We start from the raw sequence: 144179 nt of genomic DNA on the forward strand, positions 1-144179 counted from the left end.
GTGGAAGCGTATTCGAGAGTGCGACAACTGTTTGTTCGAAGACGTTCACTACCAGACCCATTTGCTTCGCTTCTTTAATCATTCTGGAGAAAGCAGAACTAACAGCGCGGTTTCTGAGGCCAATGATATCAATACCATCGGCGTACGCCAGCAGCTACACACTCTTATAGAAGAGTGTACCTTCTCTATTTAGTTCTGCAGCTCGAATTATTGTCTCCAAGAGTAGATTGAAGAAGGCAATCCATCAGCACTCGCGCAAACTTCTTCATGGTCAGGCAATGGTGAATCGGATTCGCCTTCTCCTGCCTTTATGCTTTCACTGCCATTCAGCAGCCTGGAGAAGTGTTCCCTTCGCAATTTCAGAATGATATGGGCATCAGTCACTAGATCACCTCTGGGGGTTCTACAAAAGTATGCTCCGGTCTTGAGAATTTGTGATAGTCGCCGCATATTTTCGTAGAATTTTCGAGCATTAGCCCTATCGCCCTGCATGTCAAGCTCTTCATACTCATGCATTTTGGCCTCTCTCTTTTTGTGTCTGTAACTGCGTCTCGCTATCCTCTTCAGCTTTCATTATCTTTCCCATTCCCCACCGGTTGCGAGGTGTTCTTTCCGCTGCTACACGGCGTTTCTCACCGCATCAGTTGTTCCTTTGTCTTTTCCGACCAATGGTTTCGTTTGCACCTGTACGTAAGGAGCTTGAAATTGTTCCCTTGTACCGAGTTGCTGACAATTGCTCTTAGAGAGCAGGAGTGTAAATCGAGTTGAAAATCGTTCGGCTCTGCTTGCAGCTTCTCGACTTCGAACCTTCCTTGTGTTTGTTGACGAGTGTTTCTTGCTGCACAGAGACGGGTGCATATCTTGACTGCAACAAGATAGTGGTCCGAATCGATGTTAAGGACCTCGGAGCGTACGCACGTCTAAAACACTGGAGACGTGTCTTCCATCTCTCACAACATGATCGATCTGGTTTGCGGCTTTTCGATCCGAAGACAGCATGGTAGCTTGATGAATTTTCTTATGCTGGAATCTAGTACAACAGATAACAATATTTCGGACGCCGACGAAGTCGGTCAGTCACAACTCATTTGGGGATGTTTCCTTATGGCAACTTTTTTCTTTATTTCTTCCACCAATTTGTCCCCTTACAATTAGTAAGCATTTATTATTGATTAATTATATTTATTTCTATTGGTCTAAATGTTAAAGAAAACATAGAAATGTATTAATTTTCAATATTTTATCAATTCCATTTAAATAATTAAATCAATCATTATTTTTATCACAATTGCATTTATTTTTTTTTTAATTATTAAATTATTTTTTTATTTTTGAGATATCAATTTTAAATTTCACACTCATAATTTTATTTCCACTACAGATATCGGATCACTATAGCATCTAGCTGCCATACAAACTCCACAAATAAACTAAAGTCCTTGTCTAGAGAACTTTTTTATTTGATAATATATCTTCTCGAAATTTCTTATGTATTATTGTCTATAGTACCCAATATTTAATAATTTATTTATAATTTTGTATAATTGTGTGTGATATGATCGCGAAAACGTGTAACCGATCGCTTTCGTTATCAAATCTGTTAGGGATGCCCTCGTCGGTCTTTTGTTGTTGATTGTAAGTGGAGATATGATGAGTATGGTGAAGGTTGCGTATCAGTGTTGTGAGTCTGACTCGATGTTGTGTGCCTAGTGTGGTGTGTATGTTAAAGTCTGGGAATGATTATATGAATAAATATATAGTTTTCATAAAATGGACCGATCAAGCTCTTGTATGGAATTTTTTGTTTTTATGCTGTGTATTATAGTTTCGGTGCTATCGAATTTAACGTTTTCCCTGTTTCTACTTATATTAATGAATATCATATCAGCGTACAATAATAATCATGATAATTGTAATTAAAATAATAAATCAAATAATTACAGATACTAATATATGTGGGAAGCGATGACAGTACTACACTTAGTGAACACACTTACTAATGCAACACTGACCTAAGACAACATGCAACACTGATAATAGAGACGACCAACCTGACAAAAGGGACATAAGCACAGCCATCAAACCAGGAATAAAGGGATGTCCAACTTATTCCAGTGTGAGAGCGCTTCAAAATTCGCGTTTTTTATAACATTTTAAATTATGGCCAGATTGAACAAAATAATAATTTGTGGGCATTTAAATTGAAACACCCAACATTTAGTTAAAAAGGAGAAGACGTGCAGAAGTGCAAATTTTTAACACACATAAAAACCATATTTACGTTGAAATAGTCTTTGGTATCATTCATTTTATTTTGGTGAGTTAGGAATTTTTAGGTAAATTTCAAGTCCATTGTTTGATAAATAAATTTTCTTACCATTTTTTCCGAGGTTTATTAGTTGGTGGAATCGACATCAATAGCACATCAATTAGAGAAACAATTTCTTGGTGAATTTTGACGATATCCCATTACTTCCTTTATATTGGCGAGTTTACTTTTACACTCTTGCAACATGTTGCTACAGAGTATAATAGTTTTATTTATCCAAAGGATGTATGTGTAACCTAAACGCAATCGAGTTAGATATGGGGTTATGTACACATACATTATATATAAATGATCAGAATAACGAGACGATGTCCGTCAAGCTGTAGCTTGAGCAAAAATTAAAATGTCTTGATGAAACTTGTTACACAACTTCCTTCGTAAGGCGGGTTTGTATATGCCACGCCTAAAACGCTACTAATGAAACACATATAAAGTGTCATAACTAAGGACAATTTTTATAAAACCTATTACCAGTATGAAAATGGATGAAATAGGATAATAACCCCGCCCACTCCCCATATAACGGTGGGTAGCTAGGTAGGAGTGCCGCCACCAGGGGCTCAATAAGCGCTAGTCCTACGTATTTTGATGCACTGACGTAGGATAGCCTTGCTATTCCGTTTCATTGTTGCACTCAATCCATTTGGTGATCTCAATGAAACTTGCTTTTTGTGGACAACTATTCAAGGTTTGGTGTCTAATGGGTTCCAAGTATTTTGTCACGGATTTGATATAAAGGTGAAAACATTTTCCGTATCCCCTTCTTGCTTGCAACTGCGGCAACTTCTTTTATATGGTATACACATTTTTAGCACATGTTATCCAAAAAAAACCAATGAGCTAGCTTTAGGCTATACCTATGTACGTTCATAGTTTACACACTCGTCTCCAATTGTGTGCAAACAGTGATGTGGAAATGCGGAGATATTCGCATTCGAGACATTCCATCGAATGTTTTCCATATGACCGAGTTGTTAAGATGTGGATTATAAATGCTTAAATCTGTGTATGTTTGTATGGAACGAGTTAAAAAATGTGTTGGGGATTTATCATTAAGTAAGTCAGAACAATGGGTGTCACTTCTTACTTGATCTTGATGTCAAGCTCCTGTCAGAGTCATTATATTGCAAGCAGGCGGCTTCCAGCGAAGACTGACAAATTTTTCCAACCATCCACTTATGTTGGACTGCTTTATATGCATCCTTAGAAGTAGGTGAATGGGTAATACAACGGCTATTGATAATGAGGTATTTGGCGGTAGGTACAAAACCCAATCACTCCCGTATCAAAAACTTAAAATGAAGGAAAACAAATAAACGAAGTGGACTGGGAGATCGGTTGTTCTGCCGAACCAGCGTTACGGCGCACGGGAGCCACAGTCCATGAAGGCTTAAACCAGGAAATTGTTGTAAGCAGAAACGCGGAAAGGGAAGAAGAACTTCTTCGCTCTCCTGTGCAGGCGACCGAGGGTTCCAACTCTGGCAACAAGAGAGGGTCCGGAAGAAGCTAAGCAAGGAGGGGTTGAAGGTAAAAGGGGCGGACGGAATACCAACCTAAGTCAAGTCCAGCCTGAAGGAGGAAAAGGTGAAACGGTTGGCATGGACTAGAGAGGAAATAAAGAAGGCCGGGCACACTTCGCCACTCAAAATTGGTGAAAGGCGTACTCTAATCGCATTTAGGAGCATATCGATGGAAAGTGGCAGCGTTCGACGGAGAGCGCACCAAATGCGTCCTCGTGGAAGCTAACCTGAAACATGTTCTGCGGCTGCCTCAAAGACAAAATCTTAGCGTGTGAAGTAGGGACTGGAGGGTGCTAATCTCTGATGGAACCTGGCCCATATTTCTCTTTGATTTTTCATTCGATTGGTCAACTATGATTTTATTGCTGGACGGCGACATTTTAGGTTTTTTTCTGAAATTATGACTTCAACTATTTTTTGCGATATATTTGCATGTTCTTCATTTATTTCCTTTGTAAATTCTCTTCCCGAGACAGACATCTAGTAACAATACCATAGTAAAGGTATCATGGTATTCTGTTTACTACGTTGGTGACACACATGGCAATGTAGTAAACTGAAATACTACCTTTGTTTCGTAGGCATTAAATATTTCAAAAAAAATGTAAACAATAAATTTATAGTTGTGTGTTATTGGAAAAAAAGTGCAATTATTTAAAATACTCTAAAGTAATATATTTTCATTGCAAAAAAGCGATATGGTTAAAGTCTCTCTAAAATCCCCACATGAAATGAGGCATTTCCTGCTTTTTCGGGAAAAAAAAATTGTGAAAAATTTTTTGTTTTCCATTTCATTAATTAATTTTTTAAGTCATTTTGACAGAATATTTCGAAGAGCTTTTGTGTAAAAGCTTTAAGCGAAGTTTTTTACCCTTTTAGCTGTGTTTATACAAATACCACAATGAAACATCATAGTATTGTTACCAGCAAAATACTACATTGCTCATATGGTATTTTGCTGGTATTTGGTGACACACATATGGTATTTGTACCATATATAGTATTGTTACTACATGTCTGTCTCAGGTATAAGATAAAATGGGCAATCCGCTTATTCGACGGATATACGTACAAATCTCCCGGTACGGACGGAATCATTCCAGCTACAGAATCCCGCCTGTCTATCCGTGCCATGCCACTATGTGCCACACTCATGTAGATAGGCTAGGGTAGTTTTCATACCGAAGGCAGGTAGGAACACCCCAACCTACTCAAAAGAGTAACTAACTTGACTTCCTTTCTTCTGAAAAGTCCAGAGAAAATCTTGGACGCGCACATTAGGGCCGCAGCGACAATTTACTTGGTCTATCCACATAAGCAAGAAACTTTATGCGAAGTAAATAAATAAAACTGTATATAAATCTCAAATCCAATCGATCACAACTATCTATAAATAAATATACTATTTTTATACTCTTGCAACATGTTGCTACGGAGTATAATAGTTTTATTCACCTAACGGTTGTTTTTATCACTTAAAAATAATCGAGTTAAATATGGAGTTATATACAAGCGCCGCCTGGTGGCGCCATCTATATATCGACTAGTGCGTAAGAATCTGCTATTTTTATCGATTGTCCAGTGTGAATTTCGAAAAGTTTCATAGATTGGAAGTGAAGTTATTGCGTTTTAAGTATCAGTAAGTTTGTGTTATTGGTGCGAAAATGAGCTTCGAACAAAGACAAATTTTGTTTCAAAATTGGCAAAACTTTTACTGAAACGTTTCAATAGATGAAACAAGTTTATTGCCTATCCCGTAGCAGAGTGCACGAGTAGTTTTAATGTTTTCAAAGTGGTCGTGAGGACGATCAACATGTGGGTCAATCATAATTCCTGATCACCGAAAATTCCATCGAAACTGTGCGTGAATTTATCAAAAATGAGCCGAATCATTGAAATTCATGGAAATGGAATTGAACATCACTAAAACATCGATTTATCGCATTTTGACCGAACATTCGGGCTTATGAAAGGTGTGTGCACGGTTTGTTCCGCAGAAATTGACTGACGACCAAAAATTGCTCAGAATCCCGTCTCATCGATTGACGCTTGTGACCGATTATTTGACCAAAAATCACATTTTAACCATTAACCACTTTCCGTATTCACCTGATATGGCACCGTGCGACTTCCTTTTCGGAAAAATGCATTTGCCCATGAAAAGAAAGCGTTATGCAGACGTAGAGGCCATTCAAAAGGCTTGCACCGGCACACTGGCGACCATACCGGCCAACGAGCTAAAACACACTTTCGACATGTTTTTGGACCATGCAAAAAGCTGTATTGAATCAGAAGGAGACTGTAATGAATAAAATAAACTGATTTTGCCGAAAAAACTATTTGTTCTGTTTTTTTTTAAAGTCCTGTTTACTTTGGAACACACCTTGTATATAAACACCTGTATCAGGATGACGAACGACTGTCTGTCTGCCCATCCGCCCGTCTGTGCAAGCGATAACTTGAGTAAAAATTAAGATGTCTTAATGATATATAAGCCTATTATTTAGTACAGAAGATTGCAGTATCAAGGGGCACCTGTGGACAAAAAATTTTAAAATAATGGGCAGGGCTCCGCTCTCTAGTAAGCTTAATGTACATACATTTCTAGAAAACCGCTAAACGAAATGTCAAAAAGAGATCAAACTTTTTATTTCATATACCCACCAATAGGTGGCGCCACACAGAAGCAGTTATATTTAAAAAGTTCTGTTTCTTTTGTGACAGACCTTGTATGTACAAAGCAACCGCAAGCTTGACAATTTATGAACAGCTTTTTCCATACCGTGGCCGTACAGTGTTTACTCAATATATACCATCTAAATCAGCTAAGTAAGGTATAAAGATCTGGTGGCTTTGCAATGCGGACAACGCATATCCTTTGCAAGGGATTATGTACACTGGTAAAACAGAAAACACTCGAAAAAAATCAGGGTGAAAGAGTAGTGAAAGAACTGGCGGTTTCGTACCAATTTATTCGTAAACTAAGTGAAGAACTAGCATTGCCGATGATTGAACATAACACTTCGAATCCACAAATAATGCGCCACTTCTCAACAAAGATTGCCATTGAAAGCACTTTTGATCATGCACTGACAGAAACAGTCGTTGTAAATCCTGGTCCAGTGATTTTAAAGGATAAACCCTGAAGAAAAATAGCAACAGGATCTTGCCATGTCTGCAATGCCTTGCCGATAAGAAGATGCCGAAAGACTCGTAAGAATTCCGTGAATCTTGCACAATGTGTTCAATATCGTTAATTATAAAGAAAGTGTAATATTTCTTTTTTTTAGTATTTAATTGTATGCATTTATAGAAATTATCTTTAATTTATTTCCTATGCTTTTCACTTTTGCTAATGGGCGATGGCTAAATTTTAAGAAAAACAAAATTAATTAATTAAATGCACTCACAATTAGCTTTCTTTCAAGTTAAAAAACGACGATTTAAGAGTTTAAAATGAAATATTGAATTTTCTTTAAGTTATTGATACAAATACACCGCGGTGTGTACCCTGGTACCCTGTTACTAACATAAGGGTTAACTATTATTATTAGTATAATGTATTTGAGAAGCAAAACATTGAAATTTAACAATTATTCCATCGCTTTTTTACATTTATTTATTTTGATTTTCCTTGAGTTTCGTTGAAAGGCCATAAGAAAAATCAAGCTTTTGTGCTGTCGACAAGAGTTTTCTTTCTAAAATGTAACCGAGAACCTTAAGTTTTTGCGTTTAATGACATTTTGAAGAAGCCCTCTGAGTTTCATAGAAATATCAAAATGTTTATTCAGACATATAAAATATCTCGAATTCGGCAAGAGTTCATTTTCTTTCAAATTTATCCATAAATATTTATTTCCAAACAAACTAAATTTAACAGAATAATACATATCATTTATGTAATTCGATATATTTTTATTTACACTACTTCAAAATTAATTAAACTCAATAATAGTAAATATATGTATGCTTAATGTCTGTTTGACTGCAAGTGAATTTTTCACTGCTTGTTTGTAATGAATTTCTAGTTATTGCTGTAACTTTTGAGTTTTCATTTTATTACATGTGAAAACATCTAGTATGTACGTATTGTTAAGTATTTAGCTGTTTTGTAGTAAGCGAACTGATCAAAAGTCAAGACATACATTGGAGTGCAGGAGTACTGGCATACAACCACCGACAAATTTTGTTTTGGAAATTGGTCACTTTGCCGGCACTACTATATTAGGGCCACAGGGGACAAAAACGTCATCTATTTGGTGCCACCAAAAATTTTTTACTACGCCTAAAAGTATACTAAAAAATCAATAATAACTCATAAAACAACTGAGACTTAGAGTTGCCAAATTTATACAATTCTATTAAATATATTACGCAAAGCAATTTATATAAGTCATGCTAATAATTTAGACACCTCCTCTGTAAAAAATGCAACAATGTCACTATTGAAGTAACAAGAGAATCCCTTCCGCCGAAAAGTGGTTCCCGATATCCATATGCATGGTGTCTAGAAATTCAAACAACAGAACTCATCAACAACTATGTATATTCTACTACGAAAGCAAGAAATGATGTTACCATTGAACTTTCAAATAATAAAATATACAAAGCCAACATTTCAAAAGCACCGTCTAGCAGAAGTATTTCCGGTATGGCTTGAAGAATTAACATACACGGCGAATTATAGTGATTGTAAAAATCTTCGCCGTTCTTGTGATCCAAAATAAATTATTACAGATTTTAAATAACAAAGATTAAATGTTGTGAATGTACTTCAATGGAAAAGTAAAACTCTCTGCGCTCTGTTTTTAATAAAGTTTGATCATAGGTAATTCAAAAAAAGTTGTGTTAAGCTCTCCGGTAAAGTTCAAACCTAGAGCATCAGTAACCTAAATGCTGTAAGTGTGGCGAAGCACATCCAGCCAACTTGGCTTGCCGGTTGTCTTGTTGGAAAATAATTACAAAAAATACGGACTAAAGCAATTGACCTCAAAATAAAACCTCAAAAGGTCCTGTGATTAAGGGGGGAGCCTGCTTTAGAGGCTTCAAAAAATCTATATTTTCAAGGATTTTTTTGTAAAGGAAAGAAATGCCTGATTGAAATGAAACTTTTAGGATTTACTCTTATATATTTGAAGAGTCTTCTCAAATTTTTTTTATTATTATACATTAGATATTCTTCATGTTTGAAGAAATTTACGGAGGCGCCTCGAGTGTGCAATTTCTGTGTGGCGGGCAAGATGCAGGTCGCAATTTTCATCTGAAACAAAAAAACAAAAGAAATTTTTAATTTCAATAGTGTTATTCCTAGGTGAACCATAAATATTCAACAATTTTTCGCAGATTAAAAAAAAAATGCATTTAAAAAAAATTTTGCTTTAAATCGTTTAAAAACCGGATTAATCTTAACTTTCTTAAGATATTTTAGGTTCACCTAGAAGAGAATTTAATTCCAAATACAACGCATTTTTATTCGTTTCGATAGGACGTTTACTTTTTTTCTATCCCCCCTTAATGTTGAACCTTTCGAACAAGGAGTTCCTAAATATTTAGCTAAATCTACAAAAATATACTTCTCACCATTTTGTAAAAGAAAATAGTCATGGCTATATATTTTATATCAGCATTTTAGTTAAGGTCTTATAATTAGATAAAAGCTACAATCAAGAAGAATTCAACATCTGCTTCATAAAGCTACAAAGATTTTCCAATTGAACAATACTTGACTAATAAAACATAAAGACTTGTTAATGTTTATATCACAAACCTATTTTAAAATGAACAAGTAAGGATCTGTGAAGCTTGGGTGTGTGTAATCGAACATTTTGTACTCTTGCAACTTGAAAGAATCAAAGGTAAGGAGTTACCCTTAGTTACATGGCGTTTGTTAGTTATATGGGGTCTAGAGGAAATTTTTACTTATTCACGATTTTATCTATCGATTTTATTTACCTTATAAAGTCAACCGGAAGTTCGAAAATATCAAGCCTTTTTGAGAATTAGAAGTTTATTCGGGATGTGCGACTAAAAAAGCAACGATTCCTGTCTTAATACAATTGGATTCTTTTTACATTTCACATACCACTTCGCCTCAATATGAAGCTAACTTTATGTACTTGTATTTACGAAAAATGGGTAAGTATAATTCATTTCGTTAAATTAAGTAAAATATTAAGGTGAGTATGTTAAATAGTATCATTAGGGTAAGCATTTTATGTAGACTAAATTTTACAATTATTATTTAATTTTTATTTTACGTTTCATATTTATTTTAATAAATTTCTCATTTATGTTAATTTTAGTATTCATGAAGACGTTTGACGCAATATCGTCCACCATACCAGGATCATGATTCTGCAATATCGATAGTAGTGCGAGTTTATGTATTGGGCGCTTAATTAGCGTCTTGCCTTTCAGTAATTGGTGATACGTTGTCTTCGTGAACGAGAATCATATCGGTTGAATACGGTGAGTAGTTAATGTGATTTTTGATCAAATAATCGTCTTTCGAATGTTAGATTCTGAGCAATTTTTGGTCGGAACAAACCGTACAGACACCTTTCGTAAGCTCAAATGTTCGGTCAAAATCGATGCGATAAATCGATGTTTTGGCACAGTTTCGATGGAATTTCCGGTGATCACGGATTTTGATTGGCCCACATGTTGATCTTCATTTATGTCCTCACGATCACTTTGAAAACGTTGTCACCACTCGTGCACTCTGCTACGGGATAGGCAATCATCGTCATAAACTTGTTTCATCAATTAAAACGTTTTGGTAAAAGTTTTACCAATTTTAAAACAAAATATAATATTGGCTCTTTGTTCGAAGCTAATTTTCGCACCGAAAACACGAACATACTGACACCTAAAACGCAATTACTTCACTTCCAATCTAAAGCTTAGTACGCAGCTCTCAAGAAACGTAAAAACTTCATATAAAAAAACGCTTAAGAAACGGTCAAGATACTTTCCTGCGACAAACTTACTTGTGCTAGTACGCAGCTCTCAAGAAATCTAGTACTAATTTTTGATACTTTTTTTCAGTAAAATGTGAATATGGCAAACCTTGTTTTGCGAAGAAACATCAAATCAACAATTGTTTCTTGAAGGAAATTCGAAGTAATCGTCAAATTCGTCCTAAATTAGTTGAAATCATTATTATGAAGTATATTCCATTTTGAAATGTTGCATAAAACCTACCAATCATCAACAACATTTCTTAAATCTCAATAAAAATATTTATGTTACCATACACATACACACATACATATTACGCACAAAGTTTGTTTTCTTTGTTTATTCTCTCTTGCTCTTCTAATGTAGATCATTCACAATGCGTAACCAGCTGCCAAAATTACTTGAGAAATAATGTATTTTTTTTCTTGAGCAATTACTTGAGAGCTGCGTACCAACCTTAAGAAATGTTATGAAATTCTTACTGGACAATCGATAAAGATAGCAGATTCTAATGCACCAGTCGACATATAGATGGCGCCACCAGGAGGCGCTAGATTCAAAAAGTTCCACAGAAATCTACGCCACATACTTATAAGAAAGGGTCGTAGCACTCGAAGTCTTTCGTCTGGCATTGTTTCCATTATTTAGGCTTGCAATTTTGGCTTTAAAGTACAGGAACCGTAAATATGTTAAAATGAAGTTTTTATTTATTACTAATGGCGATTTGTCTTCGTATGGGAGAGGTACATTTAATATGCGACCTTCTTCTACTCGGATTAATTTGAATGAAAGCAACATATCTGAGTACTTATGCAAGTTTCCGGGTAAAAACTAAAGTGTGATTCCGCTGATGTCAGATTCTTTCGCACAGTAGGCATTTGCAGTCGTCTGATCCATCGTAATAAATAGGCGACAAGAACTCGTGATGAAAAGAGAATTTTTCAATAATGTTTATTATTGTATTTTCCTTCCTTTGTCAGGGCGCAATGGAATCATCCCAATCTAGTTTTCGGATCCAAAGTTTTTGCAATAAGATGCTTTCTTTGGTGACATCTAATAATCCAAGAGGATCGAAAAGGCGAGCAAAGACTGACAGCATGTTTCGTTTAGTGGCGCGTAGATAATTAAAATTGGCATTCTCAATAAATCGAAAAAAAATCCCCTTACGGCAACTAATGGATACTCACCGTTTTAATTGAATTTTTGTCATTGAAGCTTAATGACTTTTCAGTGTAATCACTGCCGAAAAGTTTTGGGTGTTTCAAAAAAATACTTCCTTAGGGTGAATCCGACGGAATTTAGAATTTTAATTACCACACTTCTTGGAAAATCTAGAGATTCAAGGCGGTGAGATTATGTTTAGAAGCCATGAACCGAGTGGATACTTAGTTGTATTGTGTTAAGGCGAAAAATTTCATTTGCTCTGAGAAATGCTATAGATTCAATATGAATCTACGCAACCTTTTCTGCGAAGATGTTCGAGCAGCAAGCGAAGCGGTGACAATCGGCGATCGCTTGTTCGTTTCTTTCGGCACAGCTCGGCTTTTCTACCAACAACACAATGTTGCCATGCTTATGCTGTTGTTGTTTTTGTAGAACAATGTTTCAATTTTTGGTTGGTGACATATTCAATTTAAAATAAATTCTGTTGGGATTCGAACCTACGTGCTCGTCGTCACTTTTGAAGCGCTTACCACCAACACCACCATTGACACTTGAATTGCGTTGTCCTAATTATGGTTTGGTTATGCATGAAAGATATTTACAATGGATCGCCGATTGTTACCTCTTTGCTGCTGCTGCACATATGTATGTTTGTATGCTTGTTCATTATTGAAGTTATACTCCTTTTTCTTTCCTTTGTCTTTCATTTCTGCGAATTCTCAACTATTTTATGTGCCCTTTTATTGAAATACCCTGCGTTGGCCGTTGAAAAATTAAGGCTATACTTTACAGGATTATTTCTGTAGTTAGTCTTCATTTACATTTTTTGGAAATCGACCCGCGATGACGAGGTATATCGTTTTATCTGACAGCGTGAGGTTTAAGAAGTTCATTTCTAATTTTGTCTTGTGGCATATTAGAAATGATGTTTCTTCGAAAATCGTTCGCTTACAACGAATAAAACGACTTCTGAGTGGTGATTTTAATGAATAAATTCCTTTTGGTTGAAATGCTCTGCGTTGGCAGCTGAAAAGTTAAGACTATACTTCTCAGGATCATTCAGTTTTTCAAAGAAATTAATGACCTTTAAAAATATGCATATTTGCATTATTTTGTTTTCATTTCCTTATTCGTAGCAATAGAATTTCTATGGCATAAGTGAAGTAATGGCCGCCGATTGTCACCCCTTGCCGCTGTAGCAGCTTCGCCTACAAACATGCGTAAATACATATGTATGTATGTATACGTATGATCGTGAATACATATCGACGCAGATTTTTGCGAGAAGCACCAGAAAGTTGTGCAATTTATGATTTTTCGCTTTTGCCATCGTCGCGAAAAGACGACTTGTTGGCAAAGGCATGCTCGGGGAGATAATAAATTATAATAAATTTATAAAATGTGAATTTAAGTTTTCTAGTTTTCTTTCATACAAAATGATATGCATTTCTTGGAATATCACCAAGAAGTATAACTTCATCCGCGCGTAGGGACTCCACGCACCTTTTTTTAATGCAATTTGAGAAGAAGAATGACTCGACGCATTAAAATCAACTGGCAGTTTTGTTATTGTGCTTTCGGGCCTCAAAACGCACTGATGCGGAATGAAATAGTGTAACTCACCCTTGATCTTTCTATTTGTTGGGCTCGTGTGACTCAGTGCTTCATACTCATTCATGAAGTCAAGAACTGTTTACTTAGTTCTGATTCTTTGAATCCTCCTATCCAGGGCCTGATGCGGATTCATGGAAGTAACCGAGTAACTTACAGTCAGCTTTAAAAAGCATTCTGACTTGAAGCCTTCCTGAAGATAACACTTGAGATGTATCGACGAAGAATTATTCACACTCTGTTTGCTCTAGTGTGAATTTGTTGCCAGTTATTCCTGAAGGAAGTTCTTCCCGAGAACAAAAATTTCGGACTACTGAACATATTGGCGTTAACCAGAGGATCAAAATCTAAGCATTTTTATTCTCTTGCAACCAGTTGCTACAGAGTATTATAGTTTTGCTCACCTAAGTAAATTACTAGACAGCACTAAATTGAGATGTACAGTTGTAATTTGGTACAGAGGATCGCAGTAGCAAGGGACACCTGTGAGCAAAATTTTTTTGAAAAAGTGGGCGTGGCTCCGCCCTCTAACAAGTTTAATGTACATATCTTCTAAACTACTAAAGCCTCAAGAACCAAATTTGCTCAGCGCAAATATTATAAGAACTTCTATTTCTGTTTATATTATTTAATTAAAATAACGGGATAAAACTATAGAAACTGGGGTCCATATATTCGGTATCTAGGGGCTTGAGCATTTTTGGTCGGATTTGAAAAATTTTCTGTCATAATAAGGCACTCACTATAGGCATTATTCGTGCAAAGTTTTGTCCCGTTATACTAATTTATTCTTTATTATTGTGTAGAATCAAGTTGAATTTAAAATTGTGCTCTGGTAACTAGGTTGTTTCCGATTACGTCCATTTTCGTACTGTGGCATAAGAATATGAGAATAATGCTTCGTATCAAATTTTGTCGAAATCGGTAGGTCCGGTCTTGCGATATGGGATTTCACCAAAAAGTAGGCGGTACCTCACCCATCTTCCAAATTTCATATCGCTTCTTATTAAACCCTCTCGTACCATTTAGGAGGGAAAATTCAATACATATCTCTGGCGTATTTAGTTTTTAAATTATCGCGCTTTATGTAGTTTTTAACAGTACTGTTATATGTGGAGTGAGCGAAGTTATCTTCCGATTTCATCCATTTTCGCACTGTTGGTAACAGTTTAGGAGATATGTATATTAAACTTTTCAAAATTGTTTGTCCACAGATGTCCCTTACTTCTGCGATTCACTGTGACAAATTAGAGTTTTATATCTTAATTTAGTGCTTAACTATGGCCTTTAATAGCGTTTTGTGGGCGTGGAACTGGTAATTTTTTTTGTACTAAGGAACCCTCCTACCAAGTTTCATTAATATGATCATTAATATATACAAGTATATAATCCTATATCTATCTCGCTTAATTTTAGGTGATACGTGCAACCGTTAGGTGAATAAAACTATTATACTCTGTAGCAACAGGTCACAAGAGTATAAAAGCTAGTAAAAGCAAGATCTTCTAGTTTGAATGTTGACAAATATATGAAACTTTTGAAAATGAACTAGCTAAAGAAACTGAGTGGCTACTCAAATATAAGCGCTCTTTAAAAAGCTTAAAGCTGATACTTTTCTAACAAGTAATAGCCCTTTGATAAAAAATAATAAAGAGCAGGCGGTCAGCAATGACACTAAAACCCACCGTCTACCTCCTATTATAACAAACGATGGAAAAGATTTTAACAACTTACATTCTAATAATACACTTCTAATAAAAACAACTTTCTAATCCAGCTTTTGAGTAATGACGCCTTCGAGCTTAATGTCTTCGAAGCAAATTATAATCGCACTATAACAAAATTCTTGCCAAATGAAAATATACCTTGGTTTACCTACAGGAGTAAACATAATAGGCCAATAAAGGTAATGATAAATTTACACCACTCATGAGGTCCACAACCCATTTTAAACGATCTAAAATTTAAGGCTCTACTGTATTAACCCTTTCATGCTCGATGTTGCCTATAGGCAACATTTACATATATGCTTCTAAACCCCGTTATATCAATTTTTTTGACGCGCGGTTTTTTTTGCATTATGTGGTCTGGTGTATTGTGTAAGATTACATTAAGCTATGCAAGGGTTCATTCAGTGGGCGTTTTTCGTAAATTTTCAAGATCGCGTTTACGGCGCTTACGCAAAAAATGTTTAAAAAGATTAAAATAGCTGTTTTATTGTAAAAAAATAAATCATTGGAAAAGTGTGTAGTTTGTTTAAAATAATTTTGTAAAAGTGCTCTTGTCTATAGGCAACTTCCAGTAACTAACGAATTAGGACACTAAGGACTTTGAAATTTTTAGCACTTCATACTTGAGTTGAGACTAGCATATATCTGTCCTAAGAAACGTTTTATCTCCGCCCATTTTAATTCGAGGGTTGGAGAAAACAAATAAGGCAGGATTAAATTTGGGTGTAACCGAACATTTTATACTCTTGCAACTCGCAGGAATTAAACCTCCAGAAATTACTTCAAGCGCTGGTAAAACTTTATATTATACCAGTAAGAAAGGACTAAGTTCGAGTGTAACCGAATATTTCAAGCTCGTCAACGTGCATGGGACGAAGCCAGGAAAATATCTTCAGGTGCGTAATGCTTGATTGTAATGGGGTCCAGGGCGAGTTTTCACCCGATTTTATTCATTCTAAGCATACAAAATACACTTTTATTTCTCATTTTCATAGAGATAACTCACATGTTGGCCGATATACTAGTATGCGGTATAGAGTCACCCGGAAGTACGAAAATCCTTATATTAGGTATATGAGGGCTAAGGGAAATATTAACCCCATTAGACTCAATTAAAGTACACAGACTTACACTATCAGGAAAGAATTAACTCATACTTATTTTGACCGACATTTCCGGTAAAAAGTCAACTGTGAGCACATCACATACTCAGTGCCTAGAGGCTTGCACAGTTTTGGTTCAATTTGGTAAATTTTTAGTCATATGGTGGCACATCTTAAAGGCACTATTTGTGCAAAGTTTTATCCTGACATATTTTTTGCTTCTTGATTTGTATACTGCAAAATGAAAGAATCCAATGGAATTCAAAATTTGTTTATGGAAAGTAGACGTGGTTGAGGGCCTTTCGCTCATTTTCATACTGTAATATGGGAATGTCAAAAGAATGTTATATACCAAATTTGGTTGAAATCGGTATGTGAAATGCCGACCAAAAATTTAATGGGGTTAAATTTAATGTCTTTGTATCTTGTTTTTGGTTCTTGGAGCTTAAGTGGCTTAGGAGATAGTTACATACATATATTAAACAAATTAGATGGGTCGCGTCCACTTTTTCAATAATTTAGCCTACAGGTGTCCCTTTTTACTGCGATTCTTGTGTCAAATTACACTTCTTAATCTTAATTTGGCGCTTAATTTTGATACTTTATAGGTTTTCGCTTAATGGCGTTTTGTGGGCGGGGCAGTGGTCCGTTTACGTACATCTGCAATACTAACCTCTTACGATGCCGAGAAACATGTGTTGGATTAAGATATATAAATTTTTACTCAGCTTCCACAGACAGACGGACAGATAATCACCGAATAGGAACACGTCTTTTCATCTTGATTATTTACTAAATATATATATGTATATATTAGAGTGATTAAAAAAAAAAAAATTTTTTTTTTCGTTTGGTACTCGGAAAAATAGGTTCCTAGACACCTCTAAGAAAGCCTCTCCAAGCATGAGTTTTTAATTGTAACGGGAAGGTCCTCCTACATACAGTTTTCTATTTTTTTCTTATTATCAGATAGAAAAATTTATATCTCGCTTCCAATTACTTGAAAAAATTTCTTGTTCCTAAGATTTTGTTGGAAATTGAATGCTCTACAAAAAAGGTCTATTATGATTTTTTCGTAAACCCAAACGTTTAAAAGATACTAACAGTTAAAGTTGGATTATTTTTGGGTAAATTTTTTATTTCTTATGAATTTTATAACTCAATGAAAAAAATTATTATGAATGATGAAATTCACAGTTTTGTATGAAATTTACTGCTCTATAAAAATGGTGTTAGTTGATTTTTCGATTAAGTTAAGCGTTTACGAGATATTCATCGTCAAACATCAATGCATATTAGGGTGGATCAAAAAAATTTTTTTTTTTTTTCGTTTGGTACTCTGAAAAATAGGTTCCTAGACACCTCTAATAAAGCCTCTCCAAAAACCTTATTCATAATGATTTTTTTCATTGAGTTATAAAATTCATAAGAAATAAAAAATTTTCCCAAAAATAATCAAATTTTAACTGTTAATATCTTTTAAACGTTTTGGGTTTACGAAAAAATCATAATAGACCTTTTTTGTAGAGCACTCAATTTCCTACAAAATCTAAAGAACAAGATAGTTTTTCAAGTAGTTGGAAGCGAGATAAAATTTTTTCTATCTGATAATAAGAAAAAATAGAAAACTGTATGTAGGAGGACCTTCCCGTTACAATAAAAAACTGATGTTTGAAGAGGCTTTCTTAGAGGTGTCTGGGAACCTATTTTTCCGAGTACCAAACGAAAAAAAAAATAAATTTTTTTGAATTACTCTAGTATATACATATGTATATAACCCTATATTTAACTCGATTAGTTTTAGATAAACAAAACTGTTATACTCTGCAGCAATATGAAAAACTTGCAACTGATAAAATTGAAGCTACAACATTGACTATTATTGATAAAACTCCACACACATTTACTCTACTTGTATAAGGGGTTGACTTTAATGCAAAGGACTCAGTGCGGTTCAAGGCTTCAACGGACAAATATCTCAAAAAAAACTGCAATCAACGAGAAATTACGCATTCTCGACGGGCTCGCTATCATACTGGCCATCAGATAACCAAGAGATCACAGATCTGCGAGACTTCTTAGTTGTCGGCAAAATATCTAGATCTTAACTCGGATCATTCTCCAATCTGTTTAAATTATTGTGAAATAAAGGTTAAACAACAACTAATGTACAGACTGGCAATACTTAAGAAAGATATGAAAAACTATGAAAACATATAGGAAAATTTATTAAATACAGACCAACTGAAATTTGATGTACTACGCTGTACAACAAATATGCCACATGCGGCTTGGAGAAAAAACAATGATTTAAAAACTAATTTAGAAAATTCCTCTAATACGCCTCAGCAAAATAATAGTGCTAAAATAAATATCAAATGCATATAATTACACACATTGTAGAAAAAATGTCTGTTCTGCAGAATTATTGAATGCTGCAAAGGCATTCGATATTCAAAAAACCTTTTTTATGGCAACGTGAGAAATGCCAGATTGAAATCATTCTTAATTAATCTCAAAATCACAGCCGAAATCAACAACACTTTCTCGAATGCGTACAGTGCGCCCAATGGGATAAAGCAGGTACCACCATTGGCTGTTATACTAGGAATTTTGTAATCGCCAACTCTTCTCCGTTATCTTTTAGGCTATATATACGAGTAATATATGTAGGTGCGGTTTTTTGTTATGCATATAATTTCATCCCGCTTATGATTTGAATGGAATATCGACCAAATTGCAGCTATTTGTTTGGGCCATTTTGCAAAATTAACGATTCACCAAATTTTGCACCCAATGTGCAATCACCAAAGTTTATCTTAACAGAAACTTCAAAAATGTATTTCAAAACTTTTATTGTGCAATAACAATACCGCATAAGATACAGGTATAGTAGAACCAAATGGTCTGATTCCAACACCTCTTTTACTATTTCTAGACGTATCAAACTAAACTAACCAAAAACCGAGGTATTTCATCTGTGTCACATAATGGTTATTTAAAAAGCTACGTTTGAGCAACAACTTCAAGAATATCAAAAATGAATAGTAACATCAGGGAATTCCATAGTTTATTCAAAAAACACCTGGTAAAGCACTATGTTAAAAGCATATTTTTACAGAAGTTTCCAAGGCCGGCTCTGACACGTCATTTGCTAATTTTTTGATAAAATTGCAAATACGATAACAGCTAGACAATTTCTGCTTTGTAAATACCGCAATATAGACCATAATATAACAAGAAGGAGGAATTTGCCAAGATCAAAGGCGAGCAAATTCGACACACATTCTCCGACGAAATTGTGAACAAATTGTTATTAAATTTGTATCTTATTAACTTGTAAGAGTATTATAGCGAAATTAATATTAAGGTGATGTGCAAAACGTCAAACAAAACAACGAAATTTATTACATTAGGAACATGGTTCGGACCACGATTTAAACCAAGTAAGTGGGCGTGGCTACACCCTCTAATATGTTTAATGTACATAAGTATCTCCTAAGCGACTAAAGCTAGAATTACCAAATTTGCTGAGTACAAATCTTATAGGAACTTCTACCGACCATGTGAAAATCAATGAAATCGGAGGCTAACCCCGCTCACTCCCCATATAACGGTACCGTTCAAAACTACTAAAAATGCAATAAAGCAATAACTAATTACGCCAAATACGTTAAATTTTACCTTCGAAATAGTATGAGAGGGCTTTATGGGAGCCAGTATGAAAATTGAACGATGGACGTGGGACACACACGTGCACACTTTTTGGTGAAATCCCATATCTCAAGACTTGACCTGCCGATGTACTGAATATGAATTTGCTAGGATTTCGATACTCTGGTTGACCTTTTACACCTTAAATTATTTTCCTTGCTTTGATTCTTGCAAGTTGCAAGGATAAAGGATGTTCGGTTTCACCAGAACTTAGCCTTTCCCTACTTGTTTTCATTGTATTCAGTAATGTTTACAATTTCATTATGGAAAGATATACGCAAGAACAAGGTTTACAAAATATTCAATTTTATTATCAAAGTAATCGTTCTCCAATTGCAACTTTTCATGCTCTTATGCTATTTTATGGTCATAATAATCGTCCACCCGTGCAAGTTATCGTCAAATTATTGAAAATTTCGAGTGGACAGAGTTTGCCTTGGAAGAACTTGAAGACGATAACGATTTTTTGAAGCAAGTCATCTTCTCCGGTGGAATCATTGGTCCGTACATCTTTCGAAATGAAGCTGGTGACACCGTTATTGTCAATAAAGATAAAAATATGACAGCAATTGGAAGAAGTTGATCTTGACAACATCTGGTTCCAACACGACGGGACTACGTGCCGCACAACATGTTCAACAACCGAATTATTGCCAGAAAAGTTTGGATATTCGATTATTTCAAGAATTTGTGAAATTGAATGGCCCTCATTGGTCATTGGTCCTTAGCAATAAACTAGACTCTCTTTAAGCTTTATATAAGATGACGACACGGCATTACTAGGAGCTGGAAAAATAAATTAATTTGACTTTCTAAAAGCATTTCTAACTATTTTATGCAAATTTTTTCGCAGAAACGGTAAAAATATGTACGGCAAATAAATTTTTTTTTGAAAAGAAGACGATGCATAAACGCAACGGGGAAGGCAATGGGTTAATTACACTAAAGTACATACATATAACCCATTTCTAGACTGATTTGTTAAACTTTCGATAATACTCGGGTGTACTAGAAAACATGTATGTATGTATATTAAAGCTAATTTATCTTACATACAAAATTAAACGCTTTTTCGTTATGTACCCGCAGAACGTTCAAACCACATCAGAGAAAGACGTGGAAATTTGCTCAGTTGGAGATTCCAAGCGAAGCCAGGTGCTTCTCCACCTGGCCCCTCCAACGTATTGGAGGTCTTTCTCTTTCACTGCTTCCCCCGGTGGGCAGTGCGTCGAAAACTTTCAGAGCTGGAGTGTTTTCATCCATTCGGACAACATAACCTTGCCAGCGTAGCCGCTGTCTTTTAATTCGCTGAACTATGTCAATGTCGTCGTATATCTCATACAGCTCATCGTTCCATCGTATGCGGCATTCGCCGAGGCCAACGTGTAAATGACCATAAATCTTTCGCAGAAACATTCTCTCGAAAACTCGTAACGTCGACTCATCAGATGTTGTCATCGTCCATGCCTCTGCATCATATAGCAGGACGGGAATAATGAATGACTTATAGAGTTTGGTTTTTGTTCGTCGAGGGATGACTTTATTTCTCAATCGCTTGCTTAGTCCGAAGTTCCACCTGTTGGCAAGAGATATTCTGTGTTGGATTTCGAGGCTACCGTTGTTGTAGGTGTTGATGCTAGTTCTAAGACATACGAAGTTAAGCGTAGTCGCGAGTGCGACTGTTTGTATGATGACAGGAAATATTTCGTCTTGCCTTCGTTCACCACTAGACTTACATATTTGCTTCGCTGCCTTATCCATTCTTGAGAAAGCAGAACTAACGGCGAGGGTGTTGAGGCCAATGACATTAATATTATTAGCATATGCCAGCAGCTTCACACTCTTATAGAAGATGGTACCTTCTCTGTTTAGTTCTGTAGCTCGAATTAGTTTCTCCAGAATTAGGTTGAAAAGGTCACATGAAAGGGAATCGCCTTGTCTGAAACCTTGTTTGGTATCGAACGGCTCGGAAAGGTCCTTCCCGATTCTGACGGAGCTTTTAGTATTGCTCAACGTCAGTTTACACAGCCATATAAATTTTGCGGGGATACCAAATTCAGACATAGCGGACGAAGTGGGGTTGTGTGTCGATTCTCTTTTCAGATTTGGCGCATGGTGAATATCGATCAGTTGTAGATTTGCCAGGCCTAAAGCCATTGGACATTCGAACTTCTTCATGGTCAAACAATGGAACGTCGGCTCCATCGTCATCGATTCGGTAATTGGGTTCGCCTTCTTTTGACGTTACATTTTGACTGCCATTCAGCAGCCTGGAGAAGTTATTAGTCGCTAGATCACCTTTAGGGGTTCTACAAGAATATGCTCCGGTCGTGGAACCTTCTGTTAGTCGCCGCATTTTTTCGTAGAATTTTCGAGCAGTACCCCTGTCGGACAGCTTGTCAAGCTCTTCATACTCACGCATTTCGACCTCTCTCTTTTTCTGTCTGCAAATGCGTCTCTCTTTCCTCGATATTTATCGTTACGAGGTACGCAGTCTACTTTCTTTCAGCTGCGAGACGGCACTCCTCATCGTACCACCTGTTCTTTTGCATTTTCCGAAAACCAATGGTTTCGGTTGCAGCTGTACGTAAGCTGTCCCTTATACCGAGTTGTTGACGAATGCTCTCGAAGAGCAGGAGTGCAAGTCGAGTAGAAAACCGTCCGATTGTCTGTTGTGATTGCAGCTTCTCGACGTCGAACCTTTCTTGTTTCTCGTGGCTACAACAAGATAGTGATCCGAGTCGATGTTAGGACTTCGAAGTGTACACACGTCTAAAACATTGGTGACGTGTCTTCCGTCTATCACAACATGATCGATCTGGTTGGTGGTGTTTCGAACCGGAGACAGCCAAGTAGCTTGGAGAATTTTTCTATGCTGGAATATAGTAATACATATAATCATATTTAGAGCCCCTCTCTATTTGGGGAGACTTCTTTATGAAAGATACCTTCCTTGCCCACTCTGGCGTTAAAGTCGCCAAGCACGAATTTGACATTGTGGCGAAGGCAACTCTCATAGTGCCATATTGCGCTCCAAGAGCTGTAGTAAATGCGCCTTCCCAATTAAGCGACCGGATATTCCAGGAGCATGCCCTCAAATCTAATCCATAATTCGTTTGCCATGGTCGTCATCAAAAGGGGGGTCTCTCATCCGAGGTTGTTTAAACTTTTTCATTGGGGGGGAGTTTTTTGCCTTTTTTGAGCTGTGGGGCGGCTGCGGAAGCGTTGGGATGACTTATTTCTCAATCGCTTGGCCTTGGTTAGGTAGCTGTTCACAAGCAAGGCGGTGTGATCCGAGGCGTTGTTGTGGTGCAACTTCCAATAGGCTGCGATGTCTTGTTGGACCTGATTGACCTTTCGTTTCGTAAAATTTGGCGATGACGGTTTGTCCAGGAGGAAAAAATTCATGGTGGACGATGCCTTTGATGTCAAAAAAGACAATGAGCATCGTTTTCACTTTGGATTTGCTCATTCTTACCTTTTTTATTCGAGGAGACGTCGGCGTGTGCCACTCGGAAGATTGCCTCTTTGTCTCGCCAACATACTCAAAGATCCATGCTAAAGCAACATCTCGGTAAGCCTGCTTGATCATAAACGTCTCTGTCGCAGATTTACCGAGTTTCATCCAGAATTTAATCGCGTACCTCTGCTTTTACGAACGCTGCATTTTCGGCTTGTACCACTCACAGAAACACGTCGCGCGAAAATATTTGTCCTGACTCTCCAGGTGCTCGGAGACAACTGACCAGCATAAATATATGTATACATATATATATGTATATAAATAATAAACGGGAGCTACGTCTGTCTGTCTGCAGTTTTTGAGATATCGATCTGACATTTCGCACATTTATCTACGGAATATTTAGATTGAGCTGAGCGTTAATGAGATATTCATCGTCAAAAATCAATGCATAGCAAAGGCAAAAAAAAAACACCAAAAAAGGCAACTTTTGTAGAGCAGTTAGTTTCCTACAAAACTATGAGATTTGCAATTTAATATGATTTTTTACCCTTGCAATATGTTGCTAAAGAGCCATAAGAACCCCTACAGAAATTGTAAAAATGGATGAAATTCGATGAAAACGCCGCCTACTCTCCATATAATATTCAAAACCTATTAAAAGCACGATAAATCAATACCTTAATATGGCATGAGAGAATAAACGCTAGGGTTAAAATTGAACAATGGGTGTAGCACTGCTCACTTTTAGGAGAAATCACATATCTCGGTTGTTGTTGCAGTGCGAAAATCGGACTACATCTACGCTTCGTTCCCGTTTAATACTATTTTAAATAATATCTGATTCATTCACTTTCCAGTATATAAATCAAGAATCGATTAATATAACGAGATTAAACTTGGCACGAATAGTATTTCTGAAGTATGCCACCTTATGACTAAAAATTGCCTAAATTGAACTAAAACTTTTCAAGCCCCTGGGTACTGAATATGTGGATCCCAGTGCCTGTAGTTGACTTTTTACCGAAAATATCAGTCAATGTGTGAGCACCTTAACTTAGCCCTTCCTCACTTGTTATACTCGCAACAAAGTTGCTAAGGAGAGTATTATAGTTTTGCTCACATAACGGTTGTATGTAAGTCCTAAAACTAAAAGAGTCAGATATAGGGTTATATATACCAAAGTGATCAGGGTGACGAGTAGAGTTGAAATCCGGATGTCTGTCTGTAAGTCCGTCCGTCTGATGATGGAACTTGGTACACGTATTTCTTGGCTCCATAAGAAGGTTAAGTTCGAAGATGGGCAAAATCGGCCCACTGCCACGCCCACAAAATGGCGAAAACCGAAAACCTATAAAGTGTCATAACTAATCCGTAAATAAAGACGTTAAAGTGAAATTTGGCACAAAGGATCGCATTAGGGAGGGGCATATTTTGACGTAATATTTTTTGGAAAAGTGGGCGTGGCCCCGCCCCCTACTAAGTTTTTTATACATCTCTCGGAAACTACTATAGCTATGTCAACCAAACTCTATAGAGTCGTTTCCTTCAGGCATTTCCATATACAGTTCAAAAATGAAAGAAATCGGATAATAACCACGCCCACCTCCCATACAAAGGTTATATTGAAAATCACTAAAAGTGCGTTAACCGACTAACAAAAAACGTCAGAAACACTAAATTTTGCGGAAGAAATGGCAGAAGGAAGCTGCACCCAGGCCTTTTCTAAAAACTGAAAATGGGCGTGGCGTCGCCCACTTAAGGACCAAAAACCATATCTCAGGAACTACTAATCTAATTAATTTTACAGCAAAATAAAAAAAAAAATATGTAAATGACGGATAATGAAATCTCGATTTTCACTTTATCATGCGAGAGTATAAAATGTTCGGTGACACCCGAACTTAGCCCTTCCTTACTTGTTTTTGATTGAGTTCAAAAGAAAACAGTTAAAGAAAGGCTAAGTTCGGGTGTAGCCGAACATTTCATACTTTTGCAACTTATCGGGATTAAAACTGGGAAAATACATTCAGGCAAATAAGTTTCGTGATGTATGTACATATATGGGGTCTAGGGCAAGTTTTCAACCGAATCGAAAAACTCAGATGGAATTAAAATTGGGTTATATGGGAAGTAGGCGTGGTTGTAGTCTGATTTCGCTCATCTTTACTCTGAAACACATTTTTTACTAAATTTCCATCTACGAACTCGTTCTCGTTTTTTTGCTATGGATAAGGTAAACAAAACTATTATAGTGCAACATGTTGCTGTTTGCCTTAAAAGAGTGAAGGGACAACCGTTAATATCTTTTAAACTGATAGGTTTACAAAAACGCCTTAAAAATTGTTTGGTAGAGTCGTAAATTGTCTACAAAATCTATGCAACGAGATATTTTTTCAACTTATTAAAAGCAAGATATGATTTTTTCTTTCTAATAATAAGAAACCCTATCTGATATACGAAACGAAACCGTTTGACGATGGACCTTCCTATTACAGTTAAGAGCTCATACTTGGATAGCCTTCTATTTCTATAAAGCGAAAAACAAAACATTCGTTTTTTAACCAACCCTAATACACACGTTTGTAAATATTTGTATATAAAGTGAACGCTAGGGAAAGAAATCAATTCACTCTGAAAGTAAATAAATTTGCAAAGTAAACACGAAAAGCAACAGATGGAGAGCATAGCAGAGCCATATCTCGGTCAATTGGTATAACTTTACGTTCACCGTTTGGCTTTAGGCAAAAATTTCTCAACAAACACCGCTGGAGGGAATGATTAATAGAATTTCTCGTAAAATGTGGTATGCAAAAGTGTGCCTGCAGCAATTATACCACGACGGTCGGAGTGAATATAAATCAAAACAAGACGTTTACGCAGGTCAACTGGCCTTACTTACTGTTGGATTTGACTAAAAATTTGAAAGGCCATTTTTAAAATTAATATGAACTTAACAGAAACAGTGCTGTCGTTCAAGTTCAAAATGCAGGGCTGAGCACCAATTAAATCAAACTGCATTAAATAACCAAGCGCATTATGATGCGTGGCACAAAACATTCGAATACGTGATAGCCATGGATAACGTTTGCTTAGCCGAAGCAAGCCGCTGAAGTGAGTGAGTCAGCATCATAGGCTATACTTAGCACTTTAGTTAATCAATTTATTTTCACCGATTGTTTAGTGACTCCTGATTTTAAAGCCTTACTAAGTGGTTTTGATTTTAGAGCATTACTCCCTTTCTTTAAATACTTGTAAATGTACATTTAACAAATAGCAATATAAACTATTTTGCAACAATATTTTTAACTTTGAATATAAAATAAACAATAAAACGGTATTAAAATGTGCATTGATACTAACACTTCCTAAGAAATCTTATGACAATATCAATGCGAGGAAGTGCCATCATCTTTTTAAAAACTTTCAAACTATTACGTTAGTAATGGATAATTACGTACAAAATTAGGGAGCATGCACTTATCGATTTATTCGTTGGGTGATTTGAAATAGCCATTTTATCAACAATAGTACAATAAAATCACATTGCTTTTGATGTGAACATGCGATGTATTGGTTCCATATGTAGTTTGTATGCATAGGTATATCCGTATATAACGTAAACTATAAGATATTTTAATCGTTATGTTATTGTGCCCAGTAAGAAACTAAAGAAATTATTATTAAATTGATTCAATGCGAGCTGATAAAAAACACCACATTTTCACACATTTTAATACAAATCGATATTAACTCCTTTAAAATAGGGTCTTCAGTCATTAGCGCGATTGTTGGACGGTTTCAACGCCAAATTTTCAATGAATGCGTTTTTTGAATGAGTAAATGGTGTGTGATCTCTTCCCTTAGATCTTTTGGTAATAGTCTAGCATTAACATTAAATCGAAAAAGTTTCTTTAAATTTTTCGATGTTATCGTCATTAAAAGAGGTGAATGGACAACTGTCATGAGGCAAGCTTGCGAAGACTTCATGACTTTCACCGAATACTTTGCAAAACTCATTGTGTAATTTTTTTTCGTCGTAAAACCTATATTATTAGCAAAAACTAAAACTGAATCTGGATTTTATATATATATATTATATATATATATATATATATATATATAATTCATTCAAGTAATGTTTCGTAATGGCGCTAGCTTATCTCAGGACACCTACATATTTAATTTATGTATATTCCTTTATTAGGTCTGTATATTAAACGTCAATTCACAGAGTCTAAAAACGGCATAATTAGGTTCTGATAGTTTGATTATATTCTTGTAAAATTTATTTCTTATTTCCGATATATATATATATTTTAATTTGTTTTCGAGGTCTTTTATTAGTCCCCAAGGCATTCGTATTCATATAAATCTAAATTGATTAATTGGTTTGGATCCAAAAATTAAACAAAATTATTCTGTTTCAACTACATTGACTTTAGGAAACTATTTAGTTTACGTTGAAACATGTCTCATTTTGCAACTTTTCCAAAATCAAGCAACATTAATTAAAAAGTGTCAACAATACAATATTACATTCATATTTCCTAATGGGTTTGTGCGAATAAGTGAAAGAAGGTGTTGTTTAATAAATGATTAAGCAAAACGAGTTCGTCGCAATACTTTTGCAAGGGAGACGAAGTATAAATTAATGCTGTAAAAATATGTATATTTTCACGAAAAAGACACAGCAAACAGTGTGTCAAAAATACAGAAAAAACTAATTAAACCTTGAGTTTTGCTTATAAATTCAAATATCTATAGAGTAAGCTGATGATCCAGCCTGAAAATAAATAGACAGTCGTAGTAGTCGTTGATGGATGCACCGAAGAAGTTTTTGCACAAAATTTAAGCAACTTCACAGCCAAAAGTCTGTGTCTGGTATGTTTTAGTATTTTTTACAGCTTTACAAAGGCACACCACATAAAGAGATTAGAATGCTTTCACATTTAATTTAATATTTTATTATTATTATTATTAACATCATAAGTATCGATATGACAACAATAACGACGAAAACATCTGCATATATAATACATGCATATGCAGGCATGAGTGGCATACATACATATGTAATTCCATTTTTCAGTATCACATTTGGCAAAAAAAACTTATCTTAAATAGCTTTGCTTCATACATTTACATATATACATCTGTATGGCTCATGAAAGCAAAATAACTCTGTTATGGCATACCAGAGATTCCACCACAACCGGACATATGTATGTAATTTAATTGTTGTTATTGTTTTTGTGTTAATGATACATGCTTCTATATTTATAAGTTTGAGTGAGACTTTTCGAAATTTGCTTGCTTAGCAGGTAAAAAAAGTTCAGTTCTAGACTCTCACGTGATCAGGTGCTAGCTTTTTCTTATTATTTGATTACGCACCGGCCGCGACCAATGCCGCCAAGGCCCCTGCGTGCATCTGATGTACTATGGAATAGCCAGTCAACAACTCGACACCATCTTCATTGACAATCCGACTAACCCGCGGTGGCGTCTTGTCGAGGGAACGCGCTTCATGCTCGGCTACAATTAGACTCATTGGCGACAAGGTAGTTGTTGTTGTTGTGGTGGTGGTGGTTACATCTGTTTCGGGAGTAGTACTTAAAATTATTGTTGTTACATCTAGCTTAGGCATTATACTTGTTGTTGTTGATATTATATCTGCTGTAGTTGTAGTGGTTGCAACATCCACGTTTTCTTCTGTACTTTTTTCAGTTGTTTCGGCAGTGTTCGTGGTAATTGTTGCGCTGTCACTCTCATTTACCACTCTTTGCTGCTGCAACTGCTCTTTTACTGTGCTCGTATGGTGCGGCTGCTCTTCAATTGCAGCCATTGTCGTTGTGGCTGTGCTCGCTTTTGATTCAGCTATATCCTCTGAATCCAGCTTATTTTCGGTGGTGTTAGTGCTTAGCTCTTCTTCAGTAGTAGCTAAAAGTGTTTTCCGCAGCTCAGCGGACGTAAATCTTTTTGGGTCATCCAATTCTGACGGTTGTTTTGCTGACACCTTGTTGGTAGAAGTTGTGGTTTCTGGATTATTGTTTAAAATCGTTATGTCTACTGTGTATGTTGTTTGTTGTGACATTTCCGTGGGTTGAACATTGGGGAATACTTCAAAATTAGCTTGAATTGTACTTGCATCTGTAGGAGATATTTCGCTTTGTGTGGAGATGTTTTCTTCCAACGGTATTCCTGTTCTAGTAATTTCATCTTCAATGAATTTTGTAGTGCTCTCTATAGTCTCTAGTGAGTTTTGCGTAGTTTTCTCCTCTTTCTCAAATGATGTAAACAACTCTTCCGCAGAGACTGTTGTTGTTTCTAATGCTGGATGCTCTGTCTGAGGTGTCTCTGTTATGCTGTTTGAAGTGTATGTTGGACTAGATGATATTGTCGTTTGTTGTATATCATCCATTAACATTTTACCTCCTTCAGTAACTGCAATGTTATACATTTTTAACATATTTGTTTTGACGTCTGACGACTCTGTAGTTATCATATCTTCCTCCTGTGCTCCTGTTGTTGTAATTACTAGTTTTGGTGCTATTGTTGTATAAGTAATTTTTTGATTTGTTGCTGTCTCAGTTGTAAGATTTTCATCAGTTGATATTGTTGTAGTTTCGTTTGTTGGCCAAATAGATTCGGAAACAATTGATAATTTATTAGAACTACTATCCTCAATTGTTGTGAGTTCGGATGTTGTAGTTATAGTTTCTAACGACTCTTTATCAGATGGGAAATCAACTTTGTTTGGTACCCTCGCTTCGCTTTCTACGGCAATAAGAGTTTCCAACGATTCAGTAGTCGTCGTCCTAACTGCAAGCTCCGACGCATTCTCTCCACTTTCGCGCAAAAATTCGTCTTTTTGCATTTGCTTCAGGTCTTCGGTTTCTGTAGTTTCATTAATCTTTTCTTTGGTAAATGATGCTACAAAAGTTGTTGACTCTGTGACAGGTTCTGTTTGTGTCTCTATATTGTCGGTGGTGTTTATTCCTAAATTTTTGCCGTCTGGAGTTGCATTTTCAAAATCTTTATCACTGCTTGGTGGAGGTAGGGCCAAAGTTTGTTGAGACTCCTTTCTTTTTTCAATAATCATTGATTCGGAAACTTCATGGTCCATATGGGTTAAATTACGGCTTGGTGATAGCACACTATCCATATTGGCCAAATTTGTAGTTTCTTCGTCTGGTGATATTGTTATGGATTCGGTTGTTGTTTCCTGGATGTCAACCGGTGTTGTTGTCTGGTGCTGCCGTATTCTCTCTAATTCTTTAGCAGGCAAATTTTCCTCGTTGGTCTCAGCTTCATCTTCAGGATTATTCTTCAATGCTTCATTTTCCTTCCCCTGTGGTAAAATTGTATAATGCGGTATAGTACTGGTTACTTCAATGTTCTCAACATTGTTATGTTGCCATGCATTCATTTCAGTAGTTTCCAACAACACCTCACTGTCATTTACTTGCGCATGATTAGCAACAGCTGTGATGGTAGCTAAGTTAGCTACATCAACCTTAGTTGTTGGTGTTGTGATGTTAAGATTTGGGACTGCCATTGTTGCGACGTTTAAAGCAGCTGCTAAAATCTCATTTGCCGCTACGGCTGCTCTCACCAATTCACCTAAAATTGCCGGACTTTCAGTTGTTATCGAAGAGGCTGTTGATGTTGTAGGTGACATTGCTGTAGTAGTATCAATTTGATGGGACAAACTTGTCCTAAATGTTGTTGCAGCAACAAAACCTCTATCGTCAACTGTCACGTCTTCCACTGACGCACCCCCGTTAGCAAGTTCACGCTCGAATACTTGTTGTCTATCTTTTTTAGCTCTCCTACTTATCTGCTCCCTGTACCCTTCTTCAGCTTGATCACGGCTCTCCAACTCAGCCGCAGCTGTTGTTGCCAACTTTGCTACAACCACTGCTACTTCAGCTAAAGCCATTTCCTCGATAGTCATGGGCAACAAAGTGGTAGTCATTTCGGCTTCTGTTTCGACTTCGGTGCTAGTATACGGCTGAGTGTCTGTGGTAGGAAATTCAGTGTGTATTGTGTTGACAAGATCATATTCGATTTTGCCAATTTCTAAAGTGCCACTCTTGTTGCTGGTTCCTTCCGTAGTTATTGCTGCTTCACTCATTGGCGCTGCCTTGGCAGGTGCGCCACAAACTAGTAGTGCTGCCAACGCGCAAGTTAGCATGTGGCAAATCAAGCTATGTCTTGCCATTATGTCTGTCACTTTTTACAGTGCTTTTGTAATATTTAACTATTAACTGTTTTCCCTTTCAATGGAATGTCGTTTTTTACGTCGTTTCGTTCAAGCTGTTTGCGCGGTATTGATTTTTTCTCCTGGTACTCGCTTGCTTGAACGTTCGTAATATGAACATTCGGTTTATGAGCAACCTGTTTTTAGTTTTTGTACAATAAAGCTTAACTTTACACTCGGCATAACCGTTTTTATAAGCTAGTTTGCTCTGTTACTGTTTATTCTTTGCCGCTCTTCAGCTACACATATTTACTGCCAACAATCGTCACCGTAAATGGCTAATGGTTGTCAAGCTACTTATTTTATAATAATCCTATATTCAAATCCACGCGTTTTCGATTTCTGATTCGTTCGGCAATATTGCTATTCTTTCTTGTGTTTGAATTTGTATAAGTTTAGTTTAAATTATTCTTTGTAATTCACCAAATCCAACAGTCTTCATCGGTTGTGTTTATCGTGTAAGTACCATTCACTTTGGTTGTGACTAGTTGCGTTTAGGTTAGCTGAGGAACTAAACCCGCCGTACGGGTGTACAACGTTCATATACGTTTTCCGTTAACCGACTGGCTTTTATGAGTGTGTGTCTTTAACGCAGTCTCCGTCTCGGACTGAATTAACGCTATTTTTCGCATGAGTTCCTGAAGTTTTCTTGTTGGCACTTTGTAGGCCATCAGATGCTTTGTTGCTCTTTCGCTGCTGCTCTTGTTGTATATTGATATTTCTCTTTTACTCTGTCGATCGCCGCTTTGTCGTCTGTCGTTCCTGCGCAAAGTATTGTGATTATTTGCGTTATGATATTTGTTAATATTATTTGAATCTGCATAATTAATAATACATATGTATATACGTATTACAGTTGCTAAGTATTTCACTATAAATACAAATACATATTTCAAAATACTTACCTTCATCAACTTTATATTGTTAGATACAGAGTAAAGAAAGTAAGAAAACCTTTGAAAAAGTTAAATATTCTAACGATTATTAGGGCTTTTAATACATTACCAGTAATCCAAACAGTTCGAAATACGTAAAAGAAAACTGGAATAGAACATATATGGTAAACTGCTTCTACTACACGATAAACGCAGTGGAGGATATCTGGTATATACATACATATGTATGTAATTTTATGCTGCAGCTTTGTCTGCAAAAAAAAAACAACAAAAAAACAAAATCTATAAATTCAGAAATTAATTTGTCGAAAATTGCTGGCGGCAGAAAACTTTCACTATCTTCATATAATTAGTTAAAACACACATCCAGCAGCAAAAGCAACAATTATATTATATTCATATTAGTCATTCTGATCTGATCGATCACCGCTGAAGATTGGAAATTAGTTTTTCAGCTAATAATCAATCAGCATTTACATGTTGCGAATTCGAGTCTTTGTTTTCTAAAATTAAAACAAAAACGTTAATAATCTATAAAATAACATTCTGTATAGCCTACCACAGTATTTTGGAAATCTGTAGGATATGAAGTAGAACTAATGTGGAACAATCGCCATTACTACTAATATTAACTACTTTCTACTGATAAATTCCAATGAAATTAGCAACAGCTACATTCTTAATTATCTTTTAACTGCGCGCACTAAACAATTAGAAAACAAGTAAGAAAGGACTAAGTTCGGGTGCAACTGAATATTTTATACTCTTTCAACTTGAAGAAATCAAAGCCAAGGAAATACTTTAAGGTGTAAAATGTCAACTTGGGAGCCAAGCAATTTAATATGGATAATACTATATATGTATAACTCTTTCACTATGACGGTCACTGACCAAAGATCCATGACTCGTCATCTTTGATTGATTCAAAAATTGGGTATCACTTTCACACATGTTCAAATTTTCTTGGCATACTTCTACAATTTCTGGTCGTCAGTGGGACCATTTTCGCGCACACCGTGCGCATAATCAAGTGCTCCGTTACAATGTCATGAACCATAAATTTTGATAAATTTAAGATCTGGGCAATTAAACGAATACTTAGTCGACGGTCTGTCGGTGTTTGTCGAAGTCGCAGGTCTCACGGCACGGTCTTCATCTGCGACCTCTTCCCGGCCGTTAAAAAAGTCTGGTGCCACTGAAACACCCCACTTCTTGCTAACGTAACATCTGGGTAAGCCTGCTTGATTATATAAAACGTCTCTGTCACAGATTTACCGAGTTTCACACAGAATTTAATCGCGTACCTCTGCTCTAACAAACGCTGCGTTTTCGGCTTGCGCAACTCACAGAAACACGTCGCGCGAAAATGTTTGTCCTGACTCTCCAGGTGCTCGAAAATAACCGCTCGTTCCCTGTACCGAATCCAGTCGGTGCGCGCACGCTCCGAAGTACAATCGCGGCGGAAGAAAATCAGTCCTATTACTTTCCGGACAACCCTGTATGTATTATATGGGAGTTGGGGTAATGTCGACCCAATTTTATTTAGCAAATATTATCATTCCACATACAAAAAGAAATGTTCCCTGAGTTTCATGGTTTATATGGTGGTAGGTCAAGTTTTCGCCCAAGTTTATTTATTTTATGCATAACGATACACTGTTTTGTGTAAAAAACGGTCTCTTATATTCATTGAGATAACTGAAATATTGGCTGATATATGCGGTATAAAATCACCCGGAAGTACGAAAACCTTTATATTAGGTATGTAAGAACTCATCATTGCGGAAGTATTGACCCAATTCAACTAATTTTTGATTCTCAATGATACCATTGGCAGGAAAGAATTCTCTGTGAATTTCATTTGTGTATCCCATACATTGACCGATATTTTCGGTCAAAAGTCAACAGTAGATACTGGATTTCACATTTCCAGTATTTTGGCCTTGGACAGTTTTGGTTGTATTTGGGACATATTTGGTTATAAGGTGGCATACTTTAAAATAATTATTACTGCAAATTTTTATCCCGTTATATTAATTACTTCTTGATTTGTACACTGGAAAGTGAAAGAATAAAATGGAATTTAAAGCTGTCTTATATGAGAAGTAGGCGTGGTTATAGGAATCGGTGAGTAGGGTCCCGAGGTATGTGATTTAACCAAAAAGTGTGCGGCGCCAGGCCCGTGGTACAATTTTCACACCGCCTTCCATAAAGTCTCTCATATCATTTCGAAGGTAAAATTTAACATATATTTATAACTAATATTGCTTTATTGCGCTTTTAGTAGTTTTGAACAGTACCGTTATAAATGTAGTGAGCGGGATTACTTTTCTGTCGATAGGAGTGTAAATAGTATTTGCGCTGAGCAAATTTTGTTGTTGCAGCTTTAATAGTTTATGTACCGAAAAGGTGTAGGCACACCTACTGCGATCACCTGGTCCAAATTACAGTTTTATATCTTAATTTAGTGCTTAGTTATGGCGCTTTATATGTTTTAATGGCGTTTTGTGGGCGTGGCAGTGTTCCAATTACGCCAATCTACGGACTCGTAATTTTATTTGTACTAAGAAACCAGCATTCCAAGTTTCATCAAGATTTCTTAATTTTTACTCAAATTACAGTTTGCACAGACGAACGGACAGACAGACAGTCATCCGGATTTCAACTTCTCTCATCATGCTGATCATTTATACTACTGTGATCAAATTGAAATTCTTCGATTTTTACTCTGTCTAAATGTATTGAACAAAGAAGTGCGATAATGCACCATATCACACTGCATTGGTTATTCGTGATCATTTGATGTCATCAAAAAAAGTTCAGTTTGTATAGCAGTTATATGCTATAGAGATGCATTATCTGCGTTTCCAACACATACGGACGGACATACAGAGGGAGATGGCTAAGTCGACTGATAAATTTTAGGGTCCACACTTTCTTCTGGATGTTACAAGCTTCGTTGCAAATTTAATATACCCTGTTCAGGGTATACAAAAAAATATGCAATACAACTAGTGAACAGGTAAAGTAAATTTTAGCAAACGCTGCGAAAGGAATTTCATATATGTGGTAAGTTGTGCCATAAATTGTTAAAATGTACATACAAATATACAAACTCTAGAAGTATTGTAAGGCAAACAGGTTTTAGCTCAACATGTGTCTTTGCTTTACTTTATTTAGATTTTAACATACATTGTATGTGGTTTATTCAATAAATTTTACTAATCGACCAGCGCACATTTAGCCTACGCACAGAAAATAAGCTTGAATAAGCGCCAGCTTCTGTTATATGTATAGGTACACTCTTTCTAATAGAGTATGGGATGTGTCATTGGCTAATGTGCAGTATTTCCCCTCACTAACGCACTTATTTAATGGAAGCAAATAAAATATCAAAATAAATAGAAAAGAAATAAACAAAAGATTTGTACAATGAACCCATAGCGCGCAATATTTTCATACAAATAAAAGTATATACATACACACATATAGTCGTAAGATAATACATGCGAAATTACGAACTTTTATTAAATGAAAAAAGCTAATAAAATCTTCGTTTGCTAACGAAAGAGGGTGTATAGGGTCAAACACAAGAATTCCAAATATTACGTGGTTTTTGCTTTTTATGCCACACGTCAAATAGATTGCAGTGCTCCGATCATTTGAATAAACAACAACAATAAGCAAACGCAGTTTGGCTTTAATGAATGCGCAAAGTGGTGTTAATGATATGCATGTAAATGCGTGTTATATTAGCAATAACAACAACAAGGTTGTAGCAAAACCATTATCTCCAACTTTTGATTTCATTAAATTCGCTTATTATAATTCAATAACAACAACAATAGCCATTAACCTATAATATAACCACTACACTTTATTTCCTTCTCTAGCTTGCTTTCAAGTTGTCTTCTTATTAGAAGTAAAACATCCTTAAATTTTAGCAATCTTCTGCTTTTATTTTAAAAGACCCCACAACATTTTTCATACTGTTTGAATTGAGCTGGCAGAAGTTTCAACTTACAGTTTTTATCAATGTCTACTTAGCCGCCATATGTCAGTTAAGTTATGGAGCCATTTTTTTAAACAAATTCGTCACTCCCTCTATATATACGTAAACTAGTCTCTCAGTTTTTGAGATATCGTTCTGAAATGCACACTTTTTTGCCCAAGAAGCTGCTCATCTATAGTAACACCCATTATCGGACCGATAAAGCATATAGTTGCTATACAAATTAAGTAAAAATGGGCTAAGTTCTTGTGCAACCGAACATTTTATATGTACTCTTACAACTTACAAGAATTAAACCCAGGGAAATACCTTGAGATGTAAAACTTCAACCAGAGAATCCGAATTTAAGTAATTTTATAAATACAAGTACATATACTTTATATATATAAGTCTTACACTGACCGACAAATTTGGCATTGTTAGTGGAAGAATTGTCAGAAAACGAAAATCATTATACGTGAATATGGGAGTTGGGGTAGTAACTACCATTTTTATCCATTAACATTACTAAAAAAATGTTCCCTGGGTTTCATTAAGGTACCTCACATACAATCATCAATGATATGGAGCAAAGTCAGCCGGATGTTCGAAAGTCCGGAAAATAGTTATATGGGGGCTAGGTCAAGTTTTCGCCCAATTGTATCTATTTTAGGGACAAAGATATACTGTTATGAGTAAAATATGTTCTGTAATCTTCATTGAGATAACTCAAATATAGGCCGATATAGCCATCATAAAGTCACCTGGAAATTTGAAATCTTTTGTTGACGTTAAATGTTTTCTCATAGTTATGCTTCCATTAAAACCCAAACATCTATATTGGATTGACGTCTGGTGACTGTGATAGCCAATCTAAGGTGTTGCCCAGTACAATGGTTGATGTTTTTCTGCGCGGAATGCAATTTTTTCTCAATGTGTGTTTTAAATTCAGGCGTTTGATTACAGTACTGCTGCGTTTGATGTCAGATCTTTGAAGTCTAACGTATTGTATTTAAAAATATTTTGTTTCCAAATGGATTAGATATACCCCTTTACATATTTGTTTTACATATCTTAGACTGAGCAGTGGCTTCTTCTCAAAAACGAGACAATAGGTTTCTCGCCTCTGCTATAGTAGTTGTCAAGTGATTTCTTCCTCTTCATCTCTTGTCATTTATGGTTTAAACGCAATATGTATAGAAATTTCACGTCCTTCTACGGAGAATTTTTAAATTTGAGTGGCATTGTGACGAAACTGCAGTAATTTGAGAGGCACTGCTAAAATATACAATGAGTATCTAAATCATAAACAGTCGATGCTGTCATTTGAAAGAAGCCTTTAAAGAAATTGGCTAAAAACCATGCTTTGAAACCAAAAGCACTTGAAACCAAAATGCAAAGTAGTTCTTATAATAAAATGACAGTAATATTGACCGAAAAATACTTTTTTTCCATACATACATATATTTCGTATATCGAGTGTAGCACACTACACCACCCACAAATTCTGTATTAAAAAAACCTTCAGAATGGAGACTTTGCCTAAAGAGTTAGCCTAAAAGTATACTACTAACTATTAATTTCAATGATAATTCATAAAGCAACAGAGATTTAGAGTTGCCAAATATTATTTATTATATCTTCTTCTTCTTAATTGGCGTAGACACCGCTTACGCGATTATAGCCGAGTTAACAACAGCGCGCCAGTCGTTTCTCCTTTTCGCTACGTGGCGCCAATTGGATATTCCAAGCGTAGCCAGGTCCTTCTCCACTTGGTCCTTCCAACGGAGTGGAGGTCTTCCTCTTCCTCTGCTTCCCCCGGCGGGTACAGCGTCGAATACTTTCAGAGCTGGAGTGGTTTCGTCCATCCGGTCAACATGACCTAGCCAGCGTAGCCGCTGTCTTTTAATTCGCTGAACTATGTCAATGTCGTCATATATCTCGTACAGCTCATCGTTCCATCGAATGCGATATTCGCCGTAGCCAATGCTCAAAGGACCATAAATCTTTCGCAGAATTTTTCTCTCGAAAACTCGTAACGTCGACTCATCGGTTGCTGTCATCGCCCAAGCCTCTGCACCATATAGCAGGACGGGAATTATGAGCGACTTATAGAGTTTAGCTTTTGTTCGTCCAGAGAGGACTTTACTTTTCAATTGCCTACTCAGTCCGAAGTAGCACCTGTTGGCAAGAGCAATCCTGCGTTGGAATTCCAGGCTGACATTGTTGGTGGTGTTAATGCTGGTTCCAAGATAGACGAAATTATCTACAACTTCAAAGTTATGACTGTCAACAGTGACGTGAGAGCCAAGTCGCGAGCGCGACGACTGTTTGTTTGATGACAGGAGATATTTCGTCTTGCCCTCGTTCACTGACCCATTTTCTGTGCTTACTTGTCCAGCCTGGAGAAAGCAGAACGAATGGCGCGGGTGTTGAGGCCGATGATATCAATATCGTCGGCATACGCCAGCAGTTGTACACTCTTATAGAAGATGGTACCTTCTCTATTTAGTTCTGCGGCTCGAACTATTTTCTCCAGAAGCAGGTTGAAGAAATCGCACGATAGGGAAACCTCGTTTGGTATCGAATGGCTCGGAGAGGTCCTTCCCGATCCTGACGGAGCTTTTGGTGTTACTCAACGTCAGTTTACACAGCCGTATTAGTTTTGCGGGGATACCAAATTCAGACATCGCGGCATAGAGGCAGCTCCTTTTCATGCTGTCGAAAGCAGCTTTGAAATCGACGAAGAGGTGGTGTGTGTCGATTCTTCTTTCACGGGTCTTTTCCAAGATTTGTCGCATGGTGAATATCTGGTCGGTTGTTGATTTTCTAGGTCTGAAGCCACACTGATAAGGTCCAATCAGTTTGTTGACGGTGGGCTTTAATCTTTCACACAATACGCTCGATAGAACTTTATATGCGATGTTGAGGAGGCTAATCCCACGGTAGTTGGCGCAGATTGTGGGGTCTCCTTTTTTATGGATTGGGCATAGCACACTTAAATTCCAATCGTTGGGCATGCTTTCGTCCGACCATATTTTACAAAGAAGCTGATGCATGCTCCTTATCAGTTCTTCGCCGCCGTGTTTGAATAGCTCGGCCGGCAATCCGTCGGCCCCTGCCGCTTTGTTGTTCTTCAGGCGGGCAATTGCTATTCGAACTTCTTCATGGTCGGGTAATGGAACGTCTGCTCCATCGTCATCGATTGGGGAATCGGGTTCGCCTTCTCCTGGCGTTGTGCGTTCACTGTCATTCAGCAGGCTCGAGAAGTGTTCCCTCCATAATTTAAGTATGCTCTGGGCATCGGTCACTAGATCACATTTGGGGGTTCTACAAGAGTATGCTCCGGTCTTGAAACCTTCTGTAAGCCGCCGCATTTTTTCGTAGAATTTTCGAGCATTACCAATGTCGGCCAGCTTATCAAGCTCTTCGTACTCACGCATTTCAGCCTCTTTCTTTTTCTGTCTGCAAATGCGTCTCGCTTCCCTTTTCAACTCTCGGTATCTATCCCATCCCGCAAGTGTTGTGGTCGATCGTAACGTTGCGAGGTAGGCAGTCTGTTTTCTCTCCGCTGCGACACGGCACTCCTCGTCGTACCAGCTGTTCTTTTGCCCTTTCCGAAAACCAATGGTTTCGGTTGCAGCTGTACGTAAGGAATTTGAAATGCCGTCCCACAGTTCCCTTATATCGGGTTGTTGACGCGTGCTCACAGAGAGCAGGAGTGCAAGCCGAGTAGAAAATCGTTCGGCTGTCTCTTGTGATTGCAGCTTGTCGACGTCGAACCTTCCTTGTGTTTGTTGTCGTGCGTTTTTTGCTGCACAAAGGCGGGTGCGAATCTTGGCTGCAACAAAATAGTGGTCCGAGTCGATGTTAGGACCTCGGAGCGCACGCACATCTAAAACACTGGAGACGTGTCTTCCGTCTATCACAACATGATCGATCTGGTTGGTAGTTTTTCGATCCGGAGACAGCCAGGTAGCTTGATGAATCTTCTTATGCTGGAATCTAGTACTACAGATAACCATATTTCGGGCCCCGGCGAAGTCAATCAGCCTCAACCCATTTGGGGATGTTTCGTCGTGGAGGCTGAATTTACCGACCGTAGTGCCAAAGATACCTTCTTTTCCCACCCTGCTGTTAAGGTCGCCAAGCACGATTTTGACATCGTGGCGGGGGCAGCGCTCCAAGTGCTCATAAAAGGCATCTTTGGTCACATCGTCCTTCTCTTCCGTCGGGGCGTGGGCGCAAATCAGCGATATGTTGAAGAACCTCGCTTTGATGCGGATTGTGGCTAGACGTTCATTCACCGGAGTGAATGATAGTACTCGGCGACGGAGTCTCTCTCCCACCACGAATCCAACACCAAATTTGCGCTCTTTTATATGGCCACTGTACTGTATGTCACAAGGACCTACTCGTCTCTGTCCTTGTCCCGTGCATCGCATTTCTTGGACGGCGGTGATGTCAGCCTTTATTTTTACGAGGACATCAACCAGCTGGGCAGCGGCACCTTCCCAATTAAGGGTCCGGACATTCCAGGTGCATGCCCTCAAATCGTAGTCCTTGTTTCGTTTGCCACGGTCGTCATCAAAAGGGGGGTCTCTCATCCGAGGCTGTCGCTTACTTTTCATTGGTATTGTTTTTTATGTGGCGGGTCCCAAGCCCAGCGCACAACCCTATGTAAGGGATGTTTCGCCTTCTCACATTAGCTCGCCTTCGAACGGATGTTCTTAGGCTACCCAGAGGATACTTGGTCAAAGACCAGAAGTAGTGAGCTGCTTGAGCCATGTGTAAAAGAATCGTTTTTGGCCACTCCCAAGTGAATGGCGATCAGAGAACTTTCCTCACTTGCGTGAACTTCTACACATGACTCCATCCTATTTCCATTATTTATTATATATGTACAATAATATTGACCCAGCAGATTTTGTACTTCCGTAATCGATAAAAAAATATTTAAACTTGTGTATAAATTAAACTTAAAACAAAATTTATTAAAAAATGCTCAGTATGAATGAAGTTAAATTATTATTTTCGATTAACATGATGCAAAATTGACGTGATACAAAACAAAGTTTTCCTGAAATACTGGCTATGTATAAGGTTTCAATTTGATAATGACAGACACACACTATTATGATACAGACTGTAAATCATTTTAAACTCCAAGTTGATTGCACAAACTTCAACGACTGGCTTTGCGATTTATTTATGGTAATCGCACTAGAAACTGTAATCGTTTAAAATTTAATGGTAAATGCGTTGGAATTATCGGTATACGCGGGATCAAGACATCCTTCTCTTTCTATTTTCCCTATATAGCCTCAATGACGTTATTCATCACCTTTTTCAAAGGCAATCTTGTTCCATTGAAATATTAAAATTATGAGGTTGAAATTCAGACAATTCTAGTAAATTTAAAGATTCACGGGATAGTTCAGTAGTTTAATGTCGACTGATTTGAAGCAAACCAACCGTTCCGGAAGAAAATTCGTAATTGAGATCGTCGACATCTTTATTTTTCGACGTCAATATTACTCGTTCACCCAGACACTATGGTTATTGAGTTTTTGCACTGTATCTGGGAAAACATGTTGAATAAACTCGTCCTTTGAGTCTGTAATGTGACAGAAATCTGTGGGTAATACGAGTATCATGAATGCGGTCGAGGTGTCCACTTCGACTATATTATTTCCAATGTCTAACACCTACTTCGCAAATACATTTGCAGTTTCATCTTGTTACCAAAATACTCGCATGATAGTTGTTAATTGGAGTTCCTTTGTGTACCGCTACAAATAAGATGATTTAAGCCATGCGTTTGGTTCATCAAATAACTGAAATAGTCTGACGAAAATCACCTGACAACAGAATCATGGCCCCACCAACAATATTTTGGCTATCACGAAGATCTTTGATTTTTCTGTCTAGGGCCTCCAGTGATCTCTTATGGGCCACTGTTAATTCATCCCAAATAATTAATATGCACACCTGTAGGATTTTGGCAAGTGCGCAATTTTTGGCGATGTTGTTAAGGTTTGTTTCGTCGAAAAAAGACCTTTTTTCGTGAATTTTTTTAGAAAAAATTATTGCTGTAGGTTTATTTTACTTATTATTATATGAAAGTACAACACTTGAAGGATACTTAAAAAAAGTTTTATCGAAAAATAGCGAGGAATAACGGATTTATAGTCGATCTCTGCAGGCACCTCGAAAAAAAATTGTTGTGCGGTGACCAGCCTACAGCCTACTGGATCATTCGAAACCAAAAAATCAAAATGCTTTCTTTAGTTTAATAGTTTATCTTTCAATTGACGTCGAGTTTTTTTTAATTTTTAAATTTTTGGTACCATTTTCAAGCCAAAATGACGATTTTAGACGAAAAAATCGACATATTTGTTATTGTAAAATTCTTAGAAATTAAAATTTTTGGAAAAACTCGACGTCATTCGAGAGCTATATATATGTAGAATATTTATACAAAATTTCAAAACGACCGATGCAGTAGTTTTTTCTGTAGGCAGGTTACCGACTTTAAAAATGGCATATTTGGGAAAATCGATTCAAAGTTTTGTACACTCAGCGCAGGTAGCTGGAGGTACCGTTATTCAACCTGCTGTAACTTCGTTAGTTTTTCTCCGAGTGACCTAAAACTTTAACACAATATTCTTGAGATGTTGATGGTTCAGAAAAAAAAATTAAAAAAAATGAAAAAAAAAGTTGTCAAACCTTACGCCCCCCCTTAAAGCTTGACAGCACACACGACGCAAAACATCCTAAGAGATGTCAACTCTATACTCAACCCGCAAGACGGCCATTCTGCTACTTTCATTAACGTATTTACAGATGTACTTTCTTCGACTTCACAGAGCTAAAATATTCCATATTGATGTGAGTCTTAAAAGCTTTGGACAATATTGGCAAGTACATATGGCACAATCCAACATTACTCTACATCAACATTTTGTCCTCTTTCCTTCACAACTTCACAATCGGCTATTGTTAACATTTGTTCGGCAACGATACAGTGGGTATCGCTTGTAACACTTGCCGTCGACCATACAGGGTGAATTGTAGTTGAAAAGTCTGTTAGGTCGATGTAGCAAGTGCTTGGTAACTACTACATGCAATTTTGGGTCAATTGTTTCATCAGGAATTTCAGCTGAAATTATGGAATCAATTTCGTCTGGCCTTATTTTGTCCATTAACTAAAGTAAGGACTAGGCCATACACGCGATGTTTTATGAAGACATTCATGAGTAATTAGTGTAAAGAGATAAATCTGGACGATCATAGTTCATATTCATGTCACATATGACATAGCATCCTGAGCATATTCGCGCAAGTGGCGCGAGCCTCCTAAGTAAGTGGTTATCAAAATTGTCATTTTTCCCACATTACTCTCATCTGTCATCTGCATTTATAGCCAGTTCACTCTAGTTGCTTGTTACTTAATATACCATTTTGATATTAAATGGTATCCATCAAAAGATCAAAGGATATTGTATTGTATCATAAGTTTTATGTGCTTCAGATACACATTTTTAATAAATATGTTGACGATGAAGCACAATATCTCTAGATTGTTAATTTTCTCCCATAATGACAACCGCTACTCCGTGAATGGTGGGTCAATTAGACCTCCTTGTGTGTTTCGGCAGGTGTTTTGTCAACTTAAATGACAATATTATGGCTGTCACATGCCATCCGATCCAATGCTATTTTGAACATATTTACAAAATTTTTATTCTGATGAAGAAACATTTGTAATTCTTGATCAATGGTTCTCTTCACTTTTGGATAAGGTTCACAACGCTTATCAACTTCTGCATCTGAATTGTAAATATATTTGTAAAGTTTATTGATCTACATCGGGTGGTGGTAATAGCGCTCCCAGTAAGTGATACATTCTTCCTTGTATCTGTAATTTTTAAAAATTTGTCCAATAATTATTTCCAATATACATATGTATATTTTAATTCAAACTTGAATATTATGTCAAAATATTAGTGTGCAATACGTTAAAAGTGAGCATGAATTTGTCCTATCTTACATGTGTAGCGATGTCATCTGGAAACAGCTGTGTTTTAATGCCTAACAATATTTATTTGAAAATTATTGTAATATCCCCAACTGTTACCGATTTGTCTATTGCCGGATCATATTGAAAAGCAGCTCACTATCAAACAAGATTAACACAAAAAGGAGCACAAATCTTGAAATGTCACTATTACAAAGTATTCGATGGTCAAATCGCAAATATTACGGCTGTGTTCAGAAATTTAATTTGTAACAATACTTAAGATATATCAATATATATAAAAATAATCTGATAGATACCTGTATTTAACAACTAAAGTTAGATAAAATTAAGTTTATTTTTATCTCCTGAGAATAAATATGTAGTAATAAAGATATAAAATTCTAAGAAACTATTTTTAAACTCTTGCAGCCTCTTGTTACAGAGAATAATAGTTTTGTTCACCTAACGGTTTTGTATCACTTAAAATTGTATACATATATACAAATACATATAAACGATTAGGACGAGAAAAGTTGAAATCCGTGTGACTGTATGTCTGACCGTCCGTCCGTGTTAGCTGTAACTTGAGTAAAATTGAGATATCTTGATGAAACTTGGTATGCGCATTTCTTTGCAAAAATGTACGAGTTCGTAGATGGGCGCAAATCGACATCTGCCACGCACACAAAACGCAAAACTAACGCCGCGATTGTTTAGGCCAATAATATCAATATCACCGGAGTACGCTAGTTGTACACTCTTGTAGAAGATAGTACCTTCTCTGTTTAGTTCTGCAGCTCGAATTATTTTCTCCAAGAGTGTATTGAAGAAGTTGTACGAAGAGCAGTCGCTTTGTCTGAAACCTCGTTTGGTATCGAACGGCTCGGATAGGACCTTGCCGAATTGTTTGCATAGCCGTATTAGTTTTGCGGGGATGCCATACTTCTATCAGTCAGCTCTCATAAGCGTGCATCGTGCCGGAAATCATTCTCTCCCACCACGAATCCCACACCGAATTTGCGCTCTTTTACTCACTATAGTAAATGCTACTCGTCTCAGGCCTAGTCTCGTATATCGCACTTCTTGGACGTCCGTAATGTCAGCCTTTACTCTTACGAGGACACTAACCAGCTGGGCAGCCACACCTTCCCAATTAAGGGACCGGACATTCCAGGTACATGCCCTTAAATTTTTGTCGCTCAATTGGAGGTTTTTTCGCCAATGCAAACAAAATACTTAGTATAATTATCAAAGCGCATTGATGCTATCAAAGTGCTGATGTAGAGGATGATCTGGGTGTAAATTCGGTCAGCACAAAAATATAAAAAATTGTTGCAGTACATACTTGCGCCAGCAAGGTTGCGAAACCATTCTAATGAAAAAAAGCTATGTTAACTTCTAAATAAGTTTCAAACTCAGCAAATACGGAAATAATTGCGCATTAAACTCTATATTTATGAACATTTCTTTAGTGATTGCTTTGCACCTTTCATTGCCGCAGATTATCTTGATAGATAAACCTGGGAAAGACTTAACACAGCCGTCTTCATACAGACTAATCAGCCTTCTACCCTGTCTTTCAAAAGTATTTGAAAAAGTATTACTATCAAAGATAACTCCTTTCCTCCATGAAAATAATACAATACCCATGCATCAATTCGGTTTTCGTGAGAAACATGGCACAATAGAGCAAGTAAATAGAATTACTAACGAGATAAGGAAAGCATTTGAGCACAGGGAGTACTGTTCAGCAATATTTTTAGATGTAGCTCAGGCGTTTGATAAGGTGTGGCACGAAGGTCTTTATACAAGATTAAAAAAATTCTACCTTCAGAACTGTATAAAACATTGGAGTCTTATTTAAAAAATAGACGATTTATGGTAAAAGTGGGAGATTTCATATCTGATGAACGACAGATAAGAGCTGGTGTACCCCAGGGCAGTGTTTTAGGCCCAATACTATACATCATATATACAGCAGATCTTCCAACAGCTAATAATGTATTAACTTCAACTTTTGCGGATGACACAGCTATAGTGAGCCGTAACAAATGCCACATTTTAGCAGCACGAATATTAGCGAAGCATTTAAGTTCGGTCGAAGAGTGGCTAGCGAACTGGCGTATAAACGTGAATGAACAGAAGTGTAAGCATATTACATTTTCGCTAAGACCAAAGATGTGCCCGGCAGTAAAAATAAACAATATATTAGTACCCCAAGCGAACGAAGTAACATATCTTGGTATTCATAGATAGAAGGCTCACGTGGAGAAACACATCTCTAGTAAAATAACATGTATGAAGATTAGAGCTGCAAATTTAAATTGGCTTTTAAATAAAAACTCAAAACTTAGCCTAGACAACAAAGTGCTTTTGTATAATGCGGTCATAAAGCCGATTTGGATGTATGGCATTCAACTGTGGGGTACGACCTGTGCAACCGATATTGACATATTACAAAGGTTTCAATCAAAAATGCTTAGAACAATCACGTGTTCACCATGGTACATGCGTAACGAAAATATCCATAAGGACCTTGGTATCCCTATGGTAAAGAAATAAGTAGAAGACAGCAGAATTAAATATATATCTAAACTCCGAGATCACCCAAACCCTCTGGCTAATGCTTTGGTACATTCCTGCGATCAAACACGACTTAAAAGAAGAGATATGACAGCGTACTAAGGAGCAACGTATCACCAAAACAGCTCAATCACTTGCTTGAGCCTGTCTAGTTTTTAATTAGATTTAAGATTTTATAAGTTATTGTTAGGCTTTAAGAAAAAGCAGATTCAATAAATAAAATAATTTTGAAAAAAAAAACCTTTCATTGCATTAGCTAAAAAATTCTAAATTACTGGTTTATTGATGTGATACAAGAAAATTAAAGTAATTGTAATTACAAGTAAAAAACTAAAAAGGTATATTATCGCTTCAACCTTTTTACCTAATACACCCAACTCTTTTTTTACACGGTAGATACGTTCCTCAGAAATCCACGTAAAAAAACTGTATAAAAAAAGAGGCGTTTCCTATAGTAAAATGGGGGATACGTTCCATGTCATCTGAAAACCGTGTAAGGTGAAATAAAAAACTTTATTTACTTGGAAACACCGTGTAAAAAATGTTGAAAACTATAAAATTTCAGATATGCATACAAATTTTATGTTCATATGGCATTTTATTGAGCATTAAAACATAAAATACATAATTCATAGTGGTGAAAAATTGGTAGATTAAGCAAAAAACCAAATAAATCTGTTAATCCAGAACTAAAAACAAAAAAATTAGAATAGAAATAAGGAAAAAATATTTACATATGTAGCTACATAATTATTCGTCGCTACTTGATAACAAGCGCAATTGTTTACGACGAACTGGACTAAAGTCGGTATCATCGCTGGAGATATCCATTTCAACAACGTAAATATCATGCGAACAAAATGTGTAGGTAAGAGTTATCGAATAAGTGGGTTTCCCAGTTACTACTATGTACATATGTTCATTTCAGCAATAGTGCTAAGTATGGTAAAAACAAACATAATTACAAGAGTGGTTTTGAAACCGTACTATATTAAAAATTTTTACAAAAAATAATTATTTTTCAACCGTGTAAAAAAAAGTTGGGTGTAATTGCATAATTAGAACTTTTTTTCATAAGTTTTGAACAAATCACGACTGGTTGTGGCAAAAAACATTTACATATCAATTATTGTAGGCACATGCATAACGTCGTAATAATTACGTGTGCATATTTTTAGGCGCTAATTTAGATACAGTCTTGTAGTAACCGTTTTAATAGGATCCACACATACTATTTTTGGAGACATTTGTTTCTGCAAATTAAAAATGTGTATTTTTTTCTAATTCCTTTATTTGTTATTTCCTTTAATTCTAGATATGGCAGACCAAGTTAATGTGACAATATCAGATCTAATTGATGTTTCAAAATTTGAAATCTAAACCAAACAAAATTAATAGTTGTTTACATGAAATATTCAAAATTAAAAAAAATCTGCAAATTGTGTAAAGCAGTGGCTGTGGCTCAAAGGTTAAAAAAATTATAAATCAAAAATGAAATAATAAAATGTAAAAATAAATTTTATTTTGTCTAGTTTTGCAAAATAGAAATTAAATAATGCATTTGTCCGAAATGTTAAGTAATATACACGCTATTTGGAAAAAATTAAAATAAGCATATAAACCAATTAATGTAATAAGAGACGATGCGATTATAGCATCGGGAAAACACAATATTACTAATCACACAATTAAGGGAGCTTATTTAATAACTTTCCAATTAATTTAATAATAGATGACAAAACATATGAAAATCCAACAGGGAAATTTTTGAACTATTGAAGAGAAGGAACAATTGAATTATTCTTTGTAGAAGAATATGTTGAAACATAAAAAAATAATTTAAAATTAGATCAAATTATTACAAATATACTATATCAACTTAACAAATAAAATAAAACAGGAAAACGAAAAAGAGGAAATTTTTATGCAAATCGAATAAATCACCTCACTATGCATATTCTAAGATGGGTCGCTAAGAGTTACAGATGTGGGGGAGTTAACATCACCGATATCACAAAGCATTAAGTAAACAAAAACTTTCTACCACCAATAACATCAATGAGTAAACAAAATCCATTTAATTAAAATTATTAGATGTTAGCACATTTTCAAGAATGTAAGCCCAGCTTTTGTATCTAGATGTAAACAAAATATCGCATAAAAGAAAGCGTAATAAAGAAAAAGTTGATCAGACGTGACGTACTAATTAGTTCGAAAAACTAAAATTAGTTTATTTTTAAAAACTTCCCGCGTTCCGTCGAAGAATTAAGTTGGATATACCAAAAAATTGCAGTGAAATTAAAAATTTATGACTTTGTTTGAAGTTATTCGTTTGGCAAGAATGTTAAGCAGGGTACTTCGAGAAATAAATTGATTTGCTAAAGGCGAAAACTGTTTTATGAACTTACTGTGGGAAGTCGGTTAAGATATTTGATTTACGAAAAAGTTTGTATGAAAAACTGAATTTCTGTCGCAGTGTTGTCATATCGGTAAAATTTTCAGCAATACTCGAATGAAATTAAAAAATTGAAGTCTTTGCCACTAAATCTCGTAGTTTGCTATTAAATAAAAATGTAGGAAAATGTGTATTAAAAAATGTTGCTTTCCCGATAATATCGGGACTTGTCGTCTTCTCCCAGTATCTTTTTCCTAAATTGCAGTAAGGAATAAATTGAATTCAAAAGAAACAGAAGATTCGCCGCAGTGAGTGACATAAACGAATCGTTCGCATTTCTATGGCGGTTTCATGTTATGAAAGAAGATGAATTCAACGCAGCTGCAAAAAAAATTCACCTAAAAGTGTCCCTTTGATGTATCTAATAAGTTGTCCAATGAAACTATTCATCTCAGACACGTTTACGATGCAAATGTTAAAACCCGTCTTACGCCATACATACAATGTTCGAAAGTTAAGAAGATACTTTCCAAATATACTCGTCGCTTTGAGAATTTTTTACCCTTTACTCGTTTCTGTTTCAAGTGGTAAATGTTCGTTTAGTGCTTGAGAAAAGATCGAAAACTTACAACGATCATGTTCCACACAGGGCAGAATCTCAGGACTAGCTACTGTCCTAGAGACTATAATCGACGAATTCCTTACTGCCAAAACTCGAAAAACTCACTTCTAATTTCAAATATTTAAAGAGAGTGAATCATTTCTCATCATTGGAGGATGGAGTCATGTGTAGAAGTTCACGCAAGTGAGGAAAGTTCTCTGATCGCCATTCACTTGGGAGTGGCCAGAAACGATTCTTTTACACATGGCTCAAGCAGCTCACTACTTCCGGTCTTTGACCAAGTATCCTCTGGGTAGAACATCCGTTCGAAGGCGAGCTAAAGTGAGAAGGCGAAACATTCCCTACAAGGGTTGTGCGCTGGGTTTGGGACCCGCCACGTAAAAAAACACCCCCAGTGAAGAGCTATAACCAGCCTCGGATGAGAGACCCCCCTTTTGATGACGACCATGGCAAACGAAATAAGGACTACGAATTGAGGGCATGCACCTGGAATGTCCGGTCCCTTAATTGGGAAGGTGCCGCTGCCCAGCTGGTTGATGTCCTCGTAAAAACAAAGGCTGACATCATCGCCGTCCAAGAAATGCGATGGACGGGACAAGGACAGAGACGAGAAGGTCCTTGTGACATTTACTACAGTGGCCATTTAAAGGAGCGCAAGTTTGGTGTGGGATTCGTGGTGGGAGAGAGACTCCGTCGCCGAGTACTATCATTCACTGCGGTGAATGAACGTCTAGCCACAATCCGCATCAAAGCGAAGTTCTTCAACATATCGCTGATTTGCGCCCACGCCCCGACGGAAGAGAAGGACGATGTGACCAAAGATGCCTTTTATGAGCGCTTGGAGCGCACTTATGAAGGCTGCCCCCGCCACGATGTCAAAATCGTACTTGGCGACTTTATAGCCAGGGTGGGCAAAGAAGGTGTCTTTGGCACTACGGTCGGTAAATTCAGCCTCCACGACGAAACATCCCCTAATGGGTTGAGGCTAATTGACTTCGCCGGGGCCCGAAATATGGTTATCTGTAGTACTAGATTCCAGCATAAGAAGATTCATCAAGCTACCTGGCTGTCTCCGGATCGAAAAACTACCAACCAGATCGATCATGTTGTGATAGACGGAAGACACGTCTCCAGTGTTTTAGATGTGCGTGCGCTCCGAGGTCCTAACATCGACTCGGACCACTATCTTGTTGCAGCTAAGATTCGCACCCGCCTCTGTGCAGCAAAAAACGCGCGCCACCAAACACAAGGAAGGTTCGACGTCGAGAAGCTGCAATCACAACAGACAGCCGAACGATTTTCTACTCGGCTTGCACTTCTGCTTTCTGAGAGCACTCGTCAACAACTCGGTATAAGGGAACTGTGGGACGGCATTTCAAATTCCTTACGTACAGCTGCAACCTAAACCATTGGTTTTCGGAAAGTGCAAAAGAACAGCTGGTACGACGAGGCGTGCCGTGTCGCAGCGGAGAGAAAACAGACTGCCTACCTCGCAACGTTACGATCGACCACAACACGTGCGGGATGGGATAGATACCGAGAGTTGAAGAGGGAAGCGAGACGCATTTGTAGACAGAAAAAGAAAGAGGCTGAAATGCGTGAGTACGAAGAGCTTGATAAGCTGGCCGACATTGGTAATGCTAGAAAATTCTACGAAAAAATGCGGCGGCTTACGGAAGGTTTCAAGACCGGAGCGTATTCCTGTAGAACCCCCAAAGGTGATCTAGTCACTGATGCCCAGAGCATACTTGAATTATGGAGGGAACACTTCTCCAGCCTGCTGAATGGCAGTGAACACACAACACCAGGAGAAGGAGAACCCGATTCCCCAATCGATGACGATGGAGCAGACGTTCCATTACCCGACCATGAAGAAGTTCGAATAGCAATTGCCCGCCTGAAGAACAACAAAGCGGCAGGGGCCGACGGATTGCCGGCCGAGCTATTCAAACACGGCGGCGAAGAACTGATAAGGTGCATGCATCAGCTTCTTTGTAAAATATGGTTGGACGAAAGCATGCCCAACGATTGGAATTTAAGTGTGCTATGCCCAATCCATAAAAAAGGAGACCCCACAATCTGCGCCAACTACCGTGGGATTAGCCTCCTCAACATCGCATATAAGGTTCTATCGAGCGTATTGTGTGAAAGATTAAAGCCCACCGTCAACAAACTGATTGGACCTTATCAGTGTGGCTTCAGACCTGGCAAATCAACAACCGACCAGATATTCACCATGCGCCAAATCTTGGAAAAGACCCGTGAAAGGAGAATCGACACACACCACCTCTTCGTCGATTTCAAAGCTGCTTTCGACAGCACGAAAAGGAGCTGCCTTTATGCCGCGATGTCTGACTTTGGTATCCCCGCAAAACTAATACGGCTGTGTAAACTGACGTTGAGTAATACCAAAAGCTCCGTCAGGATCGGGAAGGACCTCTCCGAGCCATTCGATACCAAACGAGGTTTCAGACAAGGCGATTCCCTATCGTGCGACTTTTTCAATCTGCTTTTGGAGAAAATAGTTCGAGCCGCAGAACTAAATAGAGAAGGTACCATCTTCTATAAGAGTGTACAGCTGTTGGCGTATGCCGATGATATTGATATCATCGGCCTCAACACCCGCGCCGTTAGTTCTGCTTTCTCCAGGCTGGACAAGGAAGCACAGAAAATGGGTCTGGCAGTGAACGAGGGCAAGACGAAATATCTCCTGTCATCAAACGAACAGTCGACGTTGCGAGTTTTCGAGAGAAAAGTTCTGCGAAAGGTTTATGGTCCTTTGCGCGTTAGCCACGGCGAATACCGCATTCGATGGAACGATGAGCTGTACGAGATATACGACGACATCGACATAGTTCAGCGAATTAAAAGACAGCGGCTACGCTGGCTAGGTCATGTTGTCCGGATGGACGAAAACACTCCAGCTCTGAAAATATTCGACGCAGTACCCGCCGGGGGAAGCAGAGGAAGAGGAAGACCTCCACTCCGTTGGAAGGACCAAGTGGAGAAGGACCTGGCTTCGCTTGGAATATCCAATTGGCGCCACGTAGCGAAAAGAAGAAACGACTGGCGCGCTGTTGTTAACTCGGCTATAATCGCTTAAGCGGTTTCTACGCCAATTAAGAAGAAGAAGAATCATTTTAAACTGCAGGTTCAATAACTTAGTCAAGATAGTCAACGGAGTTCAAAAGAACCGCTTTATTATTAATCGTTTTTTTTTTATTAATTAGATCGAAATAGAAATAATTACATTATATGTTTCTCTCTTCTTATTAGCTGTCAAGTTTTGTTATTCTTACAATCATGAATGAAGGTCTCTGAAAATTATATGATGTTAACGCCAATGTCAAAGTTGTTTTGCAAAATTTCGTTCCGACCTTTCGATCTTAAGTATGCATTCAGGAAGGCGTCTTGAAGCCGATGTGGATAAAAACAAGTTGTTTGTCGATGAATATCGTCGAATAATACGAGTAACCCAATAGAATTCTGAAAGATTAAAATTGCTAAACGCGACCGTACACAAGCATATGAATCATTAAGGACTAATTTTGAGAACGAAATTTGCTTCTTCGGATTAACGACTGAATTTGCTTATCGACTGTTTACTAGCAACGAAAAGTTGGTTATTTACAAGATTGTAAAGCGCAAAAGATGATAAGCTTAAACCACTTTAAGTTTATGGTATTGTGATCAGCTGGACAAATTCAGTGATGCACTGTAAGAGAGGAGGTCAGAATTGTTCAACGGAAAAGATGGGATTGTATCTATTTAAACCTTATAATCTCGAAAAAATATTTATGTCACATGCTGGCCTCTTGATATGAACGCCTGAACTTACCTTTGGAATTTACATTTTAGCAGCTCTACTCTGAGATGTGGAGTAGGGGCAATTGGCTTTAATAGTTTAAATTGATCAGAAGTCATTGTATCTTTTTAGTAATATTCATATTTAGCGTGAGCCGATGATTAAAAATTATCTGACAGGTCTGAATCGTCAGTTTCTCCAGTTGCGCCACAAGCAGCTTGGAGATATGTCCAGAAATTGTGAGTAATTTGATTTTCCATTTGTAACATTTTTTCAAAGTTACGTTGAATTGGAGAAGATGAAAATCGAGTGCAGTATCTCGTTAAACTCTCACTTTCTGAAATAAATTTAGCGGCAGAACAATCTTTGATAATTATTTTGCTTTGTAATGATGGAGGATGGAGTTTTGTGTAGAAGTTCACGCAAGTGAGGAAAGTTCTTTGATCGCCATTCACTTGTGAGTGGCCAGAAACGATTACATATGACTCAAGCAGCTTACGACTTCCGGTGCTAGACCAAGTATCTTATGGGTAGCCAAAGAACCGAACGAACTTATGTGAGAAGGCGAAACATCCTCTCCACAAGGTTGTGCGGTGAGTTTGGAACCCGCCACGTTAAAAACGCCATCAATGAAAAAGCACAAACAGCCGGATGAGAGCTTTTGATCTGACAAACGCACTAAGAATGTCATCTGGGTCTCTTTATTGAGAAAGGTGCCGCTGCCCATCTGGTTGATGACCTCGTTAGAGTGAAGTGATGTCAGCCAAGAAATGGGATGAACGGGACAAGGACTGAGGCGAGTAGGTCCTTGTGTCGTTTACTACAGTGGTCATATAAAGGAGCGCAAATTTGGTGTGGGATTCGTGGTGGGAGAGAGACTCCGTCGCCGAATATTGTCATTCACCCCGGTGGATGAACATCTAGCCACAATCGGCATCAAAGCGAAGTTCTTCAACATATCGCTGATTTGCGTCCACTCCCCGACGGAAGAGAAGGGCTATGTGACCAAAGATGCCTTCTACGAGCACTTGGAGTGCACCTTTGAGAGCTGCCTCGCGACGGTTGGGGGGTGGACAAAGAAGGGCCTTTGGCACAACAGAAACATTCAAATCCAATGATCGACCCCGCCGGGGACCGAAATATTGTTAAGTGTACAGTGACGTAGCTAGGGGGGGGCGGAGGGCGGGTCGAAGGGGAAGAGAAAAATACTTCAACAATTTTTTTTACAAAATTTGTTATAAAAGATAAAGAGTTGTACGAATTTTCAAAAATGGTATTTAAAAACTCCAATTCGGGCAAAAATTCCTGCAAATTGTGTCAAAAGTGTACTAGATATAGGATGAAAATGGGGTTTTTCTAAGGCTTTTAATAAGATGTCTTGTAAATTTACTATCAATTTCCTCAAAAGCCGTATTGTGAGAATTTTGGAACTTCAGAAATTGCGTAGCTTCTACTTCCTAAATTTTATATACTTAATATCGAAGATATTTTGTAAAAATTCATGAAACTTGTAGGTAGGTAGATAAAGGGGGGCGGCAGAACATCCTTGGCCCCGGGCGCCCGAAGTTGTAGCTACGCCACTGCAACTGTAGTACTAGATTCCAGCATAGAAAAATTCATCAAACTACCTGTCTGTCTCCGTTAAGCCACCAAACAGATCGATCATGTGGTGATAGACGGAAGACACGTCTCCAGTGGTTTTGACGTGCGTACGCTCCGAGATCCTAACATCGACTCGGAGCACTACCTAGTTGCAACCAAGATACGCTCCCGCCTTTGTTCAGAAAAAAACGCACGTCAACAAACACAAGGAAGGTTCGATGTCGAGAAGTTGTAATCACAACAGACAGCCGAACGGTTTTCTACTCGACTTGCACTCCTGCTCTCTGAGAGCATTCATCAGCAACTCGGTATAAGGGAACTGTGAGGCAGCATTTCAAGCTCCTTACGTACAGCTGCAAACAAAACCATTGGTTTTCGGAAAAAGCAAAAGAACAGCCTGTACGACGGGGAGTGCACTGTCGCAGCGGAGAGAAAGCAGACTGCCTACCTCGCTACGTTACAATCGACCACACCAAGTACGGAATGAGAAAGATACCGAGAGTTGAAGAGGGAAGCGAGACATTTGTAGACAAAAAAAGAGAGAGGCCGAAATGCGCGAGTATGAAGAACTTGACAAGCTGGGCGACAGGGGTATTGCTCGAAAATTCTACGAAAGGATGCGGGACTAACAGAAGGTTTCAAGACCGGATCATATTCTTCTAGAAACTCCAGAGCTAAGCAGCAGTGCTAGCCGGGGGAAGCAAAGGAAGATGAAGACCTCCACTCCGTCATGCAAACTGACCGATCAAAATCAGGATAAAAATCTTCAATAATGATATTTTTTACTTTTTTTGTAACTTTAATTCGGCTTGAAGGTTGTTTTTTTTTAACTACGTAGATAGAAGAAAGGGGCAAAAATTAATGCAATCTATTGAACGGTTACGTTTTGAAACATAGTTATATAGTATATACAGCTATGGACACATAAATGGCACAAAGTTTCATATAAATGCTAAAATTGTTTAATTGAAAGTTGATTAAAATGTAAAAGTTTTGCATTCAATTTGATGCTGCTGTACTAGAGTTGTACTGCCCAAATATTCCGTTAGGTTTTGCTTTTTGTTAACCGTTTTCAATTATGCATAGTCAATACTGATTTTGAGTGGACACATATATACATAAATTTGTACATATTAAATGGCACATACTAGTTGCAGAGTACTCACGCAGATTTTCATATAAGAACATCGTTTATTGTGTTATCGAAAAATAAATAATTATAAATATTTCAGTGAAAGAAATAATAAAAAGTTAGCGAAATTGCTAAACTAATGGAAATTTCTCGTAAAAAAGTATCATGTATGGGGAATTCCCAAGTATTGGTCAAAAGCAGGATTCGGAAGCCAAGACCACATAAGGCGTATAGACGCTGTTATAGTAAGAATCGCAAAAATTATCCATTTAAATCATCAAGGCAGAAAGCAGCGGATATTAACCAATCATATCTACTTGTGGCTTAGAAATATCTCCTAGACTTGACAGAAGACGTCTGAGTCAGGCAAAGTTGTTCGGACGCACATCGAGGAAGAAATCACTCCTTTCAAAAAAAAAAAAATATTTCAAAACGACAGATCTTCGCCAAACCTCATCAAGAGAAAAGCTTAAATTTTTGAAAAAATGTATTGTAGAGTGGCGCAACAAAGGTTAAAGGCATAGGACCAGATGGCTAAATATTTGTAATAAGTGCCAAGAATATAATCCTAAGTACACTCAGCAGACGATAAAGCATGGTGGCGGAAATATTATGGTTTGAAGAACATTTTCTTGGCATCGTAAGAATCAATGGAAAAATGGACAAGTTTCAGCACTTGCACATTTTAAAAAACCAATATAACCACTTTTGAGTCTATGCCAATTAAATGAAAATTTATGCAAAACTACGATCCCAAACACGCCTCGAAGCTAGTAAAAAATTGATTTACGGCGGAGAGGATAGATGTTTTGGGTTGGCCAGCGCAAAGCCCTCACTTAAATCCAATTGAAAACCTATGGAATGAAGTCAAGGCTGAAATTGCAAAGTTTAATTATAAAAATAACGACGATCTCTGGTCTGCCGTTAAAAAAGCTTGGTACGCTATTCCTAAAGCTAAGTGTCAGAATCTCGTAGAAAGTATGGGTCGTATGTGTGAAGCAGTCCTTAAAAATAAAGGTTACAGCACAAAATATTAACAACTAATTACAGGTCATATTAAAATAAATAAATAAACTAACAATTAAAATTGCTTGTATGGAGAAACATTTATAAAAATGTAATATGAACTAAATTGTCCATCTTTTTTTAGGTTCTGCCATTTATAAGTCAAGCTCATTATACCAAAGTTTTCGCCAGTTATATATTCATAGGTGTAGGTGCCATAAAATGCTCCTGTTCGGTGTAACCGAAGTTATACCGCTTTTCTTGATTTGAACATCATTAAGCCCCAAAACTTTTTGACTGAAATCAGCAAGAAGATAAACATCTACACATTCCCCGATATGTGCTTTGATAAAGTGGTGTCATAAGAAATATTTGTGCAAGTTTCTTTATTGGTGATTAATGACTTAAAACCAAATATCAGGCAAATAATTGGATTATCCAAATATTTAAAATATAGGCTCTGTAATGGTAAATTATAATCATAATAATACGATTCACTGGGGTAATTAGTACATATCTAATATCGATGAAAACAAAATACATATGTATATTAGAATATAAGAATATGTTAAGTTCTCTTTGCTTTTTAATGTACCTATTTAGTAATCCCACGAGAAACCTATTAGCGTTACAAATGGGTAGGTAGAATCGCCTTTTCAGATCATTCTGTGATTCGATCTGTTGTAATCATCGTATAATTACGAAGTAAGATATTTCAGATGTTTTATTTGTAATTCATTTAATCTTATTAAGACAAGCAGAGAAGGAAAATGACAAAATTACTATGTATTATTATACTATACTTTATACTATGTATAAGAAGAATCAGAAAATATGAAAAACATATTTATTCGATTTTGAAATTATACGCATTGCAAATAAAAATTATCCATATATTGAGAAATTTTATTGATTATAAGAATATACAAAAAAGAAATATAAAGAATAAAAGTAATATTATTTATGTATGTACATATATGTATATTTACAAACTAAACTAGTTAAAAATACTAAGTTAGGGGTAAGACAGAGTGTCGTTGAACATGTATACTCTCGCAATTTGTAAGAAGTATTTGTACCAAGTAGCCATATTTATGTTGGTGCCTATACTGAAATTTGACAATTGCCTCACTGTGGAACTGGTCAGGGTTTAGCAGTCTACTTTTCCCAACTTCTAAGCGGTGAATGATAGGAATGTTCAAAAAATGTATGATATTAGATACATAAATACGTATATATGTATACATATGCTGAAAAGCGGTATTTGGTATAGGCAGGGCAATTTTGCGATTTAGGGATATTCTACCCAATCACAATATAACTGCCTCTGAATGTCAGGCATCACGGTGAAGTTAACGTTGCAGGGACAGATAAATGAGCTGACGAAAATTAGTGTATGTATTAGTGTAAAAATATTGACAAGTTTGAAAGCACAATAGCGCAAAACGAAATGGAAAATATGGACAGAGACGCCAACTTGTGTATGGAATCAAAATTAAACATAGCAGGAATATAAATTGTGCAGAAATTAAAAGCTGCATTAAATAAGAAGCAAATGAATTTTTGTTGAACAGAAAAATTAAGCACCACAGCCAATAAGAGGGAAGTGTCTGGTATTGAAAAGAAGGAAGCATAAATTTGCGGAAGAAAATAGTAGTGAGCACATTAGCTTTACCTTGCCAAATATTAGACTTGTATGAATAAACTATGTATTTATACGTAGGAATTGTTACGTGATATTTAAAACGAAGCCATTATTATTATTTCAGCACGCTCGCTGTTACACAGGAATTTGTTTCTATAAATGTTTATACATATATGGATAGTAGTTACTTATATAGCATTCGAATGCTTTGTTAGATACAGGTATATGCTTAATTATATTTTTGTACAAATCATGCACTAATTAATCGCCATCAGAAGATACTTTTATTCGTTTGTCATCACAGTCAATAATTGCGGTTTATATTTAAAATCTAATATTCTATTCGACTTATAAATAAAATAATATGCCTATATGCGTACTTATTCTAATATAAACGTACTGACAGAGTAAAACAATGAAAGAATCAAGTTTCTGATGTATTTTTCATCCAAAATTTAGCACATTTTCAGAGTAAAAAACTCAACGAAAAAATCAAAATGAAATGAATAACAAAAATATAATTCTGTCAACTAAATTTTAAGAATAAGTAAAAAATATATAAGTACATAATTGAAAAAAATATTGGGTCGGCTTTAGTATACCGTACCAGGATTTCGGGAATAAAATGGGTATGGTCGGATAGAGGAGATTCTCCAGATCAAGAATATATATAGTTATAGCCGCAGGAAGCTTATAGTTTTCGAGATATTCACGTTTGAAGTTTAAAATTACCACAAGTTTAATTACGTATTTTCACGATATAAAATTAATTTTGCACTTATATTTTTCACTTTTATATCCACTAGTACTTCACTAATTCGTTTGTACACATTTATTTTACATTATATAGTTCAAACACATTTTCAATTCAATATTTAACTTATTGTTAAAATTTATTTACCTAACAATAACGAAAGAAACACAAACTGTGAAATAATCAGCTTCCTGCGGCTATAACTATAAATCTTCTTAATCTGGAGAATCTCCTCTATCCGACCATACCCACTTTATTCCCGAAATCCTGGGACGGTTTACTAAAGTCTTCCCAAAATATTAACAAAACAATATGTAGTAATATTATTATTTAGAAAATAATTTAAGAATGAATACAAATTATATGCAAATAAGGATGAACCAAAATAAGACTGTTTCCTCTGTGAATCATCCAGCGAAATTTTAAAAATTACGTAAAAAACATTATTAGTTAACTAGATTTGAATAAAAACTAACTACAATTGTAGTGTGTTTCACGCACTCCCTTCTACAACTTTTTCCGTCGTTTCCGAGAAGTCGGATGGTGGCGCATTCGTGCTCATGTCCTCCATATTGGACTCTGTATTCGAGAACAAAACTGGCATGAAATCTAACGGTATATTAGAATTTGAAAGACTTTCTTTATCCATAGTTTTCTGCTCATTCACACTTGGCTTATAAACTGGATGTATATCCGTGTCTATCACAGATAAATCTTGATTCGAGTTCGTGTTGACGATTGACAGCGTTGTCGGTATTGGCAGTGTTGGTTTTATAGACGGCGCTGTAGCTGTTGCCGGCAAGAGTTTCGGCAAAATTGAAGCATAAGTCGAATATACGATCCCTCCATGTGGAAGTAAGTGTCCATTTATAGGCTGACCTGCGCTGCCAATTGTGTTTAAATTTAGGTTCGTATTCGAAATTGTATGGAAATTTCGATTTGTGCCGGAGCGTGTGTTTCCGCTTTTTTTTAGTTGTTGATTTTCCATTTCTTGCTGTTCTCGCAATTGTTTCTGCTGTTGCCGATATTGTCGTTGATGTAATACTTGTAAATGTTGTTGGTGTAGATGTGTACTAAACTGATGTATGCTCGCATTAATTTGTAGCGTTTGCTTTTGCTTGTAATTCTCCACGCGTCTAATATTCCTTACGAGGCGATTGTACACTAGTGACTTGACATCGATCGCCCATAAAAAGTCCAAATGATTGAACTTCTCCATGGGCACCAAGTATTTGTCAATCACATCGGGCAACTCGCGTGCCAAACGATCGACACCCGTCGTCGATACCAACATATCGTTCATCGAATAGTAAAGTGCCACCGGCACCTTCACCTTGGACAGATCATAATCGGGCGGTGTCATACGATTGTATTGGAGTTGATTGCGCAAAAAGCCACGATCGAATTGGCGAAAATTCCCCGATTTCATTAACTGCCCGAAGTGTTCGAGTTGTTTAATTGATGCCCCTGAAGGTGTATGACTCAACATGACTGGTAGCATTGTCTGAAAATAAAAAAAAACGGTAAATGTAATACAGCAATCAGAATACATACATATGTATTTATGTGGTTTCGTCTACATATCTCAATAACTAATCTTGGGTGATAGCCGCGCAAACTCGGATTTGACGGTGTCGTTTGAAACTACGAAATGTTAGATATCAACAGTTTTCGAATAGGACAGTATGAAAATGTAAAAAATCAGACCACAACACTGTTACTGAGAATAGCTTAAGCGCAAATATTAAATATCTTTCATATAAAAAAAGGTCGAAATCAGTCCATACCCATTTTTTCTATAATAAATATCGAAAATTAGAACTTTATCCCATCCGGTTGATTTTAATTCTATTTACTATTGTGATCAAATTGAAAGGTGAATTGTGTCCATTTTTATCAGTAATTTATCAGTAATCATAGCTTTTCTTTCGTCCTGATGGCCATCAGAGCCTTCTTCGATTCAGCTTTTATATCCTCACTTCAGTTAAAACGGTGTCCTCGAGTTGGTCATGCGAATTTGCTGAATAGACAGAAGTTACACGAAGGTAAATCAGGCGAATGAGCTGGTTGTGGTACTTTTTACGATTCGAAAAAAAACACGCGAAGTATAAATTAAAAATTCACCTTTCAATTTGATCACAGTAGTACATATTAATATGGAAGTCATCGCATTTCAATATATAAAGGGAAAGAGTGATATGATTTATTTTTAAAAACAAAAACACTAATTATTAAGGAAATTCAAATGTTTTTTGTTTAGTGTGAAGTGCAATCAATACAATTTAGTTCTAAATACAACAACACACAAATGCCTCCACGACTTCTTTTGCAGCAAAGAATTTGATCAACCTAATATTCGAGTACTTTTTCCACTAAATCAAGTCGTATGTGATGAATAGCACGTTCAATTTTGACTTCTAAAGCTTGAAGAGAATCTGGTTTATTGCTAAGCACCGATGACTTCAAATAACATTAAGTAATTTAATGGTGTTAAATCACAACTCCTTGAAAGACATTTAATGTCATAATTTCTTGAAACAATCGAATCTCCAAACTTTTCTCGCAATAATTCTGTTATCGCATGTGCTGTGTGCTACGTAACCCCGTCCTCTTGCAACCAGATATTGTCAAGATCAACTTCTTCCAACTGCGGTCATAAAAAGTTGGTTGTCATTGATCTATGCCGCTCTCCAGTAACGGTATCACCAGACTGATTTCGAAAGAAACACGGACCGATGATTTCACAAGACCAATAGCAACACCAGACAGTCAATTTTGGTGGATCGTGGATTTTCTTCGTACCATAATCGTCAGTTTTGTTTAATTACCGCGCCACTCATTGAAAGTAAGCCTCATCAGAGAAGATGATTTTATTTGTTAAAATAATCGTTATCGTTTGTAATTTGTTCCAAGGTAAAATCAGCAAATTATTTTGATATACAATTGAATAATTTGTAAACGTTTTTCTTGTCGAAACGACACTTAGAAATCATATCATCCCCATTGAAAAATCCGGTATAAGGTATAACATATGTAGATATATAGCGGAATAATGTAATGTAGTAATGATGTTTGTCCATCCAGTTTACTAGATACTGCCTATATACTACAGCATAGCCATACCCAAATTTTCAAATAATAAGCTTTATATTTGCACGTTATAATCTGTTTGACTTTGTATGCTATCATTTAAGGTTCAAGATATATCGGCTAAAATAACCAAATCAATATTCAATATATGTACATACATATATGGTTAGGAACTCACAGTAAATTATAGTTATCTCTTCATCGAATGCTGGGAGAATAATAATCTATACATAGTACATATGTATGCATATCATTTCGATTGCTTTTGAAACGCCATTTAATTGACAATTTTTCAAGAAATGGGATTGAACCCGTCAGCTGACTTTCCACAGTAGTTAATCCATTCGACTTATTTGTTCACAGACAAAACGAAAGTGGGAGTAATGATGGCAATGCATTATAAAGTGAACTATTAATTTTACAATTTCGCTCATATTCGATAACAAGTTTTATTAAAATCGGTGAACAGATGAACTGACCTACAAATATATCCCAAACAATTAATTTTTTCACTATTAAAAAAATAAATGTATATTACTGTAATGTTAAGAATTCCATCCATTCAACAATGCTGTGAACATTATTCTGATGATGTGTATGGTTTATTACTTTTGAACATCAGTTGAAACAAAAAGACTTAGAAGACGAATTTAGAAAACCCAAGTATGTCTCTTTTGGTAATTTGGTTCGAAATAAAACTCTGATCTAACCACAAATAATCGTTATTTATCTCTTTATATGTGAAGTAAATGACCTAGACCATACTTTCATTCATATTTCGTGAGTTTTATTGGACCAAAACATTGAGGCGTAAACTTCTTATGTTACCACAAGGTATTTAAATACTGTCAAATATATGTAAGCTTGTATTTATCTTACGAAGTTAATTATTTTATTATTGCAGATGCGGTTTGAGTCTTCGCTGTTGCGCAATTCGACGATCTTCATCGTTGCAATAGTGTTCGGTTCCGAAAGAACATTTACATTATGATCAAAAATTTTAATTTTATTATCTATTTATTGTATTTAATATGCCGGTATGCATAATCGAATAGAAATGAATAAGAATAAAAATCATAATCATAAATGTTTTTTTTGCATGACGTACAACAATTTAAGAATATGATATGAAAGGAAAATTCCAATTGACTCGTCTCAAGTGTTGACTGCAAGCGACATCTGTCAAATATTAAAATACACAAGTTCTAATGGACACAGTTGTTTAGACAGCTGCATGACTACACGACTGCAGGCCGACAACTCTCTCGCTAACTTCAAAATATTCATATATTTTCCAACGACAGTAGGACGACAGTAGAGTTGACAGTAGAGAGGAATGATGCCATTAATATGTAAAGTGTAAAATTATTCAAAGCTCTAACAAATCTCTGTTATATCATTTGTAATAATAATTGATAATTTAAAACAAATAAATTTACATATTTTCTTATTTTTTGTATAAAAAATTTCACATTGAACAAAATATTAAAATTTCATTGAAGTGAACAAAACGAAATTGTGTACATGTAAAATGGACAGCTGTGTTGTCTTGTCTACATGCCGGCCATTGCTATGTCGCTGCCTTCTTAGAAAAGTTTATGTAGAAGGATTCACGACGCCTTTTACAGGTCACTGTCGTGCTGCCATGTCGTGTCGCGCTCTATGTGTTCAGCACTTCACTCTTGTAAACACAAGAGGGATACCAGAGAGAATTTGATGAGCGAAAAAAGAGTCCCCGTGTGAACACAGTCTTTGTATTTTACCTCTTATTTAAATATGTACTATATGTTTATCAGGTACTCGGTTATGTAACACCCGATATAGATATACATACTATGTAGATACACATGTATGTATAGTATATGCATTGCACAAATAAAAGCTACTATATTTACATAAATTTGTATTTACACATAGTATGCACACAAAGCGTTTAGAGCTTAGCGCAGTAGCTCTCCCCGATTATATGTACACTAGTATTTGTTTACTTTTTTCATTGAAGTAAAGCGTTGAATAAAAGAGTTGGCAACGCTGTTAGCAATGTAAGCTCGCTCATCAGCGAAAGTTAACTCAATAGCATTTAGGAATTTTAAGTGACAACAATGTTGCGGTGTGCATTAAATACAAAAGTGTTTTGTGCATTATTTAGAAACACACATGCATACGCATGGTTCACTTTTACGTGCTCAGAAATTGCTTATGGTAAAATTATGTCACCAAAGTCATAGGTCTTTGACACACTAATGCCTGCTTTGGTCAAATAAAACAGGAAAAAATTAACTTCGGTTGCACCGAAACTATAATACTCCTTAAAAGATTCCTTCCAAGAACTTTGTATTCGCCAGTTTATATGGCATCTACATATATGCTACATTGATTCGATCTGACCAATTCGTTCGGAGATTCTTTCATTAACTTAGACGATAATTCATACCAAATTTCTTGAAGATATCTCAAAAAAAAATTTCATACAAGGTCTTGATTTTGATTGGTCAGTTTGTATGGCATGTATATGCTATAGTGGTCCGATGTGAAAACTTTTTATAAAATTTGTATCCTAGGCAACGATAGATGCCAAATTTTGTGAAAGATATCTTGTCAAATAAAATAACTCGCGGTACAAAAACTTGATTCCCATCGTTCTATGCTATTCTTGAAGAGAAAAGAACGTGCAAAAAGCTTCAGTTTGGTATCTAGAAAACTAAGAAAATAGTTTGCGTATACTTATACAGGCAGGCAGACCAAACCTTCCTGAGGTGACAAACTGAATTTATTTATCCAAATATGGTGATATTCTTATTTTTATCGGATGCATTTCAACTTTCTGCGAAGCTATGAAGTTTTTACTGGCTTTAAACTACATCAACACTCCAGAACACTTCATAAGAAATTGGTTGAAGAGTGGAAACAAAAGTGTAAGTCTTATAAATCAATATTGATATGGTGATATCTCTAGAAATTATTTAGAATTCAATATTTGGCAGAAAATGCCGGGTTCGCATCCGTGTAAAATAGTTCTCACTCACTCTTCAATTTGCTGATTTTCTCTTGCAACAACTTGAAAACCATAACGATTTTTTTAAGAAAATTTTCCTCGATGAGGCTCACTTTCATATGAGTGGTGCGGTAAATAAACAAAATTTTCGATTCTAATGCGAAGAAAATCCACAAATTATTTATGAACAGCCATTACATTTTCCTAAATTCACAGTTTGGTGTGGTTTTTAATCTGGTGGAATAAACGGAACGTACTTCTTCCGAAATGAAGCTGGTGATACCGTTACCATCAATGGAGGGGGACATAGATGAATGATAACCAACTTTTTATGACCGTAATTGGAATAAGTAGATCTTGACAACATCTGGTTCCAAGAAGACTGGGCTACGTACCACATAGCACGTGAATCACTTGAATTATTGCGAGAAAAGCTTAAAGATTCGATTATTTCCAGAAATTGTGACATTGAATGGCCTCCACGAAATTTTGATTTGACTACTTCTTGGAGCCAGACTCTCTTAAAGCTTTATAAGTAATATTGAACGTGTTATTCATGATATATTAATGGAAGAAGTACTCGAAAAGTTAGGTTCATCGAATTCGTTCCTGCAAAAAATCCGTTGAGCCATTTTGATGACGTTATATCCAGAACTTAATTGTATTTCACATTAAATAAATAACATTTGAATTTTCCCAATAATTGTGTTTATATTTTTTAAGAAATCATATCACTCTTATTTGAAAACCCGGCATTACACTTTGTTGCAATTAAATACATGTATACCAGAAATTGCTCATATCATCTTATCGCTTAAATACGGCGATTAAATATTATCTTCTGCTACACCTAATACACGTTTGAATATTTTAAGACTTAATTAGTTTTTATAGCTTTCAAAGCATAACCTTGCAAAAAAGAATTATTTATCCAAACTTGGTGAACAGGTCCACTTTCTAAATGGTGCGAATTTAGTATTCGAGCACTCAAATTGAGCTTGATATTTCATAATTAAACGTGTGTAGTTACCTTATTCAATTGCTCCGAATTGTAGCCGGCCACCAGGAACAAGATATTTGAACAGACGTCCTGCGTCATTGCGTTGTCGTGGCAAACCACTTGGGTGTGATCTACGAACAATTTTGTATTGGGCATAAATTCAGTAATGCGTAGCATGCGTGTCGCCGCCTGAAAGTAGTATACAATAATATGTTGGATTCGAAAGTTGCCAGATAGTTTGCAAAGAAATTTCAGAACAACTTACCGTTAAAAAATCTAAAAACACAACCAATGTTCGAAAAAGTGGACTCTTCATATCAGAAATGAACGCTATGGGAGCTAGAGCGTGCATCGATAGTATTTTTTGTGTATAGGAAGGCTGCTCGGAACACAGAACCCAAAAGACTGCAGTGCCCTGTGGAAAGGAAATAAAATTATTGAAAAAAGCAAACTATTGGAAGCAAGCAGTAAAATAGACAAAATCGTCGATGTTAATTTACCTGCGAGTGTCCTATGTAGTGCAGCTGTTCGTAACCTGTTTTGCTGAGGATATAATCAATGTTTGCCGGTAAATCATATTTGCCCATTTCGTGAAAAGTGAAATCCCAGAATTCCTGGTAATCGCTATTAAGGCTCGTGTGATTCTTCGAATATCGATTGCCACGCGCATTGCCCATCCATATGTCGTAACCGAGATCCGATAGCATGTAACCTAAGTGCAATGAGCACAGTTCATGAGATGGGGAAAAAGAGAAATTGGAAATAGAAAAATGTGAGGTGTTAGTTAGCAAACGACACATACACAAAAATAAGTATGTAGCACACAAGATAAATGGAAACACATCGAAAACACAGTTAATTAAAAACCCTATTGGGAAGATATGTAAATGCGGCAATCCTGACATTGTTGCTCAAACGAAGTGAATGCCTGGAAATTGAGTGGACTAATATGGCAAAAATACAATAAATATAGAACGCAGTCGAAAAAGAAGTGTAACGTAAAAAATAATTGGAGAATGAGAAAAGTGTATTTGCGATGCAGGAACTTACCCAACCCCGATTTTGGTCCCATCAGCACCCATGTGGCCGATGTGTCCAATATGCCATGCATCAGAAGCACTGGCTGGGCGCCACGTTTTGGTATGCGATGCATCTCCAGAATATAGCCATCTTTTGTGACCACTGTATGTGTCTCCGATGGGTAACCGTACTTGCGTATCAATTTCGGCTAAAAAGAGTTGAAGGAAATAGTACAAGCATGAGTAAACGGGTTTCGGAGCTTTTGGTTTGCAGCTTGCTATCTGCTGTTTGTATTTTAGGTTAACATCATAATGAATAACTGGTGTATTACCTGTAACCACCAGTTATAATATGTTTCAATATGTTTGCTTTTCAGTATTGTAAGTTGAAAAATGTTATATTTGACGTAGAATTTAATTACATTTCAAAAAGTTACTATCTAGACTAACACAGCACTGGGCCGAAAATCTGTTATTCAAAAGGAAAATTTGAAATATTAACCTTAATTTTTTTCATGTACCCCAACACCAACAAACCATCCGAATAAAAAAATTCTTTATGAAATACTTGGATCACATTAAATATAAACTGATAGGATTGAACAACTATGCCAACAATTAAAACCTTAACGAACACAATAGGAGACCACTTTTGATTGTCAACCACACTACGAAACTGAGTCTTTATCTCAGCTACATATGTATCTACTCTCAAAACAGATGATATCTCGTTTTTGAAAAGTACCAAATATCTTAATCATTATAAATTATCAATGATACACTCTGCACTTCCTCAGTAGTATTCAACCAGATCATACAAAACTCGCATCAATCGCCATCCGTGAACTTAAGAATGAAATTAAAAGGCTTAAGCTTAAGGAAGCACTTAGATTCGACATAATTGCAGCCGATATTACATATAATGAAGGTATTGGCTGTCCCCCATTTTCCCACATTTTATTGTAAAAATAAAATATTTCCGAACGTGTTTTACTCACAACAGTATACAAGGTGCGTTTCAAAATAAACAGGACTTAAAAAAAAAAACAAATGGTTTTTTCGGCAAAATCAATTTGTTTTATTCAAAATAGTCTCCTTTTGCTTCAATACAGCTTGTTACATGGTCCAAAAGCATGTCGAACGAGTGTTTTAGCTCGTTGGCCGGCATGGCCGCCAGTATGCCAGTGCAAGCCTTTTGAATGACGCTTTCCTTTCATGAGCAAATGCATTTGGTCAAATAATCGGTCCCAATCGTCGATCGATGAGACGGATTCTGAGCAATTTTTGGTCTTGAGTCAATTTGTGCGGAACAAACCGTGCACACACCTTTCATAAGCCCGAATGTTCGGTCAAAATGCGATAAATCGATGTTTTAGTGATGTTCAATTCCATTTCCATGAATTTCAATGATGATTTCGGCTGATTTTTGATGAATTCACGCACAGTTTGGATGCAATTTCCGTTGATCACGTATTTGGTTGCCCCACATGTTGATCGCCATTAATTTCCTCACGACCATTTTGAAAACGTTGAAACCACTCGTGCACTCTGCTACGGGATAGGCAATCATCGCCATAAACTTGTTTCATCAATTGAAGCGTTTCGGTAAAAGTTTTACCATGTTTAAAACAAAATTTAATTTTGGCTCTTTGTTCGAAGCTCATTTTTGCACCGATAAAACAAACATACTGACACTTAAAACGCAATAAATTCACTTTCAATGAATGAAATGTCGTGAAATTCTCACTGGACAATCGATAATGATAGCAGATTCTAACGCACCAGCCGTCATATAGATGGCGCCACCAGGGGATGCTAGATTCAAAAAATCTTCTTTGTTTTGGAACGCACCTTGTATTTGTTTGCCTAAAATAAATACAATTAGAAGAAAACTTTACCTAGCTCCTATATACCTAATATCAGGATTTTCGAAAATTCGGCTGACCTTGCTCTATAGATTTACTTACTTGTTATTTATTGAGTTATCGCACTCTTAGTAGTATTCAACATAACCGTTATTTTCCTTTTACATTTCAGTAGAGGTTGGTTTATTCGGCTTAAGTGATTTTGGAGATATTAGCGGACTGGGCCACACCATAGGTACCCCTCATCAGTGGAATACTCTGCACAAAATTACAGTTTTATACTTTAATTTTGGGGATAACTAAGCCCCATTTTTATATACTTCGATTCAGCATTCATTATTCGATGGAATTGTGAATAAATTACGAATGCAAACAAATTCGGTATTTTTTTCAGTTAAAATTTGTATTATAGATCATTGACTTCTTTTGTTGAATAAATAGATTTTATTTCCCGTCATTTAAAATTATATTAAAATCATCCTCAAATGAGATATACATATGTATGTAAGTATCTGACATAAATTTTATTTTATTGAGTTGGTATGCAAAACGTCAACCAGATCGAAATAGATATTAAGGGTATGCGATTAACACCAACCATAGATGAAATCCATTCAGGTTCAGCGCTAACCCATGATTATAAAAAGGTTTGTCAGAATAACGTAAATTGATGTTTAAGAATCCTGTTATTACTTATATTGGAGTTTTTCAGGATTTTATCTATTTTAGGGAATATATCACATATGGAGATGAAGATAATTCACATATTGGCCGATATATGAGGTATAAAGTAACCCGGAAGGTCGAAAATGTTCTATTACATATATGGGGGCTAAAGGAAATATTGACCCGATTTAACCTATTTTTAACACACAATTATCAGGAAAATATTATTTCCTTACTTCAATTACACACATTGACCGATATTTTCGGTAAAAAGTCAGCCCTAAGCAAAAACCAAATACGGTTGAAAGTAGGTCCGGAGATATGAGATTTGTGGGCGCTACCACTCTCATAGTTCAATTTATCTAACGCATTTAGTTATTGATTTATCGCACTATGAGTAATTTTTAACAAAACCTGTACAAATTTGGGGGGCTTAAACAGTAACAGTGTTTTGTATCTTTTCGATTAATTGCGTTTTATGGATGCGGCATAAGTCCAATTACGCCCGAACTCACTCTTCCTTTCTTTCAAGTTTCACCAAGATATCCCAATTTTTACTAAAGTTACAGCTTGTGCAGACAAACGGACGGACGGACAAACATCCACTCGGATTTCACCTCGTCATCTTGATCATTTATATATATAAAATTATATCTGTCTCGATTAGTTTTAGGTGATGCAAGCAACCGTCAGGTGTACAAACCTGTTATACTCCGTAGCAACATGTTGCTAAATTTGTCTAATTGAAAAGAGGATCGCTGAATCGAGTTGGCGCGTGCGCAACAGCGTTGATCGAAGTGCGTAATTGAATGAGGTGGGGGCGATGATGCGGTCCTTTTTGTTAATTGGTTGTGTGAGGTATCATCGTGTGTGGAGTGATCGCATATAATGTGAGTGTCTCAGGTGTGGTGGGTAGAATTAACGATTGTCAAGATGGTTACGGTTCCATTGATGTGTACATGTAGTGATATTATGTATTACAAGTATTATTATTGAACAATATAAATTTTTATAAGAATCATCGTAAAAGGGAACTAGTAAATAAAATTGTCTAGAAGAAGATTATGCTAAATTAAATAAAGCAAGCGTAGTTAAAATATTTGTGCAGAAATATGAGTTTTTCAAACAACTTTTGCAAGGCCAGGTGGATATGTCAAACTATAAATTTTAAGTGAGATTCCTTACAACAACAAATTAATTCTTAACTGAAAAGGAATCCAAAAAAACAACGAAATCTATTATTATAAATTATATTAGAGCGTATTAAATGTTAGTGTATTTATTGTTTGCAAAAACCTGTTAGATTTTAATGATTTTGACATACTTTTATTAGCATGTAAATATTAAAATAAAGGTATAGTGTTTGGGTTAGCTTGTACATTTTGGGCAATGAGATACCGCACTCAATGGGCTGGCAAACATGGGCCACAAAACTGAACAGCTCTAAAGCACTCATACTTTCACACATTTCGATGCAAATTTGCAAAAGCCGATAACCACCAAAAACACTTCATAAAGTCAGTGAAGCGGTACTAAACCATTTCATAATTGTTATGTTATACCCATGTTCACATATGTATGTAAGTATGTATGTTTAGTATTTTCTGTTTCTGCTGGTTTTGTTGCTTCTTTGCCACTGTCTGATATGCCATTTTCATGGTAACATAAAGTGTGTCAGGGAAGTGTTAAGGCAAAACAGAAAAAATCTGCACTCACCACATTGCTGCTACTCGCCAGATCTGCTTCTACAATAAAAAGGTACTCAGTTATGAATTAATGGTTTAGCTACTGGTTTCGCCGACAAAAATATGTTAATTCATGATAATGTCTGTAATTTTTATTGTAAAATTTGTTAAAATATTTTTTGTAGAATTGAAGAGCTCAGATATTAGCATTACAATGAGTATGGAATTAGTATAATGGTTTTTCCAATGCGTATTTACGTACATTATCTACAAAGATACATGTTCACTTAAATATTTATTAGTTATATACAACCATACATGTACGTATGTACATACGTGAATGTACTTAATTGTAAAAGTTGAACTTACATATTTTTCTTTTGTTGCTATTGGCATTACTATTTTGTAAAGCAAAAGGGCTACACAGATCAGAACTCCAATTGCACAGTAATATTAATTTGCTTATTTCAATGCCAGCTGGACTAACGATAATTAATTGTAATTATTTCGTTGCATTAAATTGGCTTTTATATTTAATAGTAACGGGGTTTAAAGACATTTCAAAATATAATTCGCCAAGCTTTTGCCAATTACTTTTACCTTCTCTGACGCCAGCTTTTAAACGTTCCCTAAAATGACTTCGTTGTCAACCTAACTCGTGAACTCAGGGAACGCCTTTAACTTAATTTGATATAAACATTTTGTGTCATGTTCTTGAAGTTGTTCACCAAACTTTAAACTAACTAACCTCTGCTTTTGGAGTTATTACACTTATTCGTCCACAACGCTTATGCAGGGCGTCCCAAATTAACGCAAGATTTCAAGTTTTATTTATATAGAGGAGTGTTGAAAGCTTTACGGCTGCAGTTCGAAAATTTCATACAAAATATGGAGGGAATACTGTTTTAACTTAGTCAACTTTGAAGAGAATAATTGAAAAATGTCGGGTGACAGGATCCGATGTAGACGCTAAATACTCTAGTCGTGCAAAGAGAAGTCGCGCAAATGGCTACATCAAATCTGTGCGTGAGAGTGTCAGTGACAATCCGGGAGCCACCATGCGGCGTCATGAACAAGAATTGCAAATTTCAAACTCTAGCGTTACTGACTGAGACATTTTCAGGACATGTACTATCTCGTTTTGGTGATCACAGATCACAGGTCTATTGCAAAAAGCCCACAACCACGCTTTAAAGGAGGAGATTCAACATTGCAACATTGAGATTCAGTCACATTTATGCAGAATAGTCATAGAAAGTTTATGGAAATCCTTTGCTGCACAGATAAATAAGAAATGTTAAAAAATGTAAAGTTTGATAAATAAACTTTATTAATTACGATTGTATTAGAGCTAGACGTGAATGGCACGCAAATCGCCCTCCTTTTCCTCAGCTTAGGATGCTGTGCGTAGACTAATATCGGTATTCTGCTTGTCACATGTCACAGTATAGTAGTATACTGTATCTGCCAGAATACCAAAATGAGACTCCTGACTAACAGAGTCACTAAATTACGATTGTGACAATTAGAGACATGAGACAATCGTGACAAGCAGAATACCGATATAAGAAAGAAAAGCGCTTAAGTATGCAGAAATATACAGCCCAAAAGCACAATAAGCTTAAAATATGCCCATAAAAGATGTGAGTGGTACCGACTTTAATCTGCCAACAAAAATCTCTTGTCTATTATGTCTACAACTTTGGAAATTAAAAATATTATAAAAGAAGTAAATCCAAAAAAGTCAGCAGAACACGATAAAATTACTCCAAAAATGCTAACGGAGCTACGAAATATTACTATAGTAATTCTCTCCTTGCTTTCTAATGTAATGTAAGATTCATGAAAAACGTCGCACATCATCATGATACGGATAATAACCCGGAAAAGACTTAACACAGGCGTCTTCTTACAGACAAATAAGCCCGCTACCTTGCCTTTCCAAAACAAAGTGTTACCAAAAATGTCTGTTTCCCTACATAAAAGCAAAATACAGTTTCAACGCACCAATTCGGGGTTCGAACATGGCACAGCAGAGCAAATAAATAGAATTTCGAACGAAATTCAAAAGACATTTAAGTACAGAGAGTTTTGTTCAACAATATTCGTTGATGTAATCCAAACATTCGATAAGGTGTGGAATGCAGGCTTTTTATATACATACAAGTAAAGCATTATTTCCATTTGAATTGCTAAAAAATTCGAGTGTTATTAAAAAAGAATAGGAAATTCACTTTTTAAGTGGCTAGGCCTAACTCTTTGTTCTCGTATCTTCTATACAACAGACATTTCAACTGCATAACTAACATGAAAATAAAAGCAGTAAATTTAAACTGTCAACATACAGACGTTCCAGTCAAAAATTCTTAGAGCTATAATGGCTTCACTATGGCACATTCGTAATACAAATACTTACAAACATCTTGGTTCTAAGGTAAAGAAAGAAGAAGAAGACATCAGAAAAAATAATGAACTTAAAATTCGTAACTATTCAAATCCAATAGCTATTGCCTTGCTACAGTTCTGTAAACAAACCCGCTACAGAGCAACGTATCACCAAGCAGGCTCAACTAAAACCTTGAACTTGTCTAGTTTTAAATAGAATTAAGATTTTTTAAGGTATTGTTATTGATTACTTTTAATTGATTTGTTTGCTTACAGTTTTTTCTCTTTGTAATGTCTAAACAAAAGCAAACCGTTAACTACGTTTGCACCGAATTTATAATACTCTGCACAGATACAAGTACAAAAGATTCGTTACAAGAACTTGATTTCGAAAGTTCAGTATGTGTGCCAGCTATATGCTACAGTTATTCGATCTGAAAAATTTATTCGGGGACTACAAGATTGCTTTAGATAATAATCCTTGCAGAATTTCCTGAAGATCTCGTAGAATTAAAAATTTAATTTATACTGATAAGGGTATAAAATAATTACCATTGTAAAGAAGCACAGACACAAAGTTAGTGTGAAAATAATAAAGGTCGTATTCATATAAATATAGAGGTTTTCGTATGTATGTGCGTTTAATGAATTACCGCAAATGGTTGAGAATGCGTCAGGTTGTTGACCGGTACATCCCACTGCTTGAAGGCATCAAAATCCTATGTACATAGTATTAAGCGCTAAGCATTGGCCACTTTGCGACCATTAATACTTGTCTGACCGGCGAGTCGTAGACATCGTCTGCTTTGATGTCTACGACTCGCCGGTTAGACAATTTGTTTTGCATATTTACGGCATAGTTGGCAATAATTCGCGTCTCGAGTACTCACTTTTAACTTTTTGGCTTTGTTACTGATATTTCTGGTACCTATGAAATTACTTCCGTATTTACATAAATACGCTGTTGCTTCAAGCACATACATACATATGTACGAACATATGGTATATGTGTTCTTATTTTTTATACTACCTCTACCAGCAATACAATATTGTTTACTGTTTTTGTTGAAAATTTAAAATAATTTTTGTACACCTTTTCATTCATAAATAATGAATCAAGAAATTCATTTAGTTTTGAAAAACAAAAGGGGATTAAAAATGAAAATCTCCCCAGTTGATACAGTGTGCTGTTAGATATTGCAATCTATATTGAAAACTACAAATTTAGTACAGCCATTATTTGCAGTGTCGTAGCTACAACTTCGTGCCGCCCCCCTTTATCTGCCTACCTAAAAGTTTCATGAGGTGGTTCGAACGAAAGTGAATTTTTATATTCACTTATTTACGATAATAAGTATATAAAATTTAGGAACTAGAAGCCACACCAATCCTGAAGTTCCAAAATTCTCACAATACGGCTTTTGAGGAAATTGATAGTAAATTTACAAGACATCTTATTAAAAGCCATAGAAAAAACCCATTTTCGCCCTATATCTTGTACACTTTTGACACAATTTGCAGGAATTTTTGCCTGAATTAGAATTTTTAAATATCATTTTTGAAAATTTGGTGAAATAAAAGTCTTTGTTACATTCAAAGCAAAGGGTAACTGTGAGAGTGACACGTCGCTAGACAAAGCTAGAAAAGTGCATCTTTAAGTTTTATCACTATTTTTAAGAAAGAATAAGCCAAAAGATATAAGACGAATTCAAAGACTGAAGAGTATTCGAGTCAAAATTAATATCTTTCATTGTTATTCAGATTATTATATTGTGAGTGTACAACTCTTTATCTTTTATAATAAATTTTGTAAACAAAATTGTTGAAGTATTTTTCTGAATATTAAAAAACAGCGAAGATCGTTTTGCCGCCCCCAAGACGTTGCACCCGGGGCGACGGCACCCCTCGTCCTTCCCCTAGCTACGCCACTGATTATTTGAAAAGAAGTAAATAAGTAACAGTCAATACTTAATGATAAGGAGCTTAACTTTTTAACCATTTTTACTTTTCTATTTTTAAAACTTACCATACTCGCAAATCCATCTATACATACATATATGTAGCAATTTTACTAATTAGGTTGCAAGTGTCTCACTGAAGCGATTACGGATAGGCTTTAATGTGGCAAGTAAGAAGTTGAGGCCGGTATTTGAACAGTGAGTAATTATATCTATTAAAGAGCAATTTGTTGTACATTAAAGTAACAAACTATCTGCTATTATGTACAGTGATATTTGTAAATTTAGATTTATTCCGGGTTGCATTTGTATTGCTTAGCCTCTCCTCAGTTCGAAGTTATTGTATGTGTGTCCAGGTCGATTTTTGAACATCTCAATACTAATATGTCTGATTTTTAATTAATACAAATTTATGATAATATACCCGCTCATAATGAATAAAAATGCAACAAATATAGGTCAAATGTCAAGGTCGATCGCGAACTACAAAAGAAGAATAAAAAAGCATATTTACATATATCAAAACGCATTACGAAATGGGAAAACACGATTTCTTTGATGAAAAATTAAATTGAAACAACAACAAATCTCGTTTCATTTCATTGATCTATATGTATGTACTTACATGCTTATACATATTTATAGTTAATTCACGCTATTGACACTAGGTTATGAATTCAAGCAAAATCAACATTTAAGCGACCGGCGTCTGATGATAATGGGAAAACACAAGAAAGCACAACAAAAGACGCTCTTGACCACAACTTAGTGAATGAATAAAACGTTTTATTATACAATCATATACGTATACATGCATCCACTCATGCATACATCAAGCTCACAAGACGTTTTCAATATTGGAGATCATTGAATTGTTATGATTAGTAATGCGGTGCTATCAGCGGTCAAGTTGGTTACAAGTACCAAAATATGAGAGTTGAGCCACAAAATAATTTAATGAAGGTGATAGTTATTTATCGTGTTTAACGTATTATCAATACAATAAAAAAAAATTAAAAAAAACTAAGTTATTTGTATAAATTTACGCATTTACTGTAACTCAAACCTTTTAAAAGAAAGAAGTAAGTCTTTGTTAAGTTAGATATCGTTTTCAAAAGAGACCCACTCATTAGGTGAAGAAATAACTTTGAAGCAAAGAAATATCTATGCTTATTTTTAATTCTATCCTGAACAGAGTATGATAAGTTTGCCACAACGCCTGTATATATGGAACATTCCATTCAAAATTTCCATTAAAACTTTTTTCGTGCGGAACATTTTTTATGAGTTCTTTGAGGCGAAATATTTGGCACATATTTTCTTATTTTGACTCAATAAGTAGAAATAAGAGTTATGTATTTTTAAAATTTGAACGCTTGAAAAGAAAACGTCTTTAAATATTTGCCTGTACGAAGAAAAGTTTTTCATCATAAAATCAAGTAAGGAAGGACTAACGAAACGTTTTATACACTTGCAACTTGCAACGATCGATACACCTATATATAGGTTAAGATGGGTATAAAACGGATGTTTTTGTTTTCGCTTGGTACTCTGAAAAATTGGTAGATAGGCACCTTTAAAAAAGGCTGTCCAAGTATTAGTTCATAATTGCAACGGAAAAGCCTTCCGACTAACGGTTTCCATTTTTTTCTTATTATCAAAGAGAAAAATTACTAACTTGCTACCAGCTACTTGAAAAAATTTCGTTTTGTGAATTTTATAGGAAATTTAATAATCTTCACGATTCATTTACTATGATTTTTTCTTAAACCTAACAGTTTATAAGATATTGACGGATAAAATTTGATCAGAGTTATAACTCATTGAAAAAAAATCATTTTAAATTGGAAAGCTCATAGTCTTCTAAAACATTATTAAAAAAATAATTGCCAATTTTTGTATAAGTTATAAAGCTCATAAGAAAAATAATTTTTTCTTTAAAATAATCAAACTTAAATCGTTAATATCTTTAATAAGGTTTAAGCCATTTTCGTACTGTAACGTAATAATGGGATGGCGGATAAAATCTTTACTTAAATGGATTTTCACCTAAATGTGGGCGGTGCCACGTACCCCGCGTGGTACATTTTGACAGCGGCGCCTATAAAGCCTTCTCTTATCATCTCGGGTGTAAAATTTTATGTCTCTGAGTGGGCAGGTTTTCATCCGATTTCATTAATCGATTTCATTAATAGGTAGAAGTACTACAAAAAATTGTCCTGACCGGAGATTTGTTCATGAAACCACTTTCTAAAAGTCTTATTTTTTACCCGCACGCACAGACCGACAGACAGACTGTCATCCGGATTTCAATTCGTCTTATCATCCTGATCATTTATATACTATATATATAACCCTATATCTATCTCGATTAGTTTTAGGTGATACATACAACCGTTAGGTGAACAAAAGTATTACATGTATGTATTCTGTAGCAACAGGTTGCAAGAGTATAAAAATTATTATTTTTTAAGCTTCATATGAATCAAAAAGCATTTCGAGATATTGGAACAATGGAATAATAAGCAAGTTCCACCATCTATCTCATCTCTTGGCGAACTGCACCAGTATACTTATTGACTCAATATATAAATGTTCAGGGTGACGTATAAGTTGAAATCCTAGTGGAACTCTGTACGAGTGATATTGCAGATGTACATATTAGGCTATAAAAACGCCAGAAGCATTGAATGTATAACCAAGATGGAACAGAAGATGGCCTTCATAGGAGCCGGAATAAAAATTGGACGATGGGCGTGACATCGTCCACCTTTATATGAAATCATGCTTATATCTCAGGAGCAACTTCACAAATTTCAAACAAATGTAGTACTTAACACTATCCTAACAGTTTTATCTTACATAATGAAAATGAGCGGAATCAGAATACAAGCACGCTTACGTTCCATATTAGAAAATTTTAAATTTCATCGGACCTTTCACTTTTCATTATGCAAATCAAGCACCAATGTAGTTATCAGCCAACATATACATCAGATCCACACAGCATTTTTAAATTTTTTACAGAACATATACGTTAAGTATACAAATAGGTCTAGTGTTGAAATTTGGGGAAAATATTTTTGTATTGAATTATATAAGAATTTATATAAGAATTTGAGTTAATTACGTAATTCTCAATATCAATATTTCGGACATGCAAATGTAGTAATGAAACTATGTTAGTTTACGACTTAGCGCTTCCTTACTTATTCCTCATTGAAAGCATGACAATTAGCCTTAGCTTCAATAAAAAATATATTGAAGTTCAATGTAGTACATTCTTCGCCACGAGATGTTTATAGCGTTATGATTTTCTACTTTCTACTACCAACCTATTCGCCAAAATCCGCGAATCCCAAAGATATCAGCTTTTATATAAAGTCTATGTAACAAAGTGCACTCGCCTTTTTGTTTTTGTGGATATTTTATTGGCACTGTCCGGGACACCAAATAGATCTTTTTATTCCAAAAACGAAGCGAAATTATACAATGAAATTATGCGAAATTAGTTAAAATTCGATGTGTATCTTAAAGAGATGGCGGAGAATAAAACGGAAACGTGAAAAAGTAAGCCGATCGCTGTTAAGGTCGAAAACCGAACTGAGCGGGATCCGTTCATCGGTCCTTTTATTCCCGTTTGTGCTGAAATAGAGGTTTTTTTTTTTAATTGGGGGAAGCATCAAACGCCGGAGTGCGGAACTTTAATCCGCTAAACCTAACCTACTCCCAACTCCAGACTCTCCCACGGAACCACCTGATTAAGTATTACTTCGTGGGAGTGATAAGACATTTAAGTCTCTTCTATGGCACGGACTGACGGACGCCTACTCTGCTCTACATGTCTCAGTTTTGTCATGATTGAGGCTGCCGCTTCGCTGACAGCTCTCCAGTTCTCAGTAGACTGACACATGAGTGTCGTAAAATTTTCCACGGTACAACTACCACCGAGTGTAGTTTTAAGTTTTTCCCTTGCACTTTTAAAGCGCGGGCAATAAAAGACTCTGCAACTCTGAACACGACAGACAATTCGGACTAATGTCGTGCTGGAATCTGTACAGATAGCTTCTACAGCATCCATGTCCACTTAGTATTTGGGTTAGGTGAAAATCAGGTCCCCATGTCGTCTGTCGATCCAGGAATGGATATCCGGTATGAGTCTGTAGGTCCACCGTCCTTTGAGTGAGGTTTGCCACCGCTGCTGCCATATAGTTAGGCTTTTTACTCTCTCTCTTCTTTTGGCTCCTGTAATTGGCTCTGATAATTTGTACACTCGCTCGTATTCGTCACCCTGGATGTCAATGGCCATCATACTGTCTATTACTTCAGCAGCATCGCTTGAAATTGTTCGGAAAGCACTGCTAACTCTTAGTGCCGACAGCCTATGCACTGTGTTTATTTGCCTGGCGTATGCTTTGATGCCTAGCGCCTGGATCCATATTGGAGCCGCATATAATACAACCGATCTCATTACCTTTCCAACTAAAAAACGCCAGCTGGAACACACGCAACCTTTATTGCCATCATTCTTGATAAGGCATTCAGGATTTTGTTCGCTTTATTTTATTCTAGGTGGTCCTTAAATTTAAGCCTTGGGTCAACTATTACTCCCAAATATTTTAGGTGTGGCTGTGAATGAATCTGGCACTCCCCTATGGTGAGAGAAATACTTTCCTCCACTTTTCTTGTACTCATGAGCAAGACTTCAGTCTTCTGCTCCGCCAGTTCTAAACTGTCATCGAGGTGTTTAGCAACTGCTACCACAATAAGGTCGTCTGCGTATGCAACAAAATTAATATCTTTCGGTTGGTGTCTCGTTAGTACCCCATCATACATTATTTTCCATAAAAGGGGGCCTAGTACCGAGCCTTGCGGTACGCTACTCGAGATAGAGTAGCTCTTGGTGCCTTCATCTGTATCGAATAAAATACGCCTATTTTTAAAATAACTTATGACAATTTCCATAAGATATTGAGGAGCGCGCATGTCATACAGAGCCTTGATTATGTTTGCCAACTTTGCTGAGTTGAAGGCATTCTTCACATCCAGGGTGATCAGCGCACAATATTTTTTTGTCCCGCCGTTCCATCGCTTACCACTTACTGCGCATTTCGCAGTATCAACGACATCGTATAATGTGTCAATGGTAGACCTCTTTTTCATAAAGCCGTATTATCTTTCTGATAATCCGCCGGCTTTCTAGATTACTAACTCCAAGCGGTTTCTTACTATGCTTTCATATACTTTGCCAATAGTGTCAAGCATGCACAGAGGTCGATATTATGAAGGTTCCTCCGGAGGACTTTCTATGGGTCGGGAAATATTCCTTCTTTTAAGCACGCATTATAAATTTCTGCGAACAATTATGGTTTCAAAGTCATGGCTTCCTTTAATGCTCTGTTTGGTATGCCATCTAATCCAGGCGCTTTGCTGCTTTTAATTTTTTCAGTTATGATCAATATTTCTTCTTCACTAGCTAGCAGTGGTGGCTCTACGACTTCGGTTCGGGGCTTTGCATAAGAAATAGTGTGGTGTTTTGGGAACAAGATTTCCACGATATTTCTCATAACGGATGCACTTTTGGGTTGTTGTGCCTTATTTTTAAATTTGGACATACAGATTTTGTATGCTGTTTACCAGGGGTCTTCGTTTGCTTCCTCACAGAGTTTTTCAAAACACTTCTTTTTTACTGCGGCCAATGGTTGATTTTATAAGCTTCTTTTGACTTTTAAATATTTTTCTGAGACTGCTTTCATTTTTTTCCCGTTGATTTCGTTGTAGGCGGCGTCTAGCTAATATGGCAGAGCTTTCTAAGCCCAGCTATTTCTTCATTCCACCTATACTCTGGCTTCCGGTTGTTGTGGTGTACTGTCCTACATGCATGGTTGCGTCGCATGCTGTGAACAGTTCTTTTCGCACTGGGGATACCAAGTGTATGGCGTCTTCGCCTTGTATATTTGCTCAACTCCAGACCACCTCAAAAAGTTCGGCATCAAAATCGTTTTGTTTCCAGTTTCGTTTTTGGCATGTGCTCCTGCTGCGGCGTTCCGTTCCTCCGGCATAAGAGACTTCAGCAATAATAGTCATGAGGTCACTATATGTAAATATGTCCGTCACCGCCCACTTAATGCGCTTGCTAAGAGCTTCGTTGGCAAACATTAGGTCGATTATAGAGCTTTTGTTTCCCTTTTGAAAAGTATTTTGCGTTCCGCTATTCAAGATCGTAAGATTCGTTTGGCCGAGGAATTCAAGTATCAGACGCCCACGATGGTTTGTGCGCCTACTACCCCAAGCGGTCGACCACGCATTGAAGTCACCTGCGATTATAATTGGTGATTTGCCTCTGGCTTCTAGAGGAAGTTCCAGGAGGAAGTCTTCAAAATATTTAATTCAGGCACTGGGGATTATGCTTCGTATATTTGCCCATGTGAAAAAATTATGACCTCCGGAGCGAGACATAAATGGTTGTCCTTTACATGACCATATTGCAGCCTTGCCAGATATGTCTGTGGTCCAGGTGCTTTCCGAACGCTGAGAGTATTGTTCGCTTAGTAAGGCGACATCAATATTTTTTTCAAATACTGTCTGATTTAGTAGCTCTTGTGCTGCTGCGCAATGATTTAAGTTTAATTGTATTATCCTCATTTCCCTAACGATTTCGCCATCTCGAGATATTTGGGGCACGTAGTACTCAAGGCCGAGTTTGCTGCTTTGCAAAGCATGCAGCTTGGATTGTTAGCACATGACTTCGCTGCATGTCCACCGGCTCCACAACGTGTACATAGAGACGACCTGTCCACGGGGTTGGAACATTTATGCGCCATGTGCCCCAGATGGAAACACCTGAAGCAACGGGGAATAGGCGAGTATTCTCGGAGGCGACATACAGACCACCCGATCTTTACTTTGCCTACCTTGAGCGCAGTCTTGGCATCCTGGGCGCGCAGGCATAAGACAGCTATTTGAGTACCGCTTCGGGTCTTTCGCATACTAATAACTTTTTTTTCCCCCTTCGCAAATCTCTTCTGGAGAAGTTATTTCATCCAAATTCTTGCAAATAATCATAACGTTGTGGGTTTTGGGCTGTATCACAGCCATTTCACCGACCACTCCTTCTAAGGAACGCTTCGGCTCTCTTATCCGCTTGGTTTTCCAGCTCTAATAGCGGGTCTCCTTTCAACGTTTTTCTTATGTACGTGACGCTTGAGACCAATTCCTCTAAGCCACTGTCATCTTTTATTTTTCGGAGAATATCCGCGTATTTTTCGTAAGTATGATGGCGTTTGGCCTAGATCTAATTTTCTTTTCGAGTGGTCTTCGCTTTTTAACAACGTCCACCCACCCAAGCTTCGCCTGCGCTGGGTCTAACCGTTGTATTGGCTTGCATCAATTTCGCTGCCTCGCTGTAGGTGGGCTGCTCCATTTTAATTGTATTTTTTGGCTTTTTAGTCGGAGGTAGAGAGCCTATTGTCTCACGCATCCTTTTCGGGGTATTTACCTCCTTAGCCATTGGAGAAACCTGGGATGCTTTCCCTACCATAATCCTTTTGGGTAGGTTTCCGCCTCTCTCAGCCTTAGCATGTAGCGCCACTATGTTGCTTACTAGGTCGCGCATAGTCTGGTTTATGTGCCTTTGGCCACCCATCATGTTCTCCAGTTCTTTTATTTTACTAACCAACTGGTTAAAGTTTTGGGTAGTTTCGCTACTGTGTATTTTTACCGAGAGTTTGCCATCTTCAATTACATATGTGGTTGGCATTTTCGCATTCTCTTTTTGATCCAGCAGTGGTGGATAGCTCACTTTTTCCATTAGGAGGCGTTCTCATAATTCTTGTGTTGCTTCTAAATGTTGGTGTGCAATCAGGAGATTGTTTGCTAAAGAATAAAATGTTTGCATTTATTTTTAGCGTATTTAAACGCTGCGATATAAATATATATAGACAAGTGTACGATTGTCTACCATGTATATCTGATACATAGTATATATATGTATATCATAACATATATGTATGTACACGTCTTAGTGCATTGATTGGCAAAGCGGCTGAGACGAAATGGTATTTTTACTAGCCGCGCTAAGAGTAAACATAAATAAAAATAAGTAAGGAAGGGCTAAGTTCGGGTGTCACCGAACATTTTATACTCTCGCATGATAAAGTGATAATCGAGATTTCATTATCCGTCATTTACATATTTTTCAAATACCGTATTTTTGTAAAGTTTTATTCCGCTATCATCATTGGTTCCTAATGTATATACTCGTATTATACAGAAAAGGCATCAGATGGAATTCAAAATAGCGTTATATTGGAAGAAGGCGTGGTTGTGAACCGATTTCACCCATATTTCGTACATGTCATCAGGTGTTAAGAAAATATTATATACCGAATTTCATTGAAATCGGTCTAGTAGTTCCTGAGATATGGTTTTTGGTCCATAAGTGGGCGAGGCCACGCCCATTTTCAATTTTTAAAAAGCCTGGGTGCAGCTTCCTTCTGCAATTTCTTCCGTAAAATTTAGTGTTTCTGACGTGTTTTGTTAGTCGGTTAACGCACTTTTAGTGATTTTCAACATAAACTTTGTATGGGAGGTGGGCGTGGTTATTATCCGATTTCTTCCATTTTTGAACTGTATATGGAAATGCCTGAAGGAAACGACTCTATAGAGTTTGGTTGACATAGCTATAGTAGTTTCCGAGATGTGTACAAAAAACTTAGTAGGAGACGAGGCCACGCCCACTTTTCCAAAAAAATTACGTCCAATTATGCCCCTTCCTAATGCGAACCTTGTGCCAAATTTCACTTTAATATCTTTATTTATGGCTTAGTTATGACACTTTATAGGTTTTCGGTTTTCGCCATTTTGTGGGCGTGGCAGTGGGCCGATTTTGCCCATCTTCGAACTTAATCTTCTTATGGTGCCAAGAAATACGTGTACCAAGTTTCATCATGATATCTCAATTTTTACTCAAGTTACAGCTTGCACGAACGGACGGACAGACAGACATCCGTTTTTCAACTCTACTCGTCACCCTGATCACTTTGGTATAAATAACCTTATATCTGACTCTTTCAGTTTTAGGACTTGCAAACAACCGTTATGTGAACAAAACTATAATACTCTCCTTAGCAACATTGTTGCGAGAGTATAAAAAAGTTCGAGTTCGTAGATGATCGTAATCGGACCACTGCCACGCCCACAAATCACCATTAACCGAAAACTTATAAAGTGCCATATTTAATCTTAAAAAAAAAAAGTAGGTTTACTCTAATAAGCTTAATGTATATATCCCCTAATCCACTTAAGCTACAACAACCAAATTCGCTCAGCACGAATTATTTTCCTACCTACATATGTACATATATTGAGAAAATGGGCGAAATCGGATGAAAACCCCGTCCACTTCCCATATAACGGTACTGTTCAAAACTGCTAAAAGCAAAATAAATCAATAACTAAATGCGCCAAAGACACAAAAATTTGCCGCCGGGATGGTATGACAAGGCTTTATAGGGACCAGGGATATTGGTGAAATCCCGTATCCCGGGACCCGACTTACCGATTTCGATAAAATTTGGTGGTATTTTTTTCTATGTCGCGTTGTGAAAATAGTCAAAATCGAACAATAATCATGCGTACTTCCCACACAATAGCACAATTTTTATACTCTCGCAACAATGTTGCTAACGAGAGTATTATAGTTTTGTTCACATAACGGTTGTTTGTAAGTCCTAAAACTAAAAGAGTCAGATATAGGGTTATATATACCAAAGTGATCAGGGCGACGAGTAGAGTCGAAATCCGGATGTCTGTCTGTCCGTCCGTCCGTCTGTCCGTCCGTCTGTCCGTCCGTCCGTGCAAGCTGTAACTTGAGTAAAAATTGAGATATCATGATGAAACTTGGTACACGTATTCCTTGGCTCCATAAGAAGGTTAAGTTCGAAGATGGGCAAAATCGGCACACTGCCACGCCCACAAAATGGCGGAAACCGAAAACCTATAAAGTGTCATAACTAAGCCATAAATAAAGATATTAAAATGAAATTTGGCACAAAGGATCGCATTAGGGAGGGGCATGTTTGGACGCAATTGTTTTGGAAAAGTGGGCGTGGCCCCGCCCCCTACTAAGTTTTTTGTACATATCTCGGAAACTACTATAGCTATGTCAACCAAAGTCTACAAAGTCGTTTTTTTCAGACATTTCTATATACTGTTCAAAAATGGAAGAAATCGGATAATAACCGCGCCCACCTCCCATACAAAGGTTATGTTGAAAATCACTAAAAGTGCGTTAACCGACTAACAAAAAACGTCAGAAACACTAAATTTTACGGAAGAAATGGCAGAAGGAAGCTGCATCCAGCCTTTTTTTAAAAATTGAAAATGGGCGTGGCGCCGCCCACTTATGGACCAAGAACCATATCTCACGAGCTACTGGACCGATTTCAATGAAATTCGGTATATAATATTTTCTTAACACCCTGATGACATGTACGAAATATGGGTGAAATCGGTTCACAACCACGCCTTCTTCCAATATAAAGCTATTTTGAATTCCATCTGATGCTCTCTGTATAATACGAGTATAAACATTAGGAACCAATGATGATAGCGGAATAAAACTTTACAAAAAATACGGTATTTGAAAAATATGTAAATGACGTATTATGAAATCTCGATTATCACTTTACCATGCGAGAGTATAAAATGTTCGGTGACACCCGAACTTAGCCCTTCCTTACTTGTTTTAAATTCCACTTTATTCCTTTACTCTCCAGTACACAAACCAAGAAGGAATTAATACAACGGGATAAAACTTTGCACGAATAATGTCTTTAATGTGTGAATCAGACCAATACTTCCCGGTCCGATTCAATCGGTTTTTAACATACAGACATACCATTGTAAGAGAAAGATTATCCCTTAATTTCTGTTATATACATATATCACACATTGACCGACATTTTCAATCAAAAGTCAGCTATAGGTGCTCCCATTTACTTAAAATAAAGATTTTCGAACCACCGGGTGACTTTACTCCATATGATTGGTTTTACACCTTAAAGGCTTTGATTTTTGCAAGAGTATAAAATGTTCGGTTGCACTTAGCCCTTCCTTACTGGTTTACTTTAATTATTTTATTTTCCCTTCCGCAAAACAATTTTGTCTCCCATTTAGTCATATAAATAGGGTGTTGACTCCCACTTCTCTTAAAATTATCATTGTTGTTTTTATACTCTCGCAACAATGTTGCTAAGGAGAGTATTATAGTTTTGTTCACATAACGGTTGTTTGTAAGTCCAAAAACTAAAAGAGTCAGATATAGGGTTATATATACAAAAGTGATCAGGGTGACTAGTAGAGTCGAAATCCGGATGTCTGTCTGTCCGTCCGATCGTCTGTCCATCCGTCTGTCCGTCCGTCTGTCCGTCCGTCCGTGCAAGCTGTAACTTGAGTAAAAATTGAGATATCATGATGAAACTTGGTACACGTATTCCTTGGCTCCATAAGAAGGTTAAGTTCGAAGATGGGCAAAATCGGCACACTGCCACGCCCACAAAATGGCGGAAACCGAAAACCTATAAAGTGTCATAACTAAGCCATAAATAAAGATATTAAAATGAAATTTGGCACAAAGGATCGCATTAGGGAGGGGCATATTTGGACGCAGTTTTTTTGGAAAAGTGGGCGTGGCCCCGCCCCCTACTAAGTTTTTTGTACATATCTCAGAAACTACTATAGCTATGTCAACCAAACTCTACAGAGTCGTTTTCTTCAAGCATTTCTAGATACAGTTCAAAAATGGAAGAAATCGGATAATAACCACGCCCACCTCCCATACAAAGGTTATGTTGAAAATCACTAAAAGTCCGTTAACCGACTAACAAAAAACGTCAGAAACACTAAATTTTACGGAAGAAATTGCAGAAGGAAGCTGCATCCAGCCTTTTTTTAAAAATTGAAAATGGGCGTGGCCTCGCCCACTTATGGACCAAAAACCATATCTCAGGAACTACTAGACCGATTTCAATGAAATTCAGTATATAATATTTTCTTAACACCCTGATGACATGTACGAAATATGGGTGAAATCGGTTCACAACCACGCCTTCTTCCAATATAACGCTATTTTGAATTCCATCTGATGCCTTCTCTGTATAATATATGTATACATTAGGAACCAATGATGATAGCGGAATAAAACTTTACAAAAATACGGTATTTGAAAAATATGTAAATGACGTATTATGAAATCTCGATTATCACTTTACCATGCGAGAGTATAAAATGTTCGGTGACACCCGAACTTAGCCCTTCCTTACTTGTTTTAAATTCCACTTTATTCTTTTACTCTCCAGTACACAAACCAAGAAGGAATTAATACAACGGGATAAAACTTTGCACGAATAATGTCTTTAATGTGTGAATCAGACCAATACTTCCCGGTCCGATTCAATCGGTTTTTAACATACAGACATACTGTAAGAGAAAGATTATCCCTTAATTTCAGTTATATATGTCATTTTCAATCAAAAGTCAACTATGGGTGCTCCCATTTACTTAAAATAAAGATTTTCTAACCACCGGGTGACTTTACTCCATATGATTGGTTTTACACCTTAAAGGCTTTGATTTTTGCAAGAGTATAAAATGTTCGGTTGCACTTAGCCCTTCCTTACTGGTTTACTTTAATTATTTTATTTTCCCTTCCGCAAAACAACTTTGACTCCCATTTAGTCATATAAATAGGGTGTTGACTCCCACTTCTCTCAAAATTATCGTTGTTGTTTTTATTGTTGGTAAATTGACAATCCCAACTAGGAAGTCACAATTTTGTAAAATTACGTAGATTTATTGAAGGAGAATGTCGAGCGTTGAGTGATTTGCATGCATTCAACAATGACGTCTGCATCAAAAGCACCACAAATAAACAAAGAGGCTCATGCTAAATTAGTATGTGAAGTGTGTGTATTTGTGAGTGTTCATAATCTTTAATGGTACACTGCACTTTTATTAGTTTTTACTGTTTCATGTTACTAATTTCATTTTACTGCTTATTTTACTATTGTAAAAGTAGGTGAATGGATATATTTGTATGTGCAGACACGTTAGACCACTGACTGAGTAATTTCTTCAATAATAGTATACTTGAATGTTGAAATGCTAGTAAACTCCATTTAGAGCTCTAATGCTTCAAATGAGAAAAATATTGATTCCGACTGTGACGTAAAATACCGCCGATTGAGAGTGCGCGATATAGAGCGCTAAAACTGTAGACATCTCAAAAACATAACATATTGGGTCACGTTCTCCATGAAATATTGGGCATGCTGTTTAACAACACCGCTACCGTGAGATCACTTCACAGCAGTATTTGGTGTTAAAGCGCGATTTGCGTCATCGACAAAACATATGTATATGTACGCAACTCTTCTTGCACTCTTGCAACATGTTGCTGCAGATCATAATAGTTTTGGTTGCTTCAAATAGTTAAAACCTATCGAGGTAAATAAAGAATTATAAAGGTTCATATAAATGTTCAGGTTGACTAGACAAGTTGAAACCCGTCTAACTGTAAATTAGGAGTCCGTCTGTCTGTGCAATCTGTAACTTGAGTAAATATTAATATATCTAAATAAAACTCTGTACACGCTGCCAAAATGAGGAGGTCGGTATTGCAGATGGACGTGGTCGGTTCACTGCCACACCCACAAAACGTCATCGCAGTAGTGAGGGAATTTCACATGCCATCGCCGATTTATCGGTTTAATGTATTACAAATCTTCCAAACTAGCTAAATCAACCAAACTTGTTGAGAAGAAGTTCTTTTAACACTTCCTCATACAACATTATCGTGTATCAATACTGTAGAAAATCGGGTCGAAATATTCCCAACCCCATATATGTCCCACATGTAAGAAAATATGTTAGATCAGATTTGTATAAGAATATTAAAGCTCCTTCCAACGCACTTTCAGCCGCTTATATCAGTCAACAAATGTGCCATATTGAAAATAAGTGAACAGTTTTTCTTAAACCCAAGGTAGGCTCTCATTTCATTTAATTATCTTGATGTTATTATCAATATTTCGAACAAGCAAAATGTAGTAATGAAACTATGCGAAGCTTTGACCAATAACATAAGTTTCATTCGGTTAACTTAAGTAAAAGAGGTTGAATTCTTATGCAACATTTACCAAGTTTTTCCCGCTTTTGATGTTGCGGTTACACCATAACTAACTTCTTCTCCATTATCGGTTTTCAGTTGCTTAAGGTTTAAAGATATAATAAACATGTAATTTCAAAAATAAATATTTCCTATGTATGGAAGCTATATAATATAGTAATACCTTAAGCAGTAATCCATGTCAAATTTAAAGATACCACGTCAAATTTGAAAGTTTTCCATACAAGAACTTGATTCCGATCGTTTAGTTTGTATGGCAGCTATATGTTATAGTGCTCCGATATCGGCAGTTCCGACAACGAAGCAGCTTCTTGAAGAGAAAATGACGTTTGCAAAATTTCAAAACTATATCTTAAAAACTGAGGGACTCGTTCGTATATATACAGACGGACAGACACAGCTCAACATACTGATCATTTATACATATACTTTATATGGTCTCCGATGCTTCCTTCTGGGTGTTACAATCTTTGTGGCAAACTTAATATAACCTCTTCAGGATATAATTAAGGGTCACTTTCACACATGTTCAAATTTTCTTGGCACACTTCCACTCGCCGCAATTTGTGGTCGTCAGTGAGCACTTTTGGGACCATTTTCTTGCACATCTTCCGCATGTTCAAGTGCTCCGTCACAATGTCATCAACCACAGATTTTGATAAATTTAACATCTGGGCAATTACTTAGTCGACGGTCTGAGTTCAAAACTTTGCGCAGACGTGTCACATTGTCGGTGTTTGTCGAAATCGCAGGTCTCACAGCACGGTCTTCATCAGCGACCTCTACCGGCCCTCCAAAAAGTCCTGGGACCACTGAAACACACCACTTCTGGGTAAGCCTGCTTGATGATATCAAACTTCTCTGTCACAGGTTTACCGAGTTTCACACAGAATTTAATCGCGTACTTCTGCTCCTACGAACGCTGCATTTTCGGCTTGCACCACTCACAGAAACATATTGCGCGAAAATGTTTGTCCTGACTCTCCAGGTACTCGGAGACAATCCGTCCTATTACTCTCCGTGCAAACCCTGTATTAACTTTTAATTACCACACTGCAATAAAAGTTTTTTTTTGCGCTCCAAGACATATTGTTATTCAAAATAGTTTTTGTCTTTCTTTGCCCGAAATATTATGAAATGTTATATTGTTAAATGCGACATGTGTGACTTTCTTATTAAACGCAGCCGGCTAGGAGTGCCATACAAAAACAAACAAAAGTAAGTTGTTACTGGTAATTAGAGCTTACTTTATTGTCATTTGTTAAGCACGGTTTTTGTTCAGTTTACGAAAAAGCGTATGATCAACAAAAAACAAAAACATTATATACGCGTGCGTTGCTGTTTTTGAAACGAAATACTATTTGCAATGCCAGCAACGAGTTATTACCACTTTTTAGTATTCACAGACAAATTTTGCTATCTACTCGTATGTATGTCATTTGTCTTCAACTCGTTCATCAAATGACTTTGTTCGGTAATCGATCCGTGCTGAGCATTACAATATACTATACAAAAATTTACCTCTGTGCATATACTTACATATGTACATATAACAGTAACACAGAGCTCACTGTTATGAAGTGCCAAAGAAGCCTATAAGTTTATGCTTGCCTAACTCCTTATATTGATATACATATACATATGTATGTATGTATGTTCATGTAACGAGAAATTTATCTGTGACGAATTCATAGGTACGTCCACCAAATAAAATATTATCGACATATTTGTTTATTTAAAAGGTTTGACAAAGGTGTGTGCCCTTGGGTGCACAGTTAAAGAGTTATCGATCTATTACACGAAAATACACACCTTCATACATGAATATACTACATACATATATGCCCTATCATAACTTATGAATATATAGTATACGCTTAGTAAAGTACATACTATATATATGTACGACCAACATCTTGATGGCAACGTGCTCACTTGAATTTACCTACTTTACTGCAACGCTTCCGATTTTTCACTTTGTTTATTTCCATTGCCTCTATTGCATAATATTGCTTATGCGCATTTTTTGGCAAGTCGCCACTCCTGAATAAATAATTTTTAACATGAAGTACAAATATATATTCATATATACGTAAAAAAATGAGCACATCCAGTACACATTGCAAATTACATCCTCGAATTGTTTTCAAAATGCATGTGAAAAATTCATCATAGGTGAGTTGGGACATATGTTGTTACATGCATGCATATATATATATAACAAATAAGGAAGGGCTAAGTTCGGTTGTAATCGTACATTTTATACTCTTGAAGCTTGCAAAAATCCAAGCCGGGAAAATACTGTCAGGCAAAGGTACAGAGATCCAAGCTCTTTCAATTTCATTAAGATAAATCAAATATTGTCCGATGCACATTGGACGTATAAGGTATAAATTCAACTGGAAATTTGTATTAGGTATATGGGGGTTAAGGGAAGTATTGATCCGAGTCTATCCATATTTGACATAATTTTATTAAAACCCCGGCCTACTACAGTAAAACAGATTTTTTAGCAAAATTTCGTTTTTTTCTGTTCAACCTTTCAAGTTTGATACACTGTTTATAGCGACCCTCCATCTTTTCGATACATTTTTTTCTATTCTTACAACATTTTCAAACGGGAAGCTAAAAGGATTTGTAATGAGAAAGTTGGATTGGTTTAGCTTAAGTTGGTAGAAGGATATGTACATTAAACTAATTAGGGGCGGAGCTCCACCCACTTTTTTAAATTATAAATTTGCAATCCTCTGCGCCAAATTACAGTTTTGTATCTTAATTTGGAGCTTATTTAGAGCACTTTAAAGCTTTTCGATTGACGACATTGTGTGGGCGTGGTAATAATCCGATTCTGCCCATCTCCAATCCCAACCCTCCTTGGGTACCAAGGAAATATGTATTATATGTACCAAGTTTCATCGAGATATTTCAATTTTAATAATTAAGTTAACGGAGCATTAACACCAAAAAAACAGATACTAACAATACAGCTCAAATAAGCTGAATTTTTTAATTGAAATACTGCTCTCACTCAAACGGAATATGGCGACTACGTTATACTGACTTCGCATTGAGTTGGGCCTGATTGTGCCTATGAATGCATGAGTAGTTTTCCAAGAATGGAAATGAACGTTAAATCCGATTGTATACACTGTGAAGAAGCTTAAATTTTTTTTGTAGATATGTTATGAATATACATACATATGGACATTCTTATATGTTTATACAAAATGACACCATCTAAAGGCGTCATTTTGTGTATTATTAGCTGATTGAAAGTTTTCCTGCTGCTCTTCAGCTTCTAAAACTTGTAGGAGAAACTTATTAACAATATAGTGCAAATCAAATAATAATTGTGTGCTTTTCTATACAGCAAGATATGAGAATCAATTGAATACAATTCAAATTGGGTCAAAGCCATTGTGTTTTAATGATTGCTTTTATCAAATGTAAGCCCTATGACAGATTAGAAAAAAATTTGTCCGTTTAGAAGTATATTGTGGGGGCTTGCGCTATATTTATTACGAATAGTATGAATAAAAAGAAAAAACGTTAACTTCGGTTGCACCGAAGCTATAATAACCTTCATAGCTGGATTTTTTATAGCAACTACTAGATATCATATATATGTACATTATGAACATATATAATTATTTCTTTCTCTTGATTTAACTCTACAGTTACTTTTGCTCCAATAACCGCATATCTCAAAGGCAATTGAAAGCCTTAATTATATTTTGCCATTTTCTTAAATTCTATAAAAAAATATTTCTAGTATAGTATCTTCGCTTTAAAAAAAAACTGGTATGATTTTTCTTCTGAATTCATATTATATAAATAACGACTAAATAATATTATAATACTCATATGTATTACTGGAGATACAATTCACAAAAAAGAAATACAGTAAAAGCGGTATTAAATGGACTCTCTATTAAGCGGACAACTCTAATAACTGGACAGAAAGGCTGATTCGTCACTGTCTGTTTATGGGAAATTTCACTGTACATATTTCTAAACATATCCATGTATTCACAATCCCAAAAAAAACAATAATTCAGTTGAACTTTCATAGCTTAAGGGGCTATACCAGTGTGACACTTTCAAAATTTTTTTTTTTGCTTTTTCTATAGTTTATATATTCAAAAATATCCTGTGAAATCAGCGAGGTCGTATTTTAAATAGTTTTTGAATGGCAGCGTTCTAAATAGCGACCGCTCAGAGGTGCAAACATATATAAGTGAAACTTTAAACGCGTTTTTCTCGAAACGACATTTTTCAAAATTGCTGACATCATAACTCAACGAGAAATTGACCGATCGACTTCAAATTAAAACTGGGTATAGTTGAATGCATTTGCTATACCAAAGACTCCGATCTTTTTGATTGGTTGAAAATTGTCAATTTGGGATTAAAGAAACAACCATTTTTTTTCGTAAAAAACGATTTTTTTTTTTTCAAAATTACGCCATTTTCTTAATTTTTGATATTTTCCAAAGATCGTAGTTCATTGTATAGAAAATATATTTAAGTTTAATAATTTTCTCAATGTCTGGTTAAGTTCTGGTAAACTTAACCAACATTCCTTCTTTCGGTTCCCTGAACAGGGTATATTAAGTTTGTCACGAAGTTTGTAACACCCAGAAGGAAGCGTCAGAGACCCTATAAAGTGTATATATATATGATCAGTCTGTTGAGCTGAATCGATTTAGCCATGTCCGTCTGCCTGTCTGTCCGTCTGTCCATCTGTCTGTCCGTCCGTCTGTCAGTATATATACGAACTAGTCCCTCAGTTTTTAAGATATCGTTTTGAAATTTTGCAAACGTCATTTTCTCTTCGAGAAGCTGCTCGTTTGTCGGAACTGCCAATATCGGACCACTATAACATATACTTAGCTGCCATATAAACTGAACGATCGGAAAAAAGGTCTTGTATGGAAAACTTTTGCATTTGAAAAGATATATTCACGAAAATTGGTGTAGATTATTTTCTAAGACAACAATGTAATCTCCAAAGAAATTGTTCAGATCGGTTAACTATAGCATATAGCTGCCATGCAAACTGAATGATCGGAATCAAGGGCTTATGTGGAAAACTTTCGCATTTGACGTGGTATCCCCACGAAATTTGACATGGATTACTGCTTAAGGTAATAATATTATCTCCGAAAAAATTGTTCAGATCGGATTACTATAGCATATAGCTTCCGTATAAACTGAACACATAGTTACTAAAAGAAATGCACCTGTGAAGGGTATATTAGCTTCGGTGAGAAAACAGCATTAAATTCGTTATTTTTTCAATTAACATTTATTTGTTTCAACATATTCAAAATTAAACCTCAGGTACAATCCCATGGATTCATATACCGACATAAACGTTTGCGCTTTATTCGTAAATAAAATTTTCACTGTATTGAATAGTTTATTATATGAATAATAGTTAAAAATGTATACCATAGCAACGCGTGGCTGGAGCCAATAGTACTAACATAAAATTACAATTATATGTGTATGTACTTACCGTTATCAATGACGCATCCTCAAGTATATCTGATTTTAGATTTCGCCCACCACCCGCCAAATTCGCATTACTGGCTAAAAACACTGAATTTAACAGATTCTTAAAGCTCAAAGATGTGTAACTGAATGGCGAGAGTATAGTAAAGGCTTCAGCGGTGCCGGCGAGCAGCTGCAAGGCAAGGAAAGAGGCAAATGCTAGCTGCCATAGACTGAAAATTTCACTTTTCAGCATCTCTATCGTTGTGTTGTTATTATGTTTTCTCGCCATTACTCACAGTAATTCAAAGAAAAACACACTTAACGCACCCAAAAGTGTAGAGATGTTGCTTAATAAAATACAGAAAACAAAACGCGCGTAAATAGTAAAAAATTGGCACGGTGTACGGTTAAAACTTTTTGTTGCAGAAATACATATGTATTTCTAAGAGGCAAAAATAACTGAACAAAGCACTGCACATGCGCGGCACGCAAACGACGAGACATACACGCGGTAGTGCAGCGTGCATAAGGTGGGCGACTGTTTGCGGTTTCTTGCACTTGTTGAGCTGTTACGTTTCTTACTTTTCTTCACCACTTTCCCACTGGCTTAGTTTTTTATTTGGTTGTGAAAAAAAAGTTATTTATAGGCTTTTATTTATTTTCTCACTTAGTTTCTTGACTACTTCCTATTTTGAAATTCTGCCTACTGACTTTGTAGCTATAAACGAATTTGGCTAATGTGTTTTAATGCACGCAGTTTCAATAATTTGCTTTCATTATTCAAAATTTCATGCACTATAATTATTGCTTATCGTGTTTTCGTCTGTAGGAAATGCAGTTTACTCAATTTTGAATTTCCGCGCTTTAAGAAATATATATTCAAAATATTTGCACTAACTTCGCGCGAGCTTCACGGCTACCGATATTGCAACATATAAACAATGCACATTTATTTCTGCCTTTGATTTAATGTCGTAAAATGCAATGCTTATATATTTTCATACATTCGCACATATTCACTAATTTTTATATTTTACGCTCAACGTACCCGTAACAGAATATATTTTTTTCGAACACTACCTTTCGCCTCGAACTCCGCAAACAAACTGCAGCGAAGCTAAGCGCGTTTTGTAGCAAAGCTTTCATTTTGAACCACCATTTCGGATCGTTGCTTAGTGCAGTTGTTGGTATTGGTCTGTCCAACTCAAGTTACTTTTGCTCAAACCAGATTGAGCCGAACTTGTTTGAACGTAGGTTTTAGCTGTTGGATCAGAAAACATAAAATTTTATGTTCTCTGGTTGGATGTTCTAAGAAATTTGGTATATACGATTTACAGACACCAAAAATCAGAAATAGAGATAAAGACAATTTCATCTCCTTAACTTTTTTGGTGCATTTGGTAAAAAACAAAATTGCATTGGTTCGTGACGTCATAAACCAAAGGAGTAGAAGATGTTGTTTACAAATACAATGAAGGCTTGACAAATTGTTAAAGGATCACATGATGCGAGATTTTTTCATTTTACCTAATTTTTCTTTAAACGCATTTCCTGGTTAAAGTAGTAGCGATTGAGATCAGAGACAAATAACATATAATATAGAGGATGTTCACAGCCATCTCGGAAGGAGACTTTAACATGGTCACGTGAACAGTACCAAGTATTGAATGAAAAATATGCTTAGATACTTATTTTGATATTGCAGCCGAATGTTAGTATTTTGGCTTATTTTTTTATATGTTTACTGTTTACTGTTCTATAATTGAAACAATAATAAATGTTTTTAATAAACTATTCGATTATTAATAAGTGGCAACTCACATAGTTCTTATTAGCATTAATCACGCTGCTCTAACAAAAAAAAGTTTAAACTACAAATTTCGATGAGGTATTCAATAGGCCATGTTCTCCGACTCTGAGCCCAAACTGTGGTTCAATGGATTAAAATCCGGACTTCCAGACATCAATTAATTTACAGCTATGAAACCAGGAGTATTGCCGCTGTTACGGTTTTTTGACTTAGGTGTGCTGGAGTAGAATCTTTCTGGAAGATTCAACGCTTTCCATCAAAGAGAGTCATCAAAAACATCCTCCAGTTTTTTATTCCTGCAAAATGGATAACATTCTAATTCATTCATCATTTTCTAAGTAATATTTATAGTCAAATGGATTTGTACTTTAATTAATTTTGTAAATTTGGATTTTACATAGTATAATTTCTTAATAAATAGCTTTGTATTATATTTGTTGCTAATAGAAATTAAATTCATAGAACCAGGAAAGCGCTAATGTTTTAATTTGTAATTTTAACATGAGGCAACATGAAAAAATATAACTTCGAAAAGAAAAATACAAACCCAATGTGAGAAACGGAGAAAAGTCTATAAATAGACACAATGTATGTTCTTAAATAAATAATCGATACGCATACCTATTAAAATTTTTGTTTTCAATTTCTATGATATCACAAAATTAATAATTATTCTTTAACATTCTCAGAAATTAGTTGGCAAGGCTTTTAGCAGAGAATGTTAATTGAATTCCGTTAACATTTTCTGTTGGTATCAATAGCGTTCACACGCTCTTATCAATATTGAAACGTATTTTATATCTACTCTTGCAACATGTTGCTACAGAGTATACAAGTTTTGTTCACCTAACGGTTGTTTGTATCAAACTAATCGAGATAGATATAAAGTTATATCATATATACACATACATCAATTATTAGGATGGCGAGACGGGTTTAATTCCGAGGGATAGTCTGTCTGTCGTCCCTGCAAGCTGTAACTTGAGTAAAAATTTAAATATTTCTGGTACATGAGTTCCTCCGCAAAAAAGAAGGACGAGCTCGTAGTCGCCGTATTCGGACCAATTGGGCCCACAAAACTCAATCGAAAACTTATAAAATGCCATAACTAAGCACTTAATTAAGCTATAAATCCGTAATTTGGTACAAGGGGTTAAAATTTGAGGACCAAAAATTTTGTTATAGCCGAGTTAACAACAGCGCGCCAATCGTTTCTCCTTTTATCTGTAAGGCGCCAATTGGAGATTCCATCTGGCCTTTGCAACGAAGCTAAGGTCTTCATATCTAAGAAAAAAAATCGGAAAAATAGTCTTTTTTACCTTGAAACCCTCACCCCTCCCTTAGGTCGCTACACCTCAGTAGTGCGTTGGATAAAATATCGAATAAAGAATCTGTCTCAAATTTTGTATTTCTAACCAAATCTCGTGTGCAGAATCGTTGCGAATGTTGGAAAAGGCTTTACGATGATTCAAAAACACAAAGATGGTAGAGAGATCGTTGCCTTGTTCTGGACGACATTCGCGTTTTCAACTGATGAAAATTTTGATTGCTTGAAAGTCGTCAGGCAAGTGTTAGAGAGATGGCAAGAGAGATCGATATCTCTCGCGAGTCTATTCGAATGATTTTGTTGGATATTTTGGGTATAGACCGCGTTCTTGCTCTACGTGTCCCGATAAAGCTGATTTATTTTTAAGAATACGAGTGTAAATGGAATTCCAGACCAAAAACGCAATGAATACCATCGATCAACCCCCTTTCACCAGATATGGCTCCGTATTTTTTTTCTAGTTCCCCCAACTTAAATTGCCGCTCTTTAGAACACGGTTTCAGTTAATCGAAGAGATAAAATAAAATTCACTGAAGGAGCTGAAGGCGATCCGAAGTAAAGTGCTCTCGAAAAGTCTTTCGAGGACTGGAAAAATCGTTGGCATAAGTGTATTAAATCTGGCGGAGATTATTTTGAAGGCAACAATATAAATATTGATGAATAATTGAATAGTTTGCGATTTCTTTACAATTTTGTCACAATGTATCTATAATATAAAGATGAATCGCAAAATGTGTTTTTACGACGAGAAAAATTCGAATAACTGCCGGAAAACCCCTAAGAACAGCCCCCTTCTTTTTCCCATACAAACGTTTGTACATAAAAATTAATGTTTGTTTGTTAGTAACGTAAAAATTACTTTTTTCCATACAAATTATTATTTTTTATTTTTGATAATAATTGATTTTTAACACAATATAAATTCAACTTTCTTTTCATTTCAAAACACATAACTTCTCGCAGAACAACGCCTGCGGGGTCAGTTAGTATTTATATACAAAACCTATACACCAACCGACATATCCGAAAGTAGGTTTGATAGAAAAACGAAAATCATTATACAAATGTAGTATATGGGAGTTGGCAATACTAAATATTATAATTATACTACATACCAATCACCTGGATATTGTATGTTTGTTATATGGGGACTAGGTCAAGTTTTCTCCCAATTTTATCCATTTTAAGCAAAAAGACACACTGTTATCAGAACAGACCCACGCTCTCTCATTTTCACAGAGATAACATATATGTTGACCGATATATGCGGTATAAAGTCACCTGTAAGTTCGAAAATCGTTGTGTTAGGTAAATGGGAGCTAAGAGAACTATTGGCACGATTCAACACATTTTTGACACACAGTCACTCCATTGTCAGGGAAAAATTATTCCCGAGTATCACTATTTATATATATTATATATTTCACACATTGACCGATATGTGCGGTAAAAAGTCAACCATAGGTTCTGAGGTCCAAATGTTCGGTACCTAGGCGCTTGAACAGTTTTATTTGGATTCGGAGGAATACTCAAAAGGCATTATTCGTGTCAAGTTTCATCCCGATATATTGATTGCTTCTTGATTTGTACACTGGAGAGGGAAGAATCAAATGAAATTTAAAATTGTGTTACATGGGAAGTGACCGTGGTTATATGTATAATAGTTCGATTTCGCCCAGTTTCGCACTATGAAATAAGAATGGTAGACAAATGTAACGCACCGAATTTGGTTGAAATCCAGAGATATGGAAAGTCCAATTTTCACATCGGCTCCTTTAACCCCCCTTATAACAACTGACCTAAGCGAATATGGCTGTAGTAGTATATTTCTTCAGCCCACAGGTGCACCTTAATACTACAATCCTTTGTGCCAAATTACTGTAATATCTTATTTAGCATGGAATATGAGTACCAAGTTCCATCAAGATATTTTAATTTTATGCAATTTACAGCTTGTACGGACGGACAGACAATCAACCGGATTTCAACTTTTCGCGTCACCCTGATTATTTATATATATATCTATCTCGCTTAGTTTTAGGTGAAAGAAACAACGGTTAGGCGAACGAAACTATTATACTTTGTATCAACATGTTGCTGGAGTATAATAATGTTGCAAAAGAATTCAGCATTTATTATATTCATAAATTATAGTGAAGGTCACATACTCACTTAGTTTTATAACAATATTTCACTTCCCGTTCGCGAAGGTTATATTGAAATTATCTACAAATGATATACAAGAGTGATATAATTTCTTAAAAATAGCACACTAATTATTAAGGAATTTCAATTGTTTTTATTAAGAGTGAAGCTCAATCGATATCATTAAGTTCTGAATATAATGTCATTAAAATGGCCTCCACGACTTCTTTTGCAGGAACGAATTCGATGAACCCAATTTTCGAGTACTTTTTCCATTAAGTCAAGTCATATGTCATGAATAGCACGTTCAATATTGGTAGTATTAAATCACAACTTCTTGGAGGCCATTGAATATCACAATTTCTTGAAATAATCGAATCTTTAAATATTTCTCGCAATAATTCGCAAATAAAACGTTGCACGTGTTGTGTGGCACGTAGCCCCGTCTTGTTGGAAGCAGATGTTATCAAGATCAAGATCTGTAATCAATATGAAGGATACATTGGGGAGGTAATGTCTGGGATGATTTCCTTAACTTTTGATATTACTTAGGTATACTCTAGAACATACAAGTTTTGGTAAGATATTGTACATTTTGACGTACTGACCGCCATAAATGTGTGTATAAAGCCAACCAGAAATTTTAAAATCGTATGTTGGCATTACCTCATATTGTTAAAAGATATCAATTAAGAAAGGGCTAAGCTTGGATGCAACCGAACATTTAATACTCTTGCAACTTTCAAGAATCAAAGCCAGTGAAATACGTTAAGATATAGAAGGTCAACCAGAGGATCGCAATCTAAGCAATTTTATACATATACATATACTCCATATAACTCAGACACTGACCGACAAATTCGGCATAAGATGTGTTAGAAAAACAAAAATTATTATACGTAGTATATGGGATTTGAGGTAGTATTGACCCGATTTTATCAATTTTCTATGATCATGCCAAACACTAAAAAAATGTCCCCTATGTTTACGATATCTCATGTACAAGCACCAATCAAATGGAGCAAAGTCAGCCGAATGTTCAAAAATTCTACTAATAGCTATATGGGGGCTAGGTCAAGTTTTCGCCCAATTGTATATATTTGGGCCCAAAGATATACTATTATGAGTAAAATATGTTTTGTAATTTCCAATGAGATAACTCAAACATTGGCCGATAGGTAGAGCAAAAAGCTATATGGAAGTTGGAAAATCTTTATATGGGGTAGTCGAAAAAATCAACTGTAGATACTGAGGTTCGGTATCCAGAGGCTTGAACAGTTTTGATTGGATTTGGACCATTTTTGGTCATAAGGCATTATTTGTGAACAATTGTATCCCGTTATATCGATTTCTCTTGATTTATGTACTGGAAAGAGAAAGAATCAAATGAAATACAAAGTTGTGCCCATTTTCGCATGGAAACAGGAACTTTTTGAATCTAGCGCCGCCTGGTGGTGCCATCTATATGTCGATTGTTGCGTTAGAATCTGCTAACTTTATTGATCGAGTAAGAATTTCATGACATTTCATCAATTGGAAATGAAGTTATTGCGCTTTAAGTGTCAGTATGTTTGTTTTATCGATGCGAAAATGAGCTTCGAACAAAGAGCCAACATTTTGTTTTAAATTGCTCAGAATCCAATATTCGAAGGACATCATTAAAGAGGTTAAAAAGTACAAAAACTTCCTTTACAATATTGTGACTGGTGACGAAACGTGGTGTTTCCAATATGATCCCGAAACGAAACGCCAGAGTGTTGAATGGAAGTCACCGGACGAGCCGAAACCCAAAAAATCGCGCATGGAGAAGTCAAAAGTGAAGACAATGCTGATTTTTTTCTATGATTCCAAAGGTTTTGTCCACAAAGAATTTGTTCCACCCGGCCAAAACGTTAATGCGGTATTCTACCTGGGAGTTTTGAAGCGTTTGGTGTGCCGTATTCGACGTGTTCGGCCCGAATATCGCGAAGGTGAAAATTGGCGTTTGTTGCACGATAATGCGCCGTCTCATCGGTCGAGCTTGTGACCGATTATTTGACCAAAAACCATTAACCACTTCCTGGTTACAGCTTGCACGGACGGATGGACGGACAGACAGTTATCCGGATTTCAACTCGTCTCGCTTATATGTTTATATATATATAATATATATCGACCTTTATTAGTTTTATGTGACATACAATAGTTATGGTGAACAAAACTTTTATACTCTGAAGCAACATGTTGCAACAGTATAAAAAGTGAGACATGTGCATTACATATCGCCCATTCACACATATGTATGTTTGAACAGCTGTTTCTTCTTGCGGCAGTAGCTGTTTTCTGCAATCAAAAATTTTTCTACCAGAAACTAGCAGTGCTCTCTGCTTCTTATGCTCTCAACTTGTGCTCTCTTTTGCTAGTTTTTTGGGTTAAGGAACGCTTTTCCAGCAGAAACTTGGCAAGCTAGTGATAGTTAGCAATTATGAAACAAACCTGTTTTCTTTGCACGATCAGCTGATCGCGAGATGGGAAATCTCTATTTAATTCAATTGCTATCAACGCAGCGATTATTGAACAGGTGTTTGACGACATTCCACAGCTTATATCGCCAATTTTAGTACCATCAGTATTGGTTTAAGCTGTACGAGTGTGTGCGAGAAAAATACATAATTAGCTGTTGAACGTTTTGACTTGATGGCAGTATGATTTCGGCTCGTGCTAACTAGATGAAGCTAGATACAGATGTAAAAGTATATAGTATATCTATTTCCAATCTCCAAAACAATTTGTCTATGTAATGATTTTCTATCGTATATCAGTACGAGTATATCGTAGGGATAGAAGAACTTGCAAAATGGAAGTCCAGAACTTGGGAAATTTCGCTAAATGTGAATACAGAATGTTAGTCTCAGAGTTCCTAAGAGCCTATGAAATTAAGCTCTTTGAATTTCTATCCTTTAAAGGGTTTTAAGATGTGAAGTACATACTTAAATCTACACCAACTCTCTTCAAGATAGGTAAAATGGATAGAATGCATTATGTCGTAACAAAATAATAAACAGGAATAAACATTTCTAAACAACAAGATCTAGATAATACTAAAAAAATTAATAATACTCCATTGTTCCATTAAAAAAGAAGGTAAAGAAGAAAGAAACAGTTTTCAATATGTAGCACCAGTTTACGGATTTCTGCATTGCTCATAAGCATTTTTGTGATTAAATATCTATGAATATACATAAACACACTAAATATATGAAGATGTGCATATGTTTGCACACCTAATACCATTGTATATTTTGTACTGTTCGGTGCTACTGTATACATACACGGGTAAGTAACTACTAATGGCTTATTTCTCTGCTTTCTTCTTTACGCAGCATTTCTCAATTCCTATAGACCAATTTCATTGGCTGTTTTACTGCACTATTCTTTACGTTCTCGTGTTATTATAATTTTGCTACCCGGCGGCTGTCTGTCCGTTCGTCCGTCTGGGAAAGCTGTATGTTATGTTCTTGGTACCATAAAAATATTGTAGACTAGCGTAATCGGACCAATGTCACGCCCAAAAAACTCCATTAATCGAAAAGTAAAAATTCCTATAACTATGCTCCACTAAAAATAAAAGACAGTTATTTGGTACAACGAATCGTATTATGGGGGGCTATCTGCTCCTTAATTATTATTTTTTTTTTTTTGGCGCCGTTCTCTAATAACTTTTATGAACTTATCTATTAAACCCCAAAGGCTGTAATACCCAAAATCACTCAAGACAAATACTTTTAGTAACACTACCGACAGTGTGAAAATGGGTAAAGTCAAATTATAATCTCGTCCACTCCCAAAATAACTGCTATGTTGACAACTACTAAAGCAAACATTATATTTCAAAGCCATTCTATATCTCAGGAACTACATGACCAATTTCATCCAAATTTGGTAAGGGAGGTTGCCCAACCATTCCTATCATGCACTGTGAACATGGACGAAGTTACATGATAACCACGCATACGTACATATTTTCACGATTCTTTCTCCGCCAGTATACAAATAAAATATCAATGAATATAACTTTGCACAAATAGTGCCCTTAAGGGGGTATTCTCATGTAATCACTTCGAAAAATCGATTTTTTTTAAATATATTTTGACAGTAAAACCTATTGAAAACATGCTGTGAAAAATTCAGACCGAAATTCATAGTATTTGATAAGTTACAGCTCATAGTCGCCGACGTGTTGTAAGCGACTGTCTACCAGGCGCCATGACAAGTCTGCAGCTGCTACGTTTCTAAACGAATTTTTCTCGAATCATCATTTTCTGAAACTGTCAAAAAAAAGTATTCAACCGATTGCTTTAAAATTCACATAAGTTCGTCTACTCATTTATAGTTATCGTCCCTACCAGAATTGTTTATTTTCGAAAATATTTTCATATTTTTTTAAACGATTTTTAACGAAAAAAAAACAAGATTTTCGTGACTTTTTTTTGAACTTCGACATTGTTTAAAAAATTATTTTTTTTTGATAAAAAAACAAGTTGATTACATTTGATAGGGACGATAGCCGCAGAACTACTGAATAATAATCCATACGATTTTTTTATTTCCGACAACATGAACAGCCGCTTTTACCATGACCAGTGAACTACTTTTTTTGTTGGGGACTACTTTGATTAAAAAAAAATATATACCTATTAAAAATCTAAAAAACGAAAAAATTTTTTTTTGTACATTACAAAATACAAATAAAAATATATTAAAAAATTAAAATGATTGAATTTTGTTGTCACATAAAAAAAAATATTCCTTAAAAGTGGTAAAATGTATGCGTTCACATGAGTGTACCCCCTTAAGGTGTTCAACCCCAAAAATGGACGCCAAACACAAAATATCTGAACCCCAGTACATTTGGTTGATATTTTACTGAACATATCTTGTGCCGAAAAGACACCAAATATCTAGACCCAAGTACATCAATCTGTGTATTCTGATATTGAAATTTGGGGAGAACTGTTTATTTCTTAATGAAATTTTGAAAGAATCTCTATCTAATAACAGCGCATCTTCTTGCCTGCGATTATAAATAATGATTACAATACTTCATACTTTTAATTAAAATTTATAAGAAAATCGCATTACCTTTCGAAAGTATAAAATATTCGGTTACACCTGAACTTAGCCCCTCCTTCCTTGCTTATTGCAATTTTTGTATCTATTCTGTAGATAATAGTTTCTCTGGGCTGTTGATAATTGTGCTGGTGTTGATGTTGGAAAATATTGTTGCATGTGGTTTTCGTCCCATCTTGTTTGAGTCAACATTTTGAAATTATCTTCAAAAAGTAAATGTTTTAAATTCAATTGTTTCAAAGAAAAGAACCGATGAGATTTTGCAAATTTTTGCGTTTTTTTTTTTTTAAAAAGTTATCGTTTCTTCATAAAATATCGCGAATTTTGTATTTCTTAAGAAATTATTTATTTATTTTTGCCTTTAAAGTAATCATCCTCAAATATATTACACTTCATTTTTTTTCAGTCCTCAAAGCATTTATAAAAATCATTTTTTGTTTTGAAACACCCTTTACCCAACTTATATCTAAATAAATGTCGTTTGATAAGAAAAACACAATTTTATGATTCAAAATACACTTTATTATTCAGTATAATTACCCTGAACGTTAATACATTTGCTCCAACGATCCTTCAATCCGTAAATCCATCCCTGAAGTGAGATCCGAAAGATCTGTAAAATATGCTTCAACAGCCGTAATGACCTCTACATTTGATGAAAAACGCTTGCCACGCATAATTTTGGAGTTCTGGAAGCAAATGGAAATCGGTAGATGCTCCAACAATTCGAACTTTAATTCATGGGTTTTAGCCATTATCAAAATGCTCTTGTGACACGGTGCATTGTCTTGATAAGAAAGGATTTTTTTCTTCTGTTTTTGGCCTATTTTCCTCGCGCATCCCAATAAACTGATTCCATAACCTTCCTGGCCGATTTCCGGACTCGGACGAGCTCGTTTCGAAGCCGAACAACCAGATTCACACCACTCTTTAGCCTCTTGTTTTGATTCAGAATCATAGTGATAGACCCAACTCTCATCCATAGTGTAGAATCGACGCACAAAATCCACTTTATCCTTTTTAAAACGTTCCAAATGTTGCGTCAACCGTTGTGCACACAGCTTCTAAAACACAAAACTTCCATTAAAATATGGCTCACATTGCCTAATGAGATGTGTAGAGCCTCTACTAAATCTCTCACCATCAATCGACGATCTTCCAAAACCATACCCAGTATTTTGGCTATGATTTCTGGTGTTGATGCGCTTTTTGGACGTCCTTCAAGCGGATCGTCTTCAAGACTTGTGCGACCACGTTTAAATTCAGCAGCCCATCTTTCTACTGTTCTAATTATAGGTGAACAATCATTATATACTTTTAACATTCGTTCGTAAATTTCTTTTGGTGCTACACCTTCCAAAAATAAGAATTTTATAACTGCACGATATTAAATTTTTTCCATTGTAAAAAAATACTGTGACACGGCGCGCTAAATGGTTTGTAAGCAAAGAATGAATTGACAGATTGAAACGAAATTTCACATACGTTAATACAAGGTGCATTCCCAAGTAAACAGGGGTCGAATCGTTATATCCGTGAACGTATCACTCGCCACGTAAAAGTCTGTATTTCGTATTATGACATATGTGAGCGAGTAAATAAACGTATCCATTCGTTCGAACCGTCGGACAAGACAGTCTAATAGCAGACAGCGAACAGAACGGGCAATGAGTAGCGAAACACAAATATAAAAGCTTAGCAAGGCCGTATGTTCGCATAGGCCTGCATAGCTACAAACTATTATAAAACAGCGAACAGTGCAGTACAGTGACAATTTAGTAAAATCAAAAACAATAAAAAGAAAAACATTGCAAGTTGTGACAACTCAGCAATGAATTTCCCAAATCCTTCCTCCCTGAGCACCCTGAGCGAGGATGAGCATACCGCCCTCGCTCAAGACCTCAGTGCGTATCTGCTCTCAGTACAGCATCTCCTTAAAACCTCCAAATCCCCGAAAGCCAACGCCAACGACGATACCACCTTCCCCTCTCCCGAAAATGCTCAAATGAGCATTGATCAATCCGATGACACCGCGTTCATCGAAGTTCGCCGCCGGGAAAAAACCCAAACGGGAAAACCCCAAGCGGGAAGAACCGAAACGAGGAAAACAAAAGCGGCGCCGCACCACATCTGCCCCCGAAACCCCCATAATTGACGACTTCCTATCGTCATCCTCCTCCAATGAAAGCGAGGATCACACCCCCCTAAAGAGAAAAGCCCTCCCCCAATCCGAATCCTCAAGAAGGAAGCGTGGGAGAAGATAAGCTTCGGTCTGCGCAAAACAGATATAGGTATAAGATCCGCCAAAGTGGTCTCTGAAGCCATCTTGGTGTACCCCGAAACCGTTGACGGGGTTCTCGATCTTACATCTGCGCTGGAAAGGCACGAAATTCCTTACACAACCAACCAGCTCCATCAGGACAAAGACCTGATTGTCGTCATCAGAGGCGTTCTTGAATGCCTCGATGACAAAACTATTCTCAGTGAATAGAGAATGAAAAATCCAGCGGTGAAGAGCATTCAGCTCATGCGAAAGGGCCCATAAATATGGCCCCTAATAACGGTCAACCTCGATACTCCGCACTCTTCAGCGAAGGCGATTTTCGACTTAAAACCAATTGCTGACCTCAGCGAAAATCTAACGTCATACCGCAATGCCTCCGCTGCCTTAATTTCGCCCACACGGCGAACTACTGCTGCGCTCCCTGGGCCTGCGCCTTCTGTGGTTACTCCCATGCCACGGTGTTTTAGTCGATAGGCGTATCAAGCGAATCCGACACTACCCGCTAGGGTGTCTTCCCCCCCACATATCTTCAAAAAATAAAAAATAAATAAAAAATAAAATTTTAAAAAGAAAATTTTTAATAATAAATCTATTTTAGGAGAATAAATCCTACCCAAAAGGATTGAATGGCCGAGTTCATGGCAAGCCATCCATGCTTGACAAAAAATAACTTTCCAAATTCTGCGCAAGGAAGAATTGCGTCCAATAAATTATGAGAGGAACTGGGAAAACAGCTTAATGCCGTGGGGCCACCAGTTAAAGATGCTAAGTTGTGGAGGAAGGTATGTATATAATTGATATGCAATATATTTTTTTGTAAAATATTTATTTTTTATGATTTTGTTTTTAGGTTTTGCTGATACCAAGCAACGAAAAAGCTTTCCTTCAATAAGGCATCGAAGCAGCGAACTGATGGAGGGCCCTACAACAAAAAACTGATCGCTGCGACGGACGAACTTTTAATCGAAGAAGCTGGACTTGAAGCTTGCGTAGAGAGCATAACAAATGTTTCTGCATTTGGAATTAACACAACTACGCGAGCTTCGACGTTTACCGTTAAGTGTGATAGCAGTGATGAGGAGGCAAACCCTTTCCCCAGCTCCTTACCAGGCCCAACAACTTCAACACAGTCGCTACTCGCTACAACAACGTCAACAGAAAGAACTCTACGCACACCGAGGAGAAAAAGTAAGAGCGTCGAAAAGTTGGAGTTACTTCAACAAAACATGAAGTCAGTATCAGATTTTCAAAAAGGCTCAGACAGGATGCTTGAGACGTTAGTAGCTGCATAAGAAAAAATGCTGGCACTACAGGAAAAATTGGTTGCTATTAAGATGGAAGAGCAGGGCATCCAACAATTGACGCGGGAATTAGACCACGAAATAAAAAAATTGGAGCTCGAAGTCTTAAGAATAAAATTATTATAAGACTTCGTACATGAATGTACATATTTTTAGTTTTAAGCATTTAATGGCATTTAATTTAATAAGCATTTAATGGATTTATTTAGTAGTTACGAAATGTGATAAAAGCAACAAACGTATTTCAGTTTAGAAGGAAAAATAAATATTTACAAGGTAAAAGACATAGACATTTTCAACTTCAATTTATTAAAGAATACTTTATTTGATCTCTTATTGTTTGGCCGATTGCGGTGAGGTGGTTCGCTACCCCGGTGTCGATATCCGTTGTTTGATCAGAATCGCAATTTTGAGGGTCGTAACTTATTGTCAATTTTATGCAGATGTTATGTAATGACTCACAAACGTTAACAAATCTTCCACTTTTGTGGGGTGATACCTTCCTGTCTTGCCATATCCTAAAATTCTCCAGCGTCCTTTTAAAATTCCGATAGTTCGTTCGACGATACATCTTGCATTGGAATGAATTTCATTGAACATAGCTTCACTTGCACCATCCGAAGCGTTTCTGTAAGGAGTTATGCACCATGGTTCCAATGGGTAGCCAGAATCCCCTGTTAAAATATAAATAAAATCAATGTGGTAAAACGAACAAAAAGAAAATATACCTAAAAGCCATGAATTTTCATTCCTGTTGTGCTGAAATCGTTCTTCCAAAACTCTTCTCTGGTCCGAGTGTTTCCAAACAAATGAGTCGTGGGCTGCACCACCGTATTGACAGTTAATAGCCAAAATTTTGTAAATTTTGTGATCACATATCTGACAATACAAAATTTAACAAATATGCACATATGTATGTATATGTAACTATCTTCAAGAAATATATTATAATAGCAACTTACTATCATAGCGTTGCTACTATGGTAGCCTTTCGTGACCTTCCGTGGGCCCACCTTCGTTTCCATTTCTTTAAGCACATGGGATGTCAACTTCGAAACAGGGCTTTGACAAATGCCAATCAAATAGCCACTGCCTACACTGTGTTTTAAAAATCTGCAAAGAAAACTTCGTTAATGAGGTTTCATGACTTATTTTTTATATACCTACACTGTATTTGGCAGTGCCAAAGGACTGCTACGATCTCTTAATTGCCTCCGCACTATTTTTCATTCCCATACAGTCACTAGAGCTCAAATAAAAAAACAAAGTCGGATCCATTTTAAGATTTATCCATTTGATATTTAAACTAACAAATTTATTAAATATTTTGCAACAGTTTGGACAGTTCCAAGTCACACATTACGATCCGTTTGGTATCGTATGTCATAATGCCAATCACCGCATACGATTGACGTATCACATAATTTTCTTTCGCATGATTGCCGGACTTTTTGAATCTAGCGCCCCCTGGTGGTGCCATCTACATATGTATATGTCGACTGGTGCGTTAGAATCTGCAATCTTTATCGATTTTCCAGTGAGAATTTCACGACATTTCATTTATTGGAAGTGAAGTTATTGCATTTTAAGTGTCAGTATGTTTGTGCTATCGGTGCAAAAATGAGCTTCGAACAAAGAGCCAACATTAAATTTTGTTTTAAAATTGGTAAAACTTGTACCGAAACGTTCCAATTGATGAAACAAGTTTATGGCGATGATTGCTTATCCCGTATCAGAGTGCACGAGTGGTTTCAACGTTTTCAAAGTGGTCGTGAGGACATAAATTACGATCAACATGTGAGCCAATCAAAATCCGTGATCACCGGAAATTCCATCGAAACTGTGCATGAATTCATCAAAAATCAGCCGAAATCATCATTGAAATTCACATCGTTTTATCGCATTTTGACCGAACATTTGGGCTTACGAAAGGTGTGTGCACGATTTGTTCCGCACATATTGACTGACGACCAAAAACAGAATCCAGCATTCGAAGGACGATTATTTGACCAAAAATCACATTTTAACCATTAATCACTCTCCGTATTCACCTGATATGGCACCGTGCGACTTCTTCCTTTTCGGAAAAATGCATTTGCTTATGAAAGGAAAGCGTTAAGCAGACGTAGAGGCCATAGCGGTCAACAAGCTAAAACACTCGTTCCACATGCTTTTGGACAATGCAAAAAGCTGTATTGAAGCAGAAGGAGACTATTTTGAATAAAAAAAAAATGATTTTGGCGAAAAAACCATTTGTTCTGTTTCTTTTTAAAGTCCTGTTTACCTTGGAACACACCTTGTATGAAGAGTGTACCAACAAAACAAAAAAATTTTGGGCTAGTAGGAACGGCCTCTCTTATCGAACGACAAAACTTATTAAACAACCATATACATATGTGCTTTGCGTTGCTTATCAAATTATATTCTACGAAATTATGCTTTGAATACTTACAGCCATTTCACTACCTCTCTCCAAAATTTGAAAAACTCATTCATTTTATCTCTTCGAGCGTCCGAAATATTTTAAGCATCAACATAAGACAATTTTTTCGAAATTTTCGTTTGCGGAGTAACTTTTTCTATTTTAAAAATAATAGCCGACCTAATGTTTACGATTTCTTTTCAGTGTTCCAATGGAAATTACGTTGGAATTGTTTGACCTTTTTTCATAAAGAAAAGGAGCATTATAAATTTTGTTTTTCAATTTGGAACCTCTTTTATCTTGCAAGGCTGTTTGTATCACCTAAGACTTATCGAGATAGATATGGTACCATAGTATCATAACTAAGCACTAAATTAAGATACAAAACTGTGAATTGACGCAGAGATCGCAGTAACAACAGTCACCTTTGAAAAAAATGGGCGCGGCCACTTAGGGTGGTAGTCTGGTAACTTATGCCTATTTTCATGACTTTTTTGGAGATTGGTTTTTTATAAAAAAATAAAAATGATTTATCTCGAATATTTAGTGTTTTTATTTACATATTGAACATAAAAAAAAAATGTTTTTGAAAAAATTGAATACTTTATTACTATTATTATTGTCACTCAAAGTTGGAACCTTAAAAAAATTCACGCGGGTGGCCCGGGTGATTTTGGCTCTTGATGTTATCTGAAATCAAATATTCTTGATTATTCTTAATCTACAGACAGGTCTTCTGGTCGGAACTACTGAAGTTCAATTTCAATGGTAAATAACAAAATGGCGGACTTTGAAAGAAAGTCCTTTTATTTTAGCAAAGAAAGCGTTGTAAAATAAAAAGTTAGGGGTGAAAAAAGTACCGCCGAGAACTATAAGGGTATAGAACAGCCTGTTAAAATTTGAAAGCAATCGGTTCAGTAGAAAAAAAGTTAGGACCCGGACCGACCAGAAAAACAATGTTTTGAGAAAAACGCGTTTAAAGTTCAACAACTCCGAGAGAGAGGACTCCGAGGCGCTCTAGGAAACTCATTATAAATTCCGAAATATTTCGAATTTCTGTCTATAATTTATATACACAGTATATTCTCAAGACATTGTACTTTCAAACTAAGCAAAAAAAATGTTAGATTTTTTAAACCTAAGTTACCAGACTACTTACCTTAAGATAAAAATACGAAATTGGCTCGAAACAAATCCCTAAATAATCCCTATCGAGATTGTAAAAATATATGAAATCGGATGATTACCCCGCCTACTTCTCATATAACGGTTCTATTAAAAACTACTAAAAGTGCGATAAGTTAATTAATAAATGGGTCAGAAAAATACAATTTTACACCCAAGATCTTAAAAAAGAGCTTTGTAGGAATAAGAAAGACCCAGGTACCGAATATGTGGATCCCAGTTCTAATTGTGAGCTTCTTATCAAAAATATGGGTAAATCTGTGAGATATACTATAAAAGTCAGAGAGAACCCCTATATAATAAAAATATGACCGGTCTCGATACTTGCAGGAGTATAAAATGTTCGATCAACTTAACTTTATTTTTTCTTTAGACTTAAATGAGTTCCTAGAATCACCGTCGCCGTAGACGTTCACTTGAAAGGCGAAGAGCCATTTCCTTTCTTTCTCCTTACACGCGGAATAAAAAAGGAAAAAAACGCTCTAGACTGGCCTAGCCCCTTAAATTAAGTAAAGCTGTTGTCCTAGAACTTAAGATATCTTTTGATATTAGAGAATCACATTTTGTAATTATGATATTGGACATCAACACTTTTTGCAAAACTATGCTGTATTTGATTGCATAGAGTCTTTTGTTCTTTCATAAAAACTCGAAAAAAGTAAAATTTAAATCAGAATTAATCAACGTAAAAATAATAGCACTTTTACATTTGTAAATTTCCAAATTGTATTTACTGTAGGAACAGTATACTTGTATCTCTTTATAAATGCATTACCGTACGCATTATACCAAAGTCCTTGTAACACTTTTCTCAACTGTGCCATACACTAACTTGGCTTTATGCGACGGAATTGTGTCAACTACATCAACACCGTTTTTTTTTTGTTGTATTCCCACTTAACGGTCGGAAAGAAGCAGAAAGAGGATAACTGAAGTACTGAAGGTTAAGAGGGCCAAAATGCAGCAATCAACCATCTTGCAGACGTATAGGGATATTGAATGTACGTACTCCACACCGGCTCTGATGCAACTGTAAATTAACCGGAGTTGCAGCAACTTCTGTCAAAGCTAAAACGGATTTACTAAAAGTATCACAGATGCCGACCTGTTCCTGTGTTTTTGCGAAGTTTTGCGGTTGCTTTATTCAAAATTAACGAGCGAGACAATAGAAGACTTAAGTAAATACACAAACCATCAGTGGTGATTAAATCAATTGCACTTACCAAATATATCTACATTTGGATGTATAGCACTAATATAGATATCTGAACATATCCATATACATACATATTTAAGTATTTACTGCTTGATACCACTGTGGTCTTGGTCTTCGCTCTCAGCTAGCGGTTTGATCACATGGTGGCACAATTACCACACGTTGTAACTGTTGCTATGTGTCTTCTTTATGACTTACTTTACTTTCGGTTGTTGTTATGTTTTTAGAGTTTCAGCGTCATGCACTATTTAAGTCAGAGTACACTCGTTCGAAAATTATTACAACCACAAGGTGATGCTGCAGCGGTAACGTTTTAAGGTTAAACAAGTGGGAAATAAGCTGAAGAAATGTGGATTAAAAGTCATTACGTTGCTCTTAACCTTGAACAAACTGCTGTTGGAAGAAGAAAAACGCGTAGCCACATATAACACCCTTTACAAATAAAAGTTCCCAGACAAGAACTTGATATGGATCGCTTAGTTTGTATGGAAGTTATAAGCTATAATGGTCCGATAAGAAAATTTTGATCCAAATGCATACTATTGACTTAGACAATAACCCACATCAAATTATATGAACACATTTTGTCAAATGGAAAAGTTTTCAGTACAAAAACTTGGTTTTGAGCGCTCAGTGTGTATGACAGCTATGTATATGTATAGTTGTTGTGGTCTGCAGCTTCTTTGCGAAAAAACATTTGTGTAAATTTTTGTTCTACTCGTGAGAGTTAAAAACTTGGTGGCAAACTTAATATACCTTGTTCAGGGTATAAAAATACACACATCAGCGACATGAGTTTTTGGAGGAATTGCCCCCAAAAGAAAGTTAAAGGAATGCTCCGGCCATTACTAATTTATGGTATACCTAAATTTGAACTTAAGACATGATTCAATTTATGGATAAAGAAATTATTTAAAATAATGAAATCATTCAGTCAGACTGCAACAACTTAGTTTTACTCCTACAACTCTTCTACCGATTTTCTATATTTGCACAAAATGTTGCAATGAATAATCATCGGAAGAAAATACAAACTTAACCTTCATTATGATCTAACTGACTGCAATCCTATACTTAAACTCACTTAACTACTCTTATATATATATATATATAACTAAAGAGGGAACCGATTCTTAACTTGTCTAGTTTTAAATACATTTACTATTTTAATTCTTCTTATTCGGCTTTAAACAATAACATTCAATAAATAAAGTTTATGCCCTTGAATATCAACATATTATTTTTCCTTACAAAAGAACTTACTTAAATATATATAAATATATATATATAAACTTCGATAACTCGTATTTGCAAGGGACCACAATTTAAATACGAGTTATGGAGTTTTTCAAGTTATCAAGTTATACAACTTATAGAGGCAACATACAGAATATACGAATTACAGAGATTTTTTATTTATATTTTCAATTTTACATAAAAAACAAGAAATGATTGTACATATTTAAATTTTAAAATATAAGTACATATGTTATTCAATCAATATATGTATGTATGTATTTTGAAAAATTGTACAAAAAAATTAAGAAAAGTGTTCATTTTAAAAGAAATCCGTAATATGTTTTTGACGGACATTATTTTGGCGTATTTTATCTATGGCATTATCAATGTTTACAATGGCATTAAAAATAGTGTCTTCAACATTTGATGCCATGAAAAAAAGACGCAAATTTTCAATTGAAGCTTTCGCAACCTTTGATGTTTTCGTCACGTACGGTTTTTTGTGAAAGAAAATATACGAGTTGTAGAGGCTTTTGAGGAAAAAATACGAGTTGTAGAGGCTTTTGATCGACATTTTTAAATTTTTGTCTCAAGAAAAATACGAGTTACCAAAGGGACCGAAATACATGCCTTTTTCGCGAATTTTTCTAGGGACCGAAGAAATACTATGAAATATCAAGGTTTTTCGCTTATCGAGGTTACGACTTATCGAAGTTTCACTGTATATACAATGTATATGTATATATATATATTCGTTTGTATATATATACTTATATCTACATATTCAGGATTATAAGAGCTTGCAATAGGCCCCAAATAGTCGAAATAGGTCTTTACATTTTCGAGCCTCCTTCATAATGAATATAGCAAGATTTGTATTCATGGCTATTGGTTGATGCAAAAAGGATTAAGACTGCCCAAACCCAGCCCCAGCCCTCACATACCAAATATAAGAGTTTCCGGCACATTGTTTGATTTTATATTGAAATTGTCAATGGTGTTAGACCCCAAGGACTAAATTTCGAACACGCTAATTTCTATTTGTCTCCACATTTTTAAAGTCGATATATCCGATATTAACTGAGCGATTGGACAATTCATTTTAGCACCCCTACCGACTATGTAAAGATGAGATGATAACCCCGCTCACTCCCCAAATAACAAATACAATTATAGTCTACAGTTCCACATTTACATAATTGTATAGTATAACCCCCATCCCCCCAAATTTCAACTCTAGATCGCGCCTGCCTGTGCCAAAAATGGCAGATAATAAACTATTCAATACAGTGAAAACTTTATTTAGGAATAAAGCAAAAACTTTTTTGTTGGTATAAGAATCCAAGGGATTGTACTTGAGGTTTAATATTGAATGTGTTCATACAAATAAATTTGATTAGAAAAAATAACGAATTTAAGGCTGCTTTCTCAATCTCTGGTTACCAGCCTTTCTGTTCAGTTAATACAGTTGTCCGCTCGACAGATTGTTCTTTATGTTTAATGGATATGTCCGCTTAATAGAGCGTCCATTTATTACAGCTGTCATGTATTGAATGTATGTATGTATGTAATTATTTCTTATTTATGAGTTGTTTTTATTATCCTATCTTCTAAGCTGGTCGAACTGGACACAGTGTGCTAAATTTTACTAAAATCGGTTCAGTAGTGTAGGAGTCCATTACGGACAAACAACGTGATACGTACTTTTTATATATAGTATAAAGATATATTGTATATACCACATATGTATATCGGCCAATATGGGAGTAATTTGAATAAAATTGGGAGAGCGTGTTTTTTTCAATAAGAATTTATCTTTGAGCCTACAATGCATGCAATGGGAAGAAAACTTGCCTTAGCCTCCATATAACTAATATTTAGGCATACTGGACTTCTGTATGTTTATATTTACATATATATTTACTAGTTGACCCCGCAGGCGTTGTCCTGCGTGAAATTATGAGTGTTGAAAAGAAATGAAAGTTAAATTTATATTCTGTTGAAAATCATTTATTTGCGATTTTTCTAAATTTTTTTTCAATGAAACGCAGCTTGATAAACAACATTTTTTGTTTTCTGTTCCAGGGCGTAAATGAACGGAGAAGATGGTTTTTCAAGACCAGAGACATTAAATTTTACCAACGAGGTGGTATGGGAGAGCTTTATTGAAACCGGTATAAAAATTGTACGATGGGAGTGGGACCGCCCATTTTTTGGTGAAATCCCATATCTCGGGGCTCGACAAACCGATTTCGACAAAATTTAGTGGCATTCTTCTTCCATTCTTATGTCAAAAAGTTTTCCCGATTTCCTTTTTAAAATTTTAAATTCCACTTGAATCGTTCAGTTTCCAGTACACAAATCAAGAACCAATTAATATAACGGGATACAACTTTTCACGAATAATGTCTTTAGTGTGCCATCTTTTGACCAAAACTTATTCAAGCCCCTAGATACAGAATATTTCGACCCCGGTACCTATAATTGACTCGAAAATGTAGGTCAATGTGAGAGATATATAATTGAAATACCCCCAACTCTCATATACTACATACTATATATACTTGTATAAGGATTTTCGTTTTTCTAACAAACCTTATGCCGAATATGTCGGTCATGTATGAGTTATATTTAGTATATGTATATAAAAAATTGGTGGAATTTCGATCCTCTGTTGACCTTTTACACCTAAAATATTTCCTTGGCTTTGATTTTTGCATGTTACAAGAGTATAAAATGTTTGGTTGCACCCGAACTTTTCTCTTACTTGTTCATATTTGTCGTCAAAATCGACCAAAAATTTTCGAAGACGTTCATATCCGGTGATTGTGCAGAAGTGTCAACGATGTGAGAACTTTTATATATTAACCATGTTTGCACTATCTGTGACTTGTCGTTATCTTGATAAAAGCGAAAGCCATCTTCAATTTGCAATTTTCTAGCGCTTTGAACCAAATTTTTTTAAAGAAATTTTAAATACACATTTTTGTTTCATCTTCTTCTTCTTCTTAATTGGCGTAGAAACCGCTTAAGCGATTATAGCCGAGTTAACAACAGCGCGCCAGTCGCTTCTTCTTCTCGCTACGTGGCGCCAATTGGATATTCCAAGCGAAGCCAGGTCCTTCTCCACTTGGTCCTTCCAACGGAGTGGAGGTCTTCCTCTTCCTCTGCTTCCCCCGGCGGGTACTGCGTCGAATATTTTCAGAGCTGGAGTGTTTTCGTCCATCCGGACAAATGACCTAGCCAGCGTAGCCGCTGTCTTTTAATTCGCTGAACTATGTCGATGTCGTCGTATATCTCGTACAGCTCATCGTTCCATCGAATGCGGTATTCGCCGTGACTAACGCGCAAAGGACCATAAATCTTTCGCAGAACTTTTCTCTCGAAAACTCGCAACGTCGACTCATCCGTTGTTGACATCGTCCAAGACTCTGCACCATACAGCAGGACGGGAATTATGAGTGACTTATAGAGTTTGGTTTTTGTTTGTCGAGAGAGGACTTTGCTTCTCAATTGCCTACTCAGTCCGAAGTAGCACCTGTTGGCAAGAGTTATCCTGCGTTGGATTTCTAGGCTGACATTGTTGGTGGTGTTTACGCTGGTTCCAAGATAGACGAAATTATCTACGACTTCAAAGTTATGACTGTCAACAGTGACGTGAGTGCCAAGTCGCGAATGCGACGACTGTTTGTTTGATGACAGGAGATACTTCGTCTTGCCCTCGTTCACTACCAGACCCATTTGTTTCATCTATAAAAGTTAAATTTCCGTTTGAAAACATACATGCCCACAACATAACGTTACCGCCTGTGACTGTATATGTGACCTGGTCTACGAAAAGGGAGCTCACGTGCGAAAACTAGTTTTCTGGGAAACACCGTTATCTCGTTATTTCTCCGTTCACCGTTATTTCTCGTTATCTCATTAATTTTGACACCTAAGCCCCCTTTCCGTAGACCAGGTCACATATAGAGAAAGTGGCTGGAAAATAAGTTCTCAAGCATAATGTCAAAAATTTCGGCTTTGTCGCCCCCAATATAACCCACATAATGATTTCCGACTTTCCACCTAACTTTAAACTGTTTATGCTAGTCAAAATGTGAGATATTTTTTTAAAGTCAATCGAAAAAGTTTTCTTAAAAATTATAAAATTTAATGAATGTTTTAGCTCCGAACATGAAACGAGTTGGTCTTGGTTTAAACCTCATATCCTTAATATAATGAATGTCGACCCTTTGGTTAACGTTACATACATTATATACATTTCATTTGAGGATGATTTAAGTATACTTTTCGATGACGGGAAGTTAAATATAGTAATTAAACTAAGTGAGCCTATGACCTTCAAAACGAGTTTATGATACCAAATACTTATGTTTGTAATCCCTTTAAGATTTCGTAACAATGTTGTTCGTATCACCTAAAGCTAATCGAAATATTTAATGGATAAACCCAATATATTTAAGTGATCAGGATATAAAGACGACTTGAATTCCCGAATTCTGTATGGCCCTCCGTCTGAAATTTCCCGAATTAAGCTGTAACTTGGATAAAAATTGATATATAGTATCGAAACTTTGTACACGTATTTCTTGGTCGTCGAGTTCCTAGATGGGCCCCTTGTACGCTCACAAAACTTCATTAAACGACCACTTATAAAGTGTCATAACTAAGCACTATTTTTAAAAGTAAAACAGGGCGTGGCACCGCCGTCTACAGTGTTTAATGTCAATACCTTCTCTAAAACCATTTAAGTTGTAGGAACCAAAATCGTTCGGGACAAATTCTGAGGCATCTTATGCTTTAACGCAACATTTCCATTTTTTTCGTAACTCATTCCAGTGTAATAACTTGGCATTTCTACTAGAGCAACGTCCGAGGGTAATGGTAATAGGCGGCGGTGCATTTCGGTATCGGAGGTTTGCCTCAAGCTTTATTTATGTATGTATTTACTCAGAATTTTAAAAAAATCTACTTTTTATTAATTTATTTTCTTAATGTACATATATTTAATGTCTTATGTAAATATATTAACACACCACAAAATTTCATAAGGTTCCGGTGAGTATTTTCGATTTTCGAAGTTACACACAAATTTAAGAAGGCGTTTCGAATGTACATATGTAAGTGCATTCAAAACTTTAAACGCGTTTTTTTCAGAATGGTGTTTTTAAGGTCGGTGATCAACATTCCTGGAAAACGGCTAAGCCGATTAGTCTCAAGTTTTAACAAGTGCTTCTTAAATATATTTTTTAGTAATTAATCCGAGACCTAATCCCACCGATAAATGTTTTTTTTTTTATAAACAATTAAAGGCCAAAATTTTGCTCAAAAATCGATTTATTTTGAAACACCGCCATTTTGTCAAAAACTTTTATTTTGCTTAATCATTCGATCATTAACTACATTTAACTTAACTTTAACGAAATCTGTTTGGTTTTTTAATTTCAGAGGATCCGGTTCAGAGATATAGTGGTCACCGCAAAACGTCTTTTTTGAGAAGACATCCCGGAGATGAGCTGTAGATCCTTTCCAAATAAATGTTTTTACTAATACTAAGTCTAAAAATACAGTTAAAACATAACATAATAAGTGTACATATTTTTGGAGCAATAAATTTAAAAGTTTTGTCAGAAAAAAGTCTGGAAAATTCGCTTTTTTCGGCCTTCTAACTGATATGAGCCTTAGAAATTTTGCAAAGTAGTGGTGAATATGAGGCCACCCAGCTATTGTCCATGAACACGCTTTCCGCGTTGTCTCTCAGATTAATATTAACAGTACGTCTCCCTTCCTGGTGTGCCCTACTCCTATACAACTGGTAACCATTTTCATTATTTGCCTATATTTTAAGAGCGCGTGTGGATATTTCTTTGTGCATTTTCCGTCCTTCATGCAAGGAGCCGCACGGTCCACGGATCATGCTTTTAGGGACGATGTCGCAAAACTTCGTTGGGGTCTGGGAACTCTGCAGGAATAACTTTGTTATTTTAGCTGGGACGCATTTTCTCTTTAAGCTAGACTAATAAATTCTTTTCACTACTCAATAAAGAACATATGTATGTATGTCACCGAACACCTGACATTTAGTGAGGGGAGCCATCAACTTCTTATTTATTTCGGACCAGGCTGGATTACTTGTCATCATAATGAATAGGTCCAGTCGCCCGTAATAACGTACATATGAAAATGCGTCTTGGCGGATCACCATGTGATCCAAGTCATACGGGTTGACATTGGCGTCGTTTATAATGATGTCTTGGATAGGTTTGTAACTCTCGGTACAAAACTTGCTCTGATTCTATGTAGCGCAGACACACGCTCTGCCCCTTTCGATGCGTATCCACCAAGAATTGGGACCATATTTTGGAATAAGTAAAAGTCCATACGGATAATTTTTTATTCACGTCGGTTTGAGTGATATTAAAGTAATATCCTTCTTGTCAATGGATACTGTAGGGCATCATAATATTGGTGATTGTATCTTGGCAAGAGAGTCTTCGTACTTCCGCAACACGATACCTCTCTGTGCTATGGGGTCAGCGCCCGCAACCGCAGTCACGACCTCGACGACCACCGGTGCGTTCTTGCGGCGCGGATGTTACCTGATGATTTATTGGAAAACGAATTCCTTGATTTTCCAGTAATTTGTCAATCCTTTATTAAAAAATTCAATATCCTCTGATTTATAAATAAAAAGATGTGTACTTGCATTAAAATAATAAGAAAAATATTTGTATATAATTTTTTTGTTTAAAATTTAGTTCTTTTAATTGTAACATCCAAGAAAAAAAAATATTCATTGTTTGACTGGGGTATGTACCTATTTAAACAAATAACAAAGTATAGTACATTAAACAACAATTACGAACTAATTTCCCAACATAAAACTCCAAAAAAAAGAATGTGCTCTTTGTTTAAAAGTCGATAAACAGAACATAAACAGGTAAGGAAGGGTTAAGTTCGGGTGTCACCGAACATTTTATACTCTCGCATGATAAAGTGATAATCGAGATTTCATTATACGTCATTTACATATTTTTCAAATACCGTATTTTTGTAAAGTTTTATTCCGCTGTCATCATTGGTTCCTAATGTACTATATACATATTACACAGAGAAGGCATCAGATGGAATTCGAAATAGCGTTATATTGGAAGAAGGCGTGGTTGTGAACCGATTTCACCTATATTTCGTACATGTCATCAGGGTGTTAAGAAAATATTGTATACCGAATTTCATTGAAATCGGTCTAGCAGTTCCTGAGATATGGTTTTTGGTCCATAAGTGGGCGACGCCACGCCTGGGTGCAGCTTCCTTCTGCAATTTCTTCCGTAAAATTTAGTGTTTCTGACGTTTTTTGTTAGTCGGTTAACGCACTTTTAGTGATTTTGAACATAACCTTTGTATGGGAGGTGGGCGTGGTTATTATCCGATTTCTTCCATTTTTGAACTGTATATGGAAATACCTGAAAAAAACGACTCTGTGGAGTTTGGTTGACATAGCTATAGTAGTTTCCGAGATATGTACAAAAAACTTAGTAGGGGGCGGGGCCACGCCCACTTTTCCAAAACAATTGCGTCCAAATATGCCCCTCCCTAATGCGATCCTTTGTGCCAAATTTCACTTTAACGTCTTTATTTACGGCTTAGTTATGACACTTTATAGGTTTTCGGTTCCGCCATTTTGTGGGCGTGGCAGTGGGCCGATTTTGCCCATCTTCGAACTTAACCTTCTTATGGAGCCAAGGAATACGTGTACCAAGTTTCATCATGATATCTCAATTTTTACTCAAGTTACAGCTTGCACGGACGGACGGACGGACAGACGGACGGACGGACAGACAGACATCCGGATTTCGACTCTACTCGTCACCCTGATCACTTTGGTATATATAACCCTATATCTCACTCTTTTAGTTTTAGGACTTACAAACAACCGTTATGTGAACAAACCTATAATACTCTCGTTAGCAACATTGTTGCGAGAGTATAAAAATTATAAATCGTATGCGTCCGACAACTTCGTCTGCCCTCACGTTTATGCCCTTCGGTTCAACGTTATTTGTGATGTGCACACTCTACGCGGCCCCGACTTCACGACAAGCGACTGAACGGGGGTAGGTTTATAGCCCTGACAGACGACAGCGCTAATATGCATTAGCAGGCTTAATTTACATTTACTTGCGCATTTGTCCCATGTTAGTGAAAGTTTGAAATGCACAAGAATTTCGGGCATTTAGCTGAATTTACCAAATTTGAGTAGGCAACACTGCTCAAAAATGGCCGATTTTTGCTATTTTTTGATAGACGTCGCTTGAAGTCTGCCGCCTCCTTTGCGTTTGCAGCATCAGAGATAATAGCCGAAACAGCCAAAAACGTAGACCCGTGGCCCGCGTCAGCTGATACGACTTATCTTATGGGCGCGCAATGTAAGTGAACAGCGAAAAACGCTACTCCCTTCTCTCTTTGCCGTAGGATGCCGTAGATTTCCATGGCATTTGGACTTTTGCCGTAGAAACGTGTCAGCTGATTGCTCTCTCACAACGCAGGGTTGCCAATCGCGATATACTGTAGTAATTATAAAAGTTGTCTTCAATATGTTTGAAATTTTCTTAAAATAACTCAAAATCAGAGTCGAATGCTATTATTTTAAATATATAAACCATTTTTTAATAGTTTGTTTTCAGTTTTGATATTTTATATTATAAAAAATTGTAATTGAAAGCATAGATGTGTACAAAACTATATATGCGTATTGAGCAATGGCAACATTGTTCAAATGAAAACAAACAAAGATGGCTGATTTCTGCGTTTTTACCACGGGCTCAACTTTTGACACATTTTGCTCGCTAAGGAAGGCAAAGGAAGGAAGGGAGTAGCGTTTTTAGCTGTTCCTGCTATAAGCAGTTTTATATTGCTAATTAAATTATGTGCAAGTATATTAACAAAAACAAATTTTAATATATTTAGATGACAGAAAATAAACAACGCACTTATTCATTTTTATTTCACTTTTTTTTTTAAATAAATAAACAAATTTCACTATCAGCTGTCTAAATGCACAAGTCTGCCGTCTGTCACCATAAAATTGCAATGCGTATTAGCGTTGCTTATGGCGCATTGATTTTGCTCGTCTGTCAGGGCTATTATGATGAAATCTAAACAAGTCTACTACACTCTTCAATATTGGAGGAGAGTGTACGTCCGAATTGGGCGTATTTTTAGGTATCGTGTTTTAATTCAAAAAGTTATGAACAAATTTCCTCATGCATTATCCTCGAATATATTTTCATCGATTTTCCCATGGGAATAAAGTGTTTTCTTGCGACAAAACGTAGCCTTTGTGTGAAGAAGTTACAAACAAACATCACTTTAAGTAGTTTTTAGCAAAACCACTTATGGGGAGTGGGCGTGGTTATCATCCGATTTCTCCTAGTTTTGCGCCGTCAAAGAACAGTTGAAATGATTTGTCCCATAAAAATAAGGGTGATGTGCTTTAATGGTTTTGGAGATGTATTCATAAAACCATGCCCACTTTTTAATAATTTTAAAACCAGCGGCTCTCCTCATTAGTGCGATTCGTTGTTTCAAATAACAGTTTTCGATCTTGATTTTCGGTTAAGTTTTTGCCATGGAATACGTGTAGACTTTCATTACAACATGTACATTTTTACTCAAGCTCAAGCTTGCATGCAAAGACGCACCGACGGATAGACAGTCACTTGAACTTCATCTCCGATTACCATACTGATCATTTATATACATATATGTATATACAACTCCTTATCTATCTTTCTTATAGCAGAAACAGCCAAAAACGCTACTCCCTTCCTTCCTTTGCCTTCCGTAGCGAGCAAAATGTGTTAAAAGCTCTGCCCGTGGTAAGAACGCAGAAATCAGCCATCTTTGTTTGTTTTCATTTGAACAATGTTGCCATTGCTCAATACGCATATATAGTTTTGTACACATCTATGCTTTCAATTACAATTTTTTATAATATAAAATATCAAAACTGAAAACAAACTATTATAAATAGTTTATATATTTATAAATAATAGCATTCAACTCTGATTTTGAGTTATTTTATGAAAATTTCAAACATATTGAAGACAACTTTTGTAATTACTACAGTATATCGAGATTGGCAACCCTGCGTTGTGAGAGAGCAATCAGCTGACAAGTTTCTACGGCAAAAGTCCAAATGCCGTGGATTCCTACGGCATCCTACGGCAAAGAGAGAAGGGAGTAGCGTTTTTCGCTGTTCACTTACATTGCGCGCCCATAAGATAAGGTCGTATCAGCTGACACGGGCCACGGGTCTACGTTTTTGGCTGTTTCGGCTATTAGTTTTAGGTGCTACGCACAACCGTTAGGTGAACAAAATTATTATACTCTGTAGCAACATAGCAACATGTTGCAAGAGTATAAAAAGAGACTGGTAAACTTGAGACCACACTTGTACAAAACTTTATGCTTAATATAATATTGCATACACATTACACCACTGACGTCACAAAAGTACGATATGTTTTGTAATGTTGTGACACAAGGCAATAAGACGGAGCAGTCGGATGGAAGCAATAAAATTTCACAATAAAGACGCAACAAGTAAACGGCGATATGAACATTTATACTGTTTATCCCCTAGTCTCTTTGCATATTTAAATGTTTGGCGTGACTAAAAATAATAGGAGGAAAAAATTAAAACTAAAGTAGAGAATTACAATAAATAAAAAGAAAAGGAAAGGAAATAATGTTGCAACCGTGCAGTGTTAAAAAAATAGACCATTAACTGGAGCGTTCGCAATGAGTAAAAGTAATAACAACTCAGTACAGTAAGTTTACACAAGCAAATATGCATCTCGGTTGATTTTAGATGTTCATTTACGCTTTATATACCGGAGAAAGAGACTAACTGAAGATGTTGGTGCACAATTACCTTTCGCAAAGCCTGCTACTTATCGGCTAACTGTTAATTGTGTATTTGTTGTCTGTCTGCCTACTGACAGTACGAGGCGACTCTATTTGCTGTTTGAGTGATCGGTTGATGACTGCCACTTATCGGTGGCATTGTGGCCAGGGGTAAGCAAGCTGCAAGAGTTCTGCGTACTCTGACTTACAAATGTGAAACATAGAAAACAAAATCACGACAAACACTAGTCTATAGTGGTTATGTTGTCCCAGATGTAAGATCGATTGTGGACATATTTGCGCTCACATTTCTTGCAATTATCAATGATTTTGTAAGATTTATTCTCGTTTATCTTTATATTATCACAGCTTGTGGACACCTAACAGTTGTTTGTATCACCTACAACTAATCGAGAATATATATACAAGTATGATAAAGATGACGAGAGGAGTTGGTTTCCGAGTTTCCGTCTGTGTAGCTATAACTTGAGTAAAAATTAAGATATCTTCCTGAAGCTTCGTATACGTGTTCCTTGGTACCAAAGTGGGTTGGTATTGTAGAAGGGCGGAGGCGGTCCATTACCACGCCCACTAAGCGCTGTTAATCGATAACATCTATGGTAAAGTGCCATAATTAAGCGCTGAATTAAGATTCAAAACTGTTAATTAGTTATGTGGTCCCAGTAGAGAGAAACACCTGTGGACCAAAACTTTTCCAGAAATGGGAGAAGCCCCGCTCTCTAAAGAGGAGCTTAGGTACTACCCGGCCAGTTTTAACTAAATTTGGAATGAAAGGTATTCAACCATTCTTATCATGTACAGTAAAACGTTAAATTCAATCTCTTTCTTTCATGCCCAGTAAAAAAGACTAAAACGCCAATGAATATATCGGTATGAAAATTTGCACAAGTAGTGCCTTTAAGGTGTAATGCTTAAAAATTGTCGCAATTGATCTACAACTCAAGGTCCCAAACACCAAATATCTTTTCCTCAGTGCGTTTCTGAAATATCCCCAAAATAATCATTGATTACGTACATAGTCTAACTTGATATTCTTTATGGTTATAACTTTGATAATTTGATTGATTTGAGGACAATCAAATTTTCTCACTTTTCAACTTTTCCAATAAAAGTAAGTGTAATTAAATCAATATACTGACTTCATTTTGAGAAAATAACTTTGGCGTAGGAGGACATCTTCCCATTCTTATAATTGATCAACAACAATAATAAAACAAGAACACACTCAAGGCTTTCCCGAATAAATTCGCACTCTGGAAATTTTGCTAAGATAACATATCCAAGGCAGTAAATAAAAATGTAGTTTGTAGAGCTGGGTGATGAATGAATAACTACAATTAAGTGATTATAGACACACTCGCTCTCTGCGCCAGTAGTGTTACCACATACAGCAAGCGGAAAGAGTGCTTTTCCCCGTATGAAGCATTATGGTACTCAGATGTTGCTACTGGTGTTGGCAAATAATGCAGCGAAAGGTGTTTGGCAATCAACGGTAAACTTACTATTTAATTGCCACTTTTATGGGGCATGCCACTGTGCTGCTGTGTTACCAATGACAGTGTTTTTGTTTTGATTATATTATGTGCTAATGCTCCAGCAATATAGTCTATCTTTATACCACAGTAGCATGTCGCTCTAAGTATTACATTTTTCTAGCTTAAATCGGCATAAAATAACAGTGATTGGTATAGCGTTGGTTGCACATGGTCTAGAATAAGCTCAAATTAAGTCAAATTCAATACGCGTTTTAAAATTTTGTTTAGGAAAACTGAGTCTGATCTTAATAAAATGTACGTACTTACATTTTATGCTACTGCTCTCCCGACCCAAATTGGTTAGACCTGTAAATCTCTCAATTTATTTAACTAAATTGAAAAAAAGCTCGACTAACTTTGTAGAGTGATAGAACCAGCAAATAATTTTCATGTCCAAATAAACTGATATAATCTATGTAATAGTTAATTGAATTATACATATTTCAAGAATTCAGTATGATTTGGAATTAAGTACAATTTAACTACACGCTTAGCAAATGTGCTCTCTCAAAATAACATTTCGGTACAAAGTTATTGAATGCCTTTATTTCAATACCACTGAATCTTCAATATATTAAAAATAACGTAAAATTTTAATTCTTATAATTTGTGAGAGCATATATTTCGCGGCCCTACCCGAGTTTAGTTCTTCCTTTTTTCTGTTTTATAATTTTATTTGTACGTATTATATATTCGTGTAATTAAATATCTGTGTTAATTAAAAATACGGTGGGAAAGTATTCTCATCCTAATTATACAAGGTTAAATCATAACCAATTGAAAATATGTGATTTTCTTTTACCTTCTTACTTAAAGGACATTTCAATAATAACAAAAGACAAACGCGGCTTATGATTAATGAAAATAATGTCTGGAACTCCACAAGGGTTCATTTTGATGATTTCTATAATAAAAGCTAAAAAATAGCTTTCTCTATGATATAAAGATAAATACTCGAGTATATTACTTTCTCACTTTTAAAATATTATACCTGTAGAGTGGAACAATTTAATCTCGAACAAAACTTGGCGCACTTTAAAGTTACATATTTCCTCATAGTCTGTCATGTGAATCAAGAAATAAATTGTGTAAGAGAATTTTATGGGACATCTCGTTGGCCAGCAAGCTTTATAAACAATCTTTGCACGAATTACGACAACAAAAATACTTAACAAACCACTAAAGAGTTGGCAAAATGTTGTAAGTAATTAAAAGCAGAAGCAAATGTCGTAACGGTAAATCGTAAGCAGACTAAAAAAGAAAGAAAACGTCAAAGACTTATGTGATACAAGTGAATAATTAAAATATTATGTGTGTAAAAAGTAAAGAAAATTCATAATCACTTCGGCATTGCAACGCCACAAACGCTAGCAAAATGAAAAGTGTGTATGTATGTATGCAAATTTTTAAAAAGATCACTGAATCTAGTGAGTTTGGTTAACGTACTAAACTGAAATATCTTTATTTCACATTCTTTTATACAATTACTTCTTAAGCCTAGATACAAAGTTTCATCTTACATTCTAGGAATTGCAGAGCTTAGGCAAATACAATTTATTTATTTATTTCAATTATGTCCTATGTAGTATTGTTGATATATAAAAGTGTCAACGAGATGTGTAAAATTGTCTTCATAGTGCCTATAAGATAATTAAATTAAACTATAATATTGTAATTGTATGTATTATTCTATTTATATTTTGTATTTTTATTTTATTTCTTAAATCTTTTGCAACTATTTGTCCTAAATATAAGGATTTAATTTATTCCGTTCCCCATATATTTTTTCATATATGATTTCTTCTTTATGATAGCTTTTTGTAGCCCTTTTCTTATTATGGTACTGTAACATCTTTTCCTGAGCCTTTTTTAACGTGGCTTTCAAGTCAACGTGGGTTTCTTTATTAAATAAAATATTAGGGCAATTCACAATCTGGTGCAAATGGTCTTGCATACGAGTATTTGCAATTGCAAATTCGCTGTACATTTTGTTTGTGTTAAACTAACCAGATTGTGAATTGCCCTATTAAAAGGTTTTTTACTTGTTACTGAGCGCATTGTATTATAACATGTTGAGCCGCACTAATAAATGCTTCAAAGCCACTAATTAAATTATATTCCTGCTTTAAACATCTTGAAATTTGTATTAATGTCGAATGAACCCTTTCTATTCGCCCATTACTAGTGCTATGACGTGGTGTACAGTAATAAATTTGTATGTATATTTAGTCGTTCCATTAAGGATTTGAAATTACTTGTACTTAAACCTGGTTCATTGTCGATAACTATACTTTTTACATTTAAGAATGATTGTAAAAGTTCTATAATTTCTTTTTCTAAATTCGATTTGTCGTCAATATATTTTATTGTTAAAAATTTGGAATAAGAATCAATGCATTGTTTAAATTGTTTTATAATTAAAAGCCAATAATACTGTTGCTTTATTTGTGCCACATTTTCCCTATAATTTCTATGCGCTCTCTTATGGGTTTGCTCTATTATTGCCCCTTGATATTCTTTATTAGTGATATCATTCGGGAATAGTTTGGTATATTACTGTTTGATTATCGGAAATGCTTATTTCAAAATGTTTTTTACTGCGACAACACTTCAAGTGTGCAGAATATTCCAGTAACTATTTTTTGATTTATATATTCTTTTAAAATACCAGCTATATTTTATGGTATGTCGTATTCAATCAGAAATCTTTTGTAATTAAAATAGGAAATTGTCTCCACCTCTGATATTTTTGCCTCATTATCGATTACTATATGTTGCTTGAAATGATTTTTTGCTTTGTGAATTTGGTATTTATCGCTGCTTTCTGCAGAATGTTGGGTTTCTATTATATAATTGTCTGAGTCACTTAGTTCGACTGAATCTGTTAAATTATTTAAAAACTGCCTTCACAATGCGTCAGCTACCGCATTTGCTGCTCCTGGTTTATAAATTATTTTTGGTGAAAATTCTTCGAAATTATTTTCATCGGTTATATCGAAATTATTTATTTTTAAAATATTAGTACCTCCTTTTTTGGAGTATATTTTTTTATTTTATTGCAGGTATTATCCTCGACTGGCGTCTTAGAATTTTCTGCCCTAAGATCTCTGATCGCCATTCACTTGGGAGTGGCTAGAAACGATTCTCTTACATATGACTCAAGCAGCTCACGACTTCCGGTTCTTGAGTAGCCTAAGAACATCTGTTTGAAGGCGAGCTAAAATGAGAAGGCGAAACATGCCCTCCGCAGGGTTGTGCGCTGAGTTTGGGACCCGCCATTTAAAAAAAACACCCCCAATGAAAGGAAGCAACAAGCCTCGGATGAGAGACCCCTCTTTTGATGACGACCATGGCAAACGAAATAAGGATTGGATTCCTTAATTGGGAAGGTGCCGCTGCCCAGCTGGTTGATGTACTCGTGAAAATAAAGGCTGACATCACCGCCGTCCAAGAAATGCGATGGACTTGACAAGGACAGAGACGAGTAGGTCCTTGTGGCATTTACTACAGTGGCCATATAAAGGAGCGCAAGTTTGGTGTTGGATTCGTGGTGGGAGAGAGACTCCGTCGCCGAGTACTATCATTCACTCCGGTGAATGAACGTCTAGCTATAATCTGCATCAAAGCGAGGTTCTTCAACATATGACTTATTTGCACCCACGCCCCGATGGAAGAGAAGGACGATGTGACCAAAGCTGCCTTCTATGAGCTCTTGGAGTGCACCTATGAGAGCTGCCACGCCACGATGACAAAATCGTGCTTGGCGACTTTTACGCCAGGGTGGGCAAAGAAGGTATCTTTGGCACTACGAAACATCCTCAAATGGGTTGAGGCTGATCGACTTCGCCGGGGCCCGAAATATGGTTATCTGTAGTACTAGATTCCAGCATAAGAAAACACATCAAGCTACCTGGCTGTCTCCGGATCGAAAAGCCACCAACCAGATCGATCACGTTGTGATAGACGGAAGACACGTCTCCAGTGTTCTAGACGTTCGTACGCTCCGTGGTCCTAACATCGACTCGAACCACTTTCTTGTTGCAGCCAAGATTCGCACCCGCCTCTGTGCAGCGAAAAACGCACGTCAACAAACACAAGGAAGGTTCGACGTCGAGAAGCTGCAATCACAACAGACAGCCGAACGATTTGCTACTCGGCTTGCACTCCTGCTCTCTGAGGGCACTCGGCAACAACTCGGTATAAGGGAACTGTGGGACGGCATTTCAAACTCCTTACGTACAGCTGCAACCGAAACCATTGGCTTTCGGAAAGTGCAACAGAACAGTTGGTACGACGAGGAGTGCCGTGTCGCAGCGGAGAGAAAACACACTGCCTACCTCGCAACTTTACGGTCGTCCACAACACGTGCGGGATGGGATATATACCGAGAGTTGAAGAGGGCAGTGAGACGCATTTACAGACAGGAAAAGAAAGAGGCCGAAATGCGTGAGTACGAAGAGCTTGATAAGCTGGCCGACATTGGTAATGCTCGAAAATTCTACGAAAAAATGCGGCGGCTTACAGAAGGTTTCAAAACCGGAGCATACTCTTGTAGAACCCTCAAAGGTGATCTAGCCACCGATGCCCAGAGCATACTTAAATTATGGAGGGAACACTTCTACACCCTGCTAAATGACAGTGAACGTACAACACCAGGAGAAGGCGAACCCGATTCCCCAATCGATAACGTTGGAGCAGACGTTCCATTGCCCAACCATGAAGAAGTTCGAATAGCAATTACCCGAGTGAAGAACAACAAAGAGGCGGGGGCCGATGGATTGCCGGCCGAGCTATTCAAACACGGCGTCGAAGAGCTGATAAGGAGCATGCATTAGCTTCTTTGTAAAATATGGTCGGACGAAAGCATGCCCAACGATTGGAATTTAAGTGTGCTATGCCCAATCCATAAAAAGGGAGACCTCGCAATCTGATTGGATCTTATCAGTGTGGCTTTAGAACTGGCAATTCAACAACCGACCAGTGGAAAGGTTCCACTCTACGTTAATCGAATAAGCATATCTACCAAGACAAATAATATTTGTTAAAAAATAGGAGATGACGAACTAAGTTAAGTAAACCCTACAGTAGGGAAATAGTTAAGGAAGACAGAAATAGTATAGTGTTAACTGAAAAAGGACTAATAATTCACAAACGTAGGATATGTAATTAAATACATATGTACTGACATTGTACGGAAACACCGAAATAATCCGCCAAACCCCTACCTATCCCTCCATATTCCACCTAATAATACAAATAAGAGCCCAACTGTCAACAGATCAATAAATTTCCTGAGTGGCGCATAGAAATGGATTGGAGGAAGTTCAGACAATGAAGACTACGAGACTATTTCAAAAAAAAATAAATAATGTCTAACAAAATCACAATAATCAAGTACTTATTAACAAACTTACAATAGACAAAAATAGTGAAATAACAAATATTACAAATAATATAGTTAAAACTACACAAATTAAAAAAATTTAGAAATATAATAATTCTTACAGCTAAAATACAAGTTAGAAATAATTAAAGAAGAAGTTCTAAATATTGCCTACGCAATACATTGGGCAAAAGCCAATATAAGAAATTCGTTTATCTTGTCAAATGAAGAAATAAATATTGCAAAGAAAGTAATAGACAATAACGATATCCCATAAATTAAATTTAGATGAATCACTCGAATTTTCGGAATTAAAAGTGCCACTAATGGCAAAATTATAATCTTTGTTCATACTATGTGTATATTGCAAACCTCCCAACCGTAGATAACCAAATTTGTAACACTTTAGACATTAGAGCCGTGAAAAATGATGGGAGAATTAATAAAATCAATTTCAACACAATTTTAAATTGCGAAAAGAAAATCTATAGAATAAAAAATTATTTTAAAAAATAGAATTCCCTACAAATAGGTTTAAGTAATAATGTAGTAGATTTAAGTAATTCGTGTATAAACAAACTTTTAAAAAGTTGTTTGCCAACTCCACGGAAGTCAACAACCAACATATCCCAATCATAGAGGAAATGGGACCTGGAGTACTACTACTAAACAAATTCAATGAAGAAATTTCAAACATCAAGTAAACTATTACCAGCCATCCTACAACCGTCATCCGCACCACTCCTTTCGCTGGAGATGCTGAAACAGCTAAACTTCAACAATACAAAATAAGTAAGCTTGTTAGAAACAGCAAATAGAGCCAAACATCCAACCAGCATCACTCTAATTGACATTATAATAGTGATCGCCTTAAGCTTCGGGAAAAATCGTTAAAAACAATCCAAGGAAGATGAACTAAATAAACTATCACAACCGGGAATAGACGGACTCAATCAAATCGTCAATACACCTAAAGATCCAAACGAGGACATTTGAATTTCAAGGGGGGACTAGTTAGCACTCCACAGATTCAAAAAGTATCATATGATGTATTAATATCATATGATACAAAGCAATAGAATGCGACACCAACTAAATCGCTGAGAGTACGACACGTGCAGTGGCGACATGTGGGAAGCGCAGAGCCAGAAAACTAATTATTAATTGAAATTTTTCCAAGTTATTTTTTTTTATTAAAACCTAAATAAAAGTTTTTATACTCTTGCAACAGGTTGCTACAGAGTATTATAGCTTTGTTCACCTAACGGTTGTACGTATCACCTAAAACTCTTCTTCTTCTTAATTGGCGTAGACACCGCTTACGCGATTATAGCCGAGTTAACAACACCGCGCCAGTCGTTTCTCCTTTTTGCTACGCGGCGCCAATTGGATATTCCAAGCGTAGCCAGGTCCTTCTCCACTTGGTCCTGGTCTTCCTCTTCCTCTGCTTCCCCCGACGGGTACTGCGTCGAATACTTTCAGAGCTGGAGTGTTTTCGTCCATCCGGACAACATGACCTAGCCAGCGTAGCCGTTGTCTTTTAATTCGCTGAACTATGTCAATGTCGTCGTATATCTCGTACAGCTTATCGTTCCGTCGAATGCGATATTCGCCGTGGCCAACGCGCAAAGGACCATAAATCTTACGCAGAACTTTTCTCTCGAAAACTCGCAACGTCGACTCATCAGTTGTTGACATCGTCCAAGCCTCTGCACCATATAGCAGCACGGGAATTATGAGTGACTTATAGAGTTTGGTTTTTGTTCTTCGAGAGCGGACTTTACTTTTCAATTGCCTACTCAGTCCGAAGTAGCACCTGTTGGCAAGAGCAATCCTGCGTTGGATTTCCAGGCTGACATTGTTAGTGGTGTTAACACTGGTTCCTAAATAGACGAAATTATCTACAACTTCAAAGTTATGACTGTCAACAGTGACGTGAGTGCCAAGTCGCGAGTGCGACGACTGTTTGTTTGATGACAGGAGATATTTCGTCTTGCCCTCGTTCACTGCCAGACCCATTTGTTTTGCTTCCTTGTCTAGTCTGGAGAAAGCAGAACTAACGGCGGGTGTTGAGGCCGATGATATCAATATCATCGGCATACGCCAGCAGCTGTACACTCTTATAAAAGATGGTACCTTCTCTACTAAGTTCTGCAGCGCGAACTATTTTCTCCAGAAGCAGGTTAAAAAAGTCACACGATAGGGAATCGCCTTGTCTGAAACCTCGTTTGGTATCGAACGGCTCGGAGAGGTCCTTCCCGATTCTGACGGAGCTCTTCGTGTTGCTCAACGTCAGTTTACACAGCCGTATTAGTTTTGCGGGGATACCAAATTCAGACATCGCGGCATAGAGGCAGCTCCTTTTCGTGCTGTCGAAAGCAGCTTTGAAATCGACGAAGAGGTGGTGTGTGTCGATCTTCCTTTCCTTTCACGGGTTTTTACCAAGATTTAGCGCATGATGAAAATCTGGTCGTTGGTAGCTTTTCCAGGTCTAAAGCCACACTGATAAGGTCCAATCAGTTTGTTGACGCTGGGCTTTAATATTTCACACAATACGCTCGATAGAACCTTATATGCGATGTTGAGGAGGCTAATCCCACGGCAGTTGGCGCAGATTGTGGGGTCTCCTTTTTTATGGATTGGGCATAGCACACTTAAATTCCAATCGTTGGGCATGCTTTCGTCCGACCATATTTTACAAAGAAGCTGATGCATGCTCCTTATCAGTTCTTCGCCGCCGTGTTTGAATAGCTCGGCCGGCAATCCGTCGGCCCCTGCCGCTTTGTTATTCTTCAGGCGGGTAATTGCTATTACAACTTTTTCATGGTCGGGTAATGGAACGTCTGCTCCATCGTCGTCGATTGGGGAATCGGGTTCGCCTTCTCCTGGCCTTGTGCATTCTCTGCCATTCAGCAGGCTGGAGAAGTGTTCCCTCCATAATTTAAGTATGCTCTGGGCATCGGTCACTAGATCACCTTTGGGGGTTCTACAAGAGTATGCGCCGGTCTTGAAACCTTCTGTAAACCGCCGCATTTTTTCGTAGAATTTTCGAGCATTACCCCTGTCGGCCAGCTTATCAAGCTCTTCATACTCACGCATTTCGGCCTCTTTCTTTTTCTGTCTGCAGATGCGTCTCGCTTCCCTCTTCAATTCTCGGTATCTATCCCATCCCGCACGTGTTGTGGTCGATCGTAACGTTGCGAGGTAGGCAGTCTGTTTTCTCTCCGCTGCGGCGCGGCACTCCTCGTCGTACCAGTTGTTCGTTTGCACTTTCCGAAAACCAAGGGTTTCGGATGCAGCTGTACGTAAGGAGTTTGAAATGCCGTCCCACAGTTCCCTTATACCGAGTTGTTGATGAGTGCTCTCAGAGAGCAGGAGTGCAAGCCGAGTAGAAAATCGTTCGGCAGTCTGTTGTGATTGCAGCTTTTCGACGTCGAACCTTCCTTGTGTTTGTTGGGGTGCGTTTTTTGCTGCACAGAGGCGGGTGCGAATCTTGGCTGCAACAAGATAGTGGTCCGAGTCGATGTTAGGACCTCGGAGCGCACGCACATCTAAAACACTGGAGACGTGTCTTCCGTCTATCACAACATGATCGATCTGGTTGGTAGTTTTTCGATCCGAAGACAGCCAGGTAGCTTGATGAATTTTTTTGTGCTGGAATCTAGTACTACAGATAACCATATTTCGGGCCCCGGCGAAGTCGATCAGCCTCAACCCATTTGGGGATGTTTCCTCGTGGAGGCTGAATTTACCGACCGTAGTGCCAAAGATACCTTCTTTGCCCACCCTGGCGTTAAAGTCGCCAAGCACGATTTTGACATCGTGGCGGGGGCATCTCTCATAAGTGCGTTCCAAGCACTCATAAAAGGCATCTTTGGTCAAATCGTCCTTCACATCCGTCGGAGCGTGGGCGCAGATCAGCGATATGTTGAAGAACCTCGCTTTGATGGGGATTGTGGCTAGACATTCATTCACCGGAGTGAATGATAGTACTCGGCGACGGAGTCTCTCTCTCACCACGAATCCCACACCAAACTTGCGCTCCTTTATATGACCACTGTAGTAAATGTCACAAGGACCTACTCGTCTCTGTCCTTGTCCCGTCCATCGCATTTCTTGGACGGCGGTGATGTCAGCCTTTATTTTCACGAGGACATCAACCAGCTGGGCAGCGGCACCTTCCCAATTAAGGGACCGGACATTCCAAGTGCATGCCCTGATATCGTTGTCCTTATTTCGTTTGCCATGGTCGTCATCAAAAGAGGGGTTTCTCATCCGAGGCTGTTTGTCGTTTTTCATTGGGGTAGGCTTTTTTACGTGGCGGGTCCCAAACCCAGCCCACAACCCTATGCGTGGGATGTTTCGCCTTCTCACTTTAGCTCACCTTCGAACGGATGTTCTTAGGCTACCCAGAGGATACTTGGTCAAAGACCGGAAGTCGTGAGCTGCTTGAGTCATATGTAAAAGAATCGTTTCTGGCCACTCCCAAGTGAATGGCGATCAGAGAACTTTCCTCACTTGCGTGAACTTCTACACATGACCCCATCCACCTAAAACTAATCGAGATAAATATAGGGTTACTGATCAGGATGACGAGAAAGCTTGAAATCCGGTTGACTGTCTGTCTGTCCGTCCGTAAAAATTGATATAAGTATATCGACGAAACTTGGTATATGGGTTCCTTACTACAAAAAAATTTCAAGTTCGTAGATAGACGTAATCGGACCACTGCCACGCCCACAAATCGCCATTAACCGAAAACATATAAAGTGCCTTAACTAAGCGCTAAATTAAGGTATAGAGCTGTAATTTGGTACAGAGGATCGCAGTGGCAAGGGCAAGTTTTTTCTGAAAAAGTGGGTGTGGCACCGCCCTCTAACAAGTTAAATGTACTTATCTCCTAAACCACTTAAGCTACAGCAACCAAATTTGCTGAATACAAATCTTATGAGAATTTCTACCGACAGTGTGAAAATGGATGAAATCGGAGGATAACCCCGCTCATTCCCAATATAACGGTACTGTTAAAAACTATTAAAAGCGCGATAACTCAATAACAAAATACGCAAAAGGCATTAAATTTTATCACCTTGATGGTATGAGAGAACTTTGTGGGATCCGGTGTGAAAATTGGACAATGAGCGTGGCACCGCCCACTTTTTGGTGAAATCCCATATCTAGGGACCCGACTTACCGATTTTGACAAAATTTAGAACGTGGCATTATCCTTACATTCTTATGTCACATTGTGAAAATGGGTGAAATCGGACTACGATTACGCCTATATCCCATATAGCACAATTTTAAATTCCACTTGATTCGTTTAGTTTCCAGTACACAAATCAAGAAGGAATTAATATAACGGGATAAAAGTTTGCACGATTAATGCCTTTAGTATGTGCCACTTTATGACCAAAAGTACCGAATATTTAGACTCCGGTACCTGTAGTTTACTTTTGATCAAAAATGTCGGTCAATGTGTGATGTAAAGAACTGAAATTAAGCGATAAAACTTCTCTTATTATGATATGTTTGTATGTCAAAAAATGGGTTGAGTCGGATCAATACTTCCCTTAGCCCCCCATACATTTAATCAGGATTTTCAAACATCCGGCTGACTTTACGGGTTGGGGTCAAAATTCTGCTTTTTTGGAAATTCTGCATTCATCATTCCGGAAGTCGGAACACCGGGAATCAAAGTTATGGAAGTCAATGTTCTGGAATTCAAAATTCTGGATAACGGAATTCTAAAATTCTGAATTGCAAAATTTTTAATGGCAAAATTCTGTAATCATATGTTTTATTGCCTAGTAAGTAGTTTTTTACAATTGCATGATTGTATTTGTTATTGTTATTTCTTTGTTTGTTGTTGTTCATTTACTTTTTTGTACTACCATGATTGTATTTGTTATTGTTATTGCCTTGTTTGTTGTTCTTCATTTACTTTTTTGTACTACCATAATGATTTAGTACTATGTCCCTACATATACATACATACATATATGTACTGACTAAGCAATGTGTTACTGCAATTTCATTAATAAAAACGTGCTAAATATTTTTGTGAAATGATGGAAAATATAACCGTGGTGAAGTCCAATAAAGGAAAAGACATGTTAAACGTCGACAGCTACTTCTTCTATGTATTTGGAACGAAAAAATAAGAAAACATTTAACTGGACTTGTTCTGAACGAATTAAAAACAAATGTACCGTGCGTATTGTCACACAATTCGATGGCTGTGAACATGTTATACGAAAAAAAAGGAAAGAACATTCTCATGATCCATTAATGTAGTATCTATTTGATCTTTATTTGTTAATAATGATGTTTTTTGTCTTTCCGATAAACATGTTTGAATTTTGGAATCATTTTGGATGTTATGTTTTGTTTATGTTATATTATTATGTATGTATAAGCAAATTTATATAAGATTCACGATTTGGCTCAAATTTTGGGGAAAAAATTTCCAGAATTAATTCTGGAAAACGTAAATTCCGGAATTATGAAAAACCAGAATTTTGAAATGCAGCCAAAAAAAGCGAAGGAATTGCGGATCTCCGATTTCCAGAATTTTGTCGACCCAGAATTTTGATTCCGGAATTTTGACTTCAGAATTTTAATTTTAGAATTTTGACCGTTTCCCAAAAAAGACAATATCAAAATTCCCATTAAATTCCCAGATCTTCCCGTCGTGCAAACACAAAACCTAAAATATATAACTCTTTCTGCAAGAAATACAGTAAAACTCGTTAATAAGGAAATAATCTCCATAGCTACGCTACGCGATGGATCCTCCTCATACTTCTCAAAAGCAAAGAGGTGGCCGATAAATTCTTGAAAACCAAACAGTTATCTGGAATCTGCGATATCACGTGTAAACTACATGAATCCTTAAATAACATCAAAGGCACAATTTACGCGCCTTTCCTCAATAACATACCAGAGGAAGAGATTGTCAGTGAACTTAAAGCACAACGCGTTTCCTCAGTTTACAAATTCAACAGAATCATAGATGGTACACCTAAACCCACCGGTGTTGTTCTTATAACATTTGACTTATACACACTCCCCAGCAAACTTTCTATTTCTTGGAACACTGTGAAGGTACGAGAATACATCCTAAATCCAATGCATTGCAAAAATTGTCAATTGTTAGGCCATACGGTGAAACACTGTAAGAATCAAACTATATGCGTAAATTGTAATTTTCCACCTCATTCTCCAAATAACTGTTCGCGATCACAGTGTGCAAACTGTGGGTTTTGTCGCCCACGTGTAAAAAATACCAAGAGCAAAAAGAAATATTAAAAATAAAAACAAGAAACAAATGCTCCATGCACGAAGCTAGAATTTTGTACAAACAACAAACTCCCGTTACTAATTCCTTTAGTTACTCTTCAGTAACTGCCTCCTCTTTTATCTCCGTCAACGAAACCCAAATGCAAACCGGCAAAGACATCACAAACAAAAACAGCACAAAAAAAATTACAGATCAACCAAACAAAAAACCAACAAATGCTCCTACTCTATCCTTAACTCCCTCCTTCACACCTAATAACCCAACAAAGGAAAATAAAAATCAAAACGAAAACGAAAACAACGAAATTATAAAAACAACTAACATTCTTTCGGCAAATTACCTGCCTTCCATCAGCCGTGGAATTTCTCACGAAATATTCACAAAGGAATTGGACAAATCAATGGGAGAACTTAACTCTTAGTCAAGTCTCTCCGATTTTATATTCCCTATTACGTACAACATCTGTTTCAATTTTATGTGACGCCCTTCAACTAGACTTACATACAAAAATAACAATAATAAACACAAACATTCCTCCATGTCAAAACTTTTCAGTAAATGACCTAATGAATCCCTTAATTCATTTTAAAACACCTTTAGTTTTCAATGGCGACTTCAACGCATGGAGTACACTATGGGGATCTCCCTCAGCCAACTCTCGTTGTAAAAGAATAGCAAACCTTTTAGAGAAAGCCAACCTCACTCTTCTTAACGATGGTTCGGCAACCCACTTTTCAACACATATGACGTTTACAAATGTCGACCTAACCATGGTCTTACCATTAATTTGCCAAAGATGCCATTAGGCAATCGATAAATTTCTCCACGGCAGTGATCACTATCCAATCGTCGTTAACATTACTACACAATATAAATCCGAAAAAACCACACTTACACTGAAATATAAAACAGATGCTGCTAACTGGGTTAAATTTAAAAACGAACTATCTAATAATTCGATTAATTTCAATTATTCCAACATCCACCAAGGCGTTGCCATATTACCCAAAGCAATCCACAAAGCAGCATATACATCAATACCACAAACAAAAGGCATACCCCATAAAAGAAACGTAGCTTGGTGGAGTAGCTCACTCAATAAACTACGGGAGGACAAACTAGCTTTTTGGTTAAACTGCATACGCAACATGACACTTAACAACCTTTTCGCTTATAAAAAAGCAAATGCATTGTTTAAGAGAGAAGCAAAAGTAGCAAAACGAACAGCCCTCACAAAATTCACATCCCAGATATCTGGTAACTCAAATCTCCACTTAAATTTTTAAAAGTCCACCAAACACTCCTTACATCAACTAAAGATATATCTGAACATTTGGTGAGAAATGGTCTAATTACTCAAACGACCAAAATTTCTCCTCGAAATACATTTCAAACACAACTAACATATTATCACTAAACTACCATCCAGAGACTGTTACACCTTCGGCCAAACATCTAGAAGTCAATATTACTTACTCAGAATTTGAAGCCGCACTAAGTCAGACAAAAGGTAAAACACCAGGTTGACCAGGTGGACCACAGCAGTGATCATACCCATTCCTAAACCACAAAAACCCATCCACGACATAAACAGCTTTAGACCTATATCCATTTTACCATGCATGATTATGTGGTTTGTAATCAAAAACGAGCTTATCTCACACAATCAATCTGCATTTAAGCGGAAAAACGGAACGATGGATGCTCTTTTGCAAATACATCATTTCGTGTCGGATGCTCTTTCGGCACGAAACTATGTCACTATTCTGGGGACTGATTTCGAAAAAGCTTTCGATTGCGTTGGAATACATGCAATTCTTCACCAACTAAAACTCTGGAAGTTTGGACCGAGGGTCTTTAACTCGATGAAGGCCTTTATGGCCCACCGATCGTTCAGAGTACGAGTTAAAACTTTGTCAAAACCATTCCCACCTTTTAACGGCACCCCACAAGGTTCACCTCTATCAGTGATCCTACTCATTATCGCATTCGACAAACTTAACTCAATTGTACTGCATCATAAAAGCTTGCATATATCTGTCTATGCAGACTATGCAATAATTTATACCAAACTAAAAGATACTAACAAAATAAAGAATACCCTTTCCAAGGTCCTTCAGGACGTACAAACCTGGGGAAGCTCGTCGGGTGCCTTGTTATATATTAATAAATGCAAAATATTACATACATATCTGCCGTAAGCACCATTGTACGGTTAATAAAACATTAACTAATAACATTAACATAGAACTCGTAGATAATTTAAGAATTCTTGGAGTAATATTTTACAATAAATTTAATTTTAGTCAACATTGTATTACCTTAAGG

General features: G+C 36.5%; 2 protein-coding genes and 1 pseudogene across 2 annotated transcripts; 1 reads left to right on the forward strand and 2 right to left on the reverse strand.

Annotated features, from left to right (window-relative positions):
• Window positions 1-12748: 12748 nt before the first annotated feature.
• On the forward strand, window positions 12749-12951 carry LOC126765622 (small nucleolar RNA U3; annotated as a pseudogene).
• A 15587-nt stretch (window positions 12952-28538) lies between these two features.
• LOC126765201 (mucin-5AC-like) lies at window positions 28539-32378 on the reverse strand. The gene is made up of 2 exons (XM_050482811.1): window positions 29247-32378; window positions 28539-29189 (listed from the first exon to the last, which is right to left on the reverse strand). Exons 1-2 carry the CDS (start codon window positions 31816-31818, stop codon window positions 28981-28983), a joined length of 2781 nt encoding a protein of 926 aa, XP_050338768.1. The 5' UTR covers window positions 31819-32378; the 3' UTR covers window positions 28539-28980.
• Window positions 32379-58774: 26396 nt separating this feature from the next.
• On the reverse strand, window positions 58775-97748 carry LOC126765222 (lipase 3). Its single transcript, XM_050482861.1, has 6 exons — window positions 96683-97748; window positions 68446-68623; window positions 67896-68107; window positions 67661-67810; window positions 67426-67584; window positions 58775-61814 (listed from the first exon to the last, which is right to left on the reverse strand). Exons 1-6 carry the CDS (start codon window positions 96947-96949, stop codon window positions 60804-60806), a joined length of 1977 nt encoding a protein of 658 aa, XP_050338818.1. The 5' UTR covers window positions 96950-97748; the 3' UTR covers window positions 58775-60803.
• Window positions 97749-144179: the final 46431 nt, after the last annotated feature.

This window comes from Bactrocera neohumeralis, unplaced genomic scaffold (assembly GCF_024586455.1).
Source record: "Bactrocera neohumeralis isolate Rockhampton unplaced genomic scaffold, APGP_CSIRO_Bneo_wtdbg2-racon-allhic-juicebox.fasta_v2 cluster10, whole genome shotgun sequence".
Classification (NCBI taxonomy): Eukaryota; Metazoa; Arthropoda; class Insecta; order Diptera; family Tephritidae; genus Bactrocera; species Bactrocera neohumeralis.

What these genes read in the sequence shown, in the direction of transcription:
- LOC126765201 (XM_050482811.1), bottom strand. Translation starts at nt 31,818, where the DNA reads ATGGCAAGACATAGCTTGATTTGCCACATGCTAACTTGCGCGTTGGCA. An exon ending in TATAATATCAACAACAACAA is followed by an intron (nt 29,190 to 29,246) that starts GTATAATGCCTA and finishes CTCCCGAAACAG; the next exon opens with ATGTAACCACCACCACCACA.
- LOC126765222 (XM_050482861.1), bottom strand. Translation starts at nt 96,949, where the DNA reads ATGGCGAGAAAACATAATAACAACACAACGATAGAGATGCTGAAAAGT. An exon ending in ACTACATAGGACACTCGCAG is followed by an intron (nt 67,811 to 67,895) that starts GTAAATTAACAT and finishes TCCTTTCCACAG; the next exon opens with GGCACTGCAGTCTTTTGGGT. An exon ending in TGTTTTTAGATTTTTTAACG is followed by an intron (nt 67,585 to 67,660) that starts GTAAGTTGTTCT and finishes TACTACTTTCAG; the next exon opens with GCGGCGACACGCATGCTACG.